The sequence below is a fragment of the Mytilus galloprovincialis genome, chromosome 6, assembly GCF_965363235.1.
Source record: "Mytilus galloprovincialis chromosome 6, xbMytGall1.hap1.1, whole genome shotgun sequence".
Taxonomy (NCBI): domain Eukaryota; kingdom Metazoa; phylum Mollusca; class Bivalvia; order Mytilida; family Mytilidae; genus Mytilus; species Mytilus galloprovincialis.
The window spans coordinates 33,348,226-33,490,083 of record NC_134843.1 but is presented as its reverse complement, the minus strand read 5'-3'; the positions used below and the strand labels follow the sequence as shown (position 1 = coordinate 33,490,083).

At 33.4% G+C, this 141,858-nt stretch overlaps 6 protein-coding genes and 1 long non-coding RNA gene across 15 annotated transcripts in view; 3 read left to right on the top strand and 4 right to left on the bottom strand.

The window, feature by feature from the left end:
- Window positions 1–35,489: 35,489 nt before the first annotated feature.
- LOC143078094 (homeobox protein araucan-like) lies at window positions 35,490–37,985 on the bottom strand. The gene is made up of 5 exons (XM_076253068.1): window positions 37,880–37,985; window positions 37,185–37,466; window positions 36,775–36,881; window positions 36,169–36,491; window positions 35,490–35,816 (listed from the first exon to the last, which is right to left on the bottom strand). The coding sequence occupies exons 1-5, from the start codon at window positions 37,910–37,912 to the stop codon at window positions 35,593–35,595; spliced, it is 969 nt and encodes a 322-aa protein (XP_076109183.1). The 5' UTR covers window positions 37,913–37,985; the 3' UTR covers window positions 35,490–35,592.
- Window positions 37,986–54,510: 16,525 nt separating this feature from the next.
- On the bottom strand, window positions 54,511–57,551 carry LOC143078093 (uncharacterized). Its single transcript, XM_076253067.1, has 5 exons — window positions 57,387–57,551; window positions 56,668–56,844; window positions 56,197–56,327; window positions 55,502–55,824; window positions 54,511–55,055 (listed from the first exon to the last, which is right to left on the bottom strand). Exons 1-5 carry the CDS (start codon window positions 57,444–57,446, stop codon window positions 54,658–54,660), a joined length of 1,089 nt encoding a protein of 362 aa, XP_076109182.1. The 5' UTR covers window positions 57,447–57,551; the 3' UTR covers window positions 54,511–54,657.
- A 15,116-nt stretch (window positions 57,552–72,667) lies between these two features.
- On the top strand, window positions 72,668–82,284 carry LOC143079407 (uncharacterized). Its single transcript, XM_076254736.1, has 5 exons — window positions 72,668–72,797; window positions 73,246–73,383; window positions 80,659–80,765; window positions 81,095–81,579; window positions 81,844–82,284. The coding sequence occupies exons 1-5, from the start codon at window positions 72,759–72,761 to the stop codon at window positions 82,128–82,130; spliced, it is 1,056 nt and encodes a 351-aa protein (XP_076110851.1). The 5' UTR covers window positions 72,668–72,758; the 3' UTR covers window positions 82,131–82,284.
- Window positions 73,503–76,787, top strand: LOC143079404 (uncharacterized). The gene is made up of 2 exons (XR_012979404.1): window positions 73,503–74,443; window positions 76,218–76,787. It is a non-coding gene; the product is annotated as an uncharacterized LOC143079404 (long non-coding RNA).
- Window positions 82,285–85,795: 3,511 nt separating the features above from the next.
- Window positions 85,796–107,789, bottom strand: LOC143079406 (uncharacterized). Of its 6 annotated transcripts, none has more exons than XM_076254733.1 (3): window positions 107,690–107,729; window positions 93,218–93,308; window positions 85,796–86,859 (listed from the first exon to the last, which is right to left on the bottom strand). In XM_076254733.1, exon 3 carries the CDS (start codon window positions 86,853–86,855, stop codon window positions 85,839–85,841), a length of 1,017 nt encoding a protein of 338 aa, XP_076110848.1. In that variant the 5' UTR covers window positions 86,856–86,859; window positions 93,218–93,308; window positions 107,690–107,729; the 3' UTR covers window positions 85,796–85,838. The 6 variants fall into 6 exon arrangements, with proteins under 6 accessions (XP_076110848.1, XP_076110847.1, XP_076110849.1 ...); XM_076254732.1 differs by lacking the exon at window positions 107,690–107,729 and adding an exon at window positions 94,938–95,005; XM_076254734.1 differs by lacking the exon at window positions 93,218–93,308 and having other exon boundaries at window positions 107,690–107,789.
- Window positions 101,999–116,010, top strand: LOC143079408 (neo-calmodulin-like). 2 transcript variants are annotated; one of them, XM_076254737.1, is made up of 7 exons: window positions 102,011–102,222; window positions 103,243–103,299; window positions 103,407–103,473; window positions 103,973–104,116; window positions 113,978–114,153; window positions 114,532–114,595; window positions 115,497–116,010. In XM_076254737.1, the coding sequence occupies exons 2-7, from the start codon at window positions 103,273–103,275 to the stop codon at window positions 115,523–115,525; spliced, it is 507 nt and encodes a 168-aa protein (XP_076110852.1). In that variant the 5' UTR covers window positions 102,011–102,222; window positions 103,243–103,272; the 3' UTR covers window positions 115,526–116,010. The 2 variants fall into 2 exon arrangements, with proteins under 2 accessions (XP_076110853.1, XP_076110852.1); XM_076254738.1 differs by lacking the exon at window positions 103,973–104,116 and having other exon boundaries at window positions 101,999–102,222.
- Window positions 116,011–125,331: 9,321 nt separating this feature from the next.
- The window catches only part of LOC143079405 (carbonic anhydrase 2-like), a 23,697-nt gene continuing 7,170 nt past the window's right edge, over window positions 125,332–141,858 (bottom strand). For all 3 annotated transcript variants that reach the window (XM_076254727.1, XM_076254728.1, XM_076254726.1), the window contains exons 2-8: window positions 137,963–138,020; window positions 131,591–131,785; window positions 130,670–130,788; window positions 130,019–130,111; window positions 127,439–127,556; window positions 126,398–126,507; window positions 125,332–126,008 (exon numbers count right to left, since the gene is read on the bottom strand). In XM_076254727.1, the coding sequence (XP_076110842.1) occupies window positions 125,901–126,008; window positions 126,398–126,507; window positions 127,439–127,556; window positions 130,019–130,111; window positions 130,670–130,788; window positions 131,591–131,785; window positions 137,963–137,990 (771 nt within the window). In that variant the 5' untranslated portion in view covers window positions 137,991–138,020 and the 3' untranslated portion in view covers window positions 125,332–125,900. The remainder of the gene's footprint in view (window positions 126,009–126,397; window positions 126,508–127,438; window positions 127,557–130,018; window positions 130,112–130,669; window positions 130,789–131,590; window positions 131,786–137,962; window positions 138,021–141,858) is intronic.

Here is a 141,858-nt window from a genome sequence, read left to right as displayed (position 1 = left end):
ACAGTATAAACAAGGAGGTGCCTTGGTATAAACAATAGATCTATAGTAGAAAAGGACTGAATGATAATGTTAGAACATAGTTTTGATAGCATAATACAACATATCCTTAAATATAAATCCCATTCATTAATAAACCAAGATTAAAAAAATTGTTTTTAATAATGCTGAAATTTTACTTTTTGCTGTTCTAAATAGTGGTTGAATGTATCATTCAATGTTTTATAATGGTTTTGCTGTCCACATCTTTTATGATTATAACTTTCAGCTTTTATGGTACATCTATAATTTGTCTGTGTCTTTTGAAACATATAAGATACACTTGCTATCAGGTCTTAAAATATACAGATTTATTTCTCTTTCTAAAAATCTCCGAATAAATCATGTCCGTTTTATCACCTCTTCATTTGAACACTGCAATATTACACCTCAGTTTTGTATGAGATATGAGTATGAATACTCTACTTCAACATTTCTTAAAAGAGCCCCGTATAAAGGATACAACTTAAATTTCAAAATTCGTTCTATTTTTTCTTTTAAATTGGCGCAATAGCAGTATATGTATATATATTTTTTTGCGCAAATGTATTCTGTTACACCGTTCCGTAATTTATATAGTTCGTTTGATTATATTCTTAATCTGTTTATGTGTTCCAGTCTAGGAGGATTATTCATCTTTAACCTTATAAGAACATTAAAACATCGTATCATCGATACCTTTCCCCTGCTCACATGGATCTCAAACTGAACATTGCAAGGTCATACCAGTTCTGGAGAACTTTTCAAAGGACAAACGTCATCTAGGACACAATTCGTGGCTAACCACAGAGTGAGTTAACTTCACAACATTGTATTTGAACCCTTCAAATTGCTCTCTACATATTTGAACCTTTTCTCCGTGAAATACCTGGAATTTATCTGTTCTTGAAAGTACAACATTTTCTCGCATTCAACAGACTGTGCTGTCAATTACCTTTGACATTTCGTTATAATAACATTAATTGAACACATTGTAAAATTGTATTTTATTTATATTTTTCAGCTTTTTACCATTTGTTAGATTGACTCTTGATTAAAGTATCAGCACCTGATAGTCTTTTCTGCTTGAGCCCAATCGTCGGTTATACTTAATGGTCAGGCCATTACAGTAAAAAGTCTACAACTTGCCTGTTGTGTCTCACAGATAACGCCACTCCACAGCTACACAGCAACATACCTGTTGAGCCCTGCATGTACGCGTCATCCCTTGACGTACAGTAAATTGACGACAACCTGTCTTTACATATCCAGACAAGGAACGACAACGTAGCAACGTACATACCTTCACACTGACAGTGGACTACATATCGTGTGTATACTCGACAGCAACCTAACAACGTTGAGTCAACATGGATCCCAGTCATGAGGAACAACAAGAAGAGGTACAGCCCCAAGAAGGAGATGTCCCTGAAATATTAGAAAATCCGTCTTATACATCTCAGTCAGATGAAATTCCCGAGGCTAGGCGAGTTCGTGACCTCACGGAAAAAGGACAAGGAGCTTTCACTGAAAAACGTGACAAGTTCTATCAGGAACTAGAGGCTCTCTGGACAGACATTGAATCCAAGTTATTGGAAGTAACAACGCCACCTAACGAGCTCCAGCAACTCCTTACAGCTCAGGACAAACTAGTTAAAGCCTGTAATAACTATCGTAGGCTCACAGATGAGTACCTTGACTTTCTGAAAAGGACCAGAACACTGGAGAGTCAAAAAGAAATAGATGCGTGTAAACTCTCTTTAGATTTTCGTCTGTCCAAAGTGGAACTGGTCATGGAAAAACTACACGAGCAGCGCCTCGCTCTAACAAAGTCCAAATCCACTAAAACAAAGACCTCAAAAGGTAAGAAAACCTCACGCAGTGGTAGCTCTAACGTGTCAGACATGTCAAGCCTAGCACGGAGAAAGCGTGCCAAGGCAGAGGCTGCCAAGTCTAAAATAGCCTTTGTAGAGAAACATGCCATTATCCTACAACAGGAAGCAATGTTAGAAGAACAAGCCCTGTTCAGACAAGGTGAAATGGAACAGGAAGCTGCACGCAAACAGGCAGAAATGGAGCAAGAAGTCGCTCAACGTAAACAAGAGGCTATGCGCAGGAAGGCTGAAATGCAACAAGAAGCCGCACGAGTAAGCCGGGAAAAGGTCGAGCTTAAAGCCAAATTTAACCTTCTTGAAGCACAGAAAGAAGCTGCAGCCGCAGAAGCCGAGGCTCGTATCCTGGAATACGACGATAGTCAAGCCTTTAGCGAACTACCTGACGAAAAGGAAGACCCGCTCCAGCGTGTGCAAGATTTTGTCAACAAACTTCCTGTATCAACAGCTGTGAAGGAAGTAACAGCACCTCAAAAGAAAAAGCAATTTCCTGTTAAAATTGAGCTGAGCCACGAAGCACCAGCGTTCGTGCCGTCCGCGGCACTGAACTTGCTGTCACAGACATCTGCTGTCTTACCTTCCGATTCTAAGTCACCGGAAGTTACCTTTATCCCAGATCTGGGATTAGTAACCGGTATACAAAAATTAGGTCTTTCAGATGAGAGCCCTACTGAACATCAAAAACAGGGTGTTAAAGAAGCGATCCCTGTCTTACGCATAAAACAAGACTTTATAGAAGAGATCCCTGTTTCACACCAAAATCAAGGCATAGTAGAAGAGATCCCTGTTGCACACCAGCAACAAATCAACTTTACATCAGAGATAACTAGATTCCTTTTACGCAAGGACTTGCTTTTCTCCCGATTAACAAGCTTTAACGATCGGGCAGAGTCATTTCATACTTGGAAAGCAAGCTTCAAGAACGTGACTGATGAGTTACAAGTCTCTGACTCAGAACAGATCGATTTACTGATCAAGTGGCTCGGTCCAGAGTCTGCTAAACACGCCATTAGCATAAGAGCGTCGAACGCCAATAATCCTACAATAGGTATACAGAGATTATGGAAGAGGCTTGACGAGCGGTATGGTGCTCCAGAAATGTTGGAAGCCTCTCTCATGAGTAAACTTGCCAAATTCCCAACCTTGACGAATAAGGACAACGCACGTCTCTACGAACTGTCTGACATTCTATCTGAAATAGAATATCACAAGGAAAATCCCAAGCTGGGATGTTTGCTAGCATACTTTGACTCTTCGTCCGGGATAAATCCTATTGTGGAAAAACTACCATACGGACTCCAAGAAAAGTGGATCACAAGGGCTTCAAGATACAAGTCCAAATATGAAGTTGCCTTTCCGCCATTCACAGAATTCTCTGCCTTCATCAGGGAAATTAGCAAAATTAAGAACGATCCTGGGTTCATCTTTGGTTCAAAGGTAACACCAAATACAAAAGACGCTACGCCAAGGTTCACACCTCAGACGTACTCTAAAGTCAACGTCCATAAGACGGCTGTTGAACAGCAAACTGAAGACAGCAGTCAACAACAAGGTCTGTGTATCCTACACAATACAAAGCATACCTTGAATGAATGCCGAGCATTCCGAGCCAAAACTATAGAGGAACGCAAGGAACTGTTGAGGCAAAACAATCTTTGCTACAAATGCTGTGATTCGACTATGCACAGAAGTCGTGATTGCAACGCGAGTATCAGTTGCAATGAATGCGGAAGTAAACAACACACCACGGCATTACACACTAATCGAGTGTACCAAACCAAGGGTGCACCGCCTTCACCGCCTAGATCAGTCGACGGCGGGGAGCAACTTGAGTTAGCTGAAACCAAGCTAACCTCTGTTAGTTCAACTTGCACAGATATCTCCAAAGACGGCAACAGCATTAAATCTTGTGCCAAGATACTTCCTGTGAATGTCTTTCACAAAGATAATCAGGACAAAGTAATTCGCATGTATGCAATTATTGACGACCAAAGCAACCGGTCTCTCGTGGCTCCTGAATTCTTCAGCCTATTCAACGTACAGGCAGAAACAAAAGATTATTTGTTATCCACATGCTCCGGCAGCAAGGTTACTTCCGGTAAACGAGGAAACGGCTTTGTCATGAAGTCTGTACAAGACAATACTAGATTCAATCTGCCTGAACTGATTGAATGCGATAACATTCCCAATAATCGGAACGAAATTGCTACACCTGAGGATATATTGCAATATCAACACTTGCAAGAACTACAAAAACATATTCTCCCGATTGATGGAAAATGCAAAATCCTATTGCTCATTGGAAGAGACCTTATAGAGGCACATCATGTCCTTGATCAACGTCTAGGACCACCAAAGGCTCCATTTGCGCAAAAGTTAAACCTGGGTTGGATTATCGTTGGAGAAATACGCTCCGATAAGCAACATGTTAACCTTGAACTCACTACAAAGGAAACAAATCCAACTTGCAGTGTTGTGAAACCACAGACAAAGAAATTACCTGAGTGTGATAAAACCAACACCCAGTCAAATGAAATTCAAACTGATTCGTCTAAACTTTATCCCCATTTACATGGGCAACCGAAAACGAAATCAGCGACTTCTATCGTCAGATTTGCAGAAGCCGAAAAGTTCACTTCGGAAACAACGCCACCAAAAGTGAATGCCGACAAAGAAAAGTACATCCGAAAACATTCAATTCCCATAGAAAGCTTCAATTCGCCTTTGGATACGCAAGGACAAGAGGAAAGCAGAATAACCAATTCCAACTTAAGTCACAGAGAAAAGGAACATGGTACCGGATGGTCTACTGTACGCCGTAAACGTCAAGGAAAGCATCCGTCTCGCAAGACGTCCTCGTTAGATTGCATATCCATGTCGAAAGGAGATTCTTCCATCAGAACTACAGCCATGGAGTTGGATCTTAGATCGCCGCGATCTCGTCGGAAACACCGCCATATCTAGGATAGAAGCTGTGAAAAACCCAGCCTCCCGTTGGACTACTTCTAAGTGAATATTTGTACTGTTGTTATATATTTAACATTTTATTTGTTTTCGATAATGGAATAGTGATATCAGATAGACATCAGACGGGGAGTATTCTGTTACACCGTTCCGTAATTTATATAGTTCGTTTGATTATATTCTTAATCTGTTTATGTGTTCCAGTCTAGGAGGATTATTCATCTTTAACCTTATAAGAACATTAAAACATCGTATCATCGATACCTTTCCCCTGCTCACATGGATCTCAAACTGAACATTGCAAGGTCATACCAGTTCTGGAGAACTTTTCAAAGGACAAACGTCATCTAGGACACAATTCGTGGCTAACCACAGAGTGAGTTAACTTCACAACATTGTATTTGAACCCTTCAAATTGCTCTCTACATATTTGAACCTTTTCTCCGTGAAATACCTGGAATTTATCTGTTCTTGAAAGTACAACATTTTCTCGCATTCAACAGACTGTGCTGTCAATTACCTTTGACATTTCGTTATAATAACATTAATTGAACACATTGTAAAATTGTATTTTATTTATATTTTTCAGCTTTTTACCATTTGTTAGATTGACTCTTGATTAAAGTATCAGCACCTGATAGTCTTTTCTGCTTGAGCCCAATCGTCGGTTATACTTAATGGTCAGGCCATTACAAATGAAATACATCATATTTTAAAAAAAAAATGCGCACATACAAATATCGACAGACAACACTTATTTCCGACTGTCGACATTGCAGACGCAACGTTAACAGTAAACACAATCCATTGCATTACACGGAAATCGGAACTGCACACATACATCTGATATACACAATAACAAAAACAAATGTTTTGAATGACAATCGGTAGCACATATCGTCACTATTATGTCATTTCAATGACCTATCAATCAAATTGCATCATCAGTGATACTTACCTATAATAAAATATAATATAATACACATACACAATAGGCCTTTATTTTGCATGTTCAATATGTATTAAACTAATAATAGCATACATTAAATCTTGTTTTTCATTTTGCTCAATCTATAGGACAGATGAGATGAGCAATAAAAATGTATCAGAATTCACGTACATTTAATTCGAATTGAATTCGAATCGAATGCGAATCGAATTCGCTAATCGCGTTCACACGATCTTCTATTTTAATTCGAATTGATTCGAATTGGATAATTCGAATTATCCAATTCGCATTAGAAATACGCTTTTGTTAATACGAATGAAAAGTTAACGTCGAATTTGACGCACATTGCAATTCGAATTACATTTTCGCGTTTTCATTTTACATGCAGGTAACACTATAATATACTAGTATTGAGGACATATAAATCCCGATCATTTAATCAATTATAGTACTAAGCGATATCCTAAGATCCCGAAAGCACATACGACATGAATTTGACACGAATATTGAAGAGTTAACGTATTCTGTTTTCTTAACTTTTTTGTTTTATAAAAGGACATATATACTTTATTCATTTTCTTAACACTATCTTATTATAGGTCTAAGAAGTTGAGAACATTGAGTATTTAATGGTGGTGATCCGAAATTAAAAATCAGTAAATTTCAGACCAATCTGTCTCACTTGCATTAGTTGTAAACTATTGGAACATAAAACAGAACAAAACTAATTTTAACTACCTAGAAAATAACAACTAATTAATTAAAGATTAAAATAATTCAAGAAATATTATGGAATAAAACAGGTCGCATATGGTAACGGTTTTTGCTCATTGTTGAAGGTTGTACGGGTACCTTTAGATGCTAATACCAACGTTGACTCAGGCGCGTAGCTCCCTATACGCCAACACGCAGTTGCGTGCACATCAATTCGGCATGCAAAAAAAAATAAAAAATGGCAAAATAAAAATTTATAAATTAAATGTTTAAAGGAAACACATATATGTAATCGCTTTTTCAAATGATGTAATGTCATTAAATAGCGGCATTTGGTTTCAAAATTAAAGTTTTATTGGAGATGAAAAGACTAACAGTAACTTGCATCTATTACAAGATTTGAATTTGTTATACTCTTTTACAGAGTACGGTTTAACTGTTTGGACTGCGATGTACCAATTGACATTAGATTTATCAGTACACATCGATATCGTTGAAAGTATGCCGATGCGATGTGTTCGACAGACTACCAGAGCCAATCCCCCCAGCAAACACGCTAAAACAGTATTGGAAAGTCTCATTATAATTTACGTTCATAGACCACATGATAATGGAACTGGAGTCGCGTCTGATATCATCAGGAAATCCCTTCTATGCGCATTATCTGCTTCATTGTGTTGTCGGTAATACAACAAACGAACAAATCTCTGCATTGTTTGAGACATACGAAACTGGCCTGGCATATAATTTGTCAAATTCAATCGGGAGGTCGCTCGATGGCGAACACGAGTGCTACCGCGGAGAGATCGTTCAGTGTACTACATCTGTTGAAAACATATGTATGATTAATCATGAACAACTACAGCTAGGTTATTATCGCTAGCATTAATGCATTATATTCATCAGGATTTCAGTGTGAATACTAACAAAGTAATAGAGACGTTCCAGAAGAGCAGATTTTGGACAATTTTGAGTAAATTCTGTATCACAAAAATATGTTGCTTACATATTCAATTAATCATGCTTTACTCTATTCAGAATTCAAGATTTCTTAATAGTTTTGCATTCATGAATTGTTTATAAGTCCTATGTACATCACAACATGTAGCTCCTCTTTTAACCGTCCAATGACCGAAAACCGAAAAAAAAAATTCTGCATAAAAGGGTCCCAAAAAATTTTCGCCTCGCTTCGCTCGTCAGTAGTTGCTTACAGACCGTTCTAGCTACGCCCCTGATAGCCCAATGATTTAAATTGCTGGTCACATGATTGTTTCATTTAGGTCGAATTATTCACTTGGAAGTGAACAATTCATCAGTGTTTTTTTTTTTATCTTAGTTTGATAAAACTGAATCAAAGTGGCTGCAAAAAGTGTATAATTATTTGACTATTTGACTTTCATTAATGACCGAACAAACAAAAAATGTTTTGATTTTTCGTTTTATTTTGTAGCTAATTTCCCTATAAAATTGACATAGGCGGATTCCGGGGGCCGGTGGAAAGGGGGGGGGGGGGGCTTTTGTTTGGAAATATTTGGTTGATTATTTAAGGAATCACTGAAGCATGACTGGAGCCCCCCCCCCTTTATGAAAAGTTCTGGATACGCCACTGATTGACTTTCTCGAACATTTACGTTCGCGGAGTTTCTGTCTGGTTGTGGGAAAATGTAAATATTTAACATCAATTCTCTGTATGCATCAACCAACAGCTGGCCACATAAAAAAAATAATGTGATAGAAAAACTACCTCTAACATCAAAGTTAGTTGCATTATTCATAAAAATCACATTAAAATCTTAATCATCCCAGTCCTTATTGTTGGTTGCTAAGAAACATAATTTTCCTTAGCAACCAAGGAAAAATTTACCTCAAAATGACCAAATTTCAATTATGAACAGCTCATTTATTATGTCAGATAGCTTTTAATAGTTTACCATTAAATGAACAACAGAATATGCTTTATAAAGATATATTTATTAAAGTAAATCCTATACGGTGAAATACAGTATAGAATGTCAGAGCTAATAGCTATTTTAGGTACTGTGGATCTTAAGCAAAAAGAGTCAAATTCGACCAAATTTGGTCCCTAAAATATTTTTTTTGCAGAAATATAGCCAAAACATGACTCACTACACTTAAAGATTAGGTATTTAGCTAATCATTAATGAAAAAATATCTCTGGGTAAACATATTTTAAATCAATGGCGGATAATTCAAATTGGGTCATATTAGGGGTGTCAACTGTTCATGTAGGTCAATTTTTTATATGTTTGCTATCATACCAGACAATTTCCATCATATAAACCAACTAACATGTTATATTTATGTTGGTGTTTGTTGAATATGTTTGTTCAAATGACTGACCTATGGTTGACAATAAAAAAAACCTTAATGCAAACCTTAAAAAAAAAAGAGGGGGGGGGGGTAGTGACATAATTTTTTTTTTTTTTTTTTTTTTTTTTTTTTTTTTTTTTTTTTTCACAAAAAATTTAGAAATAGAGAGGCACTAAAATCAAAGAATTTTGGGATGGATACTACAAATGATTTTCTTTAAATACAGAGATAAACAAAATGGGTTCATCACTAGGTTCATTATATTTATGGAAAATTTGGGTTTTATGTTAAAAAATTGGGGATTTTGAGAATCTTTTTTTTTTACAGGGTTTACTTTGAGTAATTAAGTAAAAACTCTTTTGAATCAAAACTGAACATATAACTTGGTAATTTTTTTCTTCAATTCAATTTAAAGTAAAGGTTAGAGGACAAAATACTACATCTTTGTTGAAAAACCGTAATTTTGGAATGAAGTCTACTTTAGGCAGATGCTAATTTTAATAAGTATCACTTTTTCTATGTTGTGATGTTATGCTATTGTTTCAGAACTAGAGTTTCTAAAGAGCCTGTGTCGCTCACCTTGGTCTATGTGAATATTAAACAAAGGAAGCAGATTGATTCATGACAAAATTGTGTTTTGGTGATGGCAAGACAAGACAAAATATTTTATTTCCTCAGACACAAACATGTACAAGAGGTCAAAACATAATAAAGTATACATATAAATCGATGGTGATGTGTTTGTACATCTTACTTTACTAAACATTCTTACTGCTTACAATTATCTCTATCTATAATGAACTTGGCCTAGTAGTTTCAGTGGAAAATGTTAGTAAAAATTTACAAATTTTATGAAAATTGTTAAAAATTGACTATAAAGGACAATAACTCCTTAGGGGGTCAATTGACCATTTTGGTCATTTTGACTTGTTTTAGGTCTTACTTTGCTGTACATTATTGCTGTTTGCAGTTTATCTCTATCTATAATAATATTCAAGATAATAACCAAAAACAGCAAAATTACCTTAAAATTACCAATTCAGGGGCAGCAACCAAACAACGGGTTGTCTGATTCATTTGAAAATTTCAAGGCAGATAGATCTTGACCTGATAAACAATTTTATTCCACGTCAGATTTGCACTAAATGCTTTGGTTTTTGTGTTATGAGCCAAAAACTGCATTTTACCCCTATGTTCTATTTTTCGCAATGGCGGCCATCTTGGTTGGTTGGCCGGGTTACCGGACACATTTTTTAAACTAGATACCCCAATAATGATTGTTGTCAAGTTTGGTTTAGTTTGGCCAAGTAGTTTCAGAGGAGAAGATTTTTGTAAAAGTTAACGACGAAGGACGAAGATTTTCAAAAAGGGGAAATAACTCATTTTTCGAAATTACATCCAAATTAGTTTGAGCATGAAATTTTCAATTACTGGAATATGTTATATGATATATTTACCCTCAATACATCTAAAAATAGTTTTTTTCATAACAAAGGACTATTTTATCATGAAAATATTCATATGAAAAATATTTATTTACAATAGAACCTGAAAAAAGGGGAATTTCAGGGTAAATTACAATGACTAGTATTCCTTTTTTGACAACTTTCTGCAACATTTACCCAAGAATTTTTTTGCAGCATTTTGTTGACAAAACATCCATAATTTTATATTTTATAGTCCTTTATGTGAGGATTTCTGCGTCTCGGTAAAATCAGATGTAAAAAATGACAAAAATCGGGAAAAATCATGCCGATTTTTGTGTTAGGTGGACACCCTTTTGAACCAAAAAACTGTTTTTATTCGAAAAATTTGTCAGTTAGCAGTTTAAATGAATGAATTCTTCTCTTATACCCATGAAAATAACAAAATATGTTATGCTTTATCTCAATTTTACCATAAAATACGATGTAAGCCATTTCTCCTTGCTATACAAATTATACATATGATGTCATGTTGTTTCCATGGCAACCAGACTATACAGATTTTTTTTATTGATTTTTTTTTAATTTGACTGTTAGTTTGGACCATTTCAACTTTAAAAAAAGTAATCGAAAAAAAAAATTATTTGGCCAAAATTGTTCATATTTGGTCTATTATTACAGAGAATTGATGTTAAATCTTAATAGTGTTAGAATCAATAATTTAGATTATTATATAATATAACAAAATCATAATAAAGTAATCATTATGATTTTAATAAAGTAATCATTATGATTTTTATTAATGATTGAAATATTTTGTTGAAAATAACCAATGTGCGAAATACATCAACGGAAATCAACGTCTTACCAGATAAAATCACAAACCTGACAACTCTGTGAATTCTTTTATTTTCGTGGATATCTAATTATAGATAATGTGTTGAATATCACATTTGTGGTTAACATGAAACAACAAAATCAACGAAAGTTGGTATCCGACGAATAATACTGAATTAAAGGCTATAAAAAAGACATTACAAGAAGAAAGAATACAACCAAGTGCAGTTGAATCCAACAATAAAAAAATGCTAATCATGACTGAAGCATCACAAATATGATGAACAAATGTGCCAACCAAAGATAATAGGAAACAACAACAAGGGCTGATATTATTCAACAGAGTTTTTGAGAGTCAGATAAAAAAAAATGTTATATAACCACTTTTAATTCATTAGAAAAATCCTTATAATATAAATTAAAATTTTCGATATTAATGTTTAGTTGATATTTATACAGTTCAGTAATTACTATTATAACAGTGAACTGATTTTGACATACATTGTGCAATCTGTTAATTAGCCGTATATTTGTTACGTTATATATATAATATCAGTGACTGAAGGATTGTCACAGTTAGCACCCTTTATTTCATCTCATTTAATAATTTTTGCGCATACAAAATGTAAGAAGTTTTATAGCTAACTGAACATAAAAAGGGTCAAGAATATTAAAAAAGTGATATGCAAATAAAAACCGAAAAAGTTGGTTCTTCATACAGGTATATATTGCAAATTGTAAAATGTTAAAAGACCGGTGAAATATGAAATTTTTATTGCAATAAAACGCATAGAATTTCCAACAAAGTGTTGTACTCTGACCTAATGAAGGTTAACTGAAGGGACGAGTACCAATCTTTCCCAGACAATGGTAGACAATGGCGTCCTCCCCGATGGACTGTGGTGTCCACAGCCCTGAAGGAGTAGAACTGCTGTATTGTCATAGCCATTTTGACTCTCTGTCATATTGATATTTCTCCTATGGATGGGAAACAGTCGTATGCAGAGTAATCACTGGGAGAGGAGTAAGGTTTAAGTGTCGTTTAGGGTAGGGAAAATGACAAGCTGTATTTTTGGAAGTCAGGGTAGTTAGGGTTGTGGGTAAGTATAGTTAGGGGTAAGTATAGTTAGGGGTAAGTACAGTTAGGGATAAGCATAGTTAAGGGGTAAGCATTGTTAAGGGTAGCATTGTTGGATGGGAACGATCTGGCATAAGTGAACAGTGCGAGAGTGTGAGCGGGAGAGACTGTGAGTGTGTGAGTGGGAGAGTCTGGGTGTGTGAGTGGGAGAGTGGGTGAGTGGGTGTGTGAGGGGGAGAGTGGGAGAGAGAAAGTGAGTGTGATGGATAGAGTGTGAGTGGGAGATACTGTGAGTGGGTGAGAGAGAGAGAGAGAGAGAGAGAGAGAGAGAGAGAGAGAGAGTGTGATGGATAGAGTGTGTGTGAGTGGGAGAGTGAGTGTGATGGATAGAGTGAGTGTGATGGAAAGACTGTGTGTGTGTGTGAGTGATAGTGAGTGGAAGAGACTGTGAGTGGGTGAGTGGGAGAGTGAGCGTGATGGGGTGAGTAGGTGGGAGAGTGAGCGTGATGGATAGAGTGGGTGAGTGGGTGAGTGTCTGAGTGAGTGTGATGGATAGAGTGTGTGTGTGAGTGAGAGAATTTGAGTGGGAGAGAGTGTGAGTGGTTGAGAGAGTGAGTGTGAGAGGGAGGGAGTGTGGAGGAGTGTGGAGGAGTGTAAGGCAGAGGGAGGGAGAATGGTGGAAAGTAAGGGAGAGGAAGGGATGAAAGAGAGAGAGAGTATGTATGACAGGAGGAGAGGATTGAATAAGTGTTTTGGAGATAGGAGAGAGAGAAAGCGAGAGAGTTTCTCAGTGTGAGACAGCAGAGTGTGTGTGAGAGAGAAAAAGTACCGAGTGAGAGGGAGAGAAGAGCGAGAGCACGGAGGGATTTGAGTGAATTTATATCATACATAAACTAGGTATATATAGAGCTTGGTTGAAAGTATGTTAACTGTTGTAGAATGATTTTTTTGTAAAAAATATTATGTCTGGAGAATTTCAGAAAAGGTTTCAAACTGAGTTATATGCACTTGGAGATAGAACAATTAATTTAAGCCCTCTCCCTTTTATCTAAAGTCTGTTATTTTTTTTACTTTCTGTTAAATTCCATGATGATTTTCGCGTTTCTGTATACTATGAACATACATATAATATAGATAAAGTGTATTTGCTATTCACTATCAATTCCAAGTTTCTTCTCCACGGCGGTCACTGTTATATTATATAGAGAGTCTCTATATATTATAGGATTATAATCATAGTATACGTATACATGCAGAATAAGTCGCCTTGGTCACATCTTCACCGTCCTGTAACCGGTGCTGGCACTGTTTTAACCAGGGTGGTACTTCTCTGTCTATACATGGCTTTAAACGGTCATGATTTATTGTCAGTACAGTTTTTTGTAATTTTATCTTGTATACATACGAAGATAATTTAGCACATACAAGTCCGGTACCTTTTCAAGGTGGGTCCAATTTCTTCGCTCTGCCTTTAATTTTTGCTGTGTCTAAAAACATAAACTAAATCTCTTAATTTATATTCTCTTTCCAGAATACGTACATCATACTCACGTTTCATGGTATTCTGAGTAGTTTTTAGCGTGTTACGCGCTATTTCATGTGCAGATGTTAGGGCATCTTGGAGTCTTATCACATACTCATCTTGTGACTCATCTTTTTTAGCACCAGGTACGCTGTACAACAAATCAACAGGCTGGTTAACCTCTCTCCCAAGCATCAGCATGTTTGGCGTAAAACCAGTACTCCTGTTAACTGACGATCGAACAGCTCCTGCCAACTGTGCCAAATATTCATCTCAATTGTCTTGTTGTTTAAACACGAATCAACGGACGGCGTCCTTTAAGGTTCTGTTGCAACGTTCTGCTTGTCCGTTTGATGATGGTCTGCACGGAGTAGTTCTCGCTTTGTGCATTTGTAAGATTTCACAGATGGATTTGAAAAGCTTGCTTTCAAAATGGCGTCCTTGGTCTTTAAAAACATGAAATGGGAATCCAAAACGAGAGAAAAATTCGTTCACTGCAGCTCTTGTCGTATGCTCTGCAGTCTTTCTGTTCGGCTTCTTGTGTAAATTGCATGTACTGCATGTTTTGACAAAGTCTCTAATTTTTTGTGTCATACCATACTATTGATATTTTGCCTTAATTCTCAAAATGGTCCTATTCATACCTTGATGACCTGAAGCAGGAATATCATGACATAATGATACCACTTGTTCAACAATATCTCTTGGTACCACAAGTCTTGGTGTTTTATCCTTCTTGTCCAAATTTCTCAATATTCCATTATCATCGAGGTAAAACATATCTTTGTTTATCCAATATGTCTTAGCTATTGGACCGCATCTGAATATTGTAGCTTTTGATGGTTCTGTTTTGTCCCTGAACCATACCAGTATTAACTCCAAGTCCTGGGTATTTAGACTGATAATCTCGCAATTGTTCTGGTGAATAAGTACTAGCTTCTATACCTGTCTCAGTTATGGCATTTACGTTTGGGAGGTCCAAATATGTCGAGTAAACTGACATACCAAGTGGTGTAGTGACTCTTTCAACAGAACTGTGACACACATTTTGGTTCTGGCTTACTGTATCTTGATTTGTACTGTCAAATACTTGTTGCTGGACCTGAGATGTACCTAAATTTTCATTCACGTGACTAGTCACGTTCTGGTCCCTATCTTGTGGTATTGAACTATCTGGTCTAGCACTGTCCTCTATAATCACATTTGTATGTTGTGTAACGTCCTGTTTCAGTAAATTGTCATCAGAAATCAAAGAACTCGGTAGTACTGTATGTGGTGTTATAGTTTCATAACTTTATCAGTCCTGATGTGAAGCTAAAGGAATAACGTTATCTACGTCTTCTTGAAACCCAAGCCAACTTTAGTGAGCACGAGTACAATAATCACATGCTCCACAGGGTAGATTGTGTTTTAGCACGTTTCCGGCTGCTAATCTATTCTGTGGACAGGCTAAATCTGGCAGACGTGATAATGCGTCCGCATTTTGGTGTCTTTTACCTGGCCTGTGTTTTACTGTCATGTGATACTGGCTTAGCTCCTCTAACCACCGAGCTAGTTGTCCTTGTGGCTCTTTAAAGTGCAATAACCATGTTAAACTGCTATGGTCTGTACGGACTATAAACTCTCTTCATAAAAGATAATGTCTGTAATGTCTGGTGAATTTTACTACTGCAAGCAATTCTTTTCTTGTCGTTCAATACCGATTTTGCTCATGGGTTAATGAAAAGCTTCCGTAGGCAACGGGACGCTCTACACCATCTTGGACTTGTATCAACTCTGCTCCAATTGCGAAATTAAATGCATCTGTGTCCAAAATAAACGGGTCTTTATTGTTGGGTAATGCCAATAAAGGAGTTGTTGTCAATGCCTCTATAAGTCTGTCAAAAGCTTCTTGCTCTGAGTCTCCCCATTTTTACGTTTTCTTACCGGTCCATTGATACAAAGGGTAGGACAGATCTGCAAAATTCTTTACGAAAGTTCTATGATAATTGGCAAAGCCTAGAAATTGTTCAACCTATCTGGTTGTCGTGGCCATGGCATCTCTATTGATTGTTCTGCCTAAAAAGTCTATTTCCTTTTTAAAGAAATCACATTTCCTGAGTTTCAATTTCAGCCCATACTCTCTGAAACGTTCAAAAACTGATCTTAAATTCTGTAAATGGTCTTCAAATGTCTTTCCAATTACTAGAATATCGTCTAGGAAGGCAAATACAACATTACATGTTAAACCTCGGAGAACGAGATTCATTACTCTTGAATATGTCCCTGGGGCATTGCAAAGGCCAAAAACTCATTCGGACAAAGTGGAATAATCCATATTTAGTGATGAAGGCTGTCTTTTCTTTGTCTGAGTCCTTCACTTTTACCTGATAATGACCACTATTTGCGTCCAATTTTTAAAACCATTCATTTTCCGCCAAAGTGTCCAAACATTCGTCTATCAGGGGAAGCGGGTAGACATCTTTTTTCGTCACGGAATTCAATTTCCGGTAATCTATACACCAGCGCACGTTGCCATCGCGCTTGCGCACAAGTACTGGTGCAGATGCCCGTTCTGATATTGATGGTTCTATTATACCTGCATCTAACATTTTCTTTAAATGGCTTTCTTCTTCGTGTGTAAAGCACATGGGTGTTCGTCTTATTTTTGAACAGCGGTATACTACTGTTGCCTTTATTTATTCGTTGTTTGATAGGGCGCGCATCACCTGTATCATTCTCATGTTCAATGTGGCTAATTGTTCCCAAGTCAAAATCATCTAGTGCAAAAACATTAACAAATTCATGAAGTAAGTTTGCAACTTTGGACTTTTGGTCTTCAGCGAGTATACTGGATTTATCCAATATGTTCTGTAACTGTTCCGGTAGTGTATTGTTATCTCTGGCTATTCCAGCTGTTGCTACTGACGGGGCTGGCCCCGTTTCAACAACATCAGCTTCAATTGCTTTGCCTAAAAGAGTTCCCTTTTGCAAAACTATCTTGTTATTTGTTACATTCAGTAAACTGACACATGGCAAAATCCTAGCGTTGTAATAACTACGTGGGATTAACAAATCTATCTCTTTATTAGGTTCAATTATAAAATCTGTTAACTCTGACGACAAATCTGACTCTAATTACACAACTGAATTAGGAGGTATGACTGTTCTATGTGGAACGGTAATTTTAGCAACTCTTGCTATTGCGTTTACAGGCGGTACCAGTCCAACATCTCCAGGAACCATAGGTAATGCTTCTCCATTGATGAAAAAGACCAATTTTCTGCAATCTAGAATCACTTTTGCTCTAACTAGAAAATCAAGTCCTAATAGCATGTCATTTTCTATTGGCGCAACATTAATATCTGTCCTATATGTTCTTTCATCAATTTTCAATTCGACTGGTCCCACTACTAATGCATTCATGTGCATACCACGCCTTGCTGCCTGCATTGTTGTTTTTCTTTTGATGGGTGGTTTCTTAATAAAAGATTCGTAAACTTTGTCAGAAATTATTGTTACTTCTGCTGCGGTATCTTCTGCCGAAATTACTGACTGGCCCTGTACTTTTAAAGTGAATCGAAGCATAGATGCTGAACCTAACTGGCAAATAGTTCCTCCTAAGTGTACAGAATCATGCATCTGAAGGTCAATCACTTGCTGTAAATCATAATCAGGCTGCATTGTGTGCAATGGTGAATTAGACAAAGTATCTGTAGATGTTGAAATGTCATATGTTTAAACGGGGTAATCCCCGAAACAGGTGTCCTGTTAATATCGTTTGAAATAGTGTTAGGCAGTTAGGTGTGGACTGAGTCAGGATTCCGCCCTTCTGCCCGACTCTTTGTGGTTTAAAGGATCTGTATAATTATTTCCTGTCGGTGAATGTAGTTCAGGACAGTCCCGGTGTATGCGTCCAAACTGATGACAGAAATAGCAAGCCATATTTGCTAATTTCTCAGGTGGTATAGGTCCCCAGCGCCTTTTAAATGGTGATTGCCGCTGATTATCGTGCCTATTATCCCTGTTACGCCATTGCTGGCGATTACCTTGTTTGTTGGTTTGCTGGCTAAATGGTTGGGCTGCTGGCTGGATTTCATTTTGTTTAGGAAACTGTTTTGTCTGCTGTTGTTTTTGAAGCTGCTGTTTAAGGTCTCCTATTTCCTGTTTATGAAATGCTTCCATGGCAGTCATCTTTTCTAGCAATGTTTCCATTGTTTAGACAATTCAAACTCTGTGTCCGTCTTAACAATAGTGTGAACAGCTAGGTCGCTATCACAATCATTACTTGGTTCATCCTGGTTTGGTTTTGGGTCACGTCTACCAGTTGGCTTACCAAATATAGCTGTGTGGTTATGTTGAAACCATTTTATCTGATCGATTGCTGCCTCAACAGATGTTGGTCTGGCTGTGGCTCCATGTTGACCAGCTTCTTTATCTGAGCATCCCTGGCATATTTTCCAGATAGCTTGTGTAAACATATAACTGTCGGGAAGATCTCTAAATGCTTTACAGGCTAACGAGAGAACTCGATCTACCCAATCTTCCAATTTCTCAGTTGCATTTTGACGTTCACTCATGACCTGCACTTGCAACGTCTCTGGCAAGTCTTGGAAGTTGAATCTTTTCTCAAGTTTGTGAATTACATCAAAATAATTCACGCCCTGGTCCCTGTCGATTAAATTTGCATAGTAATCACCTGCTTTACCATGTAAACACCAACACAGTTGGTCTTTTCGTTCCGTGTAGTCCACGATAAACGATCAGCATACCTCTGAAACTTGGTGTAAAAGGTTTTCCAACTTGATGAACCATCATACTTCAGTCCTTTTGGTATTTCTAGGTTCTTTGGTTTTGGTTCAGGTGAAGGTATTCTACGACGAATTATAGTTGATGGTGTATGTGTTTCTAACCGTTGATGACGTCTTGGGACTTGAACTGGCCTTTCTGTTCTAGGTTTGTGCTCATTGGGACCTTGCTGCCATCCCAATTGTGGTGCCTGATGCTGTGGATTATAGTTACGTGAATAATCACGTTTTTCAATATTTTCCTCAACATTTAATCTGATACTTGGTTTCGTGTACCCTTATTCATCTGTTCTATTAATGTTTTCTGGCTTAGATTGTCGATCACTAGAAAAATCTTGAACTTTATCTTGATCGCCACACTTGGTTTGTATGAACGACTTCTTTTCATCAGGTCTTGACATTTTTGATGAATACCGATGATCTCCATACTGCAATGTGTAATCTAAAGGTTTGCTCATTGCTGAACTGGGACGTGATAAATCACGTTTGACTTCCTCACGCTTAGGCTTAAGCAAATATTCATCAGAAGGTGCGTCAGAATCTGAAAAGTCATGCATTTCTGCATCTTGTTTAGAATATCCCGAATGAAATGCAGTTGTTTTCACCTCACCAATGTCAACATAATCTTGTAAATCATAACTGAATTGTGGCTGCGAATTGTATTCTGGTTGCTGGGTAACCAGTGAAAAATCTATCAAACCCATCAACGCTTCAGTAAATTTTAGTCTTGGTATTTCAGAAAGATGCTCAGGCTGAATATTACCAAATGTCTCTCTCATCGACATAATCTTGTCAGCTATGACATTTCCCACACCAGGCAACAACCTTAATTCTTCATAAGAACAAATGTCGATTTTAATACATTGCTGCTGAAAAGCTAATGTTGTCATAATGTTATATTAACACAAATACAGTTTAATTAAATCACTGGTTAGTGAACCAGAAAAAAAAAATTAATGTGTATGTGCTATGTAGCTAACCACACAAAAAACTTTTTTTTCTTTCGAAAATGGCTAATTCTATCCAACCATGGCTAATTTTCTCCGGAAATGGCTAATATGTCTAGTTTTAACGGATGACAGTTAATTTTACTACTTTCCATGCAAAACGGCTAATTTGAGCCAAACGTGGAACAATTATTCAAAAGAAATTTGTAAACACTGTAATTAACGGAAGTTTTTATGCTTATATTATTTCCGTGTTCAAACACTTCATAATATACCAAAAATAGCAATACGAACTCCGCAATTACACGTGACGTACTCACTTCTGTGTCTCGTTCCAAATTGTTCTTATATCGCAGGAAACCCTGCTCGCCAAGCGCCAGTGATGGGATTTCCGAGTATTTTCAATTAATACTAGTATCAGTAATACAATGCAATGCTCCTAATTGTATTAACTAACTAAATATACTCTGATACTCTCTGGTTAAATCTTAGCACTTGCGTTCTTATTCCCGCCAATACGCCAACTCTCGTTACCTGGTAACTATCCGAGATCTTATCCTGAGTTAGGTAGTTTACAATGGATCATTCCGGGAACCGGGTTACGCGGTGTATCTAACTACCGTCATGGGCGTAGCTAGAAAGAAACGGTCTGTTAGCAACTACTGCGAACAAAATTTGGGACCCTTTTATGCAGAATTTTTTTTTCGGTTTTCGGTCATTGGACGGTTAAAAGAGGAGCTACATGTTGTGATATACATAGGACTTTTAACAATTCATGAATGCAAAACTATCAAGAAATTTTGACTTCTGAATAGAGTAAAGCATGATTAATTGAATATGTAAGCAACATATTTTTGTGATACAGAATTTACTCAAAATTGTCCAAAATCTGCTCTTCGGGAACGTCTCTATTACTTTGTCAATATTCACACTGAAATCCCAATGAATATAATGCATTAATGCTAGCGATAATAATCTAGCTGTAGTTGTTCATGGTTAATCATACATATGTTTTCAACAGATGTAGTACACTGAACGATCTCTCCGCGGTAGCACTCGTGTTCGCCATCGAGCGACCTCCCGATTGAATTTGACAAATTATATGCCAGGCCAGTTTCGTATGTCTCAAACAATGCAGAGATTTGTTCGTTTGTTGTATTACCGACAACACGAGGAAGCAGATGATGCGCATAGAAGCGATTTCCTGATGATATCAGACGCGACTCCAGTTTCATTATCATGTGGTCTATGAACGTAAAATAAAATGAGACTTTCCAATACTGTTTTAGCGTGTTTGCTGGGGGGATTGGCTCTGGTAGTCTGTCGTACACATTGCCTCGGCATACTTTCAACGATATCGAAGTGTACTGATAAATCTAATGTCAATTGGTACATCGCAGTCCAAACAGTTAAACCGTACTCTGTAAAAGAGTATAACAAATTCAAATATTGTAATAGATGCAAGTTACTGTTAGTCTTTTCATCTCCAATAAAACTTTAATTTTGAAACCAAATGCCGCTATTTAATGACATTACATCATTTAAAAAAGCGATTACATATATGTGTTTCCTTTAAACATTTAATTTATAAATTTTTATTTTGCCCTTTTTCATTTTTTTTTGCATACCGAATTGATGTGCACGCAACTGCGTGTTGGCGTATAGGGAGCTACACGCCTGAGTCCGTACTGTCTACATAGTAATATCACGTCCATTATACTATATTACACAACAATATGCATAGCATCACTCATTTTATGTCAACATATTATACGTTATCCTCCTAACATACAATAGGTCTAGTTCTAGATCGTTGTCTGTTGACATTTTTTATCTGAGGTCTGAAATGTATAAATACGGTTATAGCAAATTCGGATCGAATAAAAATACATGAACAGAACGGCAAACTGTCAACAACATTTGAATCATTTAATACTACAGAACTGCTGCTGATGAAATTACAAAACGTGTTCTTGTTTTGAATAAACAGACAAAATTCCAATTATCAAATACAAATTATTTTATACAGAACAATTAATATTTCTAACACAGAAAAGACCACACCAGTTTCATTTGTTTAAAACGCCTGATTCATTTTTGGTACTTTGCGAAACGGCACGAAAAGGAACGAAGCGGAACGAGTAACGGAGCCCTTAGATTAATCTGAAATTATACATCCTTGCTTTTTGACAATATTTGGCAATTAAGAACGGATTTGACGTTACGTTACGTACCTTTTACCGGTCAGTCTGATGGGCTATTGGTACTTTGGGAAACGAAACGGAAAAAAGGAAAACTTCATTTATTTATTATGTTCCTGGAATACTTTTTTATTTTATTTGGACCGTTAAAAAAAAACATGACCAAAACATTGGGGACATTGTATATGACTTATTGATCATAAATGACGATTTTTTTTATTTTTATTTTGGAGCTAATGAAACAACTTCCCAAACACTCAGTTACCTTATAACATAATTTCCAAATGAAGAAATTCAACATGACAGCAACGTCAATGAATTAAGGTCAAGTAACAGTAAATGAACGCCGTCTAGCGGATTCTGCGAAATATTGCGACGTTTTGTACGAATTACGTCCCTTTGACCAGATTTTGTAATGTTAAAATTGCACCCGGCGACTTTTCGATGGGACAACGTCAACGGTAAATTTGACGGAAAGTATGTTACTTCTAGGAGAATGAACTTGTTTTTCTAAAATTAAAAATTGAAAATAAATATGAAAACAGTCCTGAAGACGATCTTCAAAATGAAAATCGCCCGGGGAGTTTGTATATCTGCCGACCAGTTAAAACAAGTGTGAAAACTGTTGCTCACTACTATTTCTACATAATTGTGATGAGAAAAAACAGTGTGGTCTCGGAAGTATTCTATATGTAGTATATCAAAACTGTCCTTTCAAAAACCCTAATTTCACTGGGAAAAGACATCGTCTAGCAGAAAATAAGCAGAAGGGGTGCAAGTTTGGGACATTAATACTAAAGTTAAAGATACGGTAAGACTATAATATCTCCAATATTTTGAAAATTATCACACCAGTCGGAACAAGTAAAAATATTTTCAAATTAGAGAAAAGGAAATGAACCACATAAACTAATACTGGTCATAAATTCGCCGCTGCTGTCAGTCAGTCATAGATGGCACTAAACTATAATACACTTAAATTAATTAACCTTGTACACGGTTGGAACAATAGTTTAAGATTCATACACAGTTTTTAGACTATAACAAATTAAAAATAAGCAAAAATGATGTTTCACGATCATTAATCCATCGCTACATTTGAGGCTTGTTTAGGGGGGGTATCAATATCCCATATCCCATTAAGTTTTTATCCCAATATCCCGTATCCCTATAATGTTTACCCCTAATATCCCAATAAATATTTTTTACAAATATCCCATATCCCTAAAACTATTTTGAAATATCCCAAAAAATCATTATAAATTCATTCCCAAGCCAATTTTTTTCCTCATCATCACAACGTCAACAATTTTGACTCTGGGAAAACAAACTGTGTTGAAGGAGATTTAGTGTATACTTCTAGTGCTAAATAAGAATATACAATGTATCTGTCAAAAAGAAGAAGTGTTCCATCTTAGAGCCTTGTATAACAATCTCTTTTATGTGATGTTAAACGATAAATTTAGTGTAAGGGGTCTAATTTCAGACTTTTAATTGGTCAAACCGTGATGCATATGACTGTAAAATATAATTTTAAAAGCATTCTTCTTTCATTGATAAGAAACTTCATCCTACACGTTAACCTATGTTGGAAAGAACAGAAGGACTCAACCCTGTCTCTTGTCCAAGATTGCTCTGACATCCAACGGCTGTTTTGCCAGACAAGCTGGAATGTAGGACGTCAGATCACGTCCATATCAAAAAGTGGATATTTAGCATGCAAGTTCAATAACTCAAAATTTAACACAAGAAAGCTTTCTGCTAATGTACCTACATTACACTTAACTGAAAATTGCAATATTTTTACAGCAGGCAAAATTTGCACAGCCCTTGTTTTGCAAAGAAATAAGACAACATTTGACTCTGTGATCTTGACCTTTATGAATTACATAGATCCCAATATTTTTGTTACTTTTTTTTTTAATTTCCATCCTCACAACACCAGTAATAGAAAGAAAATATATTAATTTACATTGATTATTTAGTAATTATTCGTTATAAACATAGTTTATACAGCGAAATATCTACTTTTTGCTATGGGACGTGCTCTGACGTCCCTCGGCCCCAGCTTGTCTGGCAAAACAGCCGTTGCACATCAGAACAATTTGTGAAACTGGAGACCTCTGAAGATCCTCGCCACGCCACGTAAAAAATAAGAGGTATAAAATATCCTGTAATCATATAAAGCATCAAAACAAATGAAAACATTGACAACAATAATGCTTAACTCATCAGATGGATACATCTAACAAAAATCTATGACATCTATGATTATTTCAAGAAAATTATCAATGCATATGAGCATATAACATAAAAAAAAGATGTGGTATGATTGCCAATGAGACAACTCTTCACAAGAGACCACGTGACACAGAAATAAACAACTATAGGTCACAGTACGACCTTCAACAATGAGCAAAGCTCATACCTCATAGTTAGCTATAAAAAGACCTGAAATGACAAATGTAGAACAATTCAAACGAGAAAACTAACGGCCTAATTTATGTATAAAAAAAATGATCAAAAACAAATATGTAACACAGTGTAGCAGACAGAGTTATTAGTTAATTTTTAGCTCCCTTTGGTAAAACTCTAAATTTCATATTTGATGTATTTCATTGTTAATTAATTTACATGAAGCTTATTAAGGATATATTTGTTAAATTACATAGCTTTTGCTATTTGAATTCATTGGTTAAAGAAATTTATTTATATTGTAAAGTTAAATATTTGCATCGTCGCAAAACCTTTGATTACCTTCTGCGAAAGACTTATATATTTTAGATAATTGATTTGAAACCATTATGTTGAAGTATCTAGAGACTGACATTCAGTCCAATCAAGGAAAGCCAGGCTTTCCAACCACCGTTTAGGTTAGTGCATTAGCTACATGCCTCCTTAGCACGGGTTAATTTGAAGTCATTGAATGCTCCATTTCTACATTTTGGCATTATAAGACAAAAGTTGCATTTTGTTAATTAAATTATGTATTGTTTTCAGTTTTTGGTTTTCATGTACTTAGATATATTATAGCGCATCACTTTTGGCATCAGTCGCTTTCCGCACACATCAGTTTACAAACTAGAATTAGCTGTGGTCCGCATCCCCGAATCTTAGGCAGAATTGTTCCTGCTACAACAGCAACAAACGACAACCACTGAATTAAAGACTCTTGACTTTGGACAGGCACATACATACAGAATGTGGCGAGGCTAAACATGTTAGCGGGATCCCAACCCTCCCCTTAACATGGGACAGTGGTGTAACAGTACAACATAAGAGAGGGCCCTCATGGGGTTTTTGATTATGTGATTACTTGGCCGTTTTTTTAATGATTATTTGATTATTAAGCCAAATATTTCATGATTATTTGATTACCTAGGACTGTATTTTTAGTTTATGATTATTTGATTACTAAAGATAAGCAAATATTTAATGATTATGTGATTATATTGGCAAAAAAATGGTGATTATGTGATTACAAGGACCCCCCCATGAGGGGCCTCATAAGAACGAACTATACAAATCAGTTGAAAAAGGCTTAACTCATCAGATTGATACAAATAGAAATACATCTAAACAAAAACAGAGAGTGGACGTGACCGAGTACTTGTACATCCCATCAACAAAAAGACAATAAGTACATATCTGAGAGTACTTGCAGTTACTGACAGCTAGTTCAAAGCCAATTAAAACTAATAAAAAGTAATGCATCTGAGACTAAATTATCAATCATTACACATCCAACATCCAATGGCACGGTAAACAACATCTCCGTAAAAATGAGGATGTGCTATCCCGTTTGAAATAATTTTTTTACAGGTAGAACCAAACTTCAAAACCAAATCTAGAATTTAGTAAAGATTTTAAGTGATTTGTGGTAACTAAATTCCTGACTTAATATTATTTACCAGTAATACATAGATTTCGTTCATTAAAATCCAAATCGTTACAACAGGCATGGACATAGCGGAGGTGTTGTGATATACAAACACTGTAAGATAGTGCAAAAGGAACATCACCATCCAAAAAAGGAAAATTAACAATAAGGAACGAAGTATGGAAAGCAAAACAAATACTTTTAAAAGTATCAGTACATATGAGCATATAAATATCGAAAATAGATCAATACTTTTCGCTTGGGTTTGGATGACTTTTAAATAAAACGACCATTAACTCAATTAAAATCAACAAAGCACTAAAATGACCTTTAATATTAAACTTTTTGGAGCAATTTTATCAAGTGAGATGTAAATATTTCTGTACTTAACTTTTAAATTCCACTTATTTTTTTTCATGTTAAAAATTCAATATCCTTATAAATGCATCAATATCCCATATCCCATTTACTTTTAGGACAAATATCCCATATCCCTAAAATTAAAATGGCAAATATCCCGTATCCCAATATACCCTATACAAGCCTCACATTTTGTAAACTAACGTTGTTTTTTGTTTTTGTAATGGTGCTTTCTTTCACGTCCGCAATTTCGATGTTAAAAATAGAACACAAATCTTTAAATAGATACATGTATAAATAGTATATGGTTTGAAGATTTATACAGGGCTTAGTATCCTAATAGTATTGATTCGTATGGTTGTCTCCTCAAAGGAAATTGATATATATATATATATATGGGTAAAAATTAACCGAATAAAAAAAAATGTACCCTAGCTGAAAGTAGCATCTCAAATATACAATAGAACTGTTCTCATTCTATTTCACTCATAAAACTTGAAGGTTAAGAACGAGGTTATATCGATCACCTCTATATCATAGTACTACTATATATATACCGACCAAAAGAAAATTAAAAAGGAAAAGACATCTTATGATATGCATTTGACGGGGTTGGGTTCAGGGGTCCTGATCCCGAAATCCCGGACTTAAAAACATGAAATCCGGAGGTCCCGAATTTATAGAAATTTCAATCCCGCCATACCGAAATTCGAAAAAAAAATAGCCGGATCCATAAAGGATCAATCCCGAAATCCCGTGCTGAAAAACACCCGATACCGGAGTCCCGTTTAAGGTCCCCCCTCATTTGTGTAGATGGACTAAATAACAAAACACAATAGTACCTGTCATGTCTCAGCCTGTGTGCGATTGTTTTTTTCTTGTTTTTTTTTCGGTTCGGGGGGAAAGGGGGGGGGGGGGGGGGGGTTGTAGAAATATCAAACATAAATATGTACATCTGTTTTTATGTCATATGTCTCAACCTCCGTTAATTTGGTTTCCTCGGAAATGTTTTTTACACGATGTATTTTCTGGAAATACACTGTACTACAAAGACTACAAATGTCTTGAGAGAAAGCGATATTCAGAGAGAGAAGCACAATAATTTATTGTCACATATAATTAGATCTCAAAGGGAGTTGCAGAATAAGGAATACTGGCGAATGTCAAAATTGAACAAAAAAGTTTGCAAAATTATAAAGAATAACAACGGAAAAAAAATAATATAATAGTGTAGACCATGTACAGAATTTTACAAAATCGTTAATTGAAGATTTTACAGTATAAGCGTTATATCTAAAGATAAAGAACATTTAGGTCCACACTTCATATGGACCCTTAAAAATCGTTGGATTATCTCGGTGTTGCTGGTCAGTAATGAATAAAAAATCACTGTTCAATTTAAAGGTTGTTGTAAGTGATGCAATATATTCTTATTTTCCTGTTCCCCTTATGTAACTTCCAGTTTTATTAAAGTTTACATTCATCAAAGCCTTAGTTTAATTTAGTTTCCTGTCATTACTACCCCCTCCCCCCTTTATTTGTCGCATGTTGTGTATCATGTGCTGATTCTATATATACTTCGAGCATACATATGTACACTTATGGAACAGTAACCATTTAGTAAACTTTTAAAACGTTTTTGTAGACTTGTATACAATAAATTTTATACAGAACAAAAAAGATATTAACAAAGATGTCAGTTTGTCTGCGTGTTTTACTTGTTAACTTGAAGATGTATAAATAACCACACGACACTCTTTCAAGAATTTGTAGAATCATTGATATAATGTTTGTTTATATATGTGATGTTAAGCAGCAGTATATGGACAGAACACGTCGTGATATAGTACCAAAACACAAGCTTTTACATGTTCCGCTGCTAAAAAAAACGTTTTTTTTTTTTTCAAAAGTGGCCAAATCATATATCGGAACGGAGAAAAAGTGTAAACAAATGACTTACAAGATAGTCTAAGAGATTTATGAATTGGTTACCCAAAAATGACAAAGTTCAACTATCTCTCATTGGAGCAAAATATTAATAAAGATCAAAACCCTGACCACATGCAAACAGACAGCAAAGTACGTTCTTGGATTCAAACTGTAGATGTTTTGCGGAATAACTATAAACTATAAAGGGGGACGGACGGACGGAAAGACGGGCGGCCAGACGGAATTACGGACGGACAGACGTACAGGGGTAGTTGAGGTGTCATAAAAAAATATAGCTTCAATTACATCTTTTATTGCGTCAACTTGTAGACAGTAACCCTGATGATTTCTATTTTTAAGATTTTACCATTTTTGCGTTCCTGTACTTACAACGTATTTTTGTCTGAATTAGTAATTGTTTTAGATATGTATATTGATAATGAACATACATGTATCACATTTTTACAACTTATAATTTCTTTTTAAAATATTCCATAAAAGAGGGTCTGATTGGGGTTTACGGAGTACAGAATATTGGGTAAAAATTGCAGAATAAAATGCAAAAAAGAAAAAAAAAAGAAAAAGTGTATAATGAGGTGCTAAAATATAAAGAATAAAGACTATTGGTAATACTAAATAAAAATTTATGATAATTATTGATAAAAAGAATCTATCAATACGAAACACATTACCATCGTGCATAATCAACACGAAGAACGTTGGAAATTATTAGCATGATAACTTGACGTTATATAATAAAAATTACGACGTCACGTATTTTGATGGTTTTTTTTTGGTCAAAATGTTGGGTTTGCGTCGCTTCTACAGGGAAAACGAAGTCGGTGACCATATTTTTTTTTAATATCATCTTATTCGTAAGACAAAGAGGAAAAAAATATTAATTTAAAAAAAAATTCTATGGAGCGGTTCTCGTGATTTATACCAGAACCCGAAAATTGTAGAAGAAAAATATAGATTTACCCTATATATTCAATGTAATTTAGTACCATCTCGGACCATTTTAAAAACGGATTTTTCTTGAAAACGAAGTCGGTGACATATACTTTTTTTTACATTTTCTGATGTATATTTTCAATATCTAATTGAGTTCTAAGTTTTAAAAAAATCTATGGACTAGTTTATTTACTGATCCTTTACCTTAAGGGCATACGATACAGTTACAGGGAAGGTAATGACGTTGCTAACGTAAAATGTTATTTTTGCGACGTCAAACTATGACATATCGGGAAAAGATGCATTTTTCGACTGATTTTTATCATTCAAACTGATTTAATTTGAAAACGAGTGCATGGACCCCTATTTTTTAAAATAGCAATTTGTTTCATTTTGCAAGGAGATTATGTGACCCAAATTTTATAAAACTGTAAATAGCGCAATTTTTTTAATTTTAATAAACATTCAGCAAAAAATGACGTTTTTTCCTCTATTCATGAACATTCGATAAATATAGAGTTATTTCGGAATAAAAATTGCATAATTTTTAATGATAGTTATAAAATACAGAAATTACCGATTATTTAACAAAAAACAATTTGTGTTTATCTTTTAAAGCAAAAAAGTTACGTCGTTCTTTCGAAAAAGAAAATATGGACACAAATCTGAATTTTGAGCAAATATACAAAATTTCGACCTCATTTTACTCAAAAAGTAGCACATGAAGGTATATTTTTTATGACATATTTGATTTAATCAGGTAAAAAATAGCCTATATGCAAATTTTCATCAACTTGTAAATACAGGTTCAGAACTGTATCGTATGCCCTTAAATACCGAATGACGTTACGCCACGAGTTATCGTTCCTGACGTTATCGAATAACGTTCACACATACAAGCCAATGCAGCAGGTTCTGCAATCACAAAGTGATTACATAATAAGGAAAAAATATTTTTGATAATCATAACTATGTGACATTTTTAACGTTTACTTTTTCTAGATGCAGAGTGCCGAGAGTTTTGATGCAATACGTAACAGTTAACTTTTCGACATAGATTGTTTTATCGTTTTCCGGCAATTCTTCTGCTCATTGTTAACCTTTAAAAATGTATTACTTTACTTTTACTTTTAATTCATATTCTGTTTCTTTAATATTTTAGCATCTGCACGATTTATCTATATATGTTCTTATGCAAAATAGACTGAGTTTTATCACTTTATTTTACTCTTAGTTTATTTTTGCAATAAAAACTTTTTCATGATGCACGCCGTATCCCAATGAAATTTTGTTTTGAAAATAGAAATCTTGTCTATAAAAACTTCGGATGATGTGTCATTTGATAAGGGACTTTTAAGTTTTGAATTTTTTCTTTGAGTTTTGTTATTTTATTTTTTAGAATGTGCATTTTATCAGGATCATTATTTTCCCTCATAATATTCACAACTAACAGAATGTTAAACCTTTTTTGACTGGTGCATCAAATGTGTCTTTTATTAACAACTGTTTTCAAAATTGTATTGTATCGTCCCGAACATGCATGAACTATTTGCCACTGAACGTTAAAGAACCATCAAAAACAGATCAATTATAAAACTATAAAAATCGACCAATTATAAAACTGTTAACTGAATCAAATTTCTCTATTTCTGAGAAATTTCTGCATGGATGAAGCAACGACACCACCATTGTCTTAAATGATGGAGTTAAAAACTCAGTAATTCAAATGAATCCCACGTGAAATTTTTCATGTTATTTTCACGTGAACTTTATATGAAGGTATTTTTCATAATTTTAATTAAATTTTTTAATAATCTTATTTTGAAAATTTACGTGAATTCAACGTGTACCTGATTTATGCATGATTCACGTGGAACCAACCAGTTCAAGCAAGTTTCAAGTATATGCTCGTTATGAAAATCAGACAAGATCAATGTTAATTCATGTGAGTGAAATTTCCAGGTGCAGAACGAAATAAATTATATCAGCAGAATTGTGTATTTCATTACTACGAAATTTACGAAACCCGACAGCGGAAATAAAAATAAAAATAAACACCATTCAGATCCCGACACATATTTTGTTTTCAATATCTCTGAGTAGTAATACCGTAACGTTACATTCTGTATTCAATAACGTCACACGTTTTCGGTCCAATTCTAATGGTATCAATCAACTTTGAAGCCATTTATCTCAAAAACAAGGATGGTGACATATGAGTTTCTATACGTGTATGGATTCAGTATGCAATTCTGGATATTATGTTAGTTTTTTGTTTTTCTCCGTATATAAGAACATAGCCATCCACTGGAAAATCTAAAAAGTTAAGCCGAAAAAAGGCATTTCCCCATATACTTAGGTAAATTTGTCGCCAAAATTGACGTTTTCCTATGAAAATACCAAGAAAACAAAAATGGTGACCCCCATTTTTTATTACATATTCCGATGTAACTCGATTCAAAGAACACGTGTGCTAAAAAGTTTGGAAATCGGGAGATATGCCATTCGGTATCGTGTTACCTTAATTTCAGGAATTAAAAAAGTCAAATCCATGTTAAATAAGTTTAAAGAAATGTTTGTAGTAAGAGGGATAACTCAATTTGGAAATTTACAGGGTGATAATTTCAAGTGTTAATATTATGTCTGCTAAAATTCCAATCCTGTAGTATTTCTAGATATTACGCGGGTTTTTTTTGTGGACTTTAGCGGAAAGATTGTGGACTTCAAAGGCGTTGTGGTCTTAAGCGGAAATGTGGACAAGCAATAGACCACTTTCGAGTTCATCCGTCACCGGCAAAAACTCGTCAATTATACACGCCTTTATGACGTCATTTACCAGATAGAGGGGCTCGCCTGTATCCCTGCACTATTTACGTTCATCAAGCGTCTTAGTGATCGTCTTTGTGCAGGATAAACTAGAAATAATGGTTGCTCTGTAGGTACTTACTGACATTTCCTTAATGACAGCAGTGTTGATTGTCAATTTTGAGAATTCATATTTGCCAAATAATTCGTACAATATAGAATTATAGTTTTCCAACCACTCGCTCAACATTGGAAGGAAGTGACGACGCCCCTAAACGCACAAATGACGATGATAAAGGCGCGTATAATTCACGAGTTTTTTCCGGTGACGGATGAACTCGAAAGTGGTCTATTGTTCTAGATTTAATTTTGATTAAAGTTTCAGTCACTTCGGTTACCATCTGCACATCTTAAAGTACTGAAAAGAAAGAACAACAAGAAAAAAGTGCTAAGATTTCCATTTGACTGGAGATAAACAGCCCAACAGCCAAATAAAACTCTCAATTTAAACATCTTACTAGCTGTTAAAAGAGCCATGCAGCCCAACAGCCAAAATAAAACTCTCGCTTCAAACCTCTTACTAGCTGTTTAAAGAATCATGCAGCCCAACAGCCAAATAAAACTCTCACTTCAAACCTCTTACTAGCTGTTTAAAGAATCATGCAGCCCAACAGCCAAATAAAACTCTCACTTCAAACGTCTTACTAGCTGTTAAAAGAATCATGCAGCCCAACAGCCAAATAAAACTCTCACTTCAAACCTCTAACTAGCTGTTAAAAGAATCATGCAGCTTAACAGCCAAAATAAAACTCTCACTTTAAACCTCTTACTAGCTGTTAAGGGCATACGATACAGTTACAGGGAAGGCAATGACGTTGCTAACGTAAAATGTTATTTTCGCGACGTCAAACTATGACATATCGGGAAAAGATGCATTTTTAGACTGATTTTTATCATTCAAACTGATTTAATTTGAAAACGAGTGCATGGACCCCTATTTTTTAAAACAGCAATTTGTTTCATTTTACAAGGAGATTATGTGACCCAAATTTTATAAAACTGTAAATAGCGCATTTTTTTTATTTTGATTAACATGCAGCAAAAAATGACGTTTTTTCCTCTATTCATGAACATTATATAAATATAGAGTTATTTCGGAATAAAAATTGCATAATTTTTAATGACACTTATAAAATACAGAAATTACCAATTATTCAACAAAAAACAATTTGTGTTTATCTTTTAAAACAAAAAAGTTATGTCTTTCTTTCGAAAAAGAAAATACGGACACAAATCTGAATTTTGAGCAAATATACAAAATTTCGGCCTCATTTTACTCAAAAAGTAGCACATGACGGTATATTTTTTATTACATATTTGATTTAATCAGGTAAAAAATAGACTACATGCAAATTTTCATCAACTTGTAAATACAGGTTCAAAACTGTATCGTATGCCCTTAAAAGAATCATGCAGACCAACAGCCAAATAAAACTCTCACTTTAAACCTCTTTACTAGCTGTTAAAAGAATCATGCTACTGTTACTGATACTATGTGTCTTGAATTAAAAAGAACTTTTGAACTATGATGTTTTATATAATTTTGTTGATGAAAATAACGCATTCTTTCTCTCTTTTAAAGAGCAAATCATATCACCAGGCCCCATTCCAAAAACAATAACCATCCGCATTTTACATTGAAATGAATGATATCTCCAATGAAATATTTAAAATAAATTAAAACGAGTATGTAGAGTAAAGAAAAATGAATACCTGTTGTCTCCCTCCCATCTTGATACACTTTATTACTTTTATCAGTATTCATTAAGAATGTTAATGTTTATACTGGTGTCCTCGCCCCTTGGTCTCTGATTGATGGATGGTTTGCCATTATACCATATCTCCCTATACAAGTGTCCTCGCCCCTTGGTCTCTGATTGATGGCTGGTTTGCCATTACACCATATCTGCCTATACTAGTGTTCTCGCCCCTTGGTCTCTGATTGATGGCTAGTTTGCCATTATACCATATCTCAATATACTAGTGTCCTCGCCCCTTGGTCTCTGATTGATGGATGGTTTGCCATTACACCATATCTCCCCATACTAGTGTCCTCGCCCCTTGGTCTCTGATTGATGGCTAGTTTGCCATTATACCATATCTCCCTATACTAGTGTCCTCGCCCCTTGGTCTCTGATTGATGGCTAGTTTGCCATTATACCATCCATATCTCCCTATACTAGTGTCCTCGCCCCTTGGTCTCTGATTGATGGATGGTTTGCCATTACACCATATCTCCCCATACTAGTGTCCTCGCCCCTTGGTCTCTGATTGATGGCTAGTTTGCCATTATACCATATCTCCCTATACTAGTGTCCTCGCCCCTTGGTCTCTGATTGATGGATGGTTTGCCATTATACCATATCTCCCTATACTAGTGTCCTCGCCCCTTGGTCTCTGATTGATGGATGGTTTGCCATTATACCATATCTCCCCATACTAGTGTCCTCGCCCCTTGGTCTCTGATTGATGGCTCGTTTGCCATTATACCATATCTCCCTATATTTCCAGTGTTGATTGGTTGATGCATGGTTGTTTGCTTAGCGTTCAATTGGAATAACAAACAACGATCAATCAATTATATCTTAAGAAAAGGGAGATGTATTTTTTTTTATTGTAATATGCACTAGTTGCTAAGGGACTAACTCAGCTTCTGTTGTGAATATAAAAAAGAAGACATGGTATGATAACAACTACTAGTAATTAAAAAATCAAGCATCTACTTGAAAGACTAAATTAGACTGTACCGATGAGCGTTTTCGGGCGCAGGAGGGAACGTGATAGAAACTTCATTAGGAGTGCTTTTTTAATTTAATTTCATTGTTGTTTGTGCTTTTTTAAAATCAATATGCACCACGTTTTATGGTAGTATGTATTTTTTCCTAAATTTGTCGTATGTCTCAATACAAAATAAGCAACAACAAAAAAGAAACACTTATTTGCGAACACTCAAGCAAAATCGAAAGCAAATGATACCTTTTTATTCATTTATTAACTATTTTTGGGGAGGTTGATCAGGCGAGATAAATATCTCATGACGAAATATCGTTAACCATATTGTTTTCTTTTTCTCAGAAACATTTATTCTTAGTCTGAAATTCCTTTTACTTAATATTTGGAAATTTTGAAAGTACAAAAGTATTCATTCGAAGAACGGTTGCAACTGATTTTACAGTTCGTTCTGTTGTGCTGCTACACTTATTTCCCAGGTCAAGGGGGAGTTGAACACTTACAAACAAGTTTAACCCCGCCACATTATGTAAGTGCCTGTCCCAAGTCATGAGCCTGTATGTCAGTGGTTGACATTTGTTCATGTCTGGGTTTTTGTGTAAATTATTAAATTATTATTTAGGCTGTTATTTTACTCATTTGGATTATTTCAAATATTTGTATGTTGTGGCCTTTAATAGCCGACTATATATACGGTATGTTTTTTTTATATTGTTGGAATACCGTACAGTGTGACCTACAATTGCTTCAATTCACTCCAATTGAACTTTGGTGGAGAGTAGTTTCATTAAAAATCATACCATGTCTCCTTTTAATTGTATCTATCAGTGTTTCCTTTCATTTTGGGTATATAGACTCATATTAACATTTTGTTTGTCTTTACTGTTGCTTTCTTTGGTCATGTAGTGTACAATACAGACAGATAGATACTCTATAGTAAGAATGGGTAGTTGCTGTTAAATGTTAAACTTAAATGTTATTTTGGAAAACACAATGGTGAAGTTTGAAACACCAACCATTTGTTTGAATAAAGCGCTGATAATGTGTCTTTGAACAATGTTTTAATTAAATACAAACTCATTCAGTTCTACTTTTTATTAGTTTAGCACTATAAAATATCATGAAAGACAAATCACATATCACGTTTCAAAATTATGAATACTCATATAGTCTTATTGCACTGTAATTAAATAACCAAGAAGTCTTTAACAATCTAGCTCAAAATACTGGACATTGACCATATCTTTGACTTTTTCGGCTGCTCCACACATTTATCTTGAGTTACAGTACCAGGTTTTGTTATTGAATTGTCTCCCTTTGAATCTGTGGTTATGACCGATTCGCTTTTTATCAGGGGTTGGTGTATTTTCATTAACTCGTCTCTTTCTTGGATGTAGCTTGGGAAATTAAGCTGTGGTGGTGGTAGACATGGTGTACCTAAAAACGAGAATACAATGATATAATCATACAATGAAAACAGAAACTAAATAACCAAATTAAGGCAGCGCATTTCATAAAAAAAAATCAAGACATTGTTTTTTTGGTAGATTTCTTTATCTATGACGTACATCCCTATGGAGTTTAATTCCTTATTTTTTTCCATTAAAAAAAAATTATTTAGTATTCTAAACATGCGAACAAAAAGATATTGAAGAATGCATAACTGCGACAGTGACCAAACAATACAAACGTTTAACTACCAAAGACTTCTAACGGTTTATTTCGAACTAATTATCATTCTGTATTGAACTGATTATCAGGATATAGCGAAGATTTTAAAAATACTAACCTGTCCTCGATTGTAGGCTATCGGTTGAAGTCGGCGATTTACTGAAGCTGCTTTTGTCGTCATCATCTGATATATCGCTGATGGCTCCATCTGATGTGTCTCCTTTATCCTTTTGTTGTTTCATTCGACGCCTTGCATTTGCGAACCAATTAGAGATCTGCGTCATAGTCATGCGCGTTGAGAAGGCTAACATGACTTTTTCAGTTTTGGTTGGGTATGGGTTCTTCCTGTGTTCTCTCAACCATGTTTTCAATACTCTGCTACTCTGTTTTGTTGCCGGTATATCGTTTCCGTTCACTTGATTACTCAATTGTTGAAAGTTCCTAAAATGTAAATTAGATATGTTTGAGTTTATAATTTAAGATTGCATTGATTATAAAAATTTTATAAAATTTTAGTTTGACATTTTTTTATAAATTGTTCTTTCAAGTTTTAATTGTTTGATTCTAAATTTCCAAAAAAATAAATATTCTGGTTCTTTTATGTTATCTTAAACACTAGTCTCTTTTTAATCAGAATTGCCGGAACAAATTTGATTATTATGCTCACACTAAAGTTGAACACACAATTGTTGTTTTAGAATGATATATATTATATAGTAATTACCAGAAATCGTTGACTTGACTTCGCAACAACTGGTCCATCTGAGCCGTTTGAGCATATGGAATTCCTTGGTGGCCACTGTACATGGACAAATCTGCACTTGAAATGCTCTGAAATTATAAAACAAACACGATAAAATATGTTAGTCCATATTATTTTATTTATATTGAAGTAGAATCAATGAATGTATGTCCTGCATCAAATTTTTGTTGGAAAGATGCTGGAACTTCAATTTATAAACTGAAAATTCAGTATCACATTATAATCAATAAGGTATTAAAATAAAGGTAGCTAATAAACAAACAAATTAAATATGTTGAGTGAATGCCGGTCGACAGCATCCTCACAACAGAACGTCAGAAGACGATCAAAATAAACATTTTCCCCAAAAAATAATTATTATAAGCACATACCGGTGACATTTGTGGGTAAATAGTCTGCATCATTCCATATGCGTCATAACTTGGTGCGTACCCTGGGTATGATGGGTAATGTAGCGAGGATTGAGGTACAGTCTGGTTTTCTCCGTACGGCATGGAACCAAGGTATGAAGGTGGCGATCCCTGTGGTGAGACGCCTGGCAAAGATGAAGCCATCCTTGAAATGGGACTTGTTGTTTGTGCTTGGTAACACCTGCACATGACGGCATTTCTATGTGGATCAAATACTTTGGGACAATATCTGTCTATGCAAACCTACAATGAAGAAGTTTTTACATATAGAATTACTTCACTTCAAACCATTTTCAATGGGGGAAAATATCAATCAATACTCAATACAAATTCATAGAAAATTATGATTTCAACAAAACAATTTGAAAATATCTTGGAAAATGTGCACATCTTCTTTTTAATATTTCAATATTTGGAACCTCTTTTAGATGGCTGTTAATCAATTTAATTTTTTTTTATTAGAAATCTCAAATATATGTACCTTTTTTTTTTTTTTTTTAACTTATTTTAAAGTTAAAATCATATAAAAAGATGTATCAGTTCAATGTAATATTAAATTGATAAAAAACACATTTTGTTAAAAAAAAATCATTTAGTTCACTTCTAATAATTAAATTATAAACAAAATAAAACTTCAAAATATGAATTAAACTTACCATAGGAGATTCAAAACTTTCTTGGTATGACATATTTATATATTAATGTAAGTACTAGATGTTTGTTGTTTGGATGACAAGTTGAAATGATGCTTAACATCAAAACTGAAAATTATTTATACCAAATACTCAAGTTGCAATTGCAATAAACGGAAAATGGCAACAATTATGTAAAATTGATAAAATCAGAATCTAACATAAATCACTTATTATTTACATGGCGTTAATTGCAATCATCATCTCACAACTGCATTTCGATATGTAGGAACTAAATTTAAGCTGCAGGCATGAAAAATAACCATGTTCGATTTATAATTTTCAAAAATTTAAACAATGATATTTTTTTAAAACAATATCATGTTACAGCCTTAGGAATTAAGGGAAGTGAGACCCTTGTAAATGTCAAAAATTTTATGGTTTAAATCTCACTTAAAATTTGATAAAACTAGATAAAAATCTTGTGCGATTTAATTTTTATTCAAATTTTGTCACATAGTTTTTCATATGGATGTCAGCATTAATCTATTTCAATTTAATTGCGTGTCAAGAAAAATATAAAATAATGAAGATAACATCTAAAAAATTAAAAATATTTAACAGAAATTTAGAATATTTCTTTTTCAAAATAAAAATGATATCATGTAAAACATTTAATTTGATCAGTTATTTTTTGTTTACATATGTATCACTAACAAATAATATTGTAAATACTTAGTTAAATTATAAAATTAAATAAATTTGTTCACAAGGGATAAAAAAATATGCTTTATCAAAATCAAGGATTTGTATAGTGAGACGTCTCACTTGACACTATACAAATCCTTGTCAAAATGGATCAAATATTAAGAATGCGAATATTTATTGTTCCAAATAAGTGGTCTTGGTGGACAGCAAAGCATTTATACACGCATATCAATACTCTATGATTTCTGTAACAGAAATACTTTATTTTACATTGAAATGAAATAGTACGTGATCAAATAATAAGAATGCGAATATTTATTGTTCCAAATAAGTGGTCTTGGTGGACAGCAAAGCATGTATACACGCATATCAATACTCTATGATTTCTATAACAGAAACACTTTATTTTACATTGAAATGAAGTAGTACATGTTCATATAGATATAAAGCTACATATATTTCTGAATCTTATATGATTCATCTGCATATTATTATAGTCAGGATGAGAAGCATAAAATCATTACAATAATCATCGTTTATCATGTACATTGACTTGCGTTTCGTCTCACCTCGAAATAATACTGAATTAAATTAAAATTTACTTTATTAAAATTGAACAAATACTTTTGCAAACATGAACATGTGTATTAGATTTTACGTGTACCTAATATTAAAAAAAGAAGATGTGGTATGATTGCCAATGAGACAACTGTCCACAAGAGACCAAAATGACACAGAAATTAACAACTATAGGTCACCGTACGGCCTTCAACAATGAACAAAGCCCATACCGCATGGTCAGCTATAAAAGGCCCCGAAATGACATTGTAAAACAATTCAAACGAGAAAACTAACGGCCTTATTTATGTATTATGTACTAATGTATGGTTTGGTAATGTTATGATCTTCCCCGTTATACCATACATGCTTGCTCCAAATGTTGTTTTGAAACGTTAGAACTCACTAACTCTTCTTTTTGATATTAGAAATTACAAAGTGCAGTTGGTAGTTTTTTTTACTTTTATTATTTTAATTTGTAACGTCACCGTTATAACATTTATGTTTGCTTATTCGTTAAAATTCAACATCTCTCCATTTTCTTTTATCTGAGATAATATTTAATTCAGTTTTGTTCGGTTTCTGCACTTTTTGTTAATTAAAACACATGTTTTATATAATTACACACGATGGGATGATGGGAATATACATAACTCACTCAGAAGACTTAAGAAAGAGGAAGAGAAAGTAAACATACTATTTTCATCGAAATATTTTTAAAAGTCAAAATTTGCCATTGAAAATCTGAAAACTTCGGCTTTTAACATGTAAAATGCACACAGACAAACGATCACGGTTCTTCTATGTAAAAATGGTAATGTATCGGTCTTTCTATTATAAACTTAAAAAAATGATCCCAAAAAAATAAAATAAAACTGTAAATTAAAAATAAAATGAATGAATAAATCATCACAAACAGTACCGTTTAGCATTGAATATTTTTCGTAAGGTTTTAAGAAAATTTCATTCAGTAGTTCAGAAGAAGCTACTTAAACGGAAACAAAGTGCGCATGGAGGAACACGCAAACGGATACATGGACAGACACAACGATTACTAGCGGATGATTGGATAATCTGATATTACATAATCTTAATTGACCTGTTTCTTCAAAACAGAAATTAATTGAAATGTTTGCTAAATCAGAAAAATTGGGGATATTCATAAACAACCATTAATTATATTGCTGGTGTCTTTTTTCAATCAATTTTGGCGGATATAACTTGATAGATTATTAGACTTAAGTCATGTCGTTACTGATGTTAATTAGAGCTCTGAGATTTCTATGTCTCGTTTTACATTGTATTGAGGAAACGCAGAACACTCACGAGTCCGTTCCTAACACGGATCCATTACCATAATGGCGCGAATTGTAATTGTACAGGATGATTGCGCCACCCAAAGGAGCACACCTCTAACCTCAACATGTCATATCGTTACTTTTACTCAAATCATTGTTCTGTTTGTTACATCAACTAAAACGCAGAAAAATGTGGTTAATACCGAATATAGAAAAGTCGTGCTGTTAAGTATTGCAGTAAATGGCGAGTTGATCAAATTAAAAACAGCGGTACATCGAATTTATTTTACATTTGTGTTATTGAGTTGAAATGATGGATGAATTTTGAATACAGGATTAACTACAATTTCCCAGTACGACATCTTTATTACTTTTAAATCAAAACATGGATAAAAAGAACATGCAGACATATATATCGCATGGTTATTAAAGAAACCATACAAGTATTTATCACTTTGAGGATACATGAAACTCCATGTGTGGTAAAATACATTACGAAATTGTAAAATTTTTGAAATAATTAATATGGAATTAAAGAAATAGACTTAAAAACAAACATATAATTTAATCAAATATAATTAAGAAGTTTAAAAGAGATTTTATTTCATTGCATCTTATCTAGAACATCTGCACAGAGATTTACCAGTCTTTGGAAGTGGTGCTGTCTGTTTGTATTTAAGTATAGACAGCAAACATACTCGATTTGAATTTAATATACGATTGAGAATATAAAAAATGATTGCCAATGAGACAGCTCTAACCAAGAGACAAAATTTATGTCACCGTACGGCCTTCAAAAATGGACAAAACACACACCACATATAAATCATTTAAAAAAAGGACCTTGTGTATTCAGCAGATATCTATGTATTTCGTAATACACTTTGACTTTCAGTTCTTTTGAGTAGCTTCATTTTGGTAGCAAAGTAAATATAAAATGCGAATCAGGTCAGAAATGAGCACTATAATTAATTTGAAGGGTTTTTTTTTTTTTACAATTGCATATTCTTTTTGTCGTCCAATAGAAAGCAATCCAACATAAACAAAACATCCAAATAAATCTAATGGTCAGCAATCTTCAGCTATTAACAGGTGCCTATGCAATATAAAGCACTTATTCGTCCTTTATTTAAGTCATTAAAACGCTGTAAGAAAATTAAACAAAAACTGCCAAAGAAATGGCGCCAAAGTAAAATTCTCCTGATAAGAACCAATATCTTAAGATATGATAAAGGAGGAAAACCACTGGTTGGGAAAGGCACATTAATATGAAGCAAGAATATACTAATTATTTTAATATCTCAACCCGCTACTTTTTAATTGAAATTTATGGACTAAACGATATATAAAAGAACATGAAATAAACTTTATTACAGGAAAACCACTAAATTTATGGTTTATAAAAGATAACAAAAACATATTGTCACAAAGAATGACCGAATATACTGAAAGAAAGTGATAACTACATCTGCTTAAATCATTGCATAATACACTATTATATCAAAATTGTATAAGCGTTAGAATTATTCGTACATCAACAGCTTGAACAGAAGTTTAAGACCCCAGTTTTTGAAATGCCACAAGTATATTAGATCTTTATAGAAAATTAAACACATAAAAATATGGAACTCCAAGGAATATTCGATACGAAAAGTCTTGTATTCAATGGCAAAATTAAAAGCCCTAATTAACACATCAACAAAAAGAAAACAACTGTCATATTCCTGACTTGTAAACAAGATTGAGAATGGAAATGGGGAATGTGTCAAAAAGACAACAATCCCGACCAAAGAGCAGAAAACAGCCGAATGGGTCATGCATTTCCTTTTATAGAAAGTAGTGTGGATTAAACCTGATGTTATAGCTAGCCAAACCTCTCACTAGTATGACAGTCGCTTAGCCTCGGAATTTCATGATATTGACGCCTAGATGCCAAGGTGGTAATAAAAACCATTAATAGGATAAAAATCAGACATTACTTGTGACAAAAATAAAAGCGACCAATTAAAATTAAATCAAAAAACCACTTCACAGAAAACCAACTTTTGAACGTAACAAACACTAACAAAAAAGAGGTTCGGTGAATTGGTCAACTAGGTGCTTCAGAGGTATTAGCAGTACCTGCGTCACTAGGGGCATCCATCGTTCGACAAATGCTTTGTTGATAAGTCGTATTTGGTTACTTCACAATCGAATAGATGTTGGACAGGGTTAAGGCTGCGTAAAGTGTTAAAGATCCGTGTTCATCTGTTACATAAATCAATAACAGCCAAGAAACAAAGATCACGATGTTTGTCAAACTTTCGAAGAAATTACACCAACGTCACTTTATGATGTTTACAAGGAAGCCATTGAACCATAATATTATTATTGATGATCATGTAATATATGTCACTGAACCGTTCACCAGTTCATTTCAATTCATTCATATTCGTCCTGATATCTATGAAATACTTGGCACTGAACCGTAGACCAGCAAATGTCTCTATCCATCTATATTCGTCCTGAAATGAATGTAATAGTTGATACTGAAACGTAAAAACCAGACCTCCTCAATCCATACATTTTGTTGTCACTGTACCTTGAACAGCAGCCAATCGCCATCCACCCATATTTGTCCGTATATGTATGTTATAGTTTTTACTGAACTGTCAATATCAGTCCATATATATCACTTCTCAATATTTGTCCTGGTACAATGTATGCAAGTTATAGTTGTCACTGAACGGTTAACATCACTCCATCTACACTAATCTCTATCCTGATATGTGTGTAGTATTTGTCACTGAACCGTTAACACCAGCCCATATTCATATATACGTGTTTGTCTTTAAATATATTGTATAGTGAACTCCATACCTTCCCTATCCGTATTCGTCTTGATAGCCATGTAATAGTTGTCACTGAACCGTACAAACCAATTCATCTCCATTTATACATTCTAGCATTCGTCGTGATATGTGTGTAATAGTTGTCACAGAACCGTTAACACCTGTTCATCTTAATTTATACAACATTTACATATATAACATGCAAATCGGGACGAATATGAATTGATAGAGATGGACTGGTATTAATACAAATATTACAAATATTACAAATGTATCACATGCATCTTATAGTTGTCAATGAGCCATATATACCAGTCAATCTGCAACCATTCATATTCGTAATGACATGTTTTAATAGTGGTCACTGAACCATTTATACCAGTCAATCTCCAACCATCAATATTCGTAATAACATGTATGTAATAGTTGTCACTTAGCCATATATACCAGTCAATCTCCAACCATCCATATTCGTAATGACATGTATGTAATAGTTGTCACTGAACCATAAACACCAGTCAATCTCCAACCATCCATATTAGTCCTCATATGTATGTAATAGTTGTCACTGAGCCATATATACCAGTCAATCTCCAACCATCCATATTCGTAATGACATGTATGTTATAGTTGTCACTGAGCTAAATATACCAGTCAATCTCCAACCATCCATATTCGTAATGACATGTATGTAATAGTTGTCACTGATACATATATACCAGTCAATCTCCAACACTCCATATTCGTAATGACATGTATGTAATAGTTGTCACTGAGCCATATATACCAGTCAATCTTCAACCATCCATATTCGTTATGACATGTATGTAATAGTTGTTACTGAGCCATATATACCAGTCAATCTTCAATCATCCATATTCGTAATGACATGTTTGTTATAGTTGTCCATGAGCCATATATACCAGTCAATTCCAAACCATCCATATTTGTAATGACATGTATGTTATAGTTGTCACTTGACCGTTTATACCAGTCCATCTCAAGCCATCCATCTTCGACCTTAAATGTATGTAATAGCGGTCACTGAACCATTTATACCAGCTAATCTCCAACCATCAATATTTATCCTGATATGTACGTTATAGTTGTCATCGAATCGTGAACACAACTCATTCTTCTTCCATCCATAAACGTCTTGAAATGCATATACTTATTGTCACTTGACCATTAATACCACTCCATCGCAATCCATTCATCTTCAGCCTGGTATGCCTGCAATAGTTGTCAGTGGACCGTAAACACCAGTTCATCTCCTTTAATACATATCTGTCCTGATATGCATGTCATACTTGTCACTGAACCGTTAACACCATTCTTTCTCCATTCATTCGCATTCCTCTTGAAAGGCATGCAATAGTTGTTACTGAACCGTTAACACAAGTTGATCTCCATTTCTTTACTCATTTTCGATCTGATATAGTGTGATAGTGGTCACTGAACCGTATACACCAGTTGATCTCAATCCATATACCAATATTCATCCTGATATGTATGTAATAGTTGTCACCGAATCTGGAACACAACTCATTCTTCTTCCATCCATATTCGTCTTGAAATGCATATACTATTTGTTACTTGACCGTTTATACCACTCCATTACAATCCATTCATCTTCAGCCTGTTATGCCAGGACCGTTAACATCAATTTATCTCCATTCATACATATATGTCCTGATATGCATCTCATACTTGTCACTGAACCGATAACACCAGTTGATCTCCATTCATTTACCAATATTCGATCTGATATTGTGTAATATCTATCACTACTGAGTTAAACCAATTTGATCCCATCACTTAACCCATATGTATCTTGATATTGTGTAATAGTTGTCGCTGAATCGTTTACACCAGTTGATCTCCATTCATTTTCCCATGTTTGTCCAGATATTGTGTAAACGTTGTCACTGAGTCGTTAACACTGGTCCAACCCGATCCATCAATATTCGTCCTGATACATATGTAACAGTTGTCACTGCACCGTTAATACCAGTCCATCTCCATCCATAAATATTCGTCCTGATACATATGTAATAGTTGTCACTGCATTATTAACACCAGTCCGTCTCCATTCATTTATATTCGTCCTCATATATATGTTATAGTTGTCACTGAATCGTTAAGACCTATGTATATCCGTCCATTTATATTCGTCCTGATATGTATGTAATAGTTTTCACTGAACCGTTAACACAAGTCTATCTCTTTTAATTCATATCTGTCCTCATATATATGTAATACTTGTCACTGAACCGTTAATGCAAGTCTATCTCTATCAATTCACATTTGTCCTGATATGTATGTAATAGTTGTCCCTGAACCGTCAAAGCCAGTCTCTCTCCATCCATCCATCTTCGTCCTGGTATGTATGTAATAGTTGTCATTGAACCGTTTTCACTAGTCCATCTCTATCCATTCATATTTGTACTGGTGCATGTAATACCTGTCACTGAACCATAAACACCAGACCATCTCCATCCGTTCATTTTCTTCCTGATTTGCATGTTATAGTTGTCACTGAACCCTTAACACCTGTCCATCTCCATCCATCATTCTTCGTCCTGGAATGTATGTAATAGTTGTCACTGGACCCTTTTTACTAGCCATCTCTATCCAGTCGTATTCGTCCTGATATGTATGTAATAGTTGTCACTAAACCATAAACACCAGTCCCTTTCTATCCACACATCTTCGTCCTGGTATGTATGTATTAGTTGTTATTGAACCGTTGTCACCAGACCATCTAAATCCATTCATCCATGTTTGTTCTGATATGCATGTAATAGATGTCACTGAACCATTAACACCATTTCATCTCAATCCATTCATCCATGTTTGTTCTGATATGCATGTAATAGTTGTCACTGAACCATTAACACCATTTCATCTCAATCCATTCATCCATGTTTGTTCTTATATGCATGTAATAGGTGTCACTGAACCATTAACACCATTTCATCTCAATCCATTCATCCATGTTTGTCCTGATATGCATGTAATAGTTGTCACTGAACCATTAACACCATTTCATCTCAATCCATTCATCCATGTTTGTTCTGATATGCATGTAATAGTTGTCACTGAACCGTTAACACCAGACCATCTCAATCTATTCATCCATGTTTGTTCTGATTTGCATGTAATAGTTGTCACTGAACCGTTTATACCAGTCCCTCTCCACACACTCATATTTGTCCTGATATGTATGTTATAGTTGTCACTGAACCGTTAATGCTAGTCATCTACATCCATTCATCTTCGTCCTGGTATGTATGTAATAGCTGTCACTTAACCGTTAATGATAGTCCATCTCCATCCATCCATCTTCGTCCGGGTATGTATATAATAGCTGTCACTGAACCGTTAATGCCAGTCCCTCTCAATCCACCCATCTTCGTCCTGGTATGCATGTAATAGATGTCACTGAACAGTTAATGCCAGTCCCCCTCCATCCACCCATCTTCGTTCTGGTATGCATGCAATAGCTGCGACTAAACCGTTAATGCCATTTCATCTCAATCCATTCATCCATGTTTGTTCTGATATGCATGTAATAGTTGTCATTGAACCGTTAACACTAGACCATCTCAATCCATTTCATCCATGTTTGTTCTGATTTGCATGTAATAGTTGTCACTGAACCATACACACCAGTCCCTTTCTATCCATTCATCTTCGTCCTGGTATGTATGTATTAGTTGTTATTGAACCGTTGTCACTAGTCCATCTCTTTCCATTCATTTTCGTCCTGATATGTATGTAATAGTTGTCACTGAACCGTTAACACCAGACCATCTAAATCCATTCATCCATGTTTGTTCTGATATGCATGTAATAGTTGGTTGTCACTGAACCGTTAACACCAGATCATCTCAATCCATTCATCCATGTTTGTTCTGATATGCATGTAATAGTTTTCACTGAACCGTTAACACCAGACCATCTAAATCCATTCATCCATGTTTGTTCTGATATGCATGTAATAGTTGTCACTGAACCGTTAACACTAGACCATCTCAATCCATTCATCCATGTTTGTTCTGATATGCATGTAATAGTTGTCACTGAACCATTAACACCATTTCATCTCAATCCATTCATCCATGTTTGTTCTGATATGCATGTAATAGTTGTCACTGAACCATTAACACCATTTCATCTCAATCCATTCATCCATGTTTGTTCTGATATGCATGTAATAGTTGTCACTGAACCATTAACACCAGTCCCTCTCCACACACTCATATTCATCCTGATATGTATGTTATAGCTGTCACTGAACCGTTAATGCCAGTCCCTCTCAATCCACCCATCTTCGTCCTGGTATGCATGTAATAGATGTCACTGAACTGTTAATGCCAGTCCCTCTCCATCCACCATATTCGTTCTGGTATGCATGTAATAGTTGTCACTGAACCGTCAACACCAGACCATCTCAATCTATTCATTCATGTTTGTTCTGATTTGCTTGTAGTAGTTGTCACTGAACCGTTTATACCAGTCCCTCTCCACACACCCATATTTGTCCTGATATGTATGTAATAGTTGTCACTGAACCGTTAACACCAGACAATCTCAATCCATTCATCCATGTTTGATCTGATATGCATGTAAAAGTTGTCACTGAACCGTTAACACCAGACCATCTATATCAATTCATCCATGTTTGTCCTGATATGCATGTTATAGTTGTCACTGAACCGTTTACACCAGATCATCTCAATCCATTCATTCATGTTTGTTCTGATTTGCATGTAATAGTTGTCACTGAACCGTTAATACCAGTCCCTCTCCACACACTGATATTCGTCCTGATAGGTATGTAATAGTTGTTACTGAACCGTTAATGCAAGTCCATCTCCATCCATCCATCTTCGTCCTGGTATGTATGTTATACCTGTCACTGAACCGTTAATGCCAGTTCCTCTCCATCCACCGATCTCCGTCCTGGTATGCATGTAATAGCTGTCACTAAACCGTTAATGCCAGTCCCACTCCATCCATCCTTCTTCGTCCAGGGGCCTGGTTTTGATATGTCATAGGATGTAAATCAAAGCTGTCTTAAGAGAGTCATAGCTATGTTGATCTTATGACTGTCATAAGTGAACATTATCTTTATTTCTATTTTAAATAATAATTAAAAAGGGATAAATATAAAAATGAAAATGAAAAGTATGAACATATTAATTATAATTACCATTCTTAATATTTACGAATATTTAAATTTTTTCATTATAATGAATGAACATGGAATTTTATACAAAAAGGAATTGTAATATGAGTTGATAATTTGTTTGAATTTAGTTTGTAATATATTATAAATTTTGAACTTCGCTTTCGTGTATTATCTATCATACATGCATTGTTATTTAACTCTGAATACTTTTTAGATTCGGTACATCGAGTACCCGCTTAACGAAATGCCCGTGCACATACATTAATATAGTACTATTAAATATACTAGGAACGAAATAATATGTATATTTATTATACAAAACCATGAGTTAGAAAAGAATTCCAAATTGTATGTCGCAGGAGATTCAAATTTTTATTCACGTAGTTGAGGAAAACAAAACCTTTACTATTTAGCTAACTGAGATACACCACAAATATTTTTATTGCAATTAACATGAAATTATACATGAAAAGTAATTGAAATCTAAGTTGACAATCATAAGACCATCATAAGTCATGTCGCGAGGGGTCTTAAGTTTACGACAAAAGTTATGACAAATCGTAACTTGGGACACTTTCGAAAACATATCTTACGACAATGACATGTCTTAGTCATAAGATACTTTCGAAAACCAGGCCCCTGGTATGTATGTAATAGTTGTCATTGAACCGTTTTCACTAGTCTATCTCTATCTATTTATATTAGTCCTGATATGCATGTAATAGTTGTCACTGAACCATTAACACCATTTCATCTCAGTCAATTCATCCATGTTTGTTCTGATATGCATGTTATAGTTGTCACTGAACCGTTAAAACCAGTCCCTCTCTACACACTCATATTCGTTCTGATATGTATGTAATAGTTGTCACTGAACCGTTAACACCAGTCCCTCTCTACACACTCATATTCGTTCTGATATGCATGTAATAGTTGTCACTGAACCGTTAACACCAGATCATCTATATCAATTCATCCATGTTTGTTCTGATATGCATGTAATAGTTGTCACTGAACCGTTAACACCAGATCATCTATATCAATTCATCCATGTTTGTTCTGATATGCATGTTATAGTTGTCACTGAACCGTTAACACCAGATCATCTCAATCCATTCATCCATGTTTGTTCTGATATGCATGTAATAGTTGTCACTGAACCGTTAACACCAGATCATCTCAATCCATTCATCCATGTTTGTTCTGATTTGCATGTAATAGTTGTCACTGAACCGTAAATACCAGTCCCTCTCCACACACTCATATTCGTCCTGATATGTATGTAATAGTTGTCACTGAACCGTTAATGCTAGTCCATCTCCATCCATCCATCTTCGTCCTGGTATGTATGTTATATATAGCTGTCACTGAACCGTTAATGTCAGTCCCTGTCTATCCACCCATCTTCGCCCTGGTGTGCATGTAATAGATGTCACTGAACCGTTAATGCCAGTCCCACTCCATCCATCCATCTTCGTCCTGGTATGTATGTAATAGTTGTCATTGAACCGTTTTCACTAGTCTATCTCTATTTATTTATATTTGTCCTGATATGCATGTAAGAGTTGTCACTGAACCATTAACACCATTTCATCTCTATATTATTATTATTGTAATTATCATTACTAAGTCTTTTTATGTTATTTTTTTTAAAGTGTTTATCAAGAAGTGTTTGAATTTTTTACTTCGTAACTGGATTTCTGGATAAATTAATACGTCTCAGCTCGAGTGTTTAATAAGACAAAAATACCAGAAAAAAACCTATAGGCGATTCGCATTTTTAATATTATATAAGTACGTAAGATGAAAGACACAAAGCCACATTATAATATTTATTTTTTTCTGTTTGTATCTTAAGGGTTTACAAATGGTAATTAGTTGAAATGTTCTTTACATTTTATTGCATGTTTACATTTACCTCTATATTAACATACAATCTGTTTTGTTGTCTAGTACCGCCTTAAATGAACACTGCAGTAAAACAAAGAAAAGTCCCTGATAGGGATCTAATTTTAAGGGTAATCTTTGAACCGCACACTGATGTCACCTGATTAAGACGTGAAGTAAAAATTTAATCAGTTTGTTCATCAATATAACGGTCTTTCCTAAAGGTTTATGTCATTTTTAAAACAAAAGATGATATTTAGTTTTTATAATGCGTAGGATAAAAATACCTAATTTGTTACCAGCTGGTATTGGCAGTGAGCAATATATGCATGCAGGTGGGCCTGAAGACAACATCCGACCCAAGATTATGCGTTATCTTTCTTTCTTATGATTTAAAAGGCTAGTACAGATTACATCAAATTAGGAAGCTTCGTATACTTAACTTATAAAATATGAAAAAAGTGTAAAGATATAAAGGGGGTATTGAAAACCAATGTGTCGAATACAATCTTACAACGTCATGGCGAAAAACAACGAAAAGACGAACAAACTCCAAAAAAATTATTCATAGAAAGTTAAACATTGAGCAACACGAACCCCACCAACAAGCATCGGAGATACTTCTAGAGGTCACGCGGCACCGGAAGTCCGGGAGTGTGAGCAGTTCTTACTTCTAGTGCGACATCCACATTCTTTATAATGAACAAAAATGTTTATGAACGAGCAAATTCTAAAAAAAACAAATCAATCTGAAGTTCCATATGTAAATATTTAATGTTTTAAAAACAATAGGAAGATTTTGAGAATTGTTTCATTGGTAATCATATCCTATCACCTCGTTTTTATTAAAAAGCTTACGAAATGCATTTATATTTAAAGACCGAATTTTGAGAGATGTAAATAAACACCAAGTATTCCCAGATATAAGTAAAACAGACACATTGTTTTGCGTTCGATGAAAAATTCTGTATATGTAAACCTATTGTTTCAATGTACTTACTTCTTATGACACTGTATACCCGGATGACAAAGGCAATACAATTTAAATACTTTATTATTCCAAACTAAAAGACACATTGAAAGATTTAGAATCGATCCTGATTTGTTTAATAAATTGTTTAAGATTGGCCAATGCAGATAAAAGTCTTATGGTAGCTAAATCGTACTTTGTTCATCATGACTCTGATGCAAAAAAAAAATCTCTGTTATCATGCAGTGCTTTTAAAGAGTTCCTTAACTAATATTTTTATCATTAATTTTTGTATTTAAACATATAAAAATATTGAAATTAGTAATTTTTGGCGTGTAAAAAAATCATTGTTTGGATGTTTAAGATAAATTAAGTGCTTTTGATAGTTCTTTTGATTCGGTTGACAGTTTTGACTTTTCCACTCTTTATACGCCACTTCCAAGCAATCTTATCAAACAAAGACGCCTTTTCAAATAATTATCGTTTGATAAATCTGGTTGCAAATTTATTTTCTGCAACTCTACGTCAAGGCCTTTTTCTCAAATGAGAAAGATAAATATGCTAGATACACTTGCCTGAGGTGTGATGAGATGATTAAACGCATAATTCTTCTCCTTGACAACATTTATATAATTTCGGTAATAAAAAAAATGAGAAGGGAAATGGGGAATATGTCAAAGAGACAACAACCCGACCAAACACGAAAGTCTGTCTACAGATTGTAGGTACTCCTATGGGTACCAATTGTGCCCTTTTATTAACAGAATTTTTCATGTACTGTTATGAATCACAACTTATGGCCAAACTCAGTAAATACTCGTCTAAATTCCATTTAATTGATGAGTTCAATAACACTAACCGTTATCTAGATACATTTTTTTCTGTCAATTATATTCTAAATATACTGCTGAAATTTACCGAAAGGAACTTTAAATAAATCAATTTTTAAACCGTAACAACTTTCCTTTCCTAGATTTAGATATTTCGATTTTACACGGGAAATTTCACACTAAAATTTACGACAAAAGGGACAATGTTTCGTTCCCTATTGTTAATTTTCCCTTTCTGGATGGTGATATTCCTTTGGCACCATCTTACGGTGTAAATATTTCACAACTAGTTGTCTCTGTCCGTGTCTTTTGTGACGTTTTTGATTTTAACCAACGTAATCTGTGTATAACTGGTAAATTATTAAGCCAGGGATTTCGTTACCACAAATTACTTAAAACCTTTACTAAATTCTACGATAGATATAAATGAAGTTTGGTTGTACTTGTAAAAAACTAATTTCAAACGGGATAGCACATCCTCATTATTACGGAAATGTTGTTTGCCGTGCCCGGACATTTATAAACGATCCTGGTAAACTTATCGATCCTTTAAATAAACTTATTTTAAAATGTTACCAATTCAACACCGTAATTAGATCATTGAATATTGTTTTTATTGGTATTTATATTGATTTTTTTATCAGTAAATTAAAAGCAAACTAAATGTTATTGTCATATACATATATACATTCAAGGATCTACAATCTGTCGAAACCTGTATTTTGACTTTGCAAAAGGTCATGTTTTTCTCTGAATGTTTATGACATCTTTTTACTAATTTATATAAAATCGATTGGATGTTGGGTGCGTACTGATTGATAATTTAGTCTTAGATGCATGATTTTTATTAGTTGTTAGTGGCTTTTAACTTCATGTAGCAGTCAGTAACTGCAAGTAATCTTAGATCAGTACTTAGTGTCGTTTTGTTGTTGGGATGTACAAGTACCCGGCAACGTCCTCTCTTTGTTTTTGTTAGATATATTTCTATTTGTCCAGCTGATGTGTTAAGCCTTTTTCAACTGATTTTATAGTTCGTTCTTATGTTGTACTGTTACACCACTGTCCCATGTTAGGGTGAGGAATGGGATCCGCTAACATGTTTAACTCCATCGTATAATGTATGTGTGTACCTGTTCTAAGTCAGGAGCCTATAATTTAGTGGTTGATGTGTTACACATTTGTTATTCGTTCATTTTTTGTACATACATTAAACCGTTAGTTTTCTCGTTAAAAATATTTTAAATTTGTCATTTCGGGGCCTTTTATAGCTGACTATGTGGTATGAGCTTTGATTATTGTTGAGCCCATACGGTGACCTACGTGTATAGGTGTTAATATATGTGTCATTTTGGTCTCTTGTGGAGAGTTTTCTCATTGGTAATCATGCCTCATCTTCTTTTTTATAATCCTATTATTTTTATAGAATCACTGGTTTTAATTGTCTGTCTCAGAGATTCACATGAACTCAACCTAGATTTCAAATAGCATTGGCATTTACTATTTATTTCAGAATCATCTCAATATGAATGAAATATTTAGCGAACAGAAAAATCACATCAAAGACTCTTTTCACAAAAACGATGTAAGTCATGAACAATTCAGTATAAAAGATATTTCGTGAAAATAGTCGCTAGGTCTTAAACAGAGAATAACAAGGGTATGTTCATGATACAAATTGAAAATTAATGTTTCCCAAATAAAACCAAACTCGTTCAAGGTCTAAAATATTTGCCAGTCAATTATTCCTAAATCATAATTGACTATAATCAGCCATTATTATTAGATATAAGATTTAGTTTTCAAAAAGGTTATTGCACGATGGGCCAACAGTCGAAATGTATCAAGGCAGCTAATGTCCGATTTGCTGATATTTTTCATATCACTTTCATTTCTAAGGGACATAACTCCCGTAAAAATCAATCCTCTCGGCATCAATTTTCTAATTAATCCAAGATACTTGTAATGCTAATGTATTGTCATGTCATAAATTTCTTTGAGCTTCGATAGGAAATATTGGCGTTATAGTGCCCTCTCAGTATTGATTGTCCATTTATTTCTTTATTTTCTTTTTTTTGGGGGAGAGGGGGGGGATTCCAAGGGCTTACTCTAAAAAAAAAACCTCAATCGGCGATGAGTTTCGAACGTGTTCAATATATATCTGATTCAAAATAGTGGCATACATTTTTATCAAAATCTGATTACAAATGTAGGTACACTAGTATAGTTCTAATAATGTTGATTTTTAAATACTTACATCTCTAAGGAAAACAATTACAACAAAACTAAACATCAGTGTTTTTTCAGAGGTTAAATCTTCGACATAGATTTAATTATACCTAAAAAAAGAAGTCTTGTGAAACAAAACAAACCAGGTTTAATCATAAACAATAAATTCATTTCTTTAAAGCATCACGTTATACATTTATTCATAATCGAGACAGTCACTGGCAAATACACATTTAGCACTTATTAAAATCAAACTATTTCGTCATACTTTCATTGTGTCCAATACGGTTCCTTTGTTCATCCAATAATATTAGATATAGACCAGATTTTAGGCTTGCTGATTAGGGGAGGTAAGAACTTTGGTCTGTCAGGCATGCGCATATCTTTAATTCCACTGTCAAAACTGTTCGAAGCCGATGTACTACATGTATCATCATTGGAAGTATCGCAAATTTTCAATTCCTTTTCTTCAACACTATCGTTGTCCTCACTTTCACCAGAAGTGATGGAATCATTGTTCATTAATTCAGTCTTTTTGTCTCCTTTCGGATATTCTGGTAAATTGTTCATATTGTGATCAATTGGTGTTGACGTAAGCGGCCGACTAGCATGAAATGAAAACGAGCCATAGCTGTAGATATCGTCTTTCGTCATGCCACTATATCCAGGAAGTTCTTGTTCTAATGTTGTATTTCCTGAAGAAAATCAAGAATAATATTTATTTATTAATTAGATAAATTGTTAAACATCTTATACATTTTTATATTATAATAGATATAAGAAGATGTGGTATGAATGACTGTGCCAATGAGACATTTCTTCATCCAAGTCATAATTTGTAAAAGTAAACCAATATAGATCAAAGTACGGTCTTCAACACGGAGCCTTAACTCACACCAAAAAGCAAACCATATAAAGGGCCACTAGTGTAAAACCATTCAAACGGGGAAAAAATATAAAATAATTGGAACTTAATAATAAAGCATTGAAAAAACAATGAAGCTTACTTTAGACTAGTTAGACTAGGTATTCACCTTATTCTAAAAGTTTTTACTCTGAAGTGGAATTATGGAATTTCAGACCTTTTATATTGCTATTGTTTCAATTGTAAAATACACGACATAAAAATTAATGTATTTACCATTATTATTAAAATTCCTTTCTGATGTACCCATTGGCTCAGGTTTTGTGCTTTCCTCGTCATCACTTGACATGCTGATGTTATCAAAACTGATATCTGATGAAAATTCTCCTTTGTGTTCTTTCTTGAGTCGCCTCCTTGCATTTGCAAACCATGTTGAAACTTGTGTAAGAGTCATTCGAGTGATAATTGCTAACATAATCTTTTCTGCCTTGGTTGGATAAGGGTTTTTCTTGTGTTCCTTCAACCACGCCTTCAGAGCAGCAGTTGTTTCCCTTGTGGCATTTTTTCTTCTTCCATTATTTGGGTCAATGCCAGAATGCCTGGAATAAAGTTTGAAAATGAACATATATTACATATATATTTTTTTAAAAGGAATAATCAGATTTTGAAATTCAAAATTTAAAATTTCGATCTAAAAGAAGGGTTCGATTCTCAGGCAAAGTAAAATTTAGCAAGTTTTTGAGACTTCTTCCAATGCCTTCTGTAAAGCGGGATTTTTTTGTCGTCGTTCTAACTATTTTTTTTCAAACAATTCTTTCACTTTCAACCTTTTTTTTTCATGTGAAGACTAAATTAGAAAATGTTTGAACAGTAAAAAAAATCAGAAAATTTAAAAACAAAGCAAAGAACTTCTGTAGAACTGAATGAAAAAAAGAAAATAAGAAATATAATTTAATTGTCTATGTGCTTACATGTAACTATACATTTGTGTTCTAAGTATATTGTCGATGTTATGATGTGCTGGTGACAGAGTAGGAAATGGAGATCCAAATCCCATGGATGTTAATCCGGGATTATCCCACCTCAGTGCAGGGTTCGGATGCTGTAAATAAAGTTAAAACATTAAATTATATTTCTTTTAGTGTTTAATTCTTTTTTTTTCAAATTTCAAATGAATGTTTCTAACACAATATCTCAAGCAATGTTAGAGAACAAATCTATAATCTAATTTCTTTTCGATACCGAAATTACAAAATATTCATTTTCAATGCTATAATTAAACCGTTTGTAAAACTTTTCGTAATTGTTCAATATTTTTATTTACATTTTCAATTTTTCTTAATACGTATTTTCACTTTGTTTCTAAGAAATAACTCAATAAATAATAATAAAATTTTGAATAATAATAAAGATGATAAAATAATTGTAATGATAAAACTTACCATTGGACTTGAAACTGGAGACGGAATATCTCCATGGAGTGGTGTGTGGAATAGTGCAGCGCTAAAGTTTGGTGTCATCGTTAGGTGACTTTGTGTTGTGCTGGTCTGATAACAACGGCAGACAACCCTGTTTGTCAGAGGATCGGCTACCCGTGGACAATACGGTTCTCCACAAACCTAGAAAATAAAGAGTAGATATAGAATCATTTTCATAACAGCGTGGACAACTGCAATACTTATGTGGCTATCTAAATAGGTTATTCTCATCAAATTATAATGCAAGAACAAAGGTTACAGAGAAGCTGAAATCAAAATAAACTGTTAATTTCTGTGTCATTTGGTTTCTTGTGGAGAATTGTCTCATTGGCAATCATACCATATCTTTTTTTTTATATTTACATAGATTCAAAAAAACATGCATGCACCCCTGGATAATACTGATATCAACATTGTAGCAAAACTTTAGGATCTGGATAATCCTATATATTAGAAATTTTATGTAAACTTGAAAGAAAAGTTTGATGTTATACATAGATATGAAACTCCAACCAAATTAAATATATATTTTTAATTTAAAATTCTATCTTTTTTCGATTTCGTGACGTTCTGATTTACATATACAGGAAAGAAAATTAGAAAAAAAGACAATTTTATGAAACAATTTTAAAAATAACATATATTGTTCTTATATTTTTCCCATTATTTTTATATTTACTTACCAAATGATGTGATAAAATCGTTGATCCTGGATGATCCGGACTTTCTTTATTGAAAGACATTTCACAATATATCCAGTTACCCAAAAGATGTCTAAATTATATTTCTATATGATAATGTATTCCCAGATGATCATCAAATCCAAAACAGAAAAAGCTAATGAAGTCTTAATAAAGATATCGTGTTTTATATCAGAATATTCATAACGGTTAATTAACCAACACGTGCTAGAAATTCAAATTCACAAAACAAGATCAACGCCTCTGATTGGATAAAATTAAGATGAACTGATACAAAAATTATGAAAATTATATGGAAAACAAGTATTTCAACCCTTTTTCTGCCTTTGGCATTGAATATGCAAGTATCAGATTTAGGAATGATATGCCGTTGCCTAACAGAGCTTTAATGACTTTGAACATAGTAAAATATGATGTCGACAATAAAATATCCTTTGGCATATACTGGTATTGTTGTAAATATGTTCAAAATATTGTTATAATATAAAAAATATTTTGACATTTTCAGCCTTTAATCTTCTAAAACATAGAATATTTGATATCAGATAAAATGTATTATGTTTTTGTATTTATAATTACTCTAATTTTGTAATATCATAATTACTATCTAGTATAATTGATAGGAAAAACAGGTTGTAAATATGTTAAAATCTTGTTAAGAACTAGGGAAAATTTATTTACATTTCAATAAAGAAGTCAATTAAATTGAATATAGTTACATATAGTTTTTTGAGAAAAAAATGTTGCATGGCGTTTATATTATTAGTTTATATGAATTTAATTTCGGGTAAAGATAAAGACGACTTTAACCCTGAGTAAATATATATTTGAGGGAATTCCTAAAAATTGTCATAAAATTAGGACATACATGATATGCTTAATTTAGGAATTTTATTTTCCCTCAAGAGGCTTGTCTTTAGATGCGATACAATCTGCAGGATGGAGGCGGATTTTAAAATATATATGCCCGATTTCAAAGATACAAAAATGGTTTTCACATAACTAAAAATACATGGAAACTCTACAAGGGACATCTGCCTTTATCTATGGAAACTCTACAAGAAATAAAACAAAACCAGTCTCATTTTAGTTTTTAAAAAAACCTGATTATTTTACATGTTCACAATTGTGTTTATTTTTACACGTTTATGGTTAATATAAAGCAGCATAATATTGCTTTGTGTATGGTCTTAATAATATAGTTATCCTGCTTTTCCAAGAAGACCAAAATATGTTATTTTATCAGAAAAAAGGGCAGTTTTTGGTATGCGTCAACGAGACAGAAACAAAAAGACACAATGAATAAAGTTTATTAAAAACATCTTGGTGGGTTTTGAAACAGCTTATTTCAAAATAATCAGGACTTTGAGAATTAATACATTTTTGTATTTTTTCTCATTTTTTTTTTTCAATAGACTTGCAAAGGCAAACTGTATCTTTAATAGTCATTACATTAAAATAGAAAATTCCAGGAGAATATTAACTGCCAGAATCAATTTCTTCCGGCAAAACATCTCTGAAATTGAATTATATGTACATATACCTGTTTCAAAGTAGTATTTTTTTTTATATTAAGACCGTTAGACTTGACAGAATGACGGACGAGCTTAAACACCATTTTGACAGATACAAATCCTAGACTATAAATTATATAAATGTCATAAAATGCATGATAAGTTGTTGTCAAACATTGCCACATTTGATGTACAACTTTTAAAAAACAATAAACGTTCGTATTTTAGATAGATTAAATTCAATATTCCTAAAAAAGGTAAAACATTTCGAATTATCCTTTTACCGTTACTGTATTGCTAAAAAGTAAAATAACAGAAATACCGAACACTAAGAAAATTTCAAAACAGAAAGTAAATGAGCGAAAACCAAAGAAGGCAATTTGTTTCAGTAAAAATAATAGACTGGATAAATAAATAAAATTGTCTTGGTAAAATATTGAGAGAAAATTACTGTTCATAAGGAACAAAAAGTTGAATATCTGCCTCAGCGCTATGGACATAGGCTATTTATTATTCATGTCTGTCAGTTTCAAAAGTTGTTTAACTAAACGTGAATATGGTTTGAAGAAACTAACTAACGAAATTTTGAACAGCAAATGTGCTGTGGAAAATGATCGACTTGATACATGAACACAAATAAACTAAAAACGACAAAAAAATATAATTTGAATAGATTTTGTTTAAAAGCTTTGTACAATATTTTTTTTAAATGAAGGGGTTGCATAAGCAGCAACAAACTTTAGTATGTTATATTCTGTCATTTGTTGTTTTTTTTCAAAAGAAGATAATCATAATTCTCATAAATCTTTTCTTACATAGCCAAACAGTTTTTATCCTTTACATTTGACTATCATTTTATAGAAATGTATGAAATTTAATGCATGTTCTGTCTTTCATGTATATTCAAATGACGTCGAGAAAAAAGGAATAAAATCAAAAAATTGTTGAGGGAAATAACTTATCAAAGTAAGATCTTGAAATATGCAGTGCATTTTACTGTTCAAGTTTCTTTTTTATTTGAAAAAATGTACGAAAATTACGTTCCGATGCTACCGTAAAAAAAATGAAAGAATTTTAATTGAACTAAATATTTCAAAAGACACTAGCTCTCAAATGTTTTCACTATTTTTTTTATTTCTGTCCAGTATCACCATCTAGTATCATTTTAATATAGTGGTATCAGTATTATCAGTAATTAAAAGGAATTAAGATAAAATAATAAAAACTCCTGAAGGTGTTGATAACTTTTGTTTTCTGGTTTATTCGGGGATTAAATGATTAACACAATAAAAATCCTTACGGCAATTATGAAAAAAATGCATGCTTTAAGTATGTAAATGATATGTTATAGATAAAATAATATTTTGAATTTTGAATTTAAAGAAAATATGTAAACTGGTTGTGAACACAAGAACAAGAACATTAAATATGTACCGACAACGAGGAACAAGAAAGAAAGAATAGAAAGATAAATTTGTTTTTGGAACTTTAATAACAATTCGGAGAATTTGGAAAACAATAATAAGCTTTTTCGTTCGGTTTAGATATATATACATATTAGAAAAAATAAAATCAATTCTCTTTGCCTGTAGCCCTTTTGCACCAATTGCTTTTTTTTTTCGAAATGATCATTTAAACCAAATTTTAGTTTACATAGGTTTTCAATTGCACCAAAATACGGTAATTGTTTGCGCCAAATTATCTATACACATGTTTATCGCACAAAATATGCTTTGAAAACGCCACAAAAGCATAATAATATTTAATAAAAGGGGCCTTATGTTGATTAAAAAATTGAAAATTAAAAGTTTTTCGAAGATGCATAGAACATAAAAAAATTCCAGAATAAATTTTAGCACTATTCATGGTAGAAGAAAGAATGCATGTCGTCTTTAAAGAATCTTCTGAAAAATATGCATGCCAATGCATGTTATTTTCGCTTTTGTCGGGCATGGTGCTAAAAAAAAAGAGTACAAGAAAAGTAGCAGTGATTTTAGTAAACGATTTCTATTGTTTTATTAGCTTTTCTCGACAGTTTGGTTGAGGATTTGATATACAATGTACAAAAGTGATAAGAAAGTAGATGCTTTTGCTGATATAGTGTTTTTCAATTATGTTGATAGCATTTCTTTGTTTTCACCATTCATATATATGAACCTTCCCTTCGAACCTGCCATATGAACCTTCCGTATGATAGAGGGGCGAAAGATACCAGAGGGACATTCAAACTAATAGATTGAAAATAAACTGACAACGCCATGTCAATAAAAGAAAAAGACAAACAGACAAATAATAGTACACCAGACACAACATAGAAAACTAAAGACTGAGCAACACGAACCGCACCAAAACTGGGGAGGATCTCAGGTGCTCCGGTAGGGGAAGAAAATTCCACTCCACATGTGACATCCGTCGTGTTGCTCGTGTTATCACAAATCCGATAAATAGTCTAATTCAGTACGTCACATTCGTGAAAAGGGAACGGGATTGTAGGAACATATCCGATATCATCTGTAAAACTAATATTACATAACGGTCAACAAACTCGTAATAGTGTCCGTAAAATTTACGATGGGATAATTTCAACTTAACCATTTGGAACTCTTGGATACATAGGTTCCTTATAAGCAGCGACCCTCTCTTAAGGAAATCGTGATATGAAATACAATATCGTATCTATTGGGAGATATATACTTCGTATGCAGGCGCTGCTGGAATGTTGCTACATAGAAATGAAACGTTCACAATTGGGAAGCTGGAATCATCTCTTGTGTCGTAAAGTTTTGTTTTCAACTGACCCTCATTGTCAATTTCTAGATTTAAGTCAATATATAAGACAGACTTAATTCTATCTGCTGTATCCTTTATCTCTAGTTCGATGGGATAGATGAGTTCAATATAGTCACCAAATTTTGAATTATTTAGTGAGAGAACATCATTTATGTAGCGGAAAGTAAAGTTAAAGGCTAGTGTTAACTTCTTTTCTTTCTTCCTAAGAAGTTCCTGTATGAATTCAGCCTCATACGAAAAGGAACAAGTCGGCAAGAAGAGGGGCACAATTGGTTCCCATGGAAAAGTCGATAGTTTGTTGAAAAGCACGTCCTCCCAACGTAACAATGTCAGTTTCAGAGAATTGTTTGTTTGAATCAGAGTGCTTCCTTACAAAGTAGGATTTATCCCTTCCTAAAGACAAGATATGTGTTTAATAAACAAAGCAATACCACCACTTTCAATTTGTCTTTTATTTTGGAATGGGGAATACTTGTGCAAAGTGTAGAAAAGTAAAAAAGAAATTGATAATATTGCAAGATTATAGAGACGTAGATTGTATGTAAGAGAGAAAGAAAATGAACCTTGTACAATATCACCATAACTCTTAGTAGACGCAAAACAGCTAAGTCTAAACCAGTAAAGGATAAAGATAGAAAAGTCCTAACCAATCTTAACGAATAGATGGAAAGATGGAATGAATACTTTATCAATATTCTAAATAGACCAGAACCAGACCAACCAGTAAGAGTAGAGCCAGCTGGGGAAAATTTGAACATAGAAATAGATAATATCATGAAATATGAAGTGAAAAAGGCCACAAATCTGCAGGCATAGATGAAATACCACCTGAAGCTTTCAAATCTGGAGGCAATGAAATTATAGAATACAAGTACAAACTCCTGAATAAAATCTGTCAGGAAGAAAAGATACCAACAGAATGGTTAAAGGGTTTGTTAGTGAGGCTGCCAAAGAAAGGAGATTTAGGGCTATGGGAGAATTGGAGAGGCATAACACTTCTATCAGTAGCTAGTAAAATACTTTGCAAAATTATACTCAGCCGAATGAAATATGCAATTGATCAGGTTCTAAGAAATGAACAAGCAGGTTTTTAGATCAAACAGAAGCTGCACTGACCAAATAGCAACACTACGTACCATCATTGAACAATCAGTAGAATGGCAATCATCCCTCTACATAAACTTCGTCGATTTTGAAAATGCATTCGATAGTGTCAACAGATAAGGGATGTGGCAACTGTTAATAAAGGCATTATGATATACCAACAAAAATTGTAAACATGATTAGGGCATGATTGTACGAGGATTTCACAGTACAGGTGATACATGCATCATTATTCGCCAACCCTTTCCATGTAAATACTGGTGTGAAACAAGGCTGCATACTCTCCCCTTCACTATTCTTGATAGCTATAGACTGGGTAACTAAGCAAGCACTAAACACTACAGCAAGAGGTATACAGTGGAACTTCGCACAAAGGCTAGAAGACCTAGATTTTTCAGATGATCTGGCTCTGTTATCTCACCGTTTGAGACACGAGAGACAAAACCACCAAACTCCATGAAACAGGAAACAGGAAAAAACTAGGACTAAAAAACATTAAGAAGACAAAACTTATGAAAGAAAAGACCAGAAAAGGAGGAACAGTGTCAATTGAAGGAGAAGATATTAAAGAAGTGGACCAATTTATTCATTTAGGAAGCATCAACAAATGCCTGCGCTAAATTTGTAAATTTTGGTGGCAAATAAAAATAAGGAACACATGCTTATGGGAAAGAACGAACCAGAAACCAGCAATTAATCAGCTAAAGAGAAGAACATGGCAATGGATTGGGCACACTTTGAGGAAAGCTGTAGGTACCATCACTAGACAGGCATAAGAATGGAACCCCCAAGGACATCGGAGACCGGGGAGACCATTTTCCAAGCTGGAGAAGATCAAAGCACAAGGAGCTGGAAGATATTGGATATACCTGGAGCGAAGCAAAAAGAACAGCCAAAATAGAGTAAGGTGGAAAGCGACTGTGGCAGCCCTATGTTCCACAAGGAATGAAAAGGATTAAGTCAAGTAAGTCAGATTGTATGTACTCTAAAAGATCGTTGGATGCTTTTAGAGTTAACATCAAATTCACTCCACCTCTAGAATATGCAGTTTCACAATAACTTTGAAGCTTTGATTGCTGATAAAATTGATATTGATAATTTAAAAAAATACGTTTCGTGGAACACTTGGTTGACCAAGCAATATACTTGTGTGTGCATGTAAGGACACTTATATAGTTTAGGTATACAATACAATGATGGAAGATCCAGTTCTTCATTTTTGGTTGAAATTTCAAAGGAACATAGTATAGACCTATGTTTATCCCGGATTTCCTCTTTGGGAAAATTCATGGGGGGTAAATGTCAAGTTTCCAAGTACATTGTCAATATCTAATGTGTTTATCAAGAAGTTTATGTAATGAGATTTACACAAAAAAACAGTGTTGTTTTGGGCTTTATCTGCTAGGCAACAACATATTTTTCATGGAGGTAGGACAAATGATTGCAACATTTAGGTGTTTAATGATTGACGTAGCATGGGTAATGATATCATGACACATTCAGTTTCTTAACTCTGGTTTGTATCAACGACATCACAAGCCTTAGACAGAACTCTCTCTATTTTCTACCCCTAAAATGACGAAATCGATTTTCACGCATTAGGGAAAGAAGTGTTATAAGCCACTTACATATATACGTGTACATATTACACTTGGTGTGTTATTGATATTTTTCAGACTACAGTTAGTTTGCTAATTCGGGAAAGAGAATATTATAAATTATACTGCACTCGTTCTATTTAAGCAGTCAAAATGCGTTTACCGTATATTTCTATGTCATATACAGTCACTAACCTGATATCACTTTTCCTCATGAATATTTAAATAGAATTTGCCGAAATTATAATTAATTATTCATACGACCTATTCAACCTGTTCTTGTTTCCAATTGTATATAACGACTCAAACTGATTTCTTTTGCAATTTTTAGAAGAAAAAAAACTTCTTTCACTTGTTTATATTTTTTGGTTTTCAAACTATAAATCATTATGTTTTATGCTTAATGTTGATATTTTAGTTCATTCTCGAACAAATTCGTTCACCATCGATTGCAGGTTTTCTACAGGTACTGTACATTTCATTGTATTGTATATTTCTCCGCCTGCATGATATGAGGTCTTTTTATAAAAGGGGGAAAGTTTCCCCATATTTAAATCAAATAATAACATTAACACATCAAATAACAATTAAAAATGACTTGACATATCAACGATATAATGATTCGGCCCGAAACGGGGAAAAAGGTCAGAGCCTCGCATTTCCCCGTTTCTAAGCCTCATCCTTGTATCGTTGATATGTCGGTCAATGCACTATTACTTAGGAGATAACTGTATTGTATTTTAAGCTCCGACGGCATCAATTGGGGATTTGATGGTCGCAAATTAAGTTTACTGGCGACGCGTTAGCGGCGACAGTAAACGGGTATTTGCGACCATCAAATCCCAAATTGATGCCGTCGGAGCTTAAAATACAATATTTTTATCTCCATTCTAATGAAACTGACAGAAAACAACGTTAAAACATGTATTTAAAATCTGTTATATGCCGTCTGCGCTTGCGCGTACGTCCCATATTGTCAATTGATGCCATGTAAGAAAGTGACGTTATCCAATCAAAATGAACGTTACAAACGTTGTTGCATTAGAATGTCTATTTATCGTAATTGTTAAGTGTCATATTGACTTTGGTAAAAGTCACAGTGTTGTTATCTTAAAATCTTGGCTGAGATTTTTTTTTATAATATCAGTTATTATGGAACAAAACTTTATACCAAATTAAAAAATAAGTTCTTATAGATCTATATTTGTTAAATTCAAAGGGTCAAAATTATTAGAAAGTTGTTTAAAAGTACTGGAATTATACTATCAAGGAATTTATTTAATTTTCTAAAAAAATATGCAACAATTTTATTTTCTTGCTACATGTATCAACATGGTCTATGCAGTACTTCATATTTGTGTTGAATATAAATAAGAAGATGTGGTATGAGTGCCAATAAAAAAAATCCTATCCATTTCGCAATGAGTAAAAAGTAAACAATTATTGGTCAACGAACGGCCTTCAACACGAAGCCTTGGCTCACAACGAACAGGAAGCTTAAAAGCGCCCCAAAATGACTAGTGAAAAACAATTCAAACAGGAAAATCAACGGTTTTATCTTTATAAAAATCGAAACCATATTATAATTTATAAGAACATATTGCATTTTTTTTACATGTTTATGTAAAACTTTGCATCGAAGGACATAATTAACCAAAACGAATTGATTTGTTTCTGAAAGACAATATGTACAATTACTTCCTATGGAATTTTGGTTTTGGTTATCAAATGTCCTTTCAATTTCATTTTTTATATTTATTCAAATTTAGTCAATTTCTATCAAAGTTGCTGTGTTGAAGCATCATTAGTCTTTTGGTGTTTGGTTACATGTTCCGAAATATACCAAAATATTCTAAAACTTTTTCTCCTCGATTGCATCACTCTTCTCGAGAAGCACTTGCACGAAGTCTATATACATAAAGGACAATCTCAACGTTTAGAGAACTATTGGTTCCCATAGGTATGCTTTCAAAGGTACCAGGAATATACCAGGAATATAATGTCAGTTATACAGAACGTTTTGTTAAAACAGTTTTTTTTACAAAGTTTTATTGTCCTCTGTAGAAAAAAATATATTAGAAGCTACGTTGGCTATTCCATATATATTTTCTATATAAAACAATAATCCTTTATATAGATCTATCTATAACGTTTTTAAAATAAAGAATATTTGTGTAAAGAAAACATATCAGTCAGATTGTATGTACCGGAACCGTATAAAGGGTGAATCAAACCGCTCCTAGAGTAAGTATTTTCACAGCAAATATGAAGCATGATTGCTGATAAAAAAAAAGATATTAGTAATAATCAATGGGGATTTATAGAGAAGGATGGGTAAATCCAGCAATACAATGTTGATGTACGGACATTTGTTTAATTTATAGGGGTTCAAATAAAAATAAAGGAAGGCACAGTTATCATGCATCTTTGGTTGAATTTCCGAAACACAATGACAAAGACTTATGATTGATCCGGATTTTCTCTTTAGTCTGTAGTTTTCTATGGTGTGTCTTGTGTACTATTATTTGTCTGTTTGTCATTTTCTAAGTAAGTATTGTTTGAAAATATATATGTCTAGGTTTGGTTTTCGTCTGTGTTTTAATTTTTTTTCATGGGTACATATTTTCGTGGTTTGAGGGGAAAATGCATATTCATTTATATTTAATTTCGGGGTTTTGGCAAATTCTGCATACAATCCATTAGACAATTTGTAATTCGTTGAACATTAAAATTTGTGGTTCTCCTGTACCAACAAAATCCACGAAAATTGCGGTATCCAACGAATATTAATGAATTCACAGTATAATGTTGTTTCGTTCTTTGTGAGCAGGAACAACAACATATTTTTCATGCAAGTAAAACATGTGTTAAGTACCATTTGTGCCTTTTTTTAAATTTTGGTTTGTTTAATCGACTTTCAATCTTGAAAGTTTCAATGAGCAACAAATGTGAGGACTTAGCGTCCGTGTTTCTTTTAGATACCTCAACTTCACAAAACTCAGTACAAATAACAGTACATTGCCATCTCATCTGCATGTGTATTCAAAAGATACCAAAAGAACTTCTGAAAAATTCAAAATCTCACTTTTGTTTTGCAATAAATTCAATCACAACCAGAGATTTTTACGCCATTTCACCTCTATACCATATGACAAATAGAAAATAGGTCACAATCCTTTCATTTTTAAAAACGGTGACGTATACACAACAAATTTATTGTTTTGGGATATAATTCGGCTTAGTTTGAAAAATGTGCTGAAAAACTAAACATGCTTCACTGAATATCAGTAGGCTGGAGTTTCTCAGTAATAAAACATTTGTTGAATTTGGAGGTCGAATTTTTCTAGCAGGTTGTTGTCATTCCTATGGGAACCAGCTGTGAAACCTTCCCAGATTTCCTGGAAAAAAAGAATGACAGTCTACTAACTATATCGGCAACATTTGACATTTTAATAGAATTTGCCTTATGATTTAAAGTGTTTAATTATCTATTCTATAATTTAAATAATATAGGGCATAACAGTATAAAAACGCTTCTCTCTAGATACCATAGTTTTCATGATAATAGGAAAGAATGAAAAAATGATAACATTTTTCATTTATGGGTAATAATGGGTGAAGAATTTGTCAAACAGGTTTGAGGTGTATGGAAAATTGGTAGTCAGAGCTCATTGATTTGAACATTTTTGCTCTTTCCAGATTTTCTCTTTTTATAACGGTTCCAAAAATAATAGACAACACTTGCATTTTACCCCTATGTTCTATTTATAGCTATGTTGACCATTTTGATTGGTAGGCGGGGTCATCGGACATATTTTAAAAACTAAATACTCAAATGATGATTGTAGCCAAGTTTGATTGTATTTGTCTCAGTAGTTTCAGAAGAGAATATTTTTGTAAAAGATTACAAAAATTATCAAATATTGCTTAAAACTAATAATAACTTTGCTTAACATAATTGTTGTTTTCAGTTTATCTCTAGCTATAATATTATTCCAAATTATAATCGAAAAATGCAAAAGTTCATTAAAATTACAAATATAGGGGCAGCAACCCAACATCAGGTTCTCAAATGCGTATGAAAATTTCAGGGCAGATAGATAATGACCTGATGAACATTTTCTACCTTGTCGTATTAGCTCTTACTTGCTTTAGTATCAGAGATAATAGCCAAAAACTTCGTTTTACCACCATGATCTAATTTTAGCCATTGCGGCCATGTTGATTATGGGTAGGGTGATGAGAAAAGCTCACTTGGCCTTTTTGGGCCAGTTGTGATTAAAGCAAAAAGAAGATCAAAGAAGCTTTACCATTTAATTTTATATACGGGTATATTGACGATGTTCTTTCCATTACCACAATTTTCTGAATGGGTCATGTTAAGATACCCTCCTGAACTAGATATTAAAGAAACCTCTCAACAATTTCTTCTGCCTCATTTTTAGACATACTAGTATACCTCCAACTTGAATACAACATACATCTCAGTACCAGAATCTATATAAAAAAAAACAAGACGACCTTATGCCACTTGTAGGACAGCTGTTCCGGTCGAGCGACAAGAGATTAGATAAACATCGGGGGCAAGCTCATCATGTGCAAATGGACAGGGAAGAATGAACTGTAGCCTTATGTACCTTTCGGAATGAAGAGGATATTAAGTAAAATTATATAGGAACTAAACTTAATTTAAAACATATTGTATAGTGCCACACATGTAAGATATCAAATTTCTAAATATTTTGTTATTTGTTGATGAATAAGTTTTTAATTTGTTTTATTTATTTTTTTACAAAAACCGCCTACTTCAGATTTAATGACAAACGAAAGCAGATTACTTTCAAAGAGAGATAACCCAACTTATGTGCAGATATTTGTACCAGGCTGAGGCTAGCGAACACATATTAGTGTTGCGTCACCACAGGATTAATGTGTTACTTACGTATTTACAACAATGTTTACAAGGACAATCCCAATTCGATGATGATCCTATCAGAAAAGGAGTACTAGGACAATGGTTAGTCTGTTATTATGGTGAAAGAAGCCAAAGAACTCGCAAAATCACCCTTCTGACGTACTGAAATCTCAAGCGCTCCAAGTCAGAATCGAACTCGGGACCTTCAGCACTGTAGTCATCGGCGTTAACCACTTAGCAATGTTACGAACCCATTTGAAGTTCCAATTCACGACAATACTAAAAGGCTTGATATAGCATCGTATAGTTAATTCCGGATGTTATTTGCGTATTGAAGCGGAGTTGAAAATACGAGTTCAAATTATACTTTCCTTCAAAGATCAACTGCAGGAAAATGATGCATATAATGCTTATAGAGCAAATGTTGGCGCGATTCTTGACAATTATTGTACATAATTTATATAACATAAACAACTTTTGTGTATTTGAAACAACATTAACATATCGGGCTCTTGTGTACTTCTAGTTCTCGATAGAGTGTCTTTATGCTATTTAAGTTATGTTTTATAGTGATTAAGATCTTAGCGCAAACTTGACTGCTGTTCTCCAGACGAATGGGTCTAGACGCAGTCTGGCCCCTAAATAAAAATATGTACTAGTTCAGTGAAAATGGACGTCATATTAAGAAAACTGAAGACCAGCAAAGGTCAGAGGCTCCAGACTTGGGAGAGGCGCAAAAATTGCGGCGGGATTAAACATGTCTTGTGAGATCTCAACCCCCCCCCCCCATCTATACATCTAGCCAATATAGAATAAAGAAACATACAGCAATACGCACAGTAAAAGAATGTCTGTTGTTGTCAATATAATGGATTTTTATAAATGTCATTCATGCAAGTAGGGGTCTAGCTAGCTATAACACCAGGTTCAAACCATTTTCTACAGAAGGAAATGTCTATACCAAATCAGGAATATAAAGTTGTTTTACATTCGTGTGATGTGTTTGAGCTTTGGATTTTGCCAGTTGATAATGGACTTTTCATTTTAAATTTTCCATGGAGTTCGTTATGTCTGCTATTTTCTTTTTGGAACAAAGTGTTCTTTCGCGGTCCACTGAATACAAATGTGATAATGAGACAGATGTGTGTTCATAAAAGTTGTAAGGTTTGTTTATAAAAAAAGGTAGTTTTATCATAAATTAATGGTTGTTAAGCTTACATATAGCGGTATGGATTTTACTCATTGTTGAAGGCAGAACGGTGGCCTATAGTTGGTTACTCGTACGTTATTTTGTTTCTAGTAAGTAAACATATAAAGCTATGGAGATGTGGGACGATTGGCAATGAGACAAGTACTAGTAATCAACAAAGAACAATATAAAAAAGAAGATGTGGTATGATTGCCAATGAGACAACTATCCACAAAAGACCAAAATGACACAGACATTAACAACTATAGGTCACCGTACGGCCTTCAACAATGAGCAATTAAAGCCCATACCGCATAGTCAGCGATAAAAGTCCCCGATAATACACTGTAAAACAATTCAAACGAGAAAACTAACGGCCTTATTTATGTAAAAAAAAATGAATTTTAGGAGTTTTAATGTTAACAATTATATGGCATTGAACGGCCTTCAACAATGCGCAAAACCATAGAGTTAGCTAAAGCAATGTCCTTTAGTATGACAAAATGTGAAAGTTTAAGGTTATTAATTAAAGGCTTATTTAAAAAAAACCAGACGAAAAACAATTAAATAAGACAGACGAGCAGCTATATATATATAATTCTAGGATTTAAAAACGGAAACACCATTAATCCTACATGTCCATTTTCATGGAAAGTCCGAGGAACTTTGCCGTCATAGTTATCTGAACTTCTTTCAATGTGCAGACTAACATTTTATTGTATAATCACCTCCCATTCATATCACAGAAAGAGCCATTGTGGTTTAAATATATGGATAAGGAAATTTCTGCAATATCTTGCAGTGTTGTCATTTCATCTGAAACAGACATGATAGCGAAAGATTAAGTCTTTTAGTTGTACAAAGAATGTAACGTTTTTTTATTAAATGTTTTTTTATATGTAAAGCATGATAACTCAAATGCTATGTTGATTAAGTGTAATGTTCTATAGAAAAAATGCAAATCTCCAAAATATTAAACCACAAATGTTCTATAAAAAAAACTCAAATACTAAGTATAAATAACAGAATAGTGTATCACTAAAGTATGGACTAAACTAGATAGCATAGGCGTTCCCTTCCGCATTGAACCAGCATCAGCGTCTGTTTGTCCTTGAGATGGTAGACCTAACATTTTTTGCCAAATAAAACTCGTGCTAAATTTTGTCATATTTTATTGTTCTAAAAAAAGGCGGTTTAACCTATAAAATAAGGAGACGATGTCTTTATGCTGATACAAATAATGTCATATATATCCCTTTGCTTCTCTTCTTCCCAACAGAATAATGTCCTGGACCAAATTAATCTAAAAAGCTAAGACAAATCCTTAATAGGGTATTTTTTTCTTTTCCTTTATTTTTTTTAGATGTATATCATATCCGTTAAAATGTAAATATTGTAAATTTCATAATCTTTCAACATTTGTCATCAACTATTGTGCAAAAATTAGTGAAGTGTTCTATAATGTTCCGTTCAGAGGACTCAAAAGAACACATGCCACTGTCATTCTTAGAATTTGGTTATGAATAACGGGAATTAAAAGATTTTTTTGTGAAAAGGCCGATCTAATAAAAACGGAACTACATATTTATAACATGGAAGAATGTTAACGGTAAAAACTGACAGCTTAGATAAATAAAAATAGCCATATAAGCTCGCTAACAACCCCAAGAAAAAAACTATTTAGGTAAAATAGATTGTGATAAACATAATTTAATTCTGAATTGAAAATGTACATTTATGACAGTTTATGGCATATTGCCTATCTAAATAAAATTTAATTAATTGCTATTTTGTGGTATCGCATGTTGTATCTCGAGTATTAAAATGATTTTAATTTTTAAAATATTTTGGCATTTTTATTATTCATTCAAAAATAACCCTAAAGACAATGTATACCATGTCCTTACACGGAAATCAATTGTCAATATTTGACCATAATTCCAATCGCGTGTCCACTACAAGAATCACCAATGACCCCTGGGGTCAAATATGAAAATACAATACATACTGCAAGTTTTAATTACAATTTACATGTTTGTTATCTGTACATCTATGTTTTCTTTTGAAATACAATCAGTATACAATGTTTCAGTGATTAGAGAAATTAACACTCAATGTTGTGCCATATAATATAAATATCAAGAGTTTGATGGTAATGTCAGTATTCAAAACTTCCACCCCTTTCTTGCAACAGTTTCATACTTACTTATTTATAAGTGTAAAGTTTTCACAACCATATTCAACATGAATGTTTACAGTCCTTACGGTACACCAGATTTTCAGGTGAGATTCAAAATTAATTCTTATTTAAATATTCGGTATCACATTAATCACAAAAAAAAACGTTGTTTAAATGCAAGGCTCCGTGTTGAAGGCCGTACTTTGAGCTGTAATGGTTTACTTTTACAAATTCTGACTTGGATGAGAGAGTTGTCTCATTGGCACTCATACCACATCCTTTTATATCTATTGTTATATGGTCATTATATTTGATTTCGTTTTAAATGATTATATATATATGAATTATTGTTCTTTTTCTGTCGTTGGGTTGCTTGCTTATTGTATAATCTACATCTATATTTTCATACAAAAACTATAGTACATAAATTAGTTTAAACAATTATTAAAAAAAGTAATTCAAATGAATCCAAATTTCAGTGGCACAATCATGGAGCTACTTTGCTTTGATTTTTATACCTTTGTTAATATATAATCCTTTATTTTATTTCAGATGTATCAGCGAAACTATAATATCAGAGGAAATTACTACCAACCATCGCCACAGACAATACCACTAGCACCAATTCAGAACAATATGCTATCTCCGTATTACCCACATAATACATATCCACACAATGGAGCTGGAATGGTTGGTAGCTTTTTGTTATTATTTTTTTTAAGGAGAACTAATAAGGTCACGTTTTTTTTCTCTAGGTGTTGTTGATGTTACTAACAGCAGTGATTAAACATGACTTATGCTTTTAAAACAACGAATATGCATGTAAAATTAGTCCCATATAACTTAATAAAAAGAACATTCACTTAGAATCAATGAAATAATTCTGAATCATTTAACTTAAGGTGGCTCACCCCAATAGTGACCCCCGGTAGAATTTTTTTATTTTCACATATTCTGTAGATTTTTTTATGCTGAATCCAAAAATGCAAAGAAAAAAGGGGGTCACCAGGCTCGTTTTCTCCTCAAATTGAAGCGAAATGTGCGATTTTGACCCTATTTCCAAACATGCCCACCCTTCCAACAATAACCGTTACATCAAATTCAAAGACTTTTAAAACCGAGTCAGTATGATTTTTATGTGAAAAAACATTAGAATTTGAAATGTAAACCTTTCCCTTGGTTGTTTTTGACTTAAAAATCCTTTTATTTTCAGATTAATGTCTAAATTTTGCATTTTCTAATTTTAGTTTAAGGCAAAAAATATTGGTTTAATCGATTTTTCGTAAAATTTCCCCGGTAGATTATTTTTAAAAACAGATATGTCAAAGCTATGAACTTTTTGAACATTTTAAGGTAAAATAAAATGGGGGTCACCAGGCTTTTAAAAAAGTTACGAGCTTTTGTTTAACCCCTCTACCCCATTAGGTCTGATTTCATTGCACTCCATTAATTACTTAATTGTGAATTCTTTATTGATGGCTTTAATAAAATAATGTTTGTAATTATATCAATAAACGATTGCTGAATATAAATGTGGATATCGTATTACTGTTTGTTATCAAAAAGTGAAATTTTGATTATTTTGGTGAAATACGGTAATTTTGTCTGGCGCGAGTTGCTTCCCTCTAATTTGGCGCCATTATCGGACCAGAGGAATTTCAAGGTCGCCATTGCCGAGCAGCATACTATATTGATGAATACGACCATGTACATGCATAACAGACATTGTGGCGAATATACAACGATGAAGGTAGAGTTATTACATAAGAAAACATAGATTTCGATATATTAGGCAGCCAAATGTTATCAGTATAACGAAAAATACAAACTTGGGGGTTGTCTCAAAATACTCGCTACTGTTGAAAATCACTGCGGCTGAAACCTTGCATGGGCTCATTTTCTGTTCCATGTTTAATATTATAGATCGTTATAGCTGGTATCTTATTTATGTGTTTATTTTACCTTTTACAGACAAGTTGTAAACATGTCTGGCCAGTTTTGCAAAATATCCGTGTGCAAACGGCCGAAGAGGAAGGGATGACATCTACTGTCATTTTTACGCTACCGTTAGCAATGGTTACTGTCAATGAATTAGTCTTTTTTAATCATCATTTTTAATAACTTATTTCGTAGCCAAGTTAGGTTCATATTAGTCCGAGATTAGCCCCAGCTTGTCTGGCAAAACAGCCGTTGGACGTCAGAGAAATGAAATCGGGGCAGTTTCTATACTCCTTGACCCCAACTATATTTCCCTTCCCATTTTACTCTAAACCCCCCCCCCCCCCTCCTTTTTACTTCAATTCTTCCATCTCCTTGCCCCAAGACAAAATATATTTCAAAGATACCCCCTTTTCCCTGATCCCTCATTCCCCTGTCTCCTTACCCCTGTCCATCCCTCTATTAAGGTCTGGGGTTTGATTGACTTCTTTATTTTCTTGAGAATATGATATAATTGGCCTAATTTGTAAATGATAAACCCTACAGTAGGAGGCAAACGAAGGATTCATCTTTATCAATCACAATTTGTTTACCATTAACCCCCCCTAATATCTGTTAGGTATACAAAAATGTCTTAAGGTCTAGTAATAGAAGTATCAGGGTTAAACATGTACAGAATGCGGCCATAAGTATTTGTCACTAGAGATTTTTAGCTGTTCATATATATTGTAACAGTATATAATATAAAAAAGAAGATGTGGTACGATTGCCAATGAGACAACTATCCACAAAAGACCAAAATGACACAGACATTAAAACAACTATAGGTGTATACATTTTTTCAACAAAAAAAATATTTTGGATTGATTTTAAGCATCCTGGTACCAATAGAAGCAGTATTATCACAGGTTTATTTTTTTGGTTATATTTTTTTTGTGTCTCATTTTCATTATTTTCTGTTCAGAAATTCGATATACATGCATATTCAACCAAATTAAATTATAAATAAATATTTTATGTTTTCTCAAGGGAAAACAAAAATAAATGAAAACGAACCTATTATCAAATAAACACATATTAATTTAGACCATTTTAGTTCTTTTAAGGTTACCCTTGCATTGTCAGTCTTATCAAACTTGCATGTACCTCCCAAATTTGGTTTCTGTTCTCCAACTTCAGTTTGCCTCTACCAACGTTATGAAACTAATACACAATTAATGCATATATATATGCTTACTACATTGTACCAACAAACACACATGAAGTTTGAATTTTTGTTGGGGTCGCTTTTACTTTTCTAGAGTTATGCCCCTTTACAAATTAAAAAAATGCTGAAATTTTGTTCCTTTCTTTAACACAAGTTTGCTTCATCCAAATGTTCTGAAACTTATATGCAATGCTTACTACAACAACACTCAGATCAAGTACAAATTTGGGTGGTCACCCTTTTCATCCTTTATATGCAAGCGGCTGCTCATCTGTGTCCCATGAACACATTACCATTATGAACTAGTCTACATCTATATGCTTTTGAATGTCAATAATTGTTGATTTTCTGACAGAATTACTCTGATATTTAATTTCAGGCTGCAAGTACATTTGTACATGTACATTGCAAATGGAAGGAGTGAGCTTGGAATGTTCAACTTTACTTGGAAACTATTGGCAAAGTACTGACAGAATTTCATGAGAAGCCAGTATCATATTCTAGTCTTGCAACCGGAAACTATGCGTAAAGTGCTGAAACTTAAGAACAACATTCTACATGTATATATGCAATATATGTTGCCACAATCCACTTAAGGAGCTAAGATCAACTATAAATTGGAACTACATGTATATGCTTTAGTGCTGTCAAAATCCTTTAAAAAAATCAAATCAAAAGGACCTACTTCACCTATATATATAGCTACCTGTCCCAATGATGAATACGGATCATATATATGAGTCTACTCTTATAAATAAAACAGTGAAGGAGAATAAAAATAAAGAAAATATAGAGCTGATCAGCTAATGATTGTACATGTACATGATGTATAAATGGCAACAATTCTTACATGTATACTAGTACATTGAAATTAATTATATTAATAGATGTTTTATAAATTTGATCTCATAGATATTAGAGGAATAAAATCAATCACGTTTCAAAAATTTGATATAGTTGAGCCTTTTTTTTAACACCAGTTTTCAGGACATATTATGGTATACCATTGACTGTCCGTCGTCAGCATGTCGGACATATACTCAAAAATAATAAATACTAAAAGGTACATGTAGTAGTCAATATTGTGTAATCAATAGGTCATCTTCATGTATATTTGGTGTATGAAATGATTATTAAATGTCTTATCACAAATTAAAATATCAAATGAGAGGATGTGATATGATTGTAAATGAGACACAACAGACCAAATAACACAGAAATAACTATACATGTAGGTCACCATATGGACTTCAACAATGAGTAAAACATATTCTGCATAGTTGGTTTTAAAGGTCTCGAAATGACAAATGAACAATTTAAAACATTTAAAATGAGAAAACTAATGGGTGATTTATGTACAAAATAATAAATGAATAAGAAATATGTCTGTCTTGCAGGGTTTATCTGAACTTAACCTCATTTTCATGGACTTGTCTGTTTCTTGAATTCTAAATATGTTTCAAAATATTTGGTTGATGGGATGATTGTTACAGAGTCCGACATAGGGTGGGGGCTCATTGGTGGATTATATTGCAAATAACTGAAGCCACCCCCGCTTTGGCAGTCAGTCCCCACATTGCCACTAGAGAAATAAAATAACTAAGAAAAAAAAATTAAATCACGATAATTTCCTGTCGATATGCACATCTACATAGTATGTCCTTATTATCTACAAAGTTTCATGAAATTCTGTTGTGTGGTTTCAGAGGAGTTTCGATGACAAGCTGTTTGCAGTTGTATACTGCAGCAAATAAGTTCAAAGGGGCATAACTCCTAGAAAAATAATTCGTAATTTCCTGTCGATATGCACATCTACATGGTATGTCCTTATTATCTAAAAAGGTTTTATGAAATTCTGTTGTGCGGTTTGAGAGGAGATGCAGTGACAAACTGTTGCAGTAGTATATTGAAGCAAATAGGTTCAAAGGGGCCTTACTCCTAGAAAAAAAAATATGTATATCTAAATAGTATGTCCTTATCTAAAAAGGTTTCATAAAATTCTATTGTGCGGTTTGAGAGGAGATGACAAACTTGCAGTAGTATATTGAAGCAAATAAGTTCAAAGGGGCATAACTCCTAGAAAAAGTTTGAATCATAATTTCCTGTCGATATGCACATCTGCATAGTATGTCCTTATTATCTAAAAAGGTTTCCTGAAATTTTGTTGGGCGGTTTGAGAGGAGTTGTGATGACAAGAAACAGGACTGATAGACTGGCTGATGGACGGACGGACGGGTCAAAAATGTTATACCCTGCGCCACTTCCTTGTGTAGGGTATAAAAATAGGAAAATGGGGTGTCATTGTTTATGAGGCAACTCTTCACCAGAGACCAATTTACATAGAAGATAACAATTATGTCCCCGTACGGACTTCAACAATTACTATAAACTGATATACCACATAGTCAAACAAATAAAAGTCCCAGAAATTACGTTTTTTTTATATGACTGCACATAATGAACATTAAAGTTGTGCATACTGAATGATCACTGGCAAGTATTTCAAGCATAATACGGATGAGAACATGCAGATAAGTATCAATTATGAAAGTAATGCAAAGTAAGACGGGAGCTAGATATATGGACTGCCATAGAAAAAAAAACGAATGGACAATTACGCTTGGTGCATATGTATGCAAAATTCCCCCTTTTTACCCTACGAGGCTTCGTATGTATACATCCAGCTGTTTGAACACCCTGTATAATCAATCTGTCAGATTGGTGATATTTCTATGTTAACCATACGATATGAAAATAAGCAGATGTGGTATGATTGCCAATGAAACAACTATCCACCAAAGTTCATATTTAAAATTCAATATTATAAATAAAAAAAAACATTATCTCCTTTTATCATCACGCATAGATCGATGATTAGTTATGCATTTCTTTGCCACGGTAAGATCAAATCAGTGTTCACAAACAAAATTGTCATTCACATTTTTTGCCGCATTGACATCACTCAACTATATTTGTGATCATTTGTTTTAATCAAGAACTTTCTTTATTAGCTTACCTTTTAAAAAAGCATTTCAAAAATTAAGATTAAAGTTAAAGTTTGCCAACATCACCGGCTAATATAGCGTTCTACAGGGAGTAGCTTTTAAATTACAATCCAAACTTTTCCTGAACCTAGTAGAAGTATAGATTTTTTTTATATATAAAGTCTTTAGTAGTGTTTGAGACTGCCCGGCACGATGCGGGTGTATGTCCTAGCAAAATCCCGACATGGTGAAACCAAAAATTTTGCGGTTCTCCGCAAAGCATGCAGTATTTAGGAATTATATCATAGACCGATATATAAGGTCGGAATACTAGGCCAGTCCCGGTTACTTTTGACAGTGATGGATCCAGGGGGAGGGTTCCGGGTTCCCCCCTTTTTGGACGATCAATGCCTTTGAATGGGGAAATATAGTTGGAACACCCCCTTTTTGTCCTTTTTGCCCTTTTAAAATGGCTGGATCCGCCCGATTGATCGTTGCTGGATCCATTAGTCTATTTTAATAACATTCAGTGCTCTGATTCAATTATTTTAGTTTTAATGCTGATATTTCTTTTTTTTTTAATATGAACTCGGTTGACATATTGCTAGATACAACAGAAAATTGCAAATCAACAAAATAACAATTCACAAAATAAGTAATAGAAAAGTATCATAAAAATAGAAAACATTGGTCCCGATGTCTTAGATTATAGGACTAAGTCTAGTGTTCCGGAAATCATGGAATTGTGATACGAGAAAAATTATCAGATGATTTTCGTGCAGGTAAACATATCTTTAAATGAAAATGTTAAGTATTAAGTCTGTTAGAAAATTGACATGTTCAAATTTGTTTTGGTATAATTATAATTATCAAAATTTTGCAGTGGAAAAATATATCGCATACTCGGGAATAAACTCCTAAAAATACTTGGAAATAAAGATATTTCAAGTTTTAAATATATTTATGACAGAAACAAACTGTTATAAAACGCCAAACGGATTATATCATGATAACAAACCCGCCCCGATGTTTTAAACCATACTATACGGGCAGAGACATATATACACATATATGTCTCTGATACGGGTCACAAGTTTACCTGTTTTTGAAAGCTGTACGATGACATGAAGTTGTTTACATCGCTATCATTTGTTTACAGTTAATCATTGCGTCATTGGGAAAACATTTTCAAAAATAAATATCCACGACATCATTTAATTCAACTGGTATTTAAGTGAATTCAAAATATGGTACGAACGGACCCAAGAGGCGACCGTGTAAGATGAGAATGCGTTTTGGGAGCGAAGCGGCACCAAATACCGTCGACGTCATACATGTGACTTTGTCAGTATTTATATATTCTTTTTTTTAATGTTATGCTTAAATCATGTATATTTTTCTCCTTTTAAACTTTTATGCGAAAAATGAAGAAAGCACTGTGAATTTCTGACCGTTCGTATTTCCTGTTTTGAAGAACGTTTAGCGTCACTTGTTTACATCGTCAAGGGTGCTTTCATACACGCCCGCGTTCCAAGGTCGTCAAAGCTATTTTTGAGACGACCCCTTAAAGCGACCGTTTCCAAGGCACTCGTTGTAAGAAACATGTGTTAAAATATGCGCATTGGTAAAGGGCCGAGCCACCTTAAAGCACAATTTCAGATCCTAACTATAATACGATCTTGCATGTAACCTATTTATTATTATTTTTTTGGCGGGTAGGGGTGTAATTGCATGATTTCAGCCCATCTTATGCTTCACTTATCCATAGTCCATTAGTATGATTAAATATTGTATATTTAAAATGTAAATAAATTATTTTATGAATTATAATTTCAGTATTATCCGAAACAGACACCACAAGAAAGCTCCTATATTACTCCGAATTCAAGCTGTCATATTCCTTCTCTTGAAACGGTATTACGAACGCAAGTTCAAGATTATATGTAAGTTCAGATTTTTAGTTATGCTCTAGAAACACCAGGGTAAAGGTGTTATGTATTTGCATATATATTAGACAGTAATCCAACAACCTAATAACATTAGAAAAAGATGTGTACAGGACGAAATTATTTTACTTTAAATTATTCACATGCAAACCATTTGGTTCTTACTTTAAATACTGTTCCCTTGTGTCTATATCTTTTGCACTAAATATACTCATTTGAATAAACTTTTATTCATTGTATTTTACTACTTTTATAATTTATGACAGCGCCGGTTAAAAAAGAATAGAATGTACTTTAGGAAATAACATTACTTTGATATTTTACAGAAAATTAGGACTAGAAAAACAAATATCTGAAGTTTCAGCTTCCAAAGGCAATACAAAAATTTTGAAAGATTGGTTGAAACAACACAGAAACAACCCATACCCGACAAAGACGGACAAAGTTATGTTGGCTTATTCAACTAACATGACCATGACCCAAATTTCAAACTGGTTTGCAAATTCAAGAAGAAGAATTAAACTAGAGAAAAGTGAAAAAGAGTTGAATGACAGTTTGTTGGGATCTTCTTGTGATGATAAAAAACGACTAACATGTCGTGAAGACGTGAGACAATCAGAAACATTATCTAGCGCCAAATTTAAAACCGGAAATAAAGAATGCGCATTGGATTCATCACATGGCGAAAACGTAAACGAGACATTTCAGAGTTCTTTTAACGAAACGAACATTACTCCAGATAGTGGACTTGAGAGTTTTATAGAGACGGAAGATTCGTTTGAAAAACGTGAGAACGCAAAAGATCACAAAGGTATACACATCTTGATTAATAGTACATCTTAGTTTGATCATATATAATATAACTTGTAACTCTAATATACTAATTTTTTCAAATTGTTTTGCAGAAAATTTCTAATTCAAAACCTGAGAATAGACTTTCAGTAAATTAAACAGCAGTATATATCTGCATTGAAAAAAAAACAAATTTATAGTATTAACGTTTAGTTCTGCAGATTGTATTAGATACACAGTCAGTTTGTTTGATTGTGTAAATAATACGTTTTATCTTTTTCAGATATAAAGTGCAAGACAAATTTGTTTGGAACAGATCCATTGACAGATGTTACAGTCGAATCATTAGAGACAAAACCAGATACAATAAATGTAACAGTCGAACCATTGGAGATAAAACCACGTACATTAGACGTATCATTCGCAAATAAAGATACAACTGTTTGTTTAGTCGAATCACCGGAGACAAAACCAAATACCTTTGACGAATCATTTGAGAATAAAAGTACAACGGCTGTTTATAGGACATCGAAGATATGGTCTATTACCGATATTCTTAATTCAAAATAACATTCATTTAGTGAAGTGTCACGTGATGCATGGTAGTGCTAAAGGGAAAACAATACGCTTGTATAAGTTTTACAAAGAAACATGTACATGTATGTATCTTGTAATATAATCATTAGTGCTTATTTCTATCCAATAAAAGAAAACTTGAATACTATATATACTTGTTACTCTTTAAGTTATGATTTCAATATCAACACTGTTCATTATTCTACCAGTCTACTGTGTTTCATATTTTTCATGTCGAGGCCTTTTATAGCTGACTATCCAGTATGTGTTTATCTCATTGTTGAAGGCCGTGTGGTTACCAATAACCACTTCGTTCGAACATAATTGGACAGTTGTCTTATTTGTAATCGATACCAGATCTCCTTATTTTCATATTAACTCACCAGCCACAAAGGATTCTGGTAATGAATGGCTGTTTGACATCAAGAGGCAAATTAAATGCATATTCATGACGAGAATATATTAATGTTATATGCATATTATCCCTTCTTTCTACTATAGACGGACACGTTCAGTCTTAACGTTTGAGTTTACAAGTTTATAGCCAATAGGAAGATATCTCCCCTTTCCCGGACACATTTTTCTGAATCCGAGCCAACCAGTCCTTTCTGTTACTCCTTCAAATCACGTGCTTAGTGGAGAAGCTGCAAATATCAATTGTAGTGTTTGGTTTTGACGGAGGTTTGAACTCACGAATACCCGCACCTATGCGGTATCAGCCACAAAGGGCTGCATGAACTAATATTATAACAGCTTTAGATGTTGACACGAGGACTAAAGCACATGCATGTACAACGGGTTGTCTGATGCGTCTGAAAATTTTAGGGCAGAAATGATCGTGAAAAGTTCAGCCACGAGAGTCTAATACTGGCCGTGGATAAGTTCTCGGAGAAGCCAGTCCCTAGTCCACCTTCTCCTCTGTCGTCATCACATCTACGTCTGTCATTCAGTAGATCGCCCACTGCCTGGTATTTTGTGCCTTATCAATATCCAATTCCAGTCAATTAATTGCAAGCATCATATAGTAAAAGTAATGCGTTCATTTATTACGAGGCAATGTTAACAATAACAGTAGTATTTTACACATAATATTCATATTTGTAAAAACAAATAAATCAAGTCACATTATCACGATAACTTTCGCCTCCCATTTAGTCTTAAGGAGTTTTTTAAATATAGGTGATGCAGATCATTAAATTTCTTGCAGTGAAACACAAAATGGTATTCATCCTCTAACTTGGCAGGACGAGCAACTTGGAAAAAATGGCAAGATGACAATTTCTGTAAAACATTAGAATAAACTAATAAAAGTAGGCAGGACCAAATAGAGTGAAAAACAAAAAAAGTAGGACAGAGATTACAACTAAAAAAAAAAATGCAGGACAACATTTTTCGTCTTATCCCTCCCCTAAGAAATTCAAATGGTAGCTCCCTTATTTTCGAATGCATATACAGTTGCTCCTTTGGAATACAATAAGTTGCTCGATAAGTTATCGTTTGTTTCTACTATAAAAGTCTTATTACTTCAGTACCTGTATATTTCTACAAAATGAGGTGCAATTTGTGATTAACAAGTGCTAACACGTTTAATTCATATATAACCGCAGGCTGCAGTAAGCTACTTGTAATATGTAGAGGACTAAAACACATACAATGGACTATGTAAAAAATGAGTTGAGCGAAATGGATTACTAGAGGTAAAATGTTTAATGTGAGTAATACTGAAATTTGCACGAATTGTTCAACGATTGAATTCCTTTCATGTAACCCCAAAACGACAATTTTGAATAAGTCAACGTATAAAAGAAGCGAGTGTCCATTTTATTAAAAAAAATGTTAAGTACAATTTCTTCATGTTGTGTGGAAAAAAAAATTTTTTGCAAGCAGACGACCAGAGATACAGACGGTAGATACTATAACACGTCTGCCGTTAACAGCGTGTAACCAGATGCTCCACAGGGCGGGCGCAGCTTTCTACGACCGCAGAGGTCGAACCCTGAACGGTTGGGGCAAGAATGGACACAACATTCAAGCTGGATTCAGTTCTGAATTTGGATTGTGATTAAATAGTTGACACAGCATAGGTTTCTGACACAGAATGAATGTGGTCTAATGAAGTTAAAACATTTTTTTTCTTTTGAGCAATTCACTTTGCTGTTGAATATTAATCCTCTCAAAAAAAAAAAAAATGTTTGAAGAAATTTTCTTTTTATTTCTGAAATTCTGAAATCTGAAATGAGAAAAATTGAAACCCCCCCCCCCCTCAATTTTTTTTCACCTCCCCCTTTCCCTTATTCCAAAACTGATCTCAATTCAAATTTGTAATGGAGTTTGCAACAATAACTACTCATTTAAATACATCATAAAATATTAAAAATAAAATGTCATACAGTCACGGTTAAAATTAATATTAATTAATAGTAACTTCTAAAAAAATAAATGGGGAATGTGTCCAAAGGGACACAGATGATGCCCCTGCTAGCATATAACGTTATAATGGGACATAAGGCCCGAGACCACAATTGTCGTCCCTTGGTTTTCGTTGTTCATATAGTCCTAGTGTTGACAGTGGGTTACTTGCCATTAATTTTTATACCCCTTCCAAATTTATTTCTCCATGTTTAATGCCTCAAATTGCAAGTAGGGGGGGGGGGTGAAATTACACTGTAAAAAAATTTGGGTCCAGAATTTTAAAGGAAAGTAGTGATTTGGTCCAGCTGAAAAAGGTTTAAAATTAGCACTTCGGAAGCTGTCAAAAGATTTAAGACGCCCTAAACATAAAATTGTCCATATTTTGAGTTAGAGCCGATGAAGTTTTCTATAATGTTGATATAATTTGTCCCAAAGTAGTACAACACACTGTAAAAGTTTCTTTGAGAAAGCGCAGGTGGGACCATAACTCAAGAACTGTAAAAGTGAAGCTGCCAAAAACTGAACTTGAACTGAGCTTAGAGGTAATAAGCATTGTATACACATTTCATTAAATTTAGTTGAGACAAACTTAAGTTAAGAGAACAGAAACGAAAAAAATCTTCAATTTTTCCACTTGTAAAGGGGCATAACCCTAGAATGGTAATCAAAGTGCTTGTAATCACTGAATGGTAAAGATTGTTTTAATTTATTAGTTGGTAGTAAAAGTGAATATTGCATTGTATATTGCATATAGCATTGGTTTTAGTTGATTCAACTACTATTCTGGACAAACTACAAAAATGCTTGTTTTTGGCCCCTTTTTGGCCCTTTATTCCTAGACTGTTTGCCCCATAACCCTTAAAATATATCTCAACCTTCTACTTATGTTATTAAACATTGTGGTACAATTTTAGAACAATTGAAATACTTATACACAACTTATTGTCCTGACACTAGATTGTTTTGCTTGTTTTGGGCCCTTTGGGCCCCTAATTCCTAAACCCTAGGGATCATAACCCCCAAAATCAATTTCAAGCTTCTTTTTGTGGTTATAAACATTGTGTTAAAATTTTATTGATTTCAATTTACTTATACTAAAGTTATTATCCGGAAACCATCCGTCTTCGGACGACGCTGACGACGACGACGACGACGACGACGTGATACCAATATATGACCGCAAAAATTTTGCGATTTTTGCGGTCGTATAAAAAATCAATGTGGCCTTATATGTTACACAATACATATAAATTATAAAACATTTATTCACCTAAATAATATATATGAAGACTACCCCTTTGGTAACCATAATACATCATATCCCCACGACTCAGACTTTGTGTAGTCCAATTTTTGTTTTGCAGAGCTCAATGAATGTGGTATGAAGTTGTGTTTACTCATAAATTTTAAAATTGTATCTGCAGTTTTTTGTTTTCTATGGAATTCCCATTCCATAATAAAGCCAACGATTTTGATTTTTTCGAAAAATAACGACGCCCCTTCCATGGCCTTAGCTTCAAAGCCTTCAATGTCCATTTTAACTACCACTTTCTTAAAGTTCTTTATTCCTGGAATTTTTAAAAGATCGTCCATTTTTATCGTATGAACAGTACCATATGTTCCTTGGGCTCGGCCTTCTTTTAGTTTCTTAATATGATCCGAGTCTACATCGACAAATGTTCCTCCCATATTGTTTTTATCTACTCCTAGATTAACAACACCGTTACTGTTGGATATGGCATTATGAACAAGAGTGACTTTATCCTGTAAGCCACCTCCGGCAACAGACGCACAAATGTGACGGACATTTCTGTCTAAAGCCTCCACGGCCAAAACCTTTCTCCCCATTTTAGCAGCAGAGAGCGTATAAACTCCAATGTTAGCTCCTATGTCTATTAGATTTAATTCGGGGTCGGATTTCAACAAATCAAACATTATACTGGATTTCTCTGCTTCGAAGTGTCCACTGCTTATCAGTATTCCCGAGACCCACGGATCTTGGGCTGCTGGATACACAAAAATAGGCGTATTCCCATATGGAGTTTTAAGAGTTGCTTTTATAAAATTTTGACACTCGCTGCATACTTTATTATTTTTACTCCAAGTAGTTAAATCCATTGAATACACATTTGTGAAATCTACTTTACATACGGGTTTTAGAACGTTTTTACCACCGGAAGTGTCGTCACTTGTAAGAACACGTGTGTCCTGTACCGTCTGCAGTGTTCGATAGTTCTTTACTATGAGCATCATAATAAATCCTCCCATAAAGAAAAAAGACAAACCTATGACAACTCTTCCTCTCATGATTCTGAAAATAAACAAATAGTTAAATGATCGAATACAATATTAACAACATAAAGTCATGTTCTAATAAAAACTCATCAAAACAGCGCATCCCATTTAACTGTTTTGGTACAGTACCATAGTGGGTCAAACAAACTCAGCCGTTCAGACTGTCAATTTTCATTTAGTCCATTGTTAAATCTGTTAAATGATTTGAGGTATTGTTATTTTGATCGCCCGCAATACATTTAGATTGACAATGTATCATAGCTAAACTGTTTAGAAAACATTCATAAATTATTACTTCAAATAAAAAATGAACCCTCTCTATCATAAATACACGAAGAAAAATATGTGACGCTTATCACAGGGACACAGTTACATGTATCGTCTATTGGTTTTCTATAATAATAATATAATAATATAACTATAATAACTCAATATTCTCCATTGAAATTTTATTGATTACATTTTGAATCTTTTATCTTATCTACTAGTCGTTATCAACATGTAACAGATTGCAGGTCGAGCAGATGTTCATTTTTTTTAATTTAAAAAAAAATATGAATATACCAATAAAAATCACATGTACATGTATATGATATAAAAACAAGGAGACGAAACCATGCACTCAGGTAATAACAATAAAAAACATCACTTCCAATTTGATGATATAAAATATTCTGGTCAAACAGATCACAAAAGCCATATTTTTTTTATCTTTGATCTTTTATTGAAAATAAACATTACCAGCACCTACGTAACGCACAAGTATTGAGTTTAACTACTATTTCAAAGTAGAAGGCTAACCCGAATAATCCAGTCGTTATATTACGATTACTACTATCACTCCATTAACTAGAAATGTAGTGGATGGAGGGTGTTGAATTATTCGAGTTAATACAAAACAAACATAAGAACTTGAAAACTCGACAATAATAATAAAATTATACATGTTAAAAACAGTTATTGGTCGCCTTTCCTCAGTTCTAATGACTCTTTAATAAAAAATTAAAGAAACAACTGTTTTTACATCATTTGGGGTTGATGGATTTAGTATAATAACGAGTTTATATGTTCAGTTACGTGTATTAAAATTGACATATTGGAGTACATCATCTAATATATAATATACTGTTATATATAATTGATTAAAAAGTTATGTTTGTTGAATGTCAATTATTTTCATTAAAATGATACTCCGTTAAACTGGCACTGGTTAAAGAGACAAATGGGTTATAATAACCAGTTTGGGTTAGCATAACCCAATTGGATATAAAGGTTCATTATAACCTTTTCGCAAATACGGCCATATTTACACTACAAATTTCACTCGGAGTACAGACAAACCTGTGCCTCTGAAAAATTTATACGTTGGGAAAATGGGTGAGGCATGCAAGAAATGATTTTACTAGAAACATGTAAATCCAATGTATTTTTTCTTTTAAAATTTCTTAAATATGTATTTTTTCAATCATTTTTAACACAGAAGTTGTAATACTATGCTTATTGTTCTAAAAAAAAATTACCAAATTGACAGCATGGTAAATTTGTCACGAAAAAGCAGCAACATTTTATAAAACTTTCTTATATTAGCACCTACCAATAGCTTTTTAAAGTTAAATTTATTCATATTAGTAAAAAAAAAATCTTGTGTGCAATTTTCTTCACCAATTATTTTTTTACAGTCATATCTTTTTGGAACAAAAAATCAGGTTAAGAAAAAAAGTTTAATTCTAGAAATGTTTGGCTCCTCAGAGGTGTACATCATTAATTTGCCGTATTTTCCAACTTTTTTGGCACAGTAAATTTATTTTATAACTAATTTGGCCTATTGGTCCCAACGTGTTCAAAGATTTTACATTTTTTAAGCAATTGGGAGAAAAAGTCTTGTTTTTTGTTCATATATGCGGTCTTCTCGATGTATTTGAATTAAATGTTTCATATCGAAATAAGGTCCGTTTGAATTTCCCTAGTGGATAATTTTAGGTTCATGTACCCTTGTGTTGATTCCGAATGCTAAACATATTGAAATTTTATAGAAAATCCACAGCTTTTATCCTTGTACTCTCATATTTGGCAATTAAATGACTGATAGATATAGCATTATTGCATGCAGTGCTAGTATTGATTTCCTTAAAACAATAGTTAAAACAAATAAAAATATGGACCAAATCAAGTACACCTTTTAGGGTGCGCTCGACATTAGTGAATCAGCACGAGGTATTTTGGAATTTACAGGTTGATTAGAAGTTTTCGTAAAAAATAAACACTAGCACATCATAGAAAAGCAAGTGAGTAATCTATATTTCAAATTTTATAACAAAAATTTCTGTATTGAAGGCTGTGGATTTTCTATAAAAATCTTGGTTTATTTGCCACAAAGTACTCTTTTTCTATTAAATGCAACGAAACAGTAAATAATAATGCTTTGCATAAAGTTTCCCATTGGTATATGTGCAAAATGGCCTATCTCTATTATCTATTATATCTGTAGTTTTGATACAATTGAAGTTTGAAAAGTTCGTACAAAAATGGCTAAAGAAGGGGTCATAAACCTTAAAGTTTTAGTCTTTTACTTCATATTAGAATCAGTCGATTTGTAGACTGCAAATCTTATCGTTTGCTCTTTTTCTAATTGATATCAGTTTATGGTAATGACTTTTTTTTTTTTTTTTAATCTTTTTAACGTTGCATGTGTTGTTTACTTACAATAAATCTGCCAGTGGTGTCCCTGGCTGCAAAAAACGAGCTAAATTTTGAACCGCTAAATTTTTTAGTGATGACAGGGGAGGTAATTTTTGTCTCAGATTTTGCACTGCGGAATTGAATTGATTTTGATTTAATAACAATTTGATTTGATTTGTTTAATAATTTATAATATATATATTGATAAACTGTGTTCCAATTTTCATTTATAGCATTATTTCATGTCACTGAAACGTGTAAAAATGGGGAAAAGTTTTAAATTACAAAGATTTTTTTTTCTTTAAAGACTAAACTTATATAAACTATAAAAGGGGAAAATTGGTTCTCATGACAATACCACATAATTTCACTAGCTTACGATAGTTACAGTTCAACTTGTATGAGTGATTCAATTTTCAACTGATTAGTGTAAACATATTCAATTCTTAAAGGGCGGATCCAGCCATTTATAACCAGGTGCTCCGCAGGGCGCAGCTTTATACGACCGCAGAGGTCGAACCCTGAACAGTTGGGGCAAGTATGGACAAAACATTCAAGCATGATACAGCTCTGAATTTGGATTGTGATCAAATTTTTGACATTACATGGTTTTTTTTACACAAAACAAATGCCAAGATTTTACAAATCAATTAAAGATTTCTTCTTCAAACTTTTTAAATCTAAAATTAAATAGTTGACACAGCATAGGTTTCTGACACAGAATGAATGTGGTCTAATGAACTTAAAAGGTTTTTTTTGCCTTTGAGCAAATCACTATGCTGTTGAATATTAATCCTCTCAAAAAAATGTTTGAAGAAATTTTCTTTTTATTTATGAAATCTGAAATGAGAAAAATTTAACCCCCCCCCCTTTTTTTCACATCCCCGTTTCCCTTTTTCAAAACTGATATCAATTCAAATTTCTAATGGAGTTTGCAACAATAACTACTCATTTAAATACATCATAAAATATTAAGATGTAAAAAAACTGCTTGTTATCACTGAATGGTAAAGATTATTTAAATTTATCAGTTGGTAGTAAACAGTGTATATACATTGTATATTGTATATAACAAAGATTTAAGTTGATTCTGGACAAAGAAAGATAACTCCAATTAAAAAAAATTCTTGCTATTGCACAATATTGTGCAATAGGATATTTCTTGCTTACTATTCTGGACAAAGAAAGATAACTCTAATTAAAAAAAAATTTGCTATTTCACAATATTGTGCAATTAGATATTTCTTGCCATTGCACAATACTGTGCAATTGAAAAGACTTGCTATTGCACAATACTTAATATAATAATTTTAGATCCTGATTTGGACCAACTTGAAAACTGGGCCCATAATCAAAAATCTAAGTACATGTTTAGATTCAGCATATCAAAGAGGCCCAAGAATTCAATTTTTGTTAAAATCAAACTTAGTTTAATTTTGGACCCTTTGGACTTTAATGTAGAATTTGAAATTTGAAAACAGGACCAAAAATGAAGAATCTACATACACAGTTAGATTTGGCATATCAAAGAACCCCAAGGATTCAATTTTTGATGAAATCAAACAAAGTTTAATTTTGGACCCTTTGGACCTTAATGTAGACCAATTTGAAAACTGGACCAAAAAACTTCAATAATCAAGAATCTAAGTACATTTTTAGATTCAACATATCAAAGAACCCAACCGATTCATTTTTTGTCAAAATCAAACTAAGTTTAATTTTGGACCCTTTGGACCTTAATGTAGACCAATTTGAAAACGGGACCAAAAGTTGAGAATCTACATATACAGTTAGATTCGGCATATCAAAGAACCCCAATTATTCAATTTTGATGAAATCAAACAAAGTTTAATTTTGGACCCTTTGGGCCCCTTTTTCCTAAACTGTTGGGACCAAAACTCCCAAAATCAATACCAACCTTCCTTTTATGGTCATAAGCCTTGTGTTTAAATTTCATAGATTTGTATTTACTTATACTAACATTATAGTGCGAAAACCAAGAAAAATGCTTATTTGGGTCCCTTTTTGGCCCCTAATTCCTAAACTGTTGGGTCTTAAACTCCCAAAATCAATACCAACCTTCCTTTTGTGGTCATAAACATTGTGTTTAAATTTCATAGATTTCTATTTACTTAACCTAAGGTTATTGTGCAAAAACCAAGAAAAATGCTTATTTGGGCCCTTTATTGGCCCCTTATTCCTAAACTATTGAAACCAAAACTCCCAAAATCAATCCCAATCTTTCTTTTGTGGTCATAAACCTTGTGTCAAAATTTCATAGATTTCTATTAACTTAAACTAAAGTTATGGTGCGAAAACCAAGAAAATGCTTATTTGGGCCCTTTTTGGCCCCTTATTCCTAAAATGTTGGGACCAAAACTCCCAAAATCAATACCAACCTTCCTTTTATGGTCATAAACCTTGTGTTAAAATTTCATAGATTTCTATTCACTTTTACTAAAGTTAGAGTGCGAAAACTAAAAGTATTCGGACGCCGGACGACGACGACGACGACGACGCCGACGCCAACGTGATAGCAATATACGACGAAAATTTTTTCAAAATTTGCGGTCGTATAAAAATGGGGGTTCCCATCCAAGGATATTAGAGGGTTCCATTTATATATTCCCATTCAAATGCATTGATCCTCAAAAAGGGGGGTTCCGTCACTGATTCTAATGAATTTGAATAATAATTTAACATTATTTTTAACTTGAACCAATACGTCATAACTGAACTTGAAGTGAGTGAAGCTATACAAGATTTAAAAAATAATAGAGCACTGACTTAGACTATTCGCCTCCTTTAATAATATAGTCTAGTATCTATTTATTGTCAATTGTTTACTCTCATTTTGAATACAGTAGTATACCTGAAAAATGAACTTCTGGTATTATTAAACCAGTTTTCAAAACCAAGCCAGGGAAGCCAAATTGAACCTGATAGGTATGGAGTAATTACTCTCATCATCAGTTGCCACGGGAAACTTTTCACGTCCATTATAAATACTAGACTGAAAATCTTTGCAAATGAACTGAATATAACATCCAAGAACCAGACTAGTTACCGTAAGGGATATTCTACACAAGAAACTATTTGTGTATTACACACACTTGTTGGACTTTACTTTTTCTTTTGGGAAGAGACTCTTTTTTACATTTGTGGATTTTAATAGGCATTCGATACTGCTTGGCGTACTGGGTGGTTGGAAAAATTACAAAACAAAGTGAAATTACAGCGAATTTCCTAATGCTTGTAGAGTAAACTTTGTTTGCCTTGCTTGCTTTGTTTGTACAAACCTTAACTTAAGCTTTGTAATTAAGGTTGGCAAGTCAAACAATACATATAGGCGTAGTTTAACCTGTATACACTATATTCTAATTTGACTGGACGTTATCCCAATTACAATTGTACAATATACAAACAAAGCAAGCAATCTAACCAAAGTATTACTCTACATGCTGTAGGAAATTAGCTGTAAAGGGAAATGTTTTAAAGTTGTGTATAATATGTACAGTGGAATTAAGTCTTGTGTTCAATGTAATGACTCTCAGTCAGAATACTTTCCATGTTTAAAAACTTACCAGAAATGAGACTTGAGAAATGAGAGTTTTGTTTGGAAAATCACTTATTGAGACTTAGTGAGTTTAATCGAACGTGGTTATTCAAACTGCGTAAATCTAATTTACATTTACCTATTATAGCAACTGGTCGTTGGTACAATATCCCAATGGAGGATAGAACATGTAACTTATGTACAAATGGTATTGCAGATGAATTCCATATCTTGTATACATGTAAAAATGAAAATATTGTGTCATTAAGAACCAAGTACATACCTATGTACAATGTACTACACAGCTTAGCCGAGCATTGTCAGGTTTGAAGGTTTATTATACTGTCTTATTGTAATACTGAACTATTCAAAAAGCTATACTTGTTCATCAGAAAAGTTAATGTATTTCTTTGATTTATGTCATAACGATCCATATATGTTGTTTATCTTTATGCATCTCATTCACACTGTTTGCTGCTTACGAGCTAATAAAATAATTGTTCTTCTCTCATTTTTAATTACATATATTGCATTGTATATAGTTGACCTCATGTTACACGTTTAAATGTGGGTTTTCTTATAAATCGTTGATAGGAACTAGCAGAGGTAGATTTTTTTTTGTGGGGGGGGGGGGGGGGGGGCTTAATTTGCCTAGACAGTTTAAGGACCCGCGGGCCCCCTTTTTCAGAATCCTGTATCCGCATCTGACTAGGTCTTTATAACAGGAAATGTTCACCAAGCTTTAATAAAAGTTTGACAGCGACGGAACCAAGTGATATTTTAAAAATAATATGTAAAATAAGTTGATTTCACAGTAACTATGTTAAATAAAAAAATAGAATAAACAGACATACAATTTTGTCATCTTTTATAACAATGAATTGTCTCAGAGCATTTCAAAAACTTACCAGTGACAGCCCTTACAGTTGGACTTTTCATATAACTAAGGGGCAACACATGATTATATAATTTAAAGCCAAGATGCGACCTCGAAGTACAACTTTTCAAAATGACTGTGAGTTCGCTAAATATTTTAAGTATAATTTTACAGTGGCGGATCCAGAACTTTTCATAAAAGGGGGGTGGGGGTTGACTGACCTAAAATTAAGGGGGGTCTCCAGTCATGCTTTGCTGATTCCCTATATAATCAACCATTTTTTCCCCACGAAATGCCCCCCCCCCCCCACTCCCTGGATCCGCTTATGTTTTATGGTCAACATTTTATCGCGTAGTTTGACAGCATACATAAAGACATCTGGCCATTGAAATGAGAAAATGTGTAGCCAGTCTAAATATGACAAAGAGCGAAAACAGTGACTTGAAATAATAACACACGAACGTCTGCTTCACTGCTAAAAGTAAAATCACAAAAATACTGAATCCGAGGAAAATTCAAAACAGAAAGTCTCTAATCAAATGGCAAAATCAAAAGCTCAGACACATCAAACGAAAGGATAACAACTGTCATATTCCTAACTTGCAATTGGTACAGGCATTTTCTTATGTAGAAAATGGTGGTTTGAACCTGGTTTTATAGTTAGCTAAATGGAACCTATAAGTTAACTTACAACATACATTGTCCGTTGATTTCATTATCACGGAGTAGTCGTGTTAATAAATACATAAAGGAAAATGACTCATGACAGTGCAATGAAATATCACCGGCAGTAAACACACTGGTAATAAACACTTAAGATAATACATACATGTACATATAAACCACATCTATGTGTGTACAGTACTTATGGTAAGATACTAGTTGCGATCACGAACTAAATATATGTCAAACAACATTTAGATACAGAGATATATATGTGCTAGTATTCAGTCTATGACTTTTAATTAATTATTGTTCCTACCTTTCATATAAATATTTTGTCCTAAAATGGCGTCGCTACAAGTTCCGCCCGTTATCGATGTTTTCCAATGCAAACGGAACAAATAAGATTTGACCATGTTATCTTGTTATCTCGATAATGTCAACATACACATTTGTTTATTATGTGACTTATTTAATACATGATTGCCAGAATTAATCGGCTTTTTAAATCGGGGTTTTTAAGTTTATCAGAAAGAAGTAACACGTACCGGCACTGGAGACAATCTAGTTCTGGAAGACATGTAAACTAATGAAAGTATTTATCCCTATTCTGGACAAAATCAAATCAATTCTGTAATAGATATTTACATGCAGTAAATGTATTGTCATTTTGTCAGAAAATTGTCTACTGATAGAAAATCTGTTGTTATGGAGCAGTTCAACTTCTAAATACGGTATATAATAAGAAAAATTGATTTGGAACTTTTTTTAGGTTTAGCGTCTATAAAACCAGGTTCAATCCACCATTTTCTACATTTGAAAATGCCTGTTCCAATTCAGGAATATGACAGTTGTTGTCCATTCGTTTGATGTGTGTTATCATTTGATTTTGCCTTTGCTTAGCAGAGTTGCTTAGGGACTTTCCGTTTTGAATTTTCCTCGGAGTTCAGTATTTTCTTGTAATTTTACTTTTTATTACGAGTAAAAAAAGATGAATGACACGATTCTAAATACTTTTTATACAAATAACACCACTTTTTCATCTATAGGATATATACAGACCTACGAAAGATTGCAAAGCATACATGCAACTTGTGGAAGACATGTATATCAAAAATGAAATTACACGCATGAATAATTTTTAAAAATGTCTATAGTTTTCTCGTTTGTTTCTTGCCTTTTATAGCCGACTATAATGTATGGGTACCGTTTTTCTCGTACGGTAACCTATAATTGCGTGCATCCATTTCATTTGACACTAGTGGAAAGTTATCTCATTGGCAGTCACGCCACATCTTTTATTTTCATTTGTTTGCTTCCGTCACTAAAGTCAACTTCGCCTTTGTTTTTGGTAGGTTTGTAATGCTAGAATTTTTTAGTTGTCCGTGTAGTGCATTTTGTTTTTTGTTTGTTTTTTTGTGAAAAGTGTTGTCTGTTTTTTTCTACTTATGGTTTTTATTGCCCTTCTGGCAGTGGCGAATATAGGAATTATAGAAAAAGATTGCTGAAGATTCAGAGCTAACATAAATAATAAAGTGGAAACTCAGCAGTCAAAAATAAGAATTTACACTAGTTTCTATCCTTTATATTTAAGAACCTATTATTCTCTTTTCTTTTTATTTAACCGTTTATTTCTCAAGTCTTTAATTTTTGGCATATCAATCTCTATTTAGATCTATTTAGTAAACTCAATCCAAACCCCCATGAAGATTTAGATGTTTTTTTTTGGAAAAAAAGTTTGTTTCCAGTTTTTGGAGAAAAAAATAATTTGTTTTTGATTCTGAGAAAAAAAAATTGTTTGTTTCACCCTCAGCTGCCACTATATGTTATGCTAAAATTTGTCCAGAAAAAAAACCCTTGCCCCCCCCCCCCCGAAAATCAAATGGTTGCTGCCTAACTGTAATTTAAGTTCATTCTACCATGTAAATTATTTTAGTTATTTATCATATTTTTAGAAGTAAATACAGTAGTTTTGAATATTTGATAAATAGCCTGCTGTTTAATCCATATCGCGCAACTTTGATGCGCACCCTTTATTGCATACCCTTTATCACACCCCTACCCTTTATCGCATACCCTTTATCACACCCCTACTTTTTTTTTTTTTTTTTTTATCTTTTATATAAAGTCAGTTTTTATTTAGAATGAAATTCAAAACAGTGTGGCTGTGGCCATTGATTGACACATTAAATTCATTCATTGACTGGGACAATTTAGGTGAACGTTTGTATGTAACGACCTCAGCTCACTATGTACTTTTTAAAGACACTTAAACTATGGGGTCACCAAAGGTTCTCAACACCTTAATAAAGTAATTCGAAAAACTAATCAAAAATAACACGATGTTTTTATTTATATCAATTATATAAATCAAAACATAAAGGTTATTCCTGATTAATTTCTTGAATTATTTTATAATTAAAGGCGTTAAGAAACCTTTGGTGACCCCACAGTTTAAATGTCTATCGTAGGTACGTCGTGAACAGTGGTCGTTACAGACAAACGTTCATGTAAATTGTTCTAGTCAATGGATGAATTTAATGTGTCAATCAATGGCCACAGCCACACTGTTTTGAATTTCATTCTATGTAAGCTTAAGAAATATTTTCCCTTCAAATAGGTCCAATAGAACGGTCATTCGGGCGTGACGCAATTTATTGAATGACGTCATTGTTTGGTATGTACATGTGACGTCACGAACGTCAAGTTTTCATATTTTTTGGCACACTAAATGCAACTATAAAAAATACAAAACACACAAAAAAATGGCATACTGTAAAACATGGTATGGTATGATGGTATGGTATGTGTTATGTTATGATGGTATGGTATGAATACCATCATACCATGGTATGTATGAATAGTACCATGGTATGGTACCATGGTATGGTACAAATTCCTATACCATGGTACGAATTCCTATACCATGGTACAAATTATTATACCATGGTATAACTTTATAGTATGAAGCATGGTATGGTTTTTTTTGAAGTGGGAAATTTTGAAAAATGAATTTAGGTAATATGGACTATGATTTTTTTTTTATTTGTTGACATTATGTATCTGTTTTATTTATTAGAATAATATTTTACGAAATAGATGTTGACAAACAAGATAGAATATCACTTACATGTATAAAGCTGTGAACAGAAAACAAGGGAAAACTCAATTTAAACATCTCAGATAACTATTAAGTTAAGATAAGATAGATATAATGTCCTGTTCTGACACATTGTAAATAGCTGTCAATTATTCTTTGAAATTTTGGGAAGTACTGCATATCTTTTGATTGTAATCTAGATAATGTAGTTAAAGTTTTATTGCATAACCTTCTGTCAATGGTCAACTTTTATATTGTTTTGAAATATGACACTTTAAACAGTTGCATATTCTGTCTACATCTATGGCCAAGAAATTCCACTAAAAATGTGAATAAAAGGTGAATGCATCTCCTGTGTGGATTAGAAAACACCATACTTTCAAATTAAACTGTCACTAACAAATACTATGTTAGTTGATAGATACCACATGTTGTAGAGTGTATATTGTTTTCTTCATTTATATGTAACAAGAATGTGTCCATAATACACGGATGCCCCACTCCCACTATCATTTTCTATGTTCAGTGGACAGTGAAATTGGGGTCAAAACTTTAATTTGGAATTAAAATTAGAAAGATCATATCATAGGGAACCTGTATACTAAGTTTCAAGTTGATGTAACTTTAACTTCATCAAAAACTACCTTGACCAAAAACTTTAACCTGAACTTTGCACTATCATTTTCTATGTTCAGTGGACAATGAAATTGGGGTCAAAACTATAATTTGGAATTAAAATTAGAAAGATCATATCATGGGGAACATGTGTATTAAGTTTCAAGTTGATTGGACTTCAGCTTCATCAAAAACTACCTCGACCAAAAACTTTAACCGGACGGACGAACGGAGGCACAGACGGACGGACGGACGAACGGAGGCACAGACCAGAAAACATAATGCCCCTCTACTATCGTAGGTGGGGCATAAAAACAATGTGCATTATGGAAGTTAATACATTTTGTACACAATATCAACCAAGGAATGAGTCTTTTTTTATTATGTGAGATTTTTACTAAACAATTTTATTTCATTTTTTTAATACATGCTGAGAGTGATAGCTATTTCTGTGCAGATAGAGATCAGAATAGTTTTTTTTTTAAATGTATATATTTCAAGGTCAATTATAATCGACATGTGTTGTTAATATTTGACCTGTAATTACATCAATATTTAAGAACGAATTTTTTTCGTTTGAGCTTTAATAAAGGGTTATAATAATTTGCTAGACGAAAAAACGTCGAAACGCAATACCTTTTTTGGTATTAACCTGTTTTTGCCTTTTTGTTTTTAACTGTTATTTGAGACAAAATTAAACTGTTAACTGTTTTCAACTCACTGGCTGTTATCTGTTCTGTTAAAATTTGAAATGTTGTTTACTGTTTATGAAAATGGGATTCCTGTAATCTGTTACTAGACACTTAAAGTGTTTTTGGACATAATTTGTCCCTGAGAACTGATCTTACATGTACCTGTTGTTTACAAGAATTTTAAGATTCACACTAATCACATTAAATTTGCTGTCCATTTATTTCTTTACGGTGATTGTTCAAAGGAGTGACATGAACAGCATATATGTAACTGTATTTGAGTATAGTAAATCCTTCACAAAATTTAGAATGGAAATGAGGAATGTGTCAAAGAAACAACAACCCGACCAGAGAGTAGAAAACAGCCCAAGGCAAACAAAAAAAAAGTTGTTAACACAGCGAAAAAATCTTGCAACAGGAGGCGGGCGGAAGCTGACTCCCAAGGGAGCAATAATTTAACTTCAAAAAAGGGGGTGGAGGTTAGAAGTTATATGACCATTTTCTGAACAAAAATGTGTACTAGTTCATATAAAATAAACGTGACAATACAATCCGAAACATATAAATGAACCAAAATTTAAAAAAACAAGACTAGAGCAGAGGTTCCAGACTTGGTACAGGTGTAACAAATGTGGCAGTGTTAAGCATGTTTTGTGAGATCTCAACCCTCATCCTATATCTCTAACCAATGTAGTTCATTTCTGTCTCCTATTTATAGTGTATCCTAAAGTTAACAGCCAGCACTCCTCAACCAGCTAAATCCCTGTTTTATTTAAAAGTCATCCAAACCCACCCAAGCAGAAAGTATTGATTTATCTTCTATATTAATATGCTCATATGCACTGGTAATTTTAAAAGTATTTGTTTTGCTTTCCATATATATATGTTACAGTGAATTTGTATAATCAGGGATTATGTAGAATCCTTAAAACTTTCAGGGATTATGTATAATCATTGGTTAGTTTAGGTATTATACATTATCACTAAAGTTTTCAGGGATTATGTATAATCACTGGTTAGTTTAGGTATTATACATAATCACTAAAGTTTTCAGGGATTATGTATAATCACTGGTTAGTTTAGGGATTATATATAATCACTAAAACTTTCAGGGATTATGTATAATCACTAGAAAAAACGTCAGGGATTATACAGAATAACTGAAATGATACTAAAATATATAACATATTGAAATATCTTAAAAGTTAATCTTAATATATCATAATAATAACCTTAATATTGTAAAACGTTAGGCATAATTTATTAATATGAAAGACACAAAAATATTGAAATGTTATACACAAAATAATTAAATGATAAGCACAATATAATTAAATGATAAGCACAATATATATAGAATAATTGATGTTTTGTTTTTAATGCTGACTTTATCAGTAATAATATCAAGCAAGCCCTTTTTGATATTGACTGTATTAGTATTAATAATATCAAGCGAGCCCACACGGGCGGGTTGATGAAGTCAGTATGAAAATTTTAAATTGCATAATGATTATTCTTTTTATCGTATTGTTTTAGCAATTGTTTTTAGGTGGAGGATATGAAATAAAATAAAATTGTCATTAAAACTATTTTTATGCGTACAGTCGTTTTGATAAATGTTAATGTTATGTATAATATTTTAATATTAAACATTTTATTTACAAACTAAATTTGAATGGCATCGACTATTACACATTTGCCCTGATTTTCTACAGGCATATCTATCAAATTCACATCTGTTTTTACCACGATATCAAATTTAAAAAAATAAACCTTGTCCTCAACATCAAATCAAATTTTATGACACGTCTCAGAGAAATACAGTTTTCAGCACAAACATCTGAAGGTACAAATTGTACCAATGAAGGGAAATCAGCAACCTCAAACTGATTTCTTGTATAAAGATCCGAGCAGGATTCCGTGCTATATAGCAAGGCGATATCCTTCTTCAGCCTTTTCGTGAATATTGACTATTAATAGTTTTTTGGGATCTCTCTTTCCTGGAACCAAGGATTTGTATAGTAAGACTATACAAATCCTTGCTGGAACCACTAGTGTAATTGGTTTGAGATATCATCTTTGAAGCTTTTAATTATTGATAATCCCTGAAATCATATTAGGGAATGTGTAGAATAATAATTAAAATTATCAGTGATTATATAAAATCACTGTCATTTTCAGGGAATCTATATAATCACTAATGTTTTTAGTGATTCTACATAATCCCTAAAAAATCAGGGATTCTACATAATCCCTGATTATACAAATTCACTGTAACATATATATGCTCATTAGCATTGATAATGTTTTTTGAAATGATCATAGATTTCAAAATTGAACCAATGAATATTTTGTTTACATTGTTTTTCAACAAAAATTCTTGTTCCTGTTTCTCATTAAAAAAAGTTTGTTTTGGAATAGGTCAAAAAAGAAAGAAAAAAAAACAGATATTTAATAAAATTCTGTTTAAGAATAGGTTTATTAACTTCCAAATTTCCTCTTTTGAAAAACCATACCATGCTTCATACAATGGTATAATAATTTGTACCATGGTATAGTAATTTGTACCATACCATCATACCATACCATGGTACCATTCATGCATACCATGGTATGATGGTATTCGTACCATACCATCATACCATAACACATACCATACCATCGTACCATACCATGTTTTACAGTATGCCCAAAAAAATACAATAATAAACAAAATATTTTTAAAACAACAGCACGCAAATTGTAAGGTAACCCAGGTGCTTTGGATTCTTTGAAGGCTTTTAAAACAAGACAAAAGTAGAACTGAAGGTAACCCAGTGCTATGGATCAGAAAACAGTTCATATAATATAACTCTCCTGTTGAAATATATGATAAAGCGTATAAAACATCTACATATGTAATATAACGTAATCAGAGATCAATATTTTAATTAGATTGAGCTTTCCCATTGCATTAATCAGCGTTGCAAAGTAATGTTATCATCTCTTTGAAGATCCACTGCATGTTCTTATTAATGATAAAAGAAGGCGAAGTTGAATAAACAGACAAGGAATCTGTTATCACATGTGTATTTTGTATAAGTAACCTGCTAACTGATTGATATATTTGATGTGTGTAGACAGCTAGATGAGTCAGGAATTCTTTACACGCGTGTATCCCATCACGCAAACGAGATGCATGTTGACCCAACAAAATGGTGAGTTTTTGTTTACTTTCTTAAAAAACATTTGTGAAAAAAACCTCCAACTGTATATTTGTAATCGATCAATTCACTTTTATGCACATGTAAATGATATTTATATTGAATTGTGAATGACTAAAACCATTTGAAAAGAACAAAGTCATTTTGGGGGCTCTTAATTTATAGCTTGCTGTTATGTGTGAATTTGATGGAGAGTTGTTCATTGTGCCACATCTTCTTAAATCTATATCTCGAGATCTATATATAGGAAAGTCACATGGTGCAGATAGTGTCGATTCAAACAGTGAATTATCAAATCATGGTCACATCTTAAACTCATAACACTAGAACTAAATTAATAAAATCATCAAGATTACATTGTGTGATTTAGTAAGCCGAATATCTCTTTTTGTCAAATAGCATTCCAAACTAATATATATATGCCAAGGTGACAAGAGTATTACTAAATCTGTTATGTCATCTGTACCAATAAAATATGTTAAAGTTGAAATCTATATAATCATGATAATTAATACAAAGATTAAGTGACTGCATAAAATTAATTTATATCGTTATTTTGGCACGAATTTCGGTTATTCATCACACGAATCTTGACGAATAATCTTTTTTAAGTCGGCTAATTATTTATACATTTATGTAGTATAATTTTGTACTTTTCTCTATAATTAAATTATTTGATTCGAGATTAAGCTGTTTTAAATAATTCCATCAACGTTTCTTTTTCATTCTCCATGCAGTCTTACGAAAACTGAATTTATTTTAAGGCATCTTGTAAAAGACATGAAGCAAAGCAATTTTTTTTTATCATCATTAACTTGTAATATGTATAAATACGTGCATCTCTTATTTCTTTTTTTTTTCTTTTTTTGGGGGGGGGGGGGGGGGGGGGGGGGGTTCATGTGCTTACCAAATGGTGAACTTTACAATTTCTACTAACATAATTTATATCGTTGTCAGACGACACACGTCTTTTTTCAAAGACGCACACATTTTATATTTATTTTTTTTTTTCAGAGATAAATTAAAAAGACCACTACTGATAGTATGGACAGAAGAAACCGTGTTCATGGGGTGAGTTAATGACTTATCTATAGAGGTTACAAAACTTATTTCAAAGTTATGTATATCTATTGCACTGGTCTTTTGCATGTTTTAAAGCTTTGGCATTTTACTTTCAGGTTGTTTCACGGAAACAGGCGGAGATGGTTGCGAAGAAGGTTGGCATGACAACTGAAAAGGTGCAAGGTATATTTGATTTAAATAAACATTATGCGCGTTATTTTAAAATATTTCCGTACTTTTTATCCTTAAAAGTGTAATACTGACCACAAAACATGCACAAAAACTACACACATCTTACTATTTAGAAATGGAATTAAAGACCGTAATAATTACACATTGCACTACCCAGACCATATTTGAAATTAAAGAGTGATGTCGATATTCGTCTTTCCCTCTCAATTAATTCGAATTCATATTTTCACATATCCACATCTAAAAAAACCCGAATAGTTTTCAGAGGGAGCCACCAAACACCGTTCTATAAAGGAGCTGTCCAATTATTATTTCCCAAGTGCATTTGTGCGAATAAGCTAAAGGGTCTTTGAAAATATAAACCAATCCGAAACATTTTATTTGTTGATTTGAATTTGTTTCTGGCTTTCCCCCCAAAAAAACTTGATTGACAAGTATCAAAGTAATAAATATAAGATTAACTATTCGTAATTCCTTGTATCACTTACAGAACTCCAAGATACATTTTACGTGTTTGATCAAAATGGCGACGGTATGATAACAACGGATGAGCTAGCCACCGTGCTCTTCAAACTTGGCCAGAGACCTACACTGAGAGAAGTACAGGCCATGATCAAGTCAGTGGATGCTGACAGTACGTAATTAGTATTAGTTTGCCACAATACACCAGTTTCCCAATAAACTGCGCATGTGTAACCTTATTAGCAAAACTATATACCATCTAACGTATGTATAGAAAATGTAGCTACACGTCGTATATTGCTATCACGTTGGCGTCGTCGTAGTCCTGCGTCGTCTTGCGTCTTGCGTCGTCGTCGTCGTCCGAATACTTTTAGTTTTCGCACTCTAACTTTAGTAAAAGTGAATAGAAATCTATGAAATTTTAACACAAGGTTTATAACCACAAAAGGAAGGTTGGGATTGATTTTGGGAGTTTTGGTCCCAAAATTTTAGGAATTAGAGGCCAAAAAGGGCCCAAATAAGCATTTTCTTGGTTTTCGCACTATAACTTTAGTTTAAGTAAATAGAAATCTATGAAATTTTGACACAAGGTTTATGATCACAAAAGGAAGGTTGGGATTGATTTTGGGAGATTTAGTTCAAACAGTTTAGGAATTAGGGGCCAAAAAAGGGCCCAAATAAGCATTATTCTTGGTTTTCGCACAATAACTTTAGTATAAGTAAATAGGAATCAATGAAATTTAAACACAAGGTTTATGACCACAAAAGGAAGGTTGGGATTGATTTTGGGAGTTGAGGTCTGAACAGTTTAGGAATTAGGGGCCAAAAAGGGGCCCAAGTAAGCATTATTCTTGGTTTTCGCACCATAACTTTAGTATAAGTAAATAGAAATCTTTGAAATTTAAACACAAGGTTTATGACCATAAAAGGAAGGTTGGGTTTGATTTTGGGAGTTTTGGTCCCAACAGGTTTTTAGGAATAAGGGGCCCAAAGGGTCCAAAATTGAACTTTGTTTGATTTCATCAAAAATTGAATAATTGGGGTTCTTTGATATGCCGGATCTAACTGTGTATGTAGATTCTTAATTTTTGGTCCCGTTTTCCAATTGGTCTATATTAAGGTCCAAAGGGTCCAAAATTAAACTTAGTTTGATTTTAACAAAAATTGAATCCTTGGGGTTCTTTGATATGCTGAATCTAAAAATGTACTTAGATTTTTGATTATTGGCCCAGTTTTCAAGTTGGTCCAAATCGGGGTCCAAAATTAAACTTTGTTTGATTTCATCAAAAATTGAATAATTGGGGTTCTTTGATATGCCAAATCTAACTGTGTATGTAGATTCTTAATTTTTAGTCCCGTTTTCAAATTGGTCTACATTAAATACCAAAGGGTCCAAAATTAAACTAAGTTTGATTTTAATAAAATTTGAATTCTTTGGCTTTTTTGATATGCTGAATTTAATCATGTACTTAGATTTTTGATTATGGGCCCAGTTTTCAAGTTGGTTCAAATCAGGATCCAAAATTATTATATTAAGTATTGTGCAATAGCAAGAAATTTTCAATTGCACAGTATTCAGCAATAGCAAGAAATCTTCAATTGCACAGTATTGTGCAATAGCAAAAAATGTTCAATTGCACAGTATTGTGCAATAGCAAGAAATCTTCAATTGCACAGTATTGTGCAATAGCAAATATTTTCAATTGCACAGTATTGCGCAATAGCAAGAAATATCTAATTGCACAATATTGTGCAGTAGCAAGAAATTTTCAATTGATTGGAGTTATCTTTCTTTGTCCAGAATAGTAGTTGAATCAACTTAAATCATTGTTTTATACAATGCACAATGTATATTCACTTTTACTACCAACTGATAAATTAAAACACTCTTTACCATTCAGTGATAACAAGCACTTTTTGTTACATTTTAATATTTTATGATGTATTTAAATGAGTAGTTATTGTTGCAAACTCCATTAGAAATTTGAATTGAGATCAGTTTTGAAAAAAGGGAAAGGGGGATGTGAAAAAAAAATGGTGGGGGGGGGAGGGGTTTAATTTTTCTCATTTCAGATTTCATAAATAAAAAGAAAATTTCTTCAAACATTTTTTTGAGAGGATTAATATTCAACAGCATAGTGATTGCTCAAAGACAAAAAAAATATTTTAAGTTCATTAGACCACATTCATTCTGTGTCCAAAACCTATGCTGTGTCAACTATTTAATCACAATTCAAATTTAGAGCTGAATCCAGCTTGAATGTTGTGTCCATACTTGCCCCAACCGTTCAGGGTTCAACCTATGCGGTCGTATAAAGCTGCGCCCTGCGGAGCATCTGGTTTTTAATTATTTTTTTTCTACATGCTATACATTTATAAAAAAAAAAACCATGTGGAAACACAGGTGTACAAACGAAATATCAGATATATAATAGATGTGAACCTGTTATCATCTATCAATTTAAAAAATATTCGGTTTGACCTGTGAATTGTTTAGGCATACTATACCGTCAACAAAAGAAACAAAACAAGTCAATGTAGTTTCCATTGATATTAAAAATTGGATATTCTGTTCCGAGGTAAATAATTACCAAATTTGTCTGTTATATTCTTGTCAAAATCATTGATTTAGGCAAAATGCGAATTTTTGTGTGTGCACTTTTTGTTATTTCAAAATTCGTATTTTCACTTAAAACGCACGGTATTAGAACTGAAAACTTTAGAATTAAACATGGTCTGCTTGAAATTTTGAATGCCTTTAGTTTGCAGATATTTTAATACTTAATTCTCATCTTCGAAACTAAGTAAAATAAATTTGACCCTTGTGTTCAATAATACGAATTTTGTCACTTTCCAAGTTGGTCAGATTCTTTTAATCATATGCATTTCATTTTCATTGGATAACTTAACAGTTTTTCCTATTAATCCTCATATTAATCATATGTTATGATAAATTGGAGTTCACACTTGTGTATCGTTACTTTTGTTGACAAGCATATAATCTATATTTAAGTACTAATACTAGTATTTGAAGTGACTTCCTTGTAAGAATAATATTTCTTATCTCATACTATACAGAAAGTGTAACGTAGAAAATAAATAATATGAGATATTCATAAAGCTATTGCATAATACATTTACAGAAAGTGTATTTCAGAAAATCAGAAAATAGATAAACTACATGTTTATAATCCTCGTACAGGTTTTTGGCATATTGCAATTAACAAATGTATCTGGTTGTTTATTTTATAAACATATGTCTCAGTTATGCTCATACTTAATTGAGAATTTTGTAATAGGGTCTTTGCGCCAGATGATGTCGGTATGAATGAAATTTCACAAGAAGGATCAATACCACAAAAGGAAGGTTGGGATTGATTTTATGGGTTATGGTACCAACAGTTTAGGAATTAGGGGCAAAAAACAAGCATTTTTTTTTTGTTTCCGGACAATTATAACTTGTGTGTAAGTGTATGGATCTCTCTGACATTTTACCGCAAATTTTTTGAAAAGTTTCAAGAAGAAAATCTTCAATTGCACACAATAAATGACCACAATGCACTATATATTTTAAAGATTATTGAACATATTTATTTTGTGTCAGAAACCTATATTATGTCAAAAATTTGATCACAACCCCAGTGTAGAGATTGTACAATCTACATTTTCCAATAGGACCAAGAACATTATACAATATTATTTACATTTCAAATTGTAAGTGTTGTCTTATTACAAATTGACTTACCATACAAACAAGCAGTATATGTTTATGTAGATATCAAGTGTATGTACAAATGTGTGGTTTTCCTTGTTACATTGTATAGAAGAAGATTTTTATTTATATATGTATAGTTTACAATGCGTGTTTCCCGTTTTCTAGTGCTTACTGAATAATATGTGTATATTTGCGGAAACGATTATGTTATTTCATCAACATAGGGAACATGATTTAAGTTGCAAGTAGCCTTGAACTAGCATCAGCAGCTGAGAATACTCTTATATATAAAAAAATTTGTAAGGGTTCCACGGAACCCGGTGTCTCGCCTACTTTTTCTGTTAATCGCAGACACAACAAAAATGAGGAAAAACATCAATAAAAATTTCCCTCACGATACTGTCTTTTGATTGAAAGAAGCTTCCAAGTTTGGTAAAAAAATCCAGGATAGTTTATGAATCTAATAAATGTTTTATAAACTTTAACTGCAGACTGTATGTAATGTTAACTGGAAGAAAAACTAAGTCCATTTATAAGTAAAATACGGAAAAAGTGATTTTTTTTTTTACAAAATTTACTTCTGAATAATATCTTATGATCAGAAATAACTTTTTGTCTAAGTTTGGTAGAAATCCAGGATAGTTTAAGAACATTATAAAAATTTTAAAAACTTAAACCACAGAGTGAATGTTTTGTTTCTGGCAAAAAAACTAAGTCCATTTATAAGTAAAATACGGAAAAGTGAAAATTTATTTTTACAAAATTTTCTTCTTGATACTATCTTATGATCATAAACAAGCTTCTGTCCAAGTTTGGTAGAAATCCAGGATAGTTTAAGAACATTATAAAAATTTTAAAAACTTAAACCACAGAGTGAATGTTTTGTTTCTGGCAAAAAAACTAAGTCCATTTATAAGTAAAATACGGAAAAGTGAAAATTTATTTTTACAAAATTTTCTTCTTGTCAGATACTATCTTATGATCATAAACAAGCTTCTGTCCAAGTTTGGTACAAATCAAGGATAGTTTATCAAAGTTATTAAAATTTTAAAAACTTTAACCACAGAGTGAATGTAATGTTTCCTCGCAGAAAAACTAAGTCCATTTATAAGTAAAATACGGAAAAGTGGAAATTTATTTTCACAACATTTTCTTCTGGATACTACCTAAGATCATAAACAAGCTTCTGTCCTAGTTTGGTACATATCAAGGATAGTTTATGAAAGTTATTAAAATTTTAAAAACTTTAACCACAGAGTGAATGTAATGTTTCCTCGCAGAAAAACTAAGTCCATTTATAAGTAAAATACAGAAAAAATAGAATTTTATTTTTACAAAATTTACTTCTGGATACTTTCTTATGATCATAAACAAGCTTCTGTCCAAGTTTGGTGGAAATTCAGTATAGTTTAAGAAAGTTATTAAAATTTCAAAAACTTTAACCACAGAGTGAATATTTGTGGACGCCGCCGACGACGACGCCGACGACGACGGAATGTAGGATCGCTTAGTCTCGCTTTTTCGACTAAAGTCGAAGGCTCGACAATAAATCAGTCCCTCCCTGTGATCGACACTCCCACTAGCAATGTACCCATGCATCGTAGAGCAGCGCAATATAAGTACTGGATTATTCGGATGTAGATTATCGCTTTGTGTCTTTTGTTAATTTGTTAGGTGTTTTTGTGCTTTGTGGTAATCTGGTGAGTCAATTTTGGGTCAATGTACGGCCTTCGACACGGAGCCTTAACTCACTCAGTAGTCCTTTTAACTGACTTTACAGCTTTTTATTATCTTGTCTTGCAACACTACCGTCTAAGGTTAGAAGAGGGCTAAGCCATCACACACATACTGAACCCCAGGTACATTATTTATGTACCTATCCAGGCCAGGGGCCTGTAGTTCCCTGATAGATAATTGTATCATAGGCAATCATACCACATATTATTATCTATGCAGATTGCTTCTTGTAATGCACGGGTCTTTTGCTATGACTGCACTAATGTTTTAATGTAATGTGAAAGTAAAATACCTAAATTATTGACTGGCTACGAAGAGATTTTTTTATAATATAAATTTAGACGATGTGGTATGTATGCCAATAATATAACTCCCCACTAGAGACCAAAAGACCTAAAGTATACACATACACGTCATCAGGCTTGTGACCTTCAACAATGAGCGAAACACATACCGCATAGTAAGTTATAAAAGCCACCCCGAAATGATAAATGTTAATCAATTCAAATGAGAAAACTATAACTGAGACTTTTATCTTGAAGCCAAACACATAGGAAAGCCGAAAAAAGCCAGCTGCATATAAGCAGTGGGCTACCTGAAAAGAACCTCCGCTCCCTCCAGTTGAACTTTTGCAAACGACGCTTTCTCTGACAGTTTACGTAAATACCGGTTCCACTTCCCTCATTCTAGAAGGGATAGATAAATTATGTGTTTCACGGCAAACTTCTGACAAGAGTCCACACGTAAGAAAATCCAATCCGCCTTCCTACCTTTCCGTATGGTCAATCAAACTTCAACCTTAAATTTTTTATTTTATTCCATTTTTAGCTCAAACGCCAAGTGATTTTTATCTCATTAATTGGCGTCCGTCGTCCTTCGTCGTCGTTACATTTTACAAAAATCTTCTCCTCTGAAAGTGTTGACAAAAATTTAATCAAACTCGGCCACAGTCATTAGTTGGGTATCTTATTTTTAAAAAAAAATGTGTCCGATCCCCGCCTGTCAACCAAGATGGCTGACATGGCTAAAAATATAGCATAGGAATAAAAGGGATGTTTTGTCTATTATTTTGAAAATCGTTTTAAATAGAGAAAATCTGACGAAGCCAAAAATGTTCAAAATGTTGAGCTCTACCAATTGTCCATTATGTCAAAACAACCAGACGACTTCTTTAAGTATTATTGTCCTTAAATGACACATTTTACGATTTATGTTTATTTTTGCCTATTATCTTAATAGATGGAGAGTAACTTGAAAATGACAAAATGATCAGCATGATAAGTTCTACAAATAAGACATAGACAATTTATGATATACCAGATGAAAGGGATTATATAAGTAACAAATATACAAGGATCATCAGGTGACGTAATGTATTTGACGGATGATAGATTACAATACATGTAGATATAAGAAGATGTGGTATGAATACCAATGAGAAAACTCTCCAACCAAGTCAAAATTTATAAAAGTTAACCATTATAGGTTGTATTACAAGTTCACATAGAAGTAGTCCTGTTACCAAATTGTTAATGTTGTAAAAATTCTTTTCCTCCGTAAAAACATAATGACGTATTTTTAAATTTCTTCTTGGGCAACGACTGCCTTGATTCCTATGACCAACAACCATTACTAGCGGTACATCTGACGGTAGTGACAAATGATAGATGAGAAAAACAATAAATTCGATTCTTATACAAGTAAAATAAAAAGGGTATATTTTTTTATTGTCCCTCTGGTATCCCTTGTCTTTCTCTCTGGTAAGACAGGATTTCACAGAAAAAAGCAGTCCGTTTAAATTTACAGAGGCATTGTCATTATCTATATAGTGTATACATCTTTCATCAACAAAGTCAAACGCAGTTATGTCACCTGTTTTGTTAATTCTAAACGTAATGACTTTAACACATTTTTACGATGTTCATCCCCAATACTATGTCATCTACACACATAACAGTTATTCATATTATTGTCATTATAAAATGTGTTTTATATATATAATGATCACAAGAACAATTTCATAATCTCTGACAACGTCCCTTAATGAAATTTGCCAACTAGACACAGAATCTATGATCTTAAATATACCAGATTTTTTTTCTTCATAATTTAGAAAGTTGGCTCATCAGCACGTATGGACTTCGCCTTAAGCATCGACTCTTAGGCGCTTACTGCAGATATGTCATACTATCCTTTATTCTATGAGTCAATGTCAACACAATACTAATTGAATTATATAATATTTTGCTTTTATTTTGTTATACGTATTGCCTGAGTGTTCTATTTTAATTTATTACACATGTTACATATCTATTGGCTATGCATTGCTCAAGGGCGGATCAGGGGCGGATCCAGGATTTCCAGTTAGGGGGGGCGCAAAGTTTTATTTTCGCCGAGCGGAGCGAGGCGAAAAATGTTTGGAGGTTTTTTTTAGGTAAAACTATTGAAATATTCTTCTATAGGGGTGAAATGTAGATATCTCGAACTATTGTGTGGTAAAATTAGCGAGAAATTAAAGTTTCAAGCTGAAACCGCCTTAATCCACACCTGACAACAATCTACAGATAGACGGGCGGACAGACGGACGCAAAGTGAGACGAGACAGATCACAATTGCTCACCTGACCAATATAATTTTCAAACGAAAATTTCTACTTTTACCAGCGATTTTTAATTGTCCTTTCATACTATCTGTTTTTTACTTTTATGATTTTCGGAGGTCGTGCCAGACTTCACTGTGTTCGCCACAAACAACTAAAACCAGAATGAGATGCATTTACGCAGTATATTTATTTTCTTGGGATCCCAAGCATACACTAATACGGTACAGAATTCGGCTAAATATTTAGGTTGCAAGTGAGAGGTAAATATAGACACAGAGAAACAAATTAATAAACTAACCTTTCGCTTGAAACAGTATTTCTATCTTTCATTACGCCGGGATATTATAAAAGAATCTCACTGTTTTCTTGACCGTGTCATGATGAAATTGTGAAAGTGAGTAAGGGATGTTTTGAACTTCGATTATCAAACAAATTGATTATAAAAACCGCAAATGCAATGTAACATTTGTTTTTACTTTAACTGCTAAAAACCTATTATATTTGTCATCAAACGCAGCTCCGCGTTTGACACCTTCCTTTGAAGTTATTTATAGAACTTTAATAAAGCGCAGGTCAGTTGATTAGTAATAACGTTGATTCTGTTAAACTGACTGTTTTATATACTTTGAATGTTAAAAAAGATTGAATGGTCTCTTCTGATACTTAAATATGGTGAAGTCAACCCATGCTTTGCAAATTTTAGGGGGGGGGGGGGGGGGGGGCGCACGCCCCTGCGGATCCAGGATTTTGCAAAAGGGGGGGGGGAAGTTTTTTAAATTTCGGACCTTTTTTTGGCTAAAAAACATAAAATAAGTGTAAAATGCGAATAAAACCAGGTTCAATCCATCATTTTCTACATTTGAAAATGCCTGTACCAAATCAGGAATATGACAGTTGTTTTCCATTCGTTTGATGTGTTTTATCATTTGAATTTGCCATTTTGTGTGTCGCTTCTCTTCCTTCTACAATAAATTAATCATCATGCCTCTGTATTCTATATAGGTATAGTCGCATTTGTCATATTTTCTTATGATTATTCAGTTGGGTTATTTTGGGAGGAAAACGAAAATAAAGGTGTCAGACCACCAATTAAAAATCCCAATCTGTTCAACCAAATCTTGCAGTTTTCACAGCTATCTAAATATTTTACCTTAAGTTTAACTTCAAGGAAACCAGGTATATCCTGAATTGTACATGTATCACCTTTCTACATGCCAATTTTCAACCAATGTTTAAAGTCTTGCATGAAATTTCTGATCTTGAAAACACAGGTACTACCAAAATAACTCCCGGATTTCTGGAAATCTTAAATTAGTGTACTATGTAGCGCATTAATCCTGAATTTTTAACGCAAACTCATAGACAAGTGAATTTTGACTCAAAATGGTCTAAATATATTTCCCTTTCACTAAAAGTTGCATTTCTGCATATTTGTTGGTTAGTTTAAGTAAACAATGACATCAAAAGCACTATTTTTTGTCAGAGTAAATGCTATTAGTTTAAACATATTTATTTACTAGTATTGTGGATTTGGAAACAAGTGATTACAACCTGTATTAATCCCTTTCCACTTTGCTGGTGCGAGTTCTGCCTTGTAGCGGCATTGGTTGCTCTTTTCGAAATCAGTACAAGGGTGTCTTTAACGTTCAAGATATATTGCTGTATCTTAACACGGGTCCGCCATTTATCGTCCTCTTCCAACGTACTATCATCGTTTCTCAAAACCGAACTCGCAAATGGTGTCAAGGAACAGCCAAAAATTAAGTACCTGAAATTTTCTCCCCAAAACGGGGATCGACCCAGGAGCCTTTGTGTTTGTAGTCTGATGCACTAACCACTACACCACGGCTATTGTTTATACGGATATTGTGTATGTGCTATATGCCCTCCTGGGACCCTAATTTATTTTCTATGTTCAGTAGACCGTGAAAATGGGGTAAAAAATCTTATTTGGCACAAAAGTTTGTTTTTATTTTCAGAAAGTGGTACAATTGATTTTGATGAATTTGTCAAAATATTTGCCCAAAAAATGTCCATAGATCCAGAAAAAGAACTTCATGAAATATTTTGTGTTTTTGACAAAAATAAGGATGGATTTATATCTTCAGAGGAACTTTATGAAGTGTTGAGCAAACTTGGCGAATCAATAACCAAGGTATGTATTCAAAACATTTGCCCAACATTCAAATCAAAGAAATAACACTATTTTGTGGATTTTTCGTTTTAAATTGACATTCAGGCCTTCAACATCGAGCAAAGTATCACATCAACACGTTACCGTAGATCCAGTTTCAGTTGATAGTTAATTGTTAAATCTGACGGAAGCATACAATTATACATTGTTATCACAGAATGACAACATTTCAAGTTACAATATATTTATTGAAATCAAAGGTTGATGTCACTCTGATTTTTAACCGGCGCGTTTTGCACTTTTTCATAGGACATTTGCGCTTTTACAATATTTAAAAAAAGATTTTTATTGGTTTTAAGTTTATAATTTTCAAAATCTAATAGCATCAACTTATTGTAGGACGAGGCATATTTGATGATAAAAGAAGCTGATCTTGATCGAGATGGTAAAGTAAACTATACAGGTACATTTGTTAAAGAGAGGCAAAATATACTAAACAGATATTCAAACTACTTATGAAAGATGCCAAAAGAGGGACGAAAGATACCAAAGGGACAGTCAAACTCATAAATCTAAAACAAACTGACAACGCCATGGCTAAAAATGAAAAAGACAAACAAACAACAGCACACACGACACAACATAGAAAACTAAAGAATAAACAACACGAACCCCACCACAAAACTAGGGGTGATCTCAGGTGCTCCAGAAGGGTAAGCAGATCCTGCTCCACATGCGGCACCCGTCGTGTTGCTTATGTCAAATATCAAAGGGATATTCTAAATAATAAAAGTTACTCAACAGATCATCACAAGGAGAATAGAGATTTTATATACTAAACAGAGAATTGGGAGGATTTGCAGACTTAATACACACTCAAATGAAACCTACACACGGCGACTTCTACACTAATGTGTTGTTTTCCCAATCCTCCCCATTCCGCGGCGGTTGGGCAATTAAGTTTTAACCCTTTCCATATGTTCGTCCCATAATAAGTTCCTATTCTATATAACTTCAGTTTTCCTAAACCAAATTGTTTGAAACTAATACACAATGTTTATGACCACCAAACACAGATCAAGTTCGAATTTGGGAGTCGTCACTTATGCCGTTTTAATGGTTAATATGTCCGTTCGTATAAAATTGAAAAAATGTAGAATTTGCCGTATATTTACAAGCGTGCATATTTTCCCTATGAACGCATTTTTTATTTCTTTTTATGTTTTTGTTTCTTTCAAGTTTCTGTCGCGTTGACATATTCTCAAGATCTCCAGTTTTTTTCTTTCAAAACCATTGTATATGCCCAAACCGCTAAGCACTGCTCAATCAACGATTCATTACGTTTAATTTATTTTATTTTTCAGATTTTAAAGCAATACTTAATTTTAGATGATACACCAAAGGCTAGTGAGAAAAATAATTCGTTGGAACCATTTTCATTACCTCGTAGGGTGTGTAAAAATAACAATATAAACATTAACCTTCTTGACCATTGGCCGTTTAAGAATCTAAAGAATCATGGGTAATTTCATTGTTCGTACCCCAAAATGAAAATAACGTCACGTCATTGGTTGAATTTCCATTGTTTATGACATTTTTAACCAATCACGACGTTTTGGTGTACACTTTTGAAAATATTACCCAGGATGCATTAGATTCTGAAACGGCGAAATGATGAACATCATCATTATTTGTTTCAATGTTATACTATATATATAATAGATTTAGTGTATAACGTTAACCATTTTTATTTTTATAATAATAACAAATTGTATTTTCATATCTCAACATTTTTTGTACTAATAACATACATATTTATATATGTAACTGTATTTTCTTAACCTAATTAGTTTTAAATAAATATTGTTTTGCACTGTTGTGATATGGAGTTATCTCTCTTGGAACATTTGTCATTCACTGTGAAACTGTTTACTTGCGCAGTGGTTATGACCATATTGTTATGTGGATTCAAAAAGCTAAAGAACTTCTGGATAATTTTGAATCTCGGATCTTTTTCTGAAATTAGTTCTATCAAATATTTTCAGCCCTGTATACCACCATTCCTCATGCGAAAATAAAAAATCGTCAGAAGAAATAATCCACAATGCATTTCATAAAAAGGGTAGCATACGCTATAAATTTATCACTTAGGGATACCATACGACATATTTTGGAACAAAAAGGTAAAACATGCTACACAAAGGATCAATTGATCAGTATGCTGTAGTGTTTTATTGACAAACGAAGGAAAACTTTTTCAACAAATTGTCGGCATGCCTATAGGAACGATATGTGCGTCTCACCTTGCTGACCAATTCTTTTTTTCATACAAGTCAGAGATCCTTCAGACACTTGTCTAAACAAAAAGATCAAATTGAAAGAAGCCTTAAATCATGAACAAATCAGTATACTTACGATCAATCTTAGTCGTAAGCTTTTTTTGTGAAATCGACCCCTGGTCCTTTAATTTCACTGATGATGTCGTTGTCACTGGCCGTCAAGCAACCAGCAATCAATCAATCAATCTTTCTATTAACAATCCTAACATTTCTGATTGGACTCCATTACTATATCCTCAATAACTGTAGATAAAAGAAACAATAGACGTTGCTTCTTGTTCCTCATTTTCAGACTTAAACTTCGAATTTGACATTCACGGTCATTTCAGTACCAGATATGATAAACGAGCCGATTTTAGTTTTAAAATTATGATTGTCCTCCACCTTAACAATATATACCAACTTCACCTGCATATGGGATATACATATTTAAGACCTAGCAGCTGCTACTCAGGCTTTGTAAAAGGTCACCAGCGTCTGAGTAGAAAGTTTAGGAACCACGGGCATGTTGTGCACCATCTCATCTTTTTTTCTACAGAAATTCATCGGAAGGTACAAAGACCTTGTTGATAAATACTACACGATGGTTTTGAAATAAAGTTCCTGGGTACGGAAATTGTGTAATATCTTAAAAACATGTTATAAAATTCTTTTATTTGTCTTTTTTAATAATACTTTTACTGTTGAGTCTATTTTTGGTGATATCCATATGACGTTGCTCGGTACTTATATATCGCGACATTGTGCTATGGTAACATTTATATTTCGGTCTTTTATTTTTCTTATGTGCTTTCTCTATATGCCTTTTTTTAATTCTTTTTTACTTTTTTTATATAGTGATAAAGATTATAACACAATGATGACTGTTGAAACCCTATTTTGGCTTTTTTACCTATTGTGTCCGTTTGTTTTGTTCAAACAACGTTGTCAATATAATGGAATTTGATGTGACTGTTATCCATTCGTTTGATGTGTTTGAGCTTTTGATTTTGCCATTTGGTTAGTTTCTGTTTTGAATTTTCCATAAAGGAAATGGTGGGTTAAACCTGTTTTTTAGAGGTTAAACACTTCACCCTCTTGTATGGCAGTCGCATAAAAAATTTTACAAACTAAAGACAATACAAAAAAATATCATAGAACGATAACGGGATGTCCAAAGAACGGAGCCAAGTCAAATGGACATTTATTAATTACCGAACCTATAGACTAAACAGTAAAAGTAATACTTTATCAAGACAAATAAAAGAATACTATAACATGTTATTAAGATGATAAACAACGTCATATCTATAATCTATAATTTTTCAAGACCATCGATTATTATTTGCTAAGTTGATACGGAATATTAAAGAAACAACAGACAGTACTTCCACCGCCTCATGTTTAAACTTATACCTCGAATGTGACATACGCAGTCATCGCAGTACCAGAATATATGGCAAACGAGACGATTTTAATTTTGACAATATCAATAGCAACCACCTAATACCGCAGTCCCACTAAGCCACGATCACACTACGATCTGTGAAAAAAAAATGCACATTTTGATGATCGTAGTGCGATCGTGTAGATCGCAGTAAGGACGTATCACGGTCGTGGTGAGATCTTCAAGATCGCGAAAAGCGTGGCCAACTTTTGAACATGTTCAAAACAATCGTGGTGCGATCGTGGCGAAATCAGGTCGCAGTAGAAGCGTAGTGAGAGCGCACTAAGATCGCAAAGGTTGCTCTACAATCGTAGCGAGAGCGTAGCTAAAGCGAAAACCTATTCGGAGAGTTTGCGCTACGATCTCACAGTGACGTTATCACGACCTCACTACGACCATCATGTTTTCACTGCGACCCAACTACGCTTCCACTCCGACTATACCACGCTGTTCAAGAACATAGTACGATTCCAGCACGCTCTTGTCGTCCTCGTCACGCTCTTCTTACGACTTGACTACGTTCACACTATGACCACACCATTCTTATTGTCATTTTCACATAAAATATATAAAAAAGCTCCCTATATTTTTTTGTCTAATTGTAATTATCCATTTGTTCTAACGGCTCAACCATGCTTCTTGTTTTTATATAGATTAGACTGTTGGTTTTCCCTTTTAAATGTTTTTTAAACAAGTATTGGATGGAGAGTTGTCTCATTGGCACTCAAACCACATCTTGCTATATCTATATACACATCTGTGTCATCTCTGCTATCGTTCACTAAAATATTGTCATTTGAGCTTTATGGACCAGCAATAGGTTGTAATTTAGGTTGGATAGGTCGGTCCGACATCAATGCTTGATCAGGATTTGTTACTTTGCTACCTCTGCCTCTACATCAACCCCTACAACCACGCCCACGTGTTCTAGTAGATTTTGGTGGCATGCCTGTATTGTTTCCGAGAAATATCCGTATTAATCAGAAATAGAAGGAATGGAGCTGTATTGATATGGAACACGATGTTGACGTTATTGCTGAGAACGTAGTAAGATCTTGGTATGAACGTAGTATATTCGTGGTTAGAACGTGTTATAATCGCAGTAAGATCGGATAACTCGTGGCATGGTCATAGTGAGAACGTGAAGAGCGTAGAAAGATCTTGATAAGCGTAGTGAGGTCGCAAAATAAGCGCGGTGAGAACGTGGTATAATCGTAGCGGGATCGTTGTAGAAGCGTAATGAGGACGTAGTAGCATCGTGAAAGCAAAGAAAATTTACATTTTCATGCCGCTCATACTGCAACCTCACCACGATCTAAATTTATTTATGATGTCTCTATATTTATAATGTTTACTATGTTATTATTATGTATTTTATTTTGTTTGGTTGTTTATTATTTGTATATGTAATGGAGAAGACGTTCTAAGTTGCAAAATTTGTATCTAATCATATTGTCAATGTTTTTAGACAATAAAATATGTTTAAACTAATTTGTCAACTTATTCGGTATTCAAGAGCTTGAAGCTCCTACTCAGTGTTTGTGAAACGTCACCAGTGATTCTATGTCAAAGTTAATGTCGGTTCCATTACTTAAAATCTTTTAATCCTTCATGGGTCTATTTAACATACATGAATAAAATGTAAAAATGAGAAAGCAACTCATGAGTTTGTTTAATTTGTTATAAGCCCTTTTGTGCTTCTTTGTTTTTATTGTGATTATAACACAATGTTGACTGTTGTACCCCTTATTTGACATTTTCACCTATTGTGTCTGTTTGGCATACAAGTGAGAGGTTTAGCTGGTTATTAAACCAGGTTCAATACACCATTTTCTACATAAGGAAAATGCATCTACAAAGTCGGGAATGTGACAACAACTGTTATCCATTCGTTTGATGTGTTTGAGCTTTGGATTTTGCCAATTGATTAGGGATTTTCTGTTTTGAATTTCCTTGGAGATCAGTGTTTTTGTGATTTTACTTTTTATCAACAAGTCTTGGTATCATCCGTTGAACTTTGATTTTTTTAAGGACGAGTTCTTTGACAAACTTCTAGTTCATCAACTTTCTACTCAGGCACATATGATGTTTAACAAAGTCTGAGTAGCAGCTGAAAGTTCAGGAATACCGAATGAATTAGGAATGTATATCCCATATGTTATATTGCTACTAAGGTGGGGCTATTGATAATTTCAAAATTAAAATCGTCTCGTTTGTGATATATTTTGGTACCGAGGGGACCGCTTATGTCAAATTCGAGGTATACGAGTCTAAAAATGAGGCAGATGAAGCCGTGTCTGTAGTTTCTTTAGTTTCTAGTAGTTCTAATAAGTTGAACATATTTGACTGACAGGTATCATTAAATTCCACGATAAGGACGTGTTGATGTATGCCATATTCAGAAAAACAGAAATGAATTGATGTATCTCATTGTTTTGGTTAATGCTGTTCATTAAACAATTGTATTCGTTACTTTTGAATCTAGAAATGTCCTGTGAATGTCCAATTTCCAAACGTCTTCTTCCAACAGGACAGACAAAGTCGAATATGGTTCCTTAAATCTGCGACGTATGAAAGACCTATAAGCGTCAACTTTTACAAATTGTGACTTTGATTGAGAGTTGTCTCATTGACATTCATACTACATCTTCGTATATCTTATTAGTCGAAAATAAAACGCATAAACAAATTAGAAAAACAAAAAAACATAAAGACAAACCGCAGTATACAAAACACAACACAGAAAACTCATGACTAGGTAACACAAAAAACAAAACCCGAGATGATCTCCAAAATAGGAAGCAGATTCTGCTCCACATTTGACACCCGTCGTGTTACTCCTATAAGCATATATCAAGTGTATGGCATAACTTAAACACGGATTGGTAAGAGACATTACCAAATTCAAACCATCCGTATTGTAAAATTAGCTTATCCTGAAACTTGACCGACGTTTAGGTGTCAGACCATTAATTACTCCCTCCAATTTAGAACGCATGTGAAAGTAGGCCTACTCGGACAAAAAATAGTGCATTTAACTTAAGTTAGTATACTATCGAGCCATTAATCTTCAATGTTGAATGCAAACTCATAGACATGTAAATGTTGGCTCAAAATAGTCTGAATATATTTCTTTCACAAAATGTTTTATTTCTGTCAATTTGTTGGTTAGTTTAAAGGGGCACTAGCTGTCAAATTCATGGTCACCGATTTGACTCAAATTCTTATATTTGATTTATAACAAAATAAAACATTTATCCAAACTATCAAAAGTCTAAAATAAACAGTTTACAGAGCATGGGGTAGATAATAAATAGGTTCGTTTCGTGTGTATTTTAGTCCACCCGCCATCTAATTACCTAGCGATTTGACCTCAGATGACCATATAAGCGATGTAAACATAAATAAAGATATGAATAGATTAAACCAACACGTGCAATTTGATTTTTATAGGTCTGTTTGATTTTATTTTATAGATTAAAAATAGATGTTTCTCATTGATTTTAACCGTAAAAGAATGATTTTATGTGCATCGAATTAGTAATCAAATGATTAACCGTAGTTTCACCTTCATTGTTGACCTTCTTTTTCTTTAAATAACCAGTACACGTACAATGCATGCGTTGTCAATCTCTAGCTAGGGGTTAAATTGAAGTTCACATGAATACGGATTTAAAGAGGTCGACTCATTCACTTGCAAGTGAATTACTAATTATTAATGTTTCTTAGCGTAATTTGACAAAATTGAACCTTTTTGACTGCAAAAAGCGAATTGTTATTTCACTATTTCACTTTCATTATTGATTGAACAGAAAAAAATTAAACTTTAGATTTTTCTTTTTCTCGTAGCTAGTGCCCCTTTAAGTAAACAATGACATCAAAAGCACTATTTTGTGTCAGAGTACTTTCTATGAAGTTATACTTAAAGGTAAAATATTTAGAATGCTGTGAGACTTGCCAAATTGGTTGAACAGATTGGGACTTTTTAATTGGTGCGCTGACACCTTAATGAAAAACGTGTACATACATAGTCATATCATTAGAAGAATGAGGTTTAATCTAATCTATTCATGGGCAGGAATTTCCCCTACTGGATATTTATACGAGATCGTGAGACGGATGACTAGTACATTAAACAAACGATATTATTCATATGAGTAAAATAAAATGTTGCTTATTCAAAACAACAATTACACGACAATTATAACCAAAATAAATATACAGAGTAACATATTCTTCAATTATAGACAGTTATATTTACAGTAAGTCAAGCTCTCAATCGTCCCGATTCATAAAAAGTAGGGGGAAAATCAAACAGAAACCATTAACTATCTGCCATTAACATAGTACATATCGATTTCCGTGATTTTGATTTTCATTCCGTTTTCATATATTTTGGACAGTGGGATAATCGTATTAGTCAAGATTCGCGAATATTTATATATATGCACATATAATGTTATATATATGTCGTGTACATGTTATTATTTTGTACAGGTTATTACTATACAACATTTTCATACGAGTAATTACTTGTATGATGTCATCATACAGGTTATTATTTGTATAAATATAATTGTACAAGTAATTACCTGTACAAATTTTGTGGAGAAAAAGATAATATTAACTTGTACAAATCATTATTTTACCTGGGCCTATATGAAGTTAACAACAAATGGTTTCCTTTTAAACATACAATTCATTACTTTGCCTAAAGGTATAAACTTTCAATATGTGAGTACATTTTCTATATCAAGAATATGAACAAAACTGTTCATTTTAAGGTAGCACAATACAAAGATTTTATAATTCCAACTCCCAAGTTTTAAAATGCTGTAACTTTATTAATAAAGCTTGCAAATTTATAAAAGTGGTAGTTTTGGATAGCTAACAGATTACTCTTTCAAAAAATGTAATGTTAGTACTATGCAACAATTATGTAACCAATTATAATGTTAACTGTGTCTAAAATATTTTTCACCAAATTTCCACTTTCAAATGAAATTAGCTTCTGCATAGGTATCCCTAGAGGGTTGATTTTATTATATGTTGTTCCTATGGCCATTATCTACAAAAGGGTGTCTCAGATTTCAGATAGAATGTATAGAACAAATTTCATACCTAATTAAACATTTATCTTCTTTTATATGGTTAGGATGTTTACACTTATTAGAGATTTATGAGGAATGGAATACCATAGAGACAATCTGAGACACCCTTTTGAAGCCCAAAATGTGTTGATCAAGATTTCGTTAAAATTTTCTGTATGGTTAAAGAGATGATAGAGCTAACTTCATTCAAGTGAACTTACCCAGATTTTGCCACTAATTACATAATAATTGATAACATAATGATTGCATAATAAAAATATTGCATTCATTTAAAAGGTTAATCTTTTATCTATCTATATATACCTCTTTTATTATTTTCTATGCATTCATAAGAAAGTTACAGCATTTCAAAGGTTAATGATTGGAAGTAAAAAAATCTTGGTATTGTGCTACCTTAAGTAGTCAAAACTAAAGTGTTAAGATGGAAAACAGTATAGAAAAGAAATTTCATGATAAAATAATTAAATAAACAATAAATCTTCTAATCATTCAATATTTATACGTATAGTTCCAAAAAGACTGCTCTTCAAAGATATTTCTTTAGGCAATATGATGATTTGAGTGTAGCAGGCATTGAAAAACTCATTCGCAAAGGTGACGAAATTTTTTACTATTGTACAGTAGATGAACTTTATCCGTTGATTAGAACAGCACATTCTGGAGTTGGCCATGGAGGCATCCACAAGACATATAAGGAGTTATAAAAACAATTTGCCAATATCAGCAGAGAAATTATCAGAACTTTCATTCAGATGTGTGAACAGTGTATTTTGAAGAAAAGTCGTACTAACACAACAAAATTAGTTGTTCGTCCTATCACTTCTACATACTTTAATTCCTGTTGTCAAGTAGACCTTGTTGACTATCAGTCATGTCCAGATGGAGAATACAGGTGGATCATGCACTACCAGTACCACTTAACCGAAATCAGTGTACTGTGCCCTTTAAAGACTAAAAGAGCTGCTGAAGTGGCTTACCAACTCGCTGATATTTTTCTGCTTTTGGGAGTTCCACATATACTGCAAAGTGATAATGGAAGGGAATTTACGGCTTATGTAATTTCAGAACTTAAACTCCTTTGGCCAGAGCATAAATTAGTGCATGGTAGACCACGTCACCCTTAAAGTCAGGGGTCTGTCGAAAGAGCAAACGCTGACATAAAGAGTATGATGATTTCTTGGACACACGAAAACAATAACACACACTGGTCGGAGGGATTAAGATTTGTGCAATTCCATAAAACAGGTATATATGTTCAGAACTTAGACTTACCTAGTACGCATAAAAACAAACTGATTGACACATTAAATTTGTTCAATTTAACCAACGTTATTGAATTACCTGCTAGAGTAACGGACCATAGTAGCACTCTGCTAGATCCGATTATTAATAGTGACTCTATGTCATGTTCCTTTTCAAATGTTCTAAAAACTCCATCTGCAATTAGTGATCATGATGCACCTATTGCATTTCTCGAATGTCCAATGTCCGACTTTAAATCTTTTAAAAGAGAAATATGGCTATACGATGGGGCTGATAAATCCAAATTTGCTGAAAAATTAGACGAAATAAACTTGAATAATGCTTCCCGAAAACAAAAAACCACTAATGAGATGTGTGAATGTTTTACATTAGAATTTTTGAAAATAGCTAAAAAATGCATTCCTACTAAAATAGTAACTGTACGACATAATGACAAACACTGGTCAATAATGACATAAGACGTGAAATTCGAATCCGAGACAGATTAAGAAAAAAAGCGATTAAATATAATTGTGAAAATAATATTATGAAGTACAAAAAAAAACCAGAGAAATAAAGTAAATAATATGAAAAAAATCGCCAAAGAAAATTTTGAAACAAATTTGGACTGTTTAATATCAAAACATCCCTCAAACTCAAAAATATCAAAATTGTTTCAATGCAATACATTAATAAGCAACCAATTTGAATGTCATTTGCAGTGTTCTAAAGAATTTGTTTATATTTGCAGATTAAATAATAAAATAAACACTTTTTTTAAATTAAAATATTACTTGTACAATTATATCTATACAAGTAATAACCCGTATGATGGCATCATACCAGTAATTACTTGTATGAAAATTTTGTACAAGTAATAACCTGTGCAAAATAATAATATGTACACGACATATACATATATTGAGCACAAAAGGTAAATATCAAACATACTGAAAAGGTCGCAATATGGCCTTTTGTAATAAGAATAGTTACCACTGAAAGCAAACATTAATCAATCAAAGGACTGTCTATTCCAGAGTCTGAGATTCAAACCAGGCCTAGTGTATTGAATAACGCAAAATTGCTCCGAATGTGTCTTTTATTAAGAATGTAATTTTGAATTTCTTCACATTATACATAATCATAAAAAGCATTTCTCGGCAAAACATGTAAATTACACAAATATTTGTATGGTGACATTATTTTATAACGATTGTAGAAAATTGACTATAAACAATTTATAATCTTTGTTATAATACTAAAATACATGCTGTTATAACAAATGTAAAAAATGTAAAACACACGTCACATAGCACTTTTTATGATAAAATTAAAATTGTTAGCACTTAAAAAACAGTAGAGTTATCTGTCTTCTTACAATGATCGTGGTTAATATAAAGTAAACTTTTTCAGATGTACCGTGTACAAAAAAAAATAACATTAAAGGCATCATAGATATAATTGTAATAATTCTTTTATGATTGTATTAGCATTACTTAAAAGAGAAGTGAAAAGAATTCATTGCAATTGTACAGCAATTTTTAAAACACTTTATACTGCATGCTCTAAAACATCGGAGACAAAGGGACCCATATATTACACAAGTTCTTTGGATGAGATTCCCAATTTTGGATCTATTGTAATTTGTTATTAGTTTTTAAATGAGGCTCTGACTATTCTGTCGCCAAGTGGTACAGGTGGCCTATAGTTGTCTACTATAAAGTTGCTGCCACATTTCAGGTTACGCAGTGCTTGTAACTACAAATATAAAAAATAAATACAGTTGCTATTACCAAAAAAATCTGGATTGAAGGTCGGCATATTTGGACTGCCACTTGAAAATGAGTTCATTGGATTTTAAAACGGTAAAGATTCACAAAGGGTGTAACTCTAGCAAATTTTAGACATGAAATTGTCATATGAATAGTATACTGATACGTCAATATATTATGTCCAAGCTATTTCTGATTCCAATTTGATTTCTTCAATCAATTCTCAAACAGGCGAAGTACTTGTTTATATACTTATAACACCTATCGTATAAAACGTATACATATTGTTCTACAGTTGTTTTTCTGCATAAATTAACCATTTCATTAATATACAGGTGCAATGTACCTTTTTCACTTTTTGAATTAAATACTTACTTGGTCATTTGACATTTCAATTGGATCTTGAAAGACGATCCATGTCACGCTTTCATATAATGGTGGCGTTGTCAGAGAACCCAGGTAGGTCCAATATTTTGTCAGATCAGCTGTGGGAAACCATTATACAGGTATATTATTAAAATAGTATATAAAGCAATAGTTCAGATACGATATCAATATGACTAAAATTTTGAAAGAAAACATATTTTTGTTTCTAAAAATCGTTATAAATGGATTTACAGAATTGAATTAAAAAGAAGCACATCAGATTCCAAAAATTAAAGATGACATTGCAATTCAAGATTATGAGATACAGTATAAACTGCACGTATGTAAAGATCACTTCAGGATCAGAGAAAACTGGCAACACAATTAAGTCATATGACCTTTGCACAAGACGGGGTGCCACATGTGGAGCAGGGTTTGTTACCCTTTCGGAACACAGGAGATCACCCCCAGTTTTTGGTGGGGTTCGTGTTGCTTTGTCTTCAGTTTTCTATGTTGTGCCTTATGTGCCTTGTCATTTTCTTTTTTGGCAATGGCGTTGTCAGTCTATTTTCGATCTATGGGTTTGGATGTCCCTCTGGTATCTTTCGACACTCTTTTGCAATTGGATTTAAAACAAAAAAAAAACTTTTGTTTTCACCTGCCCTAAGTCAGAAACCTTTTGTTCAGTGGTTGTCGCTTGTTGGTGTGCCTATTAGAGTTGTTTTAATCTACTCATTTTGGGGCCCTTTATAGCTTGCTGTTCGGTGTGAGCCAAGGCTCCGTGATGATAGCCATACTTTGACATACTATAGAATAATGGTTTACTTTTACAAATTGTGACTTGGATGGAGAGCGATCTCATTGGCACTACCTCTTCCTATATCTATTGAAGCATATATTACTACAGTGGGAAACTCCTAAGAGGGTGACATGACAACGTTTTTACATAAAAGAGATGACCTTTATTCAATAACAGATTTGACCGTGTGTCCCTTTTTCATATATTGTGATAACCCCATTTACAGTTCTATCATGTTAAAGAACACTTACAGTTGAGAAGACTGGCCATGTCTAAATCACAAGGCATATTGCATGTTTTCCCCTCTGCTGTTATACTACATAATGTGTTATCTGTCAATTCTTTCATACCAACATGCTTTGCCCCAGGCTGAAAATTTAAAATGCATTTTGTTGGAATTCAACGGTTAGTAACATCTTCGCTAGCCCAGATCGAAATCCTTGGCTAGCGAAGATGGGTTGGCAAATAGTACTCAAAATGTATTCAAACTCATTTGAATTTGTTCTTCGATGATAATTTTCGCTCTGTTTTCAGTATAAGTATAATATACACCATTGTTAAGTTTAGATAATACTATTGCAGTAAACTAGTTGATACAAGTCATTCAGATATAGCTGAACAGATACGATCTTCGTCATTTTGCTTTGATTGGCCTTTTTGTCGTTTTAGTCCGCTAAACATTTGATTTAACTAAAGTTAAGAATGTGCAAGACAGGAATATGACAGTTTTTTTCCCATTCGTTTGATGTGTTTCGGGCTTCCATTTCATAAGGGACTTTTCGATTTAGAATTTTCTTGGGAGTTTGTTCCTTTTATTATTTTACTCTATATGATCTTGGCCGTACGTTTAAAGTTATCGTAAAGGAATACGTATTGCACTCACTAAAATCTGTATTAAACTTATATTTTGTAGGCCAGTTGGATGTCTGAGAAATATCTCACTAACTTGTGACGAAAAATTGAAGTGACTGTTGTTAGCGGAAGACAAGTGACACATAATTAATATTCATTTCTAAATGAGAAATTATTCAGCAATGTAAAAATATCTGGTTAGGTTTTGGAAGATAACAGACCGAGATATAATGAAATTAAACTGCATAGAATAGAGCACATGACTCTTTATAAAATTAGACGAACAGATTAGAGTTTGTTTCCAATTAATGTGTATGAAATTCAAGATTTTTTCTTCAAACTATGTTTGGCTTTTAAATTATATAAAACTAGAACACACCCGCGAAATCGCGGGGAAATAGAGCGTATGTAAACTGTAAAAAAAATATACTGACTGGAGAATTTCAGGAGAGATATCAAAAGTCAAAGGTACTTAGGGACTGGGCACATTTTTTGCCCTCCCCCTATTTTCCAAATACCGATTTTTATACCTTCTGTTTTTCTGTACTCTATGAACATGCATATATACTCAGTCAGTGCCCCCTCCCTTATAAAAAGTTCTGGATCCGCCACTGTAAACTAATTGATAGTAAATAGCCAATATTATTCATTTTCGTTTTCCTCCCAAAATAACCCAAACTGAAACACGTTAAGCAAGTATGATGAATGCTAGAACTCAAAATGATAACAGAAAGCAAATTTATATACTTTATTCTTAGTCTTTGTATGTTCAAGGTACAGAAAAGGAATTTATAGTAAATTATAACAAATACAGTTATTCATAGTAAATGTATGTAAGTATGTACAGAAATATATCCGCAGTGACCGCCGTTGATTATAAATCATAGGCGGATTCCGGGGGGGGGGGGGGGGGGGGGCTGTAGGCCCTGCCCCCTATTTCGTTGAAAAAATTTGTTGATTATATGGGGAATCACTGAAGCATGAGAGGACCCCCCCCTTTTAGGTCAGTCAGTGCCCCCTCCCTTATGAAAAGTTCTGGATCCGCCACTGTAAACTAATTGATAGTAAATAGCAAATATTATTCATTTTCGTTTTCCTCCAAAAATAACCCAAACTGAAACACGTTAAGCAAGGATGATACATGCTAGAACTCAAAATGACAGCAGAAAGCAAATTTATATACTTTATTCATAGTCTTTATATGTTCAAAGTACAGAAAAACACAAACCGGAAGTCTAATCTGACTTAAAGTTTTGTCCAATGACGGGAAAATATCCGGACGCATTCTTTTTCGTTTTTATCCCAAAATAACCCAAACTGAATGATCATAAGAATGGATGACAAATGCGACTATACATGTTACCTATAGGACACAGAGGCATGATGATTAATTTATTGTGGAAGGAGGAGAAGCGACACCAAAAATGAGGTCTTCTCGTTTAATAGTATAGATACAAGATTCTTCGGATAATGTTTACACAATACAGATGAACAATTGGGACAAGAGGCAGGATTAATTCCAATTGAGACGTTTGCTAATGTAACTGTATGCACACCAATTATGCATTATTCATTGTGTGGTATGACTACATACCACACAATGAATAAGTAATAAGGGGTGTTAACATGTGCCATGAGCACAACGACAGAGGCTCATATGGAACATGATCTTCGCACCCTTTTAAAGCACATGTAACTTAATTCATCACCGGTTTTTGGTTGGACTCTTGTCTTTAGTTTTTGTCTGTTGGTCGTCATTTGTTTTGTTTTTTGCTATGGTATTTTTGGTTTTTATTCGTCTTACGATTTTGTATCCTCCTTTGAGTATCTTCAGCCTGTTCAAAACTTATCAAAACTACTCGCATATCGAATATACTCGTATCAATACACAGTTATATTAGAGGTCAATGAATATCCTTCTACTCTCCACTACATATAGATATAAGAAGATGAATATTATTGTCAATGAGACAACATACCTTGATAAAAAATCCGAACACTGCAAGGCCATCTGGTTTGTCTACGGCCTCTCCAAAATTAGCATATTTGGTATTGTAATGTACTAAATGTAGCTGCAATACAAAATATTTTCATTGTCATAGATGCACTTTTATTACAACAAACATCGATTTATCTTTTTATTGTCTAAACTGAATTAGGTCTTAAAAGTAATATGCGCTTATAGAATAAGTATTTTCAAGACTATACCAGACATAACAGAAGATCAAACGAAATTTTATATTTAAATAGGCAATTAAAATTATACCCTCATTTTTAAATTAAAGGTACTGTATATACCAGTTAATAAAACTGTAGCTTTAAGATGAAAAACACAATTAGTTTCGTTTTTACATTTCAGGTACTGTTGTATATATACTAGTCATTGGTACTGTTGCGTCAAGATGACGAACAATTATCTACGTTTATTTAGTTATTCTCTTCATATGACTGGTACGGTTACGAAATCATGTTTTACATGTCTGTTTATCTGTTCTTATCCATCTCCATGGAAAACACAAAACAAGAAAATGCATAAACGATCTCTTATTCGTAGATCTTTGCACCTTGTTACAAAATAATTCTGTAGCTAAGTTTATTATTCTTTGTTTCCTTTTTAATTGCTATATTACCTCTGCAGCGTACATCTTGCCATCGATTGTGTGTTCAGAACCTTTGTTGTCGTCTGCTCCCCAGTGAAAATGAAACTGTTCTAATCTGTATGTCCCAGTTAAAGGCCCTCCTGATATTTCTGAAATGACAAAAACACTTTTGAATGTTTTCAAAGTTTAGAAAATACAATTGCACATTTGGGGTTCGTGTGGCTTATTCTTTAGTTTTCTATGTTGTGTCATGTGTACTATTGAGTGTCTGTTTGTCTTCATTTTTAGCCATGGCGTTGTCAGTTTATTTTCGATTTATGGATTTGACTGTCCCTCTGGTATCTTTCGTCTCTCTTTGAAAAAGTTAAATTGATGAAAAAACTCAAAAGGTTAGGAAGTATGATTTTATACTTATAACTGGCAAATACCCAACAAACACGTCCAATTTCAATAGATTGGTTATTCATTTAGGAGATGTAATAAAATGTAGGGTTGGGAAAAAAAATATACAATGGTTTAAATTTTGAGATGAAATATATCAAATTGGGATTTGATTTCTGGCATCCTCTTTTATAAAGGCAGCAAACAGTCGTGAATGAAGACATTTTGCTATTTGTTTTTTATTACATACATTTAGATTCTTTTTCGACAATTCACATGCAAGATCAATTGGGTATCGCCAATGTTTAAATGTGTATACTCAATAACTCAATGAGGTAAAGATTACCAGTGTAGAGTTACAGTGGTATGTCTTGTGTACTAATATATATAATTTGTCGGTTTGTCTTGTCTTTTTTTAGCCATGGCGTTGTTAGTTTATTTTCGATGTATGAGTGTGAATGTCCCTTTGGTATCTGTCGCCCCTCTGGTATCTGTCGCCCTCTGGTATCTGTCGCCCCTCTGGTATCTGTCGCCCCTCTTGTTACAATAACTGGTTATAATCTTAAGTACCTGATGCTTTGGTTGCTTGTACTTTTACTGATTTTCCTGTGTTCATTGCCTCGGCTTTTGGTTCTTTTTCATATTTGACAACCAATGGAGAATTAGCTAGTTGTTGGTCACAGGTTATCTTGTCTGGGCAAATATCGATTGGCGACTGTCTTTTTCCATTGGCTATAGGGAACTGATTACACCAAGTACAAGGTCCTATAAAGAAAAGGGTTTGCATAGTTAATTTATGTCGTCTTTCAACTCCACACGTTGTAACATGAAAAATTAAGAGATAGTTTCTAATAGTATTGCAGTACTATAAACAGCTTTAAAAAGTATTAAGAATTATAAAAGTAGTATTTAGAATTAAAAAAAAAAAAAAACACAAAATGCTATTAGGACCCGACCACCATTGATCAGTTCTTTACTTTTCTTGGGGGTAAAACAAATTTATTTATTTTTAATTTTTAATCCAATTTTGTTTTCGATATCATACTAAAACAAAATATTTTTTTTTTTAAAACATATCCGTTTTTTTAACTAGTTTTCAGTAGAATTAAGCAATTGTTTCACTTTCTATTCAGTAACAAGATATTTTTGATAAAAAGTACTGCATTTAATTTGCATTGGTGGGATGTTAGATGTTGAATGTGTGTCATAATCTTTATATTATTAAAGTTTGCATTTACCAAAAGACTATTTGGATTTTTTTGGGGGGGGATGTTTAAATACGCTGCCACGTCTGATAAAAAAGATGCCATTAAATCCGATGCATTGTATGGTGAAATTGTCAAACTGTTTAAAACAGTCACGTTTTATGTTCATAATCTATTGGTTGTTGTAAGACAAAAACAAATCCCCGTATCTGCTTTGTCCTCTTTTTCCAGTGATAGTCAATTATAGATTCTTGCCCCTTAATTAATTATGTATACACTTTGGTAAACAAACCAACTATTTGATCTACACTTGAATATCCACTAACGTCTGGGAACTTGACGTTTAGAAAAGAATAATTTTTATCAATAACTGTTTAAAATGCGGCCTGTTTCTAAAGGGATTTTTGAAAATCTCGTCCAAACGCGTCACTTGTAATAAACTTATTCTTTGAAAGCATCTTCTATTGATACATCCTGAACTTTAGTCTTCTCTTTAAATTTATGATATCTATAGTTTTTTTCAGGCGCCAAGGATGTGCATGTTGTTTAATTTGTAAAAAGATAAATAGCATGCATTAAATGTATTTCATTAGTTGTTTATATCTAGAAGCAATAACACGTTATCTATTTTAAAATAGATCTATTTACTTAAACTTTTATATCTTTACTCTTCCCTGACTTAACCCAATTATTTTAGTATAGTGTCCTTATTCCAGGCCGCGCAGATTAAATGTCTCAAGTATTTTAAGGTGTTTGCATTTATTCCTAATAGCATTACTGTATATGAGTGAAGTAGTTTTAAGAAGTCCGGTTTATTACCCCGCGCAAAATGATTTTTTTTTTTTATTAAATTGAGTGATGGCTATTGTTTTTATCGTGTTTTGCTGTGATACACAAACTAATAAATAAATCATAAAATTATGATTGTTTGAAGTACGCGTATACTCGTTTATGATAATAAATTTCTAGAGTTGTATGTTGATGAATAGTTATTTGCTGAATTCCGTTTTGCAGATACTAAAATATTTTAATTCATTATTAGGAATAAAATAGAAAAAAAATTGAATGTTATTATAATTTCGACACCAGATCTAAACTGCGAATGGCAATACAGTCACTTGTCTTACAGGGCGCAATATATTTAAATTTGGGTTGAATAAATAAATAAATACGCAGTCGTGACCTGTCGAAATGAATAAATTGATACAATGTCTCGTGGAGGGAACGTTTTGGTGCGTAAAATAAACCTTACAACAATTATCGGGTTCGTAGTTGGCAGTCCCGCGCCCCTCAGTACCTATCAGTGTATCAGCTTAAATAGCTTTCGTCTCAACTGTTTGCCACTGGATGTTAAGGTCTTACAATATGTGTATTCAGCAGCTTTATCAGACCGTGATTTATCAATTATTCACTTATGTAGTGGTATCATTCTGTTGTACATGTGTATATGCTGGACTGGTATTTCATACTTCATGAATAATCATTTAGTATAATTCTATTACAATCGTATATATATAGTTATTTCATTAATGAATATTTCACCTCATTTTGTTTAAAACTTACGCCTTTGCAAATCGGCGACAGAAAAAATATTTATTGATTTTTATAGTAAAAAAACGAAAGCAGCTATTAAACAATAGTTATCTATTATCTCGGGCCACACATGTGAATTATTAATGAAACAGGCTTTGTAGTTTTTGAACTTGAAAAAAGACACTCGCACTTAAAAATGTCAAACGTTCTGCTGTTAAAGCGAAATTATCATCCTTTTGCTAGAAGCCATAAAAAAGTTCTAAAGCATATTTGACATGGTATGGGAAATGTTAAACTGAGGTTGTGACTTTCACCTTATTAAATATTCATGATACACTCATAAAATATAATAAGGTCAATGTTATTCAATGTCATCGCTATTTTTTTTTTTTCAACTTTTTTTGTTTTGTTTTATGACACGAGCTTGATATATCTATAACGTTATAAATATATTAAATATTGTGACTATCTTTTCTTACTAATACGCAACTTAAAAGGGATACGAAAGACTGGCATTCTGTTGTTTAAATGTGTCATTCCAAAGATAAGGAAGTAAGTAATGTCAAGATGGTTTTAAGAAACCCAACGGGTGCCGCTAGGGGAGCAGTATCTGCTCACCCTCCCGGAGCACCTTCTATCATTCCCAGTTATTGGTACGTTGGGGTTCTCCCTGTTCAAACTTGTGTTGTGGTTTGTGTACTTAGTATGGCCCCGCAACGAAGTTGTCGGTGTCATATAGTTTTATCCTTTTCCGTAATACCGTCATTCCGCAACAAAACATTATACGGAGTTTTTTTTTTCTAAACGCCTTCAGATATTGGGATGATTTTTGGCATGTGAGTTAACCTAGATGAGTTACAGATCAAGTTTAAATTTCGTCCCGCTCGGCTAATTTTTGCTGTAATTTCGGGCTTTGGACAATCACAGTTATACGGACCTTTTTTCTAAATGCTTTCAGATATTGGGCTGATTTTTTATATGTGAGCTAACCATGATGCGTTACAGATCAAGTTTAAGTTTCGTTCCGCTCAGCTAATTTTTGCCAAAATGAAGGGTATACAACTTTGAAAATGGTTGAAAATCACAGTTATATGGACATTTTTCTATACGCCTCCAGATTTTGAGCTAATTATTGATATGTGAGACTACCATCATGTTTGTGTCCTCATGTGTTATTGAAATTGCCGATTTTTCAACTTTTTGAGACGGGGGCCATTCGTGTCGCATTATAATCCTGGTACCTTTGATAACTATTTACACCACTGGGTCGATGCCACTGCTGGTGGACGTTTCGTCCCCGAGGGTATCACCAGCCCAGTAGTCAGCGCTTTGGTGTTGAAATGAATATCAATTATATGGTCATTTTTAACCGGATTTTCGTGTCAAAAATGTCGGTTATTGATTTGAGGATGTACGGCGGGCGGCCGGGCGGGCGGCAACCAAATGTTGTCCGTGCATTTACTCATGAAGCGTTCAACCAAACCTTTTAAAATTTTAATATGTTGTTACTGACAACAAAATGGAGGTCAAGTTCAATAATGACGATTTTGACTTTTACCGTTCAGGAGTTACGGTTCTTGAAAGTTTAAAAAATGTTGTGTCCGTGCATTTACTCATGAACCGTTCAACCAAACCTTTTAAAATTTCCTATTAGGAGTTTTGGTCCTTGTAATATTGATAAATGCCAGAACACAAATAAATGTTAAAGAATCCGGTTTACTGTAATTTTGACAGCTCTTGTTATAAATTTTCTGTTTACAAAACTTTGTGAATTTTTCGAAAAACTAAGGATTTTCTTACCCCAGGAAAAGATTACCTTAGCCGTATTCGGCACAACTATTTGGAATTTTGGGTCCTCAATGCTCTTCAACTTTGTATTTGTTTGGCTTTTTAACTGTTTTAATCTGAGCGTCACTGATGAGTCTTATGAAGACGAAACGCGCGTCTGGCGTATTAAATCATAATCCTGGTACCTTTGATAATTATTTGACACATCTAGTTTTTATTTGACGTTGTCAATTTATTATCGACTGACGTCACGAGTTTAAAGGTCCCTAGCTTCTGTATCTTTTGCCTCTCTTTTGGAAGTGAGAAATTTTAAAATGACTTCATATTTGAATGTAAATGCCTACTTCAAAACCATGTTGCTGGATGTTGCTACATGTAACTACCACACAAGATTAACATGGTCCTAGTTACAGAAACTTCGTGTATTTCAGGAAACTACATGTGCCACCATCGACTTATCTACTTCTACTTCTACCGGATACTTCTACCGGATAATGGCCACAATCAACTAATTGAATATTTTGCCATGACTGCGGTGCGCATACGGCGAGTAACATGACACGTAAATATATTGAAGGGGGAAATATTAACCTTAAATTAACCAGAGGGTGTTATACATACTATTCATATATGTGGAGCCAAAATTATGTCCCTAATGACCACCTTTCTTCATAAGAAAAAAAAATGCCGAATGAAGATGTATATGACAATGATGTATTTCTTTAATCAAATTACATGTGACAGTTATATATCTATAGCTTTTTTTGACATATTTTCCCTACCATATTAATCTATTATCTGGGGCGTTTTTCAGCTCACCTTGCCCGAAGGGCCAAGTGAGCTTTTCCCATCACTTTGCGTCCGTCGTCCGTCGTCGTTGTTAACTTTTACAAAAATCTTCTCCTCTGAAACTATTGGGCCAAATTTAACCAAACTTGGCCACAATCATCATTGGGGTATCTAGTTTTAAAAACATGAGTGGCGTGACCCCGCCAACCAACCAAGATGGCTGCCATGGCTAAAAATAGAACATAAGGGTAAAATGCAGTTTTTGGCTTATAACTCAAAAACCAAAGCATTTAGAGCAAATCTGACATGGGGGTGAAATTGTTTATCAGGTCAAGATTTCTCTGCCCTGAAATTTTCAGATGAATCGGACAACCGGTTGTTGGGTTGCTGCCCCTGAATTGGTAATTTTAAGGAAATTTTGCTGTTTTTGGTTATTATTCTGAATATTATTACAGATAGAGATTAACTATAAACAGCAATAATGTTCAAAAAAGTAAGATTTACAAATAAGTCAACATGACCGAAATGGTCAGTTGACCCCTTTAGAAGTTATTGCCCTTTATAGTCAATTTTTAACCATTTTTCGTAAATCTTAGTAATCTATTACAAAAATCTTCTCCTCTGAAACTACTGGGCCAAATTAATCCAAACTTGGCCACAATCATCTTTGGGGTATCTAGTTTAAAAAATGTGTAGCGTGACCCGGCCAACCAACCAAGATGGCTGCCATGGCTAAAAATAGAACATAGGGGTGAAATGTAGATTTTGACTTATATCTCTGAAACCAATGCATTTAGAGCAATCTGACATGGGATAAAATTAATTATCAGGTCAAGATCTATCTGCCCTGAAATTTTCAGACAAATCGGACAACCTGTTGTTGGGTTGCTGCCCCTGAATTAGCAATTTTAAGGAAATTTTGCAGATTTTTGTTATTATCTTGAATATTATAATAGATAGAGATAAACTGTAAACAGCAATAATGTTCAGCAAAATAAGATCTACAAATAAGTCAAACAAGACCAAAATTGTCAATTGACCCCTTAAGGAGTTATTGCTCTTTATAGTCAATTGTTAACAATTTTCATAAATTTTTGTTAATTTTTGTAAATTTTTAGGAAATATTTTCCACTTCAATTACTGGGCCAAGTTCAGTATAGATAGAGATAATTGTAGCAACAAGAATATTCAGTAAAGAAAGATCTACAAACACATCACCATCACCAAAACTCAATTTTGTCATGAATTTATGTTATTTATCATGTCAAACTGATTATAGGGCAAAGATGCACTTTTTATCAAAACATGTAGCTTGAAAACGTGTACCAGGACCCCTACTTTCTAAAATGACAGCACATAGACCAAGGTGAGCTACACAGGCTCTTGAGAGCCTCTAGTTTCTGTCTTCTTTTTTTTAAACTTATCTACAATTGGCTAAGTATATATGAAAATATATATAAAAAAAAAGTCCTTCGGATGCACTAAAAAAACCGTCTCCACTGGTCTACACAGTTGTGCAAATTTTATTTTGTCTATCGTGCGTTTGAATTGCAATTTGTCCTGTGCTACACATGTTATGTGTCTGAGTGAAGATAATAAATCTACCTTATAACTGGCAAATACTAACCATTATCGTTTCCATATCCCCACGACATTTTGTTAGATGATTGTCTTAAAATCTGAAACTAAACAAAAAATAATTTTGAAAATCTTGTTTTTTTTTAAAATTCGTGTATAATTATATTGAATCTTGCATATATATGCAGAAAACATTATGTTATGAAAAATTTCAGTAACACATTATTAACTTATTTTTTTATGTATTTGTTTTTTATGAAGATGTCAAGCATTAGTAAATAAAACACAAGGAGCATGGCCCAAGTAAAACAAATACGAAATCTGTTAAAACCGAGGAAGCTGGGAGAAAAAATTCAAAACAATGAATCAATACTTAAAATTTTACACCAATCAAGAGTTTCGTCTACAAACGATTTGAATCATAAATTGACACAAACATCAAGCATAAGCATCTCACTGAACATGTTTAACCCCGCCGCATTTTTGCGCCCGTCCCAAGTTAGGAGCCTCAGACCTTATAGTCTTGTAAGATTTTTAATTTTTTGTTTATTTATATGTTTTGGAGTTTAGTATGGCATCAGTTTTTACTGAACTAGTACATATTTTTGTTTAGGGGCTATTGAAGACCACTTCCGGGTGCGGGATTTTCTTGCTGTGTAGAAGACCCATTGGTGGTCTTCTGCTGGTGTTTACTCTTTGATCGGGTTGTTATTTCTTTGGCACGTTCATGTTTTTCTTAGACTAGTACTGTTTATGACATATTTACATCAATTCCGTGGGGTTTGTTTGCACTGATTGATATTTTGGGATGGGAGACGTTATTAATTTATTCTTTTAAAATGGCTTTTCTTGCGTCGTATAACATTTTGATAAACTAGCGGCAGGTTAATTTCAATACCGATGAAATTTCTGTTCCTCAAATTCAGAATTTGATATTAGGGGGCGTCCTTAAAATAAAGAATAAGAGGACCTTATTTTGGTGCAAAATTTGATTTATTTTTGCCTTTTTTGTAAGGGAAGGGTTGCGCCACGCATGAATCCGCACCTGTATATAGGGCATATAATTTGAATTTCGAAGTCTAGATAAAACCGCTTGTGATACCTTGTCAATAACATTTTAATTTGTTTTTAAAAGATTTTATTTAAAATGTGTCACGTGTTTAGTATCTTTATTGTCTTCCTTTGAATTAGCTGAGCATTATCTCCCCATTATCCGTTAAATAAAATACATGACAATAGCACATTGTTATTTGATATTCTCAAAGAATAAATTATTATAAAAAAAAGAGTATTTTCAAAGTAGCAAAGCTTGAATTTAAATCAGTTTGGTAACTGGGATATTTTTGAAAATTAAATCTTTCAGCAGGAAATTTTAGTGCTACCTCCATAACAACTTAATCCTTAATATCAATTTTCCTTCCAATGCATACAATATTTGAGAAATTATTATCAAATACTATGCTTAACCTGCTTTTGTATGTAAAAAAAAGCATGTCAAAAGTAACATAAAACATATATTATTATGTCAACATGTCATAAAGTCATAATAAAGTCTACGGCTGAAACAAAAAATGAAAATAACCGAAAGGATACTAAATTAATCGATTTATGGTACAGTGGTTTAAAGTACATTCTTTCTTTCTTTGTTTTTATAAATCCTTAAAAAACAAAATAATATTCGTCAATTGAACATTCTTCCGTCGTATTTGGTTCAATATTAAGCTATTTTGTCTTGTGTTGTGGGCCATATAACGCACTCCTTGGAGTGGCGAAAAATAAGGTCCACCCACATTTGTCAATTATCTATATACTTAATTATATAATTAATATAAACTTGGCTTGATTTGATTTTTTTCATGTATTGTGTTTTTTACGTCATGTGGCAAATATGTTATGCCTAAAGGCAATATTTTATGCATTTTCAGTACGATCATGACTAGATTTGATTGATTGTCAGTTGCTTAACGTCCAAATACAAAGATTTCATGCATGTTCAGGACGATCATTAATATAGATTGATTGTTGGTTGTTTGACGTTCAGTAGCAAATAGTTCATGTATGTGCAGGACGATCATGACTAGATTGTTTGATAGTTGCTTAATGTCCAGTGACAAATATTTCATGCATGTTCAGGACAATTATAACTATAATTTGGTTGTTTTGTTTGCTAAAGATATTTTGTCTAGTGTTGTGGGCAATATAACGCCCTCATTGGAGTGGCGAAAATAAGGTCCATCCACATTGTTAAATTATCTATATAAATATTTATGATATTAATATCAACTTGTTTCGATTTTTTTCATGTATTGTATGTTTCTTGTTTACATGTCTATTTAATATGTTTGCATTTTAACCTGTCATTGTTTTATTTTTTGCAATAAGTAGTTATAACACTATCCTGTTTGCGGTTACTGCCTTACGAGGTACAGTTAAAAGTCTTCGCAATGTTTATATTGTTCGCGTTTCGTATCAAGTCATACAATGAAAATAAATGAACAGTGAAATGTACGTAAAAATAGACATCGCGGTGAAAAATATACACGCCGTAAAAATCAGACACAAGCGAAAAAGGTATTTATTTCATACACCTGCTTGTAGACTGTGCAATGTCTTTAAATGTAATTGAATATTCATCATGTTTATCTAATAAAATAGGATTTAATCCTGAAAGTCATTTCAACCTTACGGTGGTGACCCACAAATGACACCAAGTATCATTAAAATCTTTCAAGACATTTAAAGTTTTGAACCGGTTGTACGACTTACATGAACAGACCGACAGACAGTGAATCCTACATACCCCCGATGTTCGGCGTGGAGGGTATGATTATTGACAAAAAAACTGTCACCGTGCATTCACCATAAAATCAGTTTTAAAATTATAATTATATACCAGCTCGAAAACTGTCACCGTGCATTCACCATAAAATCGGTTTTCGAATTATAATTGTATATCAACTCAGACTAGTAACTCCTTCAGGAGTATTCTTTATAACACACAAGAGTAAAACAGCCCACCAACAGTTAAAAAGTCCGACACTAATTATATTAGTTAAATCTTATTATAATGTTTAAAAATTAAGGAGTATATTTGTAGCAGTTTACTTGCAAACTACCTCGGTCATAGGTTACCTTTTAACTAGTGGCAGTTTTGTTAAGGTCATGCAAGGATTTTGTCCTTGTAACGCGTTCTCAGACATAGTTACTAACAGTACCAATCACTGAAAATACAAACGACATACGCTTGACCACCATGAACTCTGTTGAAACTTTAATTGTAGGTTGTACATGATTTTGAATAGAACAACTGGCTATAGTTGATGACACAGTCAATGTATTCACTTAATAGTTATTACCTTTGAATTGCCCATCGTTAAACTAATGATAGACGGCTTTTTAATAACGTAAGCAAATTGACAATTTGTATTCCAAATACACAAATGTAGATAAATATGAACTGCAGGATAAATGAAGAACTTAAAAAAAATTGTAAACTCAAGCAGGCTATTATGACTATAGTTTGTTAATTGCATAATGTCCAGCGACAAATATTTCATGCATGTTGAGGAAGATCATAACTCTATTTGATTGTTTGCTTAAAATCCTGTGACAAATATTTCATGCGTGTTCAGGACAATCATGAGAAATGTCTTTATGTCCAGTGGCAAATATTTTTTGCATGTGCAGTACGATCATGACTTAATTAAACTGCTTGTTAGTTGCTTAACGTCCAAGTACAAAGATGTCATGCATGGTCAGGACGACCATTAATATAGATTGATTATTGGTTGTTTAACGTTCAGTAGCAAATAGTTCATTACAACGGATGACAAGAGACTAATATGTTTATATGACGATGATGACTATATGTGTTGTTTAAATTTTGAGATATTTAACTTTAAGATGTGAAAAAAGAACTTGCTGTGGGTTTGAAATGAATTGACT

Excerpts from the sequence above, each read along its gene's own strand:
- LOC143078094 (XM_076253068.1), bottom strand. The coding sequence starts at position 37,912 with ATGTCATACCAAGAAAGTTTTGAATCTCCTATG. Across the intron at positions 37,467-37,879 it reads AAAGTTTTGAATCTCCTATG|GTTTGCATAGACAGATATTG; the intron begins GTAAGTTTAATT and ends TCTTCATTGTAG. Across the intron at positions 36,882-37,184 it reads TTTACCCACAAATGTCACCG|AGCATTTCAAGTGCAGATTT; the intron begins GTATGTGCTTAT and ends TTATAATTTCAG.
- LOC143078093 (XM_076253067.1), bottom strand. The coding sequence starts at position 57,446 with ATGTCTTTCAATAAAGAAAGTCCGGATCATCCAGGATCAACGATTTTA. Across the intron at positions 56,845-57,386 it reads CGATTTTATCACATCATTTG|GTTTGTGGAGAACCGTATTG; the intron begins GTAAGTAAATAT and ends TTTATTTTCTAG. Across the intron at positions 56,328-56,667 it reads CTCCAGTTTCAAGTCCAATG|CATCCGAACCCTGCACTGAG; the intron begins GTAAGTTTTATC and ends CTTTATTTACAG.
- LOC143079407 (XM_076254736.1), top strand. The coding sequence starts at position 72,759 with ATGAATGTTTACAGTCCTTACGGTACACCAGATTTTCAG. Across the intron at positions 72,798-73,245 it reads ACGGTACACCAGATTTTCAG|ATGTATCAGCGAAACTATAA; the intron begins GTGAGATTCAAA and ends ATTTTATTTCAG. Across the intron at positions 81,580-81,843 it reads GAACGCAAAAGATCACAAAG|ATATAAAGTGCAAGACAAAT; the intron begins GTATACACATCT and ends TATCTTTTTCAG.
- LOC143079408 (XM_076254737.1), top strand. The coding sequence starts at position 103,273 with ATGGACAGAAGAAACCGTGTTCATGGG. Across the intron at positions 114,154-114,531 it reads TTGGCGAATCAATAACCAAG|GACGAGGCATATTTGATGAT; the intron begins GTATGTATTCAA and ends AACTTATTGTAG. Across the intron at positions 114,596-115,496 it reads TGGTAAAGTAAACTATACAG|ATTTTAAAGCAATACTTAAT; the intron begins GTACATTTGTTA and ends TTTATTTTTCAG.